This window comes from Suncus etruscus, chromosome 15, assembly GCF_024139225.1.
Source record: "Suncus etruscus isolate mSunEtr1 chromosome 15, mSunEtr1.pri.cur, whole genome shotgun sequence".
NCBI classification, from domain to species: Eukaryota; Metazoa; Chordata; class Mammalia; order Eulipotyphla; family Soricidae; genus Suncus; species Suncus etruscus.
The window spans coordinates 22,672,973-22,817,151 of record NC_064862.1 but is presented as its reverse complement, the minus strand read 5'-3'; the positions used below and the strand labels follow the sequence as shown (position 1 = coordinate 22,817,151).

Sequence of the window (144,179 nt, the reverse complement as noted above, 5' to 3'; positions counted from 1 at the left end):
AGATGTTCTTAAACTTAACGAAGTCAAATTTATCCATGTGTTTTTATTATAGCTGTCACTAGTTTCTGTTTATTGGAGACACAAGACATGGTTATTTAAATGACTTCAAACAGACATTTCTATCACTATGAACATGTGTAATTCTCTCTTCTTTCTTGTGGGACTCTATTTACATCAACTTCATGCAGCCTGGAGACTTGTTTTATTGCTATTTCTTTTTGTATAATAATGCAGATGACCAAGTGCTTCCATTTCTGCCCTTTTTAAATGTTGGGCTTAAATCTAGGGCTTCACATATATAGATAAGGCAGGCGTTCTCTCACTAAGCAATATCTCCAGCCCTTTTAGCAGAAAGCAAGACAACACATTCAAAGAATATTTCTTTCCTGGGGGCTGGGCATATTGGGAACACCCAGTAGTGTTCTGAGGCCACTCTGGCCTCAGTGCTCAGGAGTTACTCCTGTCTGTGTTTAGGGAAGCATACATGGTACCAGGGATCATCTTATGTTGTTTTCTAGAGGTTTCCTGTAATTTATTTACCTTAGAGTTCACCAATTTTCCCCCTCATTCACTATTACTCTTACAAAAAAGAGTTATACTATTGGTTATATATATTTATATTTAATATATAAGTATATATGTTATATATAATATATATATTTAATCACTTACTATAGACTTTTGTTTTGACTATCTCGGTTGTAGTTTTCTCATTTCTGCTCATACTTTCTTGTGCTTTATTGACTCCCTGTACTATTGTTTGAGCTCTTTAAACATCCTCGTCAAGAGGTTTGAGGTTACAGTAATGACTGGTACTTGTAGAATTTTTTGTGCTATAGTCTTCATTCATTGTTCTTGACAGTCTTCTAATCAGCTTCCCAACAGTGTCTGCTATGTTAACAGGTTAATTTTTGTAGTTTTTCTCTCTTAGGAGCTCTCTGAGGGATTAAACTGAGTGATGCTGTTTTATTTTTTACAGCATATTTTTGCTGTTTGAGGTTTGGGGGCCCAGTATAAATTAAGGGGGAACATTGAATGCCATCTTGGCCTTTCCTGTTCTTTTACTGAACTTAAGTTTCTATGACTTCTTACCACTATAACTGAGGGATTTTCTGTAATACACATGGACAGAGCTAGAAATAAAGTGTAATTAGTATAAAATCCTTGGCCACACCAGAGTTAGACCCTGAGCCAGGAGTCAACCAACAGTTAATCCAGTCTGAGCCTGGGCCATGATCCCCTTACAATGGCTGGTCTGTCTTAGAAAGGACCAACTGGTGTTCCAAAACTTGAGAAATGATTCCTTTCTGCCTGGAAGAATATCTCATCAGTATGGATAGGGCCCTCATCAGGCCAGCATGATCTGGATCAGAGGAGAAAGATGGTAGAGACAGACTAGAAAGGTCTAGGAGTGGAGACATCTCTGAGAGAGATGTCAGAGAAGAGGAAGAGTCAGCCTTCATGTTAGGGAGTAACTGAGACCCTGGGAGTGAATGCAGGGTGGCATTGGTGCAATTATTCAGAGACAAGATGCTGTATCTCAGAAATGGAAACCTCCCAGTCCTCTCCCACCCATTCCCACTCCCTCCCAACATCCACACACATTTCAGAACTGGTTCTTCTAGATGCAAACAAAACAAACAAAAGCCCCCAGTCATAGGATGTGAACATGTGAAGTGTGATGAATAGAGCTGTTATGTAGTTGCATTAATGGTTGTGTGGTGCCAAGGATCAAATTAAGGTCAGATATATGTAAAGCAAATGCCCAACCACTACCCTCTATCTCCTACTGCTTATAGCATAATTTTTATTTGACAAAGAACTCTAGATGGGCAGCTTTCACTGTTTTGTTTTTAGTACTTTGTAGAAGTCATTCCAGTTTTTTTATGGCCTTCCTAATTTGTTGGAAAGGACCATTATTGTGTTGGAATTTTAATTTTTCTGTCCAGGGCTTGTTTTCAGTCCCTGTAAAAATATGGCTTTCATAACTTTTTACTTTCTTGTTGCAAGGAATATAAGGTATTATGACCAACTGCTACATATCACCCAAAAATTAAAGTTGAGTTCTAACTTGGGGAGAATTCAAGATATGACATTTGCTTCACTTCCCCCCCCCCATTTCCACCTTTTTTTGAGAAGTGTCAAGGGAACCATTTGAGATGCTAGGGATCAAACCCAAGTTGACCATGTGCAATGCAAACTCCCTACCTGCTGTGTACAATCCCTCCAGCCTGTCAAACATTCCTTGTGATAGTATAAATAAGTCACATATAAAAACTAAAATAGACAATCTCATCATAAAAATAAATTTCCTTTCATTAAGTAAAAGACAAGATTTAGGAGTTAGGGAAGTTTTGGAAGAATGTCATAATTAAGATAAAAAGATATAGGGGTCTCTGCAGTTTATCTCATGCCTGTCTTTACCAGACTGATGAAAACAACTTGAGACATTGGTGATTATTCCTGATCTAGGAGACAGTAGAGAGAGTTCCTCAATATTTATACTGAATAACAATCTTATAGAAACAAAAACTTATAGAAACCTAAATAGGAAAACTAAATTCTCACAGGTGTGAGATGTCATTGCCCACCTCTGAGAAGGTATAACTAGTCAAGTCCAATCATATCTTCCAGAGGGACAAGAGTGATTTCATCAATGACCTGAGATCATAAAAACTTGAGACACTGATAACAGTCACTTTACTGCAAGCCAATTTACTTAAATCAGGGCTGTCCACAAAAATATTTGATCAGTCATTCAAAATCTGAATCTTGGTGAGCAAAATAGATTTCAATATGGCACACATGAATAAGTCATGAAGCATTTGTAATATACAGACAGTGGCTATGTTACTCAGTAGTTGTTTGAGGTTATCTTTCACTCTTTTTGCTTTGTACCAATAAAGTCATTTTGACTCCAGGTATGTATTTCCTGGGAATCTTCAAATAATCCATCCATGTCTGCTCTCCCAAGGTGATGGGTTTGTCCTGGTTGGCATTGGTACAGGTGAATCCAGGGACCCATCTTCTCCCTCCCAAACAGAACACAGATATTCTATCTAGCCTGGTGATTAACCTTCATCACAGGGCATTGATAGTAACCTGGACTAAAATCTTCTTGCCCTTCTCAATATCAGCTATTTTCCCATCTCTTCTTCATAGCACGTGTCACAATATTTTACTAGCAAATTGGATTCTCTGCTCTTTCAGATGCCCCTGCCTTCTTCAGTGGTTTTGGTGGGGTTTTTTTTGTTTGTTTTATTTCTTTTATGTGGAACCACATTTCACAATAGGGTGTACAAGTACAACATTGCCACAATAACCCAGCACCAAAAAAAATCAACCTCCCTTTACTCCTTTTCTAGGTCCCCTCTCACTCTCACCATGAATCAAACTTTTTGAAGTGTCATTTCCATAAAGCAAAATGTCTGCATTGTAAGTCTATAGTTTGACAGATGTTGCCACCTTCTTGGGCCTGGCTACCATCCCTTCAAGCCAGAGAACAGAGTCCCCTCCTGTGCCTTTGAGCTGGATCCATTTCTCTCAACCTACATTCTAGTCTATATGTCAGACCACCACTCATTTCATTTCGATCACAAAATATAAATGTCACCTGCTTTCAGAACTCTTAGACATTGCATCGTGTCCCATTTGTGCCTCCGACTTCTTGCAGTCAGAAATCCTAAGACTCAGTCATGCTCCTTTTTATTGTGGGGTTGTGGCCCCTTCCCTCACCCACACACCAAGGCCAGATTGATTAAAGTCAGAAAGGGCAGAAAAGACTAGAGAAAGCTTGGCATGATTGTGACCTGACACCACACACACACACACACACACACACACACACACACACACACACACACACACAGAGTGAATAAATGTTTAAGAAAAAGAATTTCACTTATAGTTTGGATTTTCTCCATTTTTTATAAACATTGTGGCATTTATTACATCCTATTGTTTTCTCTCAGGTCACATCAATACAAATGTAGACTTGACTCTGTGTGTGTCTGTGTGCATGTGTGTGCACATGCCTTTTGTGGTCATAGGCAAAAGTGAGATCATAGCTATACTGAGATGTTTACAGACTCCTGGGCAGAGGGCTCTAGTGCTAAGATCAATAGAGCTGCCAATTAGTTTTACATTTTCAGGAGCAGGCGGCCAGTGAATGCGGCCCGAACAATAAAAGCATGGCTGGGAGCCTTCCTATTTGGTGATGCCTGTGTGTAATTTGTTCTCTTGTACCTAGAAATGCGTGGTATTAACAGAGATGTGACTGGAATACTGGCAGAGGATTCCTTTGATAGGAAACACACAAGGAGGCACCTTCTAGCCTAGAGAGATTAGAGAAGGATCTCTTTCTAGTAAACTCACAAATTGTAGGCACTGATGATTGTTTCATCAGGGAAAGCATTTGGGGGCCAGGGCTGCAGGGTGCCAAAGATACAGGCCTTTCCCCAACACACACCCTCGGTGCTGGTTTCCACCACTCTACTGAGCGCTAAGATCTGGTTCTGATAACCCTCAGTTCATCCTCAAACGGTGAGAAGGAAATAAGGTAGAAGGTTGCAATGAGTTGGTGAAAGGCATGGAGACAGAGCCTCTTTTCAGCTTTTTCTGGGAGCCCTTCACCTTCACTTTCCATCTTGGCCACCTCTCCCACCCGTTGGGATGAGAAAGAAGGGTAGGAGCAGATAGGGGTATGCCCACAGAGTGGGCAGATACCTGGCTTCCCTGCAGAAAGAGAGATCATTCTGGTTTCATGCAAGAGGTGGGGATCCAAGAAAAATTCAAGCAGATAGAGACACAACCTTCTTAGAATAATGCATATGTCCATTCTTTTCACTGGAAGACATAAAACTGAGGCCCAGGGCCAAGATATAGGGACAGAATGGTCCTAGAGATGTTCTTCCAAGCCACACAACCATGTCTCTGTGGGTTATCCAGGAGAGACTGCCCAGGGGATCAGAGAGGGTTCTGGAGATACTTTTCTGTTCCTTGATAAGTCTCCATCACAAGGATGGACATGATAATGTCATGATGTCCTATCCTACATGAAGAAACTGAAACACAGAACAATTTGAAGGGTAGACAGTATTCACTGTCACATTTTCATGAGTCTTGCAGCATTATAGGAAGTTCCATCCTGTCTCCATCTTGTCCTTGTTCTTCCATGGTGGATCCTAACATCCCCTACCTCCGTGACAACCCCCACAGCTCAAGTCCCGGAAACTCTGCACTTTACCAAGGGGCACTTCAATTGGTTCTTCCATAATGTGGAGTGAGATCATCATTTTTGTATGGGAGCTCAGGCGTAGGAGGGGGCCAGAGTCCCAGACATGCCTGTTCATGGGCCTAACAGTGCTCTAGTTGACATGTGTGTGAATCTATCTGCTCAAAATCTTGTGATGAGACAGGACCTATCAGTCCTGTAGATGCTTCTTGAGCATAGCAATAAAATGAGGCATCAACCCAAGCAATTGTGAACTTAACCCTGGAAAATGGGAATGAAGTGGAACACATGAGACACCTAAGACATGGCCTTTTCCCATGAAAGTCCAAAATATAGAAATCTAGACAGACAGAAAGTTTATTCATGATTTTCAGGGACCAGCTACTTTGATTATGAAGTGAGAGCTAAGAAGTTTCTCCCTGGAGTTGATGAAATGTTCTGTGCTTGATTGCGCTGGTCCCACATCTCTATATACATGCTGAGGTCACTGTGTTGTCTCTCAATAAAGCTGTTGTTGAAGGGAACATGGGGAGGGAGTGCCAGAGTGAGGCTGCTGGGTTCCACCCTTAGATTCATTTGCCTGCTGTTCCTGGACAGGCTGAAGCTCAGCCATTAGCTTCTCGCTTCCTATTGGAATAGCCCAGAATGTTGATGAAGGACTTCCAAGTGTTCAGCACTCAGGATAGCAAGGACTCCACATCACATGTTAACTCTCTTGTTGCTGGATCATATAAAAGGACTACGGGAGACCAGTGGAGCACACAGTGCATGACCATTGACTAGCCAATTCAGGAGTAACCCTTCGGCCTCCTAGCACAGTTTGCAGTGATGAGAACACCCCACAGCAGCCTCCCTCTCTCCCATCCCCCTCTCGTCATCTCAGCCACCAAGGCCCTGATTTGCGTGACTACATCAGAGTGTCTAGAAGGCATTTTCCCCCACTGCCCTTTCAAGCTCCGCATTCCAGGGCAGAGATTTCCATATAATTAACAGGAGTTCATAAATGCACCCAGCCTAGGTTTCCATGGAGACTTCCCGCATTAATTAGTGTGGCTGGGGTTGCACGCTCACCTCCACTTATTTGCTGTTTTATTTTTGCAATATCCCAAATTCAATGGGCCCTCGTTATTTCTTCTCTTCTATCGGTGTTGACCTGGATACTCTGTAGTCCCTCCCCACACATTTCTTCTTTCTTGCTTTTCTTGGTGAATATCCCTTAAACAGGAAGATAAAGAAAAGGGGGAGAGAGAGCAAATCTGGTTCTGTGAGAGACCAGGGGAGAAAGGTGGCAAGGGAGGGTCTCCCATCCCAATAAAGCACATAATGAGTGTCAGCTGATGGCACCTGAGCAGCGACCCAGGAAAGGGAAGCTAAAGACCTAGAGAAAGGTTTGCAGCAGGAGATGGAAATTCTACACGCCTGACCTTCTTTGGGGCCTCCTTCGCCTCACTGGAGGAGTGGACACTGAGCCCAGGCCTGACAAGTCACCATATTTGGAGACACGGTGAACCGCCCTGTGGGAAGATTTACAATGCATAACGCTTTGTGGCTTATCCCTGAAACTATCTCCCTTTAAGTCCAGAAAGGGTTGGAAATGGCAAGCAGAAGAGAGCTTGACAAATGGCATTCCTGAGGGGGAGGGAAGAGAGAGTGGGGGGAGAGAGAGAGAGAGAGAGAGAGAGAGAGAGAGAGAGAGAGAGAGAGAGAGAGAGAGAGAGAGAGAGAGAGAGAGAGAGAGAGAGAGTTCTGGTTTTATTGGGTTAAAAAAATTTCCTTCCATGGCATTTCATTTCTTAGCTCTGCAGAGTGGGGGAAGCTCAGAGGGCAGCAGGAGCTGAAAGTCAGATAAAAAAATTTTTTTAAGGAGCCGGAGCAGTGGTGCAAGCAATAGGGACAATTTGCCTTGCATGTGCTAACCTAGGATGGACCATGGTTCGATCCACCTGTGTCCCATATGGTCCTCCAAGCCAGAAGTGATTTCTGAGCCAATAGCCATGAGTAACCCCTGAGCGTCACCGGGTGTGGCCCAAAAAGGGCAAAATATAAAAAATAAAATATTTTTGGTACTCAGCAGTACTCAGGGGTTACTCCTAGCTCTTTGATCAGGAACACTCTCCAGTGGTCCTCAAACTATGGCCCGTGGGCCACATATTGTATTTGTATCTGTTTTGTTTCTTCATTGCAAAATAAGATATATGCAGTGTGCATAAGAATTCCTTCATAAGTTTTGTTTTACTATAGTCAGACCCTCCAATGGTCTGAGGGACAGTGAACTGGCCCCCTGTTTAAAAAGTTTGAGAACCCCTGCGTCTAGGCAGTGCTCTGGGGACTATATAAGATGCCAGGAATCAAACCCAGTTTAGCTGCATGCAAGGAAAATGCCTTACCTGCTATGCTCGATTCCCCGCCCCCCCCACCCCTCAGATGAATCCTTTTGAATGCTAGAGTGAGCTCCCTAGGAATCCATCTGGCCAGAGAAGCGGGGATGGAAGAACCTGGATTTTCCAGTTGTGTAACCACAGACAAGTGGTTTGATCTTTCTGATTCTCCGCACAGCCCCACCCATAAAATGGAGGGGATAATACTCTAAGAGTTAAACTTTTTGTTTGTTTTTGGGAAGGCCATGCCCAACAGTGCCCAGGCACTTTACTCCTGGCTCTGTAACTCTGGGATCATTATGGGGTTGCTAGGGATCAAACCCAGGTCAGCAGCGTGCAAGGCAAGCACCCTCCCTGCTGTATTCTCTCCCTCCCTCCTTAGGAGTTGTCTCGAGGATCCAAAAGACACCAACTTTGAAGCATCAACTGGATCTACTATTCATTACCAAGTGCTCAAATCAATTGCCCGCTAACTCCTGGCACCCAGCACAGGACTTGGCATGGAACAGATATCAATAAATGGATATTGAATGAATGAACGGGATGAACTGAGGCCTGCCAAGGTCATCAGAAACCTCCTGTATGCTATGGACTTTATCTCAACCACTTCCTTAAGGGAAGGATTTCTACTTGTCAGGCTGTCAAGGGCCAGGCTGGAAATGCAAAAGAGTCCAGCAAGATTGCAGTGGATGACACTCCACTGTTCTTGAGGTCTGCTGCCCACTGGTAGTCACTGGCCCTGTCCTAAGCCCACCCCCTCATGGCATTCCTTTGCCCATACTTCTGCCCTCCACAGTGAGTTCATTCCAAACAACTTCCTTTGTGAAGTTCAATAGCCTCACGGCTCTGTAACAAACTAAGGAGGGCTATCCATTGCAGTCACGCACTATGGCTGCCTTCTGGGCTCACTTGCCAAACATCAGACCCTTGGCACACACTGGGGCCACTTTGCGCCTGGGACCGACCGTGGCTTAAACTGTCATTATAATGAATTGCACTGCTCACTTAGGTGTGGGAACAGAGCCAGGATGTCATGTTGGGCTGTGAAAAGCACTTCGCAGGGGTGACACTCATACCTCATCTACAAGGCAGCCGTCCCAAACCCCCATCACAGCTTGGGGGGAAGTTGGGCAGGTTCTCTTTAACCCTCACTGGGCTGAGCACATGTTTTGCAAGCAGGAGGCCTGGATTCCACCTCTGGCATTGCATGTGGTCTCCTGAGCACTGCCAGGAGCTGATTTCCAAGCACAGAGCCAGGAGAAGGATCTTAGCATTGCTGGGGATGGCAAAAAGAAACAACTAGATTATAGGTTGGAGGGCCTACCCTCCAGATGGGGTGGGGACAGCAATATCATAATTACCCTTGCCCTTCTCAAGGACACCCCTGATATGCAGCTAAAATGCAGCTATGGGGTATCCATACTGGCATGGAAACAGTGGGGTATCATGGGAAACTCCTGTCTTCCAGTTCTTTGATCTCAAACCTCCAGGCAATTACTTCATTTGTTGGAGCCCAGCATCTCCTCTGTGAGGCCCTGGAACTCTTCCCACCTGACTCTGTTTTGGGAAACAGCCTCTTATTTCTTCATTACACAACCCTCATGTGGGAGTTGATTTTTGTAATGGAATGGCCAGATCCTGAGGTTTTGTCTCCATCAGCAAAAGAGATCATCTTGCAGAATGAACAAAAGTTGTAGCCTCTCCAAGTAGCCCATTGTAAGGTATCTCTTCCCCCCACACCTTAAGATTTCTGTTGAAATATTGATTTCTCCTGGTAGGTCGAAGCTGCCCACACCTGGGATGGAGGGGAAGGATTTTGAATAAATAGTAATAGAGTCTGGTTGAGGGGGTGGGGGAAGGGAGAGGTAGAATAAAAGGCAGAGAGGCAGAGGAAAAGCTGCAAGAAGCAATTTGGCAAAAAACCTTAGCATAGAAGCCATGTGAAGAAAAGCATATGGCGGACAGGGCCTTGGAATAAAAACAAGCTGACTCCAGTGAAACTTTAACTGACTGTGGATTATTTCCCCGCTGTTATCCCGCGTCTTCAGACCCCCAGGCCTATGGGCCTAGTGGTACTGTGCAGTGCTGAGGAAGGTCTTATCCAATACATGGGCTTTAGAATTTCTATGTTATAATTAAATAATAGCAAGGGCAAGGCAGTAGAAGGTTTCATTCCAAGACATTATCTCCAGAATCCAAATCTCAGACATTGATTTCTAGAGATCTCCCCAGGCCTGGACAGAGCTGTGACTCAACATATAGTGATGGAATTGAAGGAATAAATGAGTGATTGATCCATCAGTTGGTGACTGTGTGGAGGAAAAGCAGCAGTCCACTGGTAGAGCTGCATTAGACTAAGCCCCCTGTTGACCACTTGAGCTCTTAAATCCTGGTCAAGACAATTAACTTTTCAAGCCCTGGTTTCCTTGCTGTTGAATCCCAAAGGCTCTCTCTCCTTAAGCTGCCTTAGAAAAGGTAGGGAGAACTTCATTTTTCTTGTCAGCAACACCATCACAGAAGCCTGTGACCAATGGTAACCTGATTTCAGGAACCAAGTCAGCATTTGTTCCCAGAATAAATTATTCACGAAATGCATTCATGCTGGTGAAACCACAAACACGATCATTTATCTTGATGGAACAAAGGCACAGAGGGCCTGCTTCCAGGACTGTTCATGCCAACTTCCTCCCCAAAGCTTCTGTTAGTTCCATCTGAACTGGGGACAAGTCAATGAGGCATGGAAACTCACTGCAAAGAGCCACAGAGACTGGTCCCCATCTTTGGTGCCACGAAACCATGACAAAAACCACATTGGGGGCCTGAGAGTATCGTGGAGGTAGGGCATTTGCCTGGCATGCTAAAGGACAGTGGTTTGAATCCCAGCATCCCATATGGTCCCCTCAGCCTGCCAGGAGTGATTTCTGAGCATAGAGCCAGAAGTAACGCCTGAGCGCTGCAAGGTGTGACCCAACCCACCCCCAATACCAAAAAAAAAACAAAAAACAAAAAAAAAAAAACACTGAATTTATTTCTGCTCTCCTCTTGTGAGATTTCTATCTCAGTCTTCAGATTCAAATTCCTATCTCAGTTTAGAGGAACTTTCTTTTTTTAAAAAAAATGGGAAGGGGTCAAAGTGATAGCATAGCAGTAGGGCATTTGCCTTGCACTGTGCTGACCTGAGACGGACCCGGGTTCAGTCCCCAGCAATCCAATGGCCCCCAGAGCCTGCCAGGAACAATTTATGAGTGCAGAACTAGTAGTAACCCCTGAGCACTGCCAAGTGTGAACCAAAAATTTTTTTGCCAGAGATTAAAACTGGATCTGCTGCATGCAAGGCAAATGCCATCCCCTATGTGCTATCACTCTGACCCCCAGAGATGCACTTTCTTTCTAATATCAAGTTATTTCCTTTGTGCAGGTGGATTTTTTTCTCTCCTTCTTGAAAACCCCATCTTTATGCCCCTTTCCTTGTCAGGGGAGAACCCAGCAGCTGCTGCCATTTGAGAAGGCACTACTTTGGGGTCCTGTTGATGATTCCTTCCAGAGCTGCTCCTCTGTGACTAATTGGGCTAGTTGGCTCCTCTGAATTCTTCCTTCAGAAAGTTGGACAATAACTCCTATATTGCAAGAGGTTTTATGGATTAGAACAGAAGCCTGGAGGTGGCAATGGGGAGTCTTGGTCCCACAACCATTATAATCCTGCCCCCAACTTCCTGTTTCTCTAAGCTCTTCTTTTAATATGTAAAAGTCCACCTGGATAATGAGAGCCGCCCACACCTGGGATGTGGCAGGCAATTTTAAATAAAGGATAAAAGGGTCTGGCTGGAAGGGAGGCAAGAGAGGAGCAGCAAAAGGCAGAGAGAGCCAGAAGAGAAACAGTGAGAAGCTGCTCTGCAAAGAAAGAGATAGCACAAAGCTTAGCAGAGAAGCATTTGTGAGGAAATGCACATGGTGGACAGAGCCATGGAATAAAGCAAGCTGACTCCAATGAAACTTTAACTGACTTCTTGTGATTTAGTTCTCCACCACTACCCTTCTTCATTAGACCCATCCACCCAAGGGGTTAGAAACATGGTGCCTGGGGAGGCCTTACCCAACATGTGGGCTTTATACTATATATTTAATATTTTTAATCTACAACCATGACCTTTAGAGTCACAGAAATGAAAATCAAGACAGAAATCACTATGTGACCTGACAGACGCTTGAAAAAAATTTTCCATTGTGGAAATCAGGCTGAAGTTTCTTCTCTAAAGTCAAAGTCAAGAAAACTTCAAAGGACTCCATGCATACTTAACAGGAAGGAGGTCCACATTTGATTCCCAGAACCCCATAGTCCCAAGTCACTCTCAGGAGAAAGCCTTGAGCTTTAAACCCAGAGTCACTGCAGGGTATAGACAGGTGTGCCCCCATCCAAAGGAAGTGCTCCATCATCAGCATCTGCCCAGAACTCTCTACTCTAAGGCTAGACCATGGCTGGGTTAGGGCCCTCTCCCTTATCAGCAGGTTCCACAGAGATCCCAACCAACAGCCAGGTCACATGGACTAAAGGTTGCTCCAAGCTACTAGTTCTCATTTCTTCTGTGCAGCTGCTTTGTAACGCTTCATGTTCATTTGGATGGTGCATTAGGAAAACATGAGGGAGCATTTCACAGGCATCAGCAATGGGCATTATTACTTCCAGTAAGACTGAAGAAGACACATCAGGCTTCCCTTTTTGAATGTGGATGGAAAAAGAAATAGGTGGGAAGAGAACTGGCTGCCACAAAGGCTGGTGATGGTTGGAGAGAATGAGCTGTAAAATAAATTTCACGTGATGAAATCACCCCACACGTCATATAGTTCCCCAGGTGGATGGGTTTGAAGCAGGTAGGGTAGCCACAAGGATTAATAAGCCAAGTCAGTCAGGAAAGAATCATGGAGTCAGTTTGCTTCTAACTCTGAATGTGCCAAGCCAAATGGCTCTTTCTGTATTCTCCCAGAACAAAATCCACCAGGGTGGGACAGGGTAGAGTGTTCCAGGTGGGCTTTTACATATCAAAGGGCTAGGTGAAAATGAAAGAGGAAATTGGGGAAATGCCTTTGTTTTGGGTTAATAACTAGGTGTCATCTTACAATGAACAACTTTTGCAAAACAAAGAATCGGGCAGGAGGGGAGGTTGTTGGACTTAAGCCGTCTGAGCAAGTAGGGGTGTCCCCACCCAAACACAGGCCCATAGAATTACCTTGATACACCCTGCAACAACTTTTATTGCCTCACTTCTAAGTACTTCACCTCCCAGCCAGTGGAGGAAATACCGAACACAGAGAAGGCGCACATTCAGAAATCTTAATGATAGTTGAGGTTCGCTTCTGGTGCATCAGCGGAGATGGCTCCAGCCAGCAGAGTTGGTCAACTGGAGTGGGTGACCTTGAGCAAGTTACTCAACAGCCTCAGTTTCTTCATCCACAGAGCAATTTAAATTGTGGACACGAAACATCCATTCCTAGACCACACACTATTTGCCCAAGCCAAGCAGCACAGTGGGCTTGAAGCCACACAGAGGAAGGTCTATGGCCTGGCACTGTCACCTAGAGCTAGGTAGTGGCAGGTGAGGAATTTCCCCACCAGGGGGTTTGAGCACCCTTCTGCTGTCAAAGGGAGGGGCCCCTGGGTTTTCCTTCACGTCTCCAGACTTCTCACTAAGTGAAGCCTGGCTTCACCCCTTCTCTGCTTCTCCAGATGTTTCTAGAACACACTCCTTCTGACATAGCAAAGATCGAACATGTGGGTGATTGACTGCTTCTTCCGCATTTCATTAGTCATCTAGACAGGCTTTAAGTAGGTGGATAATGAACTCAGAATTCCAAGTGAACTTTAACTGATTTCTCTCTCTTCTCTCTCTCTCTCTCTCTCTCTCTCTCTCTCTCTCTCTCTCTCTCTCTCTCTCTCTCTCTCTCTCTCTCTCTCTCTCTCTCTCTCTCTCACTTTGAAAGAAATGTCTCCTTTCTCCTCCTGCCAGGTTGAAGGTATAAATTCCTGTGGTAGTTGAACCCATGAAAAGCCCAGAGTTCCAATCCAGCTTGCTGACTCTGATCTAAAAACTTAGGAGCCTTCCACCTGCTGGATTCTTGTGAGGACTAAATAGATAGATTCATGTTTTTTCTTATGTAGTTTTTGGGCCACACCTGGCTGCAATCAGGGGTTATTCCTGACTCTGTGCTCAGAAATCACTCCTAGCCAACTCAGGAAACCATATGGGATGTCAGGGATTGAACCCAGGTCAGCTACATACAAGGCCTTATCCATTGTGCTATCACTCCATTCCCTAGATTCTATTTTCAAATCGAGTGTTTCATGCAGCTATGCAAAAACTACCTTAGAAGACTCCATTATTCCATGCAATTATTATCCCCCTGCTATATGATCAAAATCAAAGACCAACATTTTCATAAGTTTGGCCCACTTCAGAGTGAAAAATTTGAAAAAGAAAACATTATAGAATTAAAAATATACAGATAAGAGGGCCAGAGAGATAGTATAAGGGTTAAGTCGCTTGCCTTACCTGTGGCAAGATACAATCCTCTACACCATACATGATTCTCCAAGACAGCCCACAATGCAGCCCATGAAACTCCCAGCACTGCCATGTCACCCTTGGGTCGAAACCACACCCCATTCTCAGACCCTCACATTCAACATCCAGTATTTGGCTATAAAGGACACCCTGATACTTATACCCTGAGAAGAAAAAATATCGAATATACTGTGAGTATATAGCAGGATTTAGAGACATCTGACAGGGTCATATTTAGGCAGAAATCTTTGTCCTCATCCAACTTTAACAACCAGCGCTCTGAGATAAACATAGTATAAAACCAACAAACCAAATACCTCCTCGTTTATAGTCTTTGGCCATTTCCGTGGTGTAAATAATCCCACTGCAGCCAATTTCAAGCCACCAAGGTGGCATTACAGAGGCTCCAATGCCACTTTTGGGGTCCCCATCTGACAGCAGAACATTACCTTGACTGTTTTTGATGAACCCCATTTCTCTGCCTCAGTTATAACTCCATCTGGGTCCAAATGTATGATGAGAGTGAAATGTGTCTAGAGGTTCCATCCTCAGTCAGCTAATGGGAGGAAGAGAATTGTTCCTTCACCCTATGGGCTCCCATGCATGACAAGACAGTTCTCAACAAAATGGACAATGCTATAGGAAAGTGGCCTGTGGATGTCATTAAAATTACACGAACTTCTGGTGCAGACTATGACTGTAGTGGGGAAAGGGTCCCTAGAAGGCTCTGGAGTCAGCTTTCAAAATGAATCAAACCCACAGTTCTTTCCTCTCATTCTTGGAGCGCTAAATATAAAGTCTAACCAATGTAGAGCCACCTAATTAACTTGCCCATTGTTTCCTAAAAAATGCCTCCCCTCCTGGCTTTCCTTTGGTGAAAAGAGCAGAGTAGTAATCAGACAAAAAGGTCACAGTACACCCAGAAATGAGAGAGTATTGGGAGAGAAACCACAGAGCCCTGACTCTATGTCCAACACTTCAGTGCATTGTGCTTTTTTAATAACTACCAAATTGTGGCTGCATTCCCAGAAACCCATTAGCTTAGCTGCTACATGAGCAAAGTTCTGTTCTTTCTACCCAGTTGAAACAGAGGGAAAAGGTACACACACACACACACACACACACACACACACACACACACACACACAAAATTGGGTTTTCGAAACTTTGGGAGGGCCTTTCATATATATACACACACATACATATATATGTAATATCTTTATTTAAGCACCAAGTTTACAAACATGTTTGTAATTGGGCTTCAGTTATATAAAAAAAGAATATCCCCTTCACCAGAGCAACCTTTCCACCACCAATGCCTCCATCTCCATCTTCCCCCACTCCCTGCCTGTCTTTGAGACAGGCATTTTACTTCCCTCACTCACTACCATTGTCATGATAGTTGTTGGTGTGGTTATTTCTCTAGCTGCATTCACCACTTGTAAGCTTCATATCATGGGCCTTTCCTTCCAGCCCTCATCCCTATTGTCTCTGGGTATTATTATAATACTGTATTTTATTTTTCTTAAATCCCACAGATGATTGAGACTATTCTATGTCTATCTCTCTCCCTCTGATTTATTTCACTCAGCATAATTGTTTCTATGTTCATTCATGTATAGGAAAATGTCATGACTTCATTTTTCCTGATAGCTGTATAGTATTCCATTGTACATATGTACCACAGTTTTTTTAGCCACTCATATGCTGTCAGGCACCATGCTAACCCCTGCTTCTCCTCTCTCAGAACATCTGCAGACAGAGAAGCCAGATGGGAAAGCTTCTCCCTGGAGCCAGAGAGATATTTTTTCTTTTTTTAATATTTTATTTAAACACCTTGCTTACAAACATGATTGTGGTTGAGTTTCAGTCATGTTAAGACCACCACCCATCACCAGTGCAACATTCCCATCACCAGTGTCCCAAGTCTCCCTCCTCCCCACCCCACCCCTGCCTGTACTCTAGACAGGCTATTTCCCTAATACATTCTCATTGTTAGGAAAGTTTGCAATGTAGTTATTTTTCTAACTAAACTCATCACTCTTTGTGGTGAAGTTCATGAAGTGGGCTGTAACTTTCAGCCCTCCTCCCTTTGGTCTCTGAAAATTATTGCAAGAGTGTCTTTCATTTTTCTTAAAACCCATAGATGAGTGAGACCGGTCTGTGTCTTTCTCTCTTTCTCTGATTTACTTTACTCAGCATAATAGATTCTATGTACATCCATGTATAGGAAAATTTTATGACTTCATCTTTCCTGATGGCTGCATAATATTTCATTGTGTATATGTACCACAGTTTCTTTAGCCATTCATCTGTTGAAGGGTATCTTGGCTGTTTCCAGAGTCTTGCTATGGTAAATAGTATTGCAATGAATATAGGTGTAATGAAGGAATTTTTGTATTGTATTTTTGTGTCCCTAGGGTATATTCCTAGAAGTGGTATAACTGGATCGTATGGGAGCTCAATTTCCAGTTTTTGGAGGAATCTCCATATTGCTTTCCATAAAGGTTGGATTAGATGGCATTCCCACCAGCAGTGGATAAGAGTTCCTTTCTCTCCACATCCCCACCAGCACTGCTTGTTCTCATTCTTTGTGATGTGTGCCAGTCTCTGGGGTGTGAGATGGTACCTCATAGCTGTTTTAATTTGCATCTCCCTGATGATTAGTGATGTGGAGCATTTTTTCATGTGTCTTTTGGCCATTTGTATTCTTCTTTGTCAAAGTGTCTGTCCATTTCTTCCCATTTTTTGATGGAATTAGATTTTTTTTCTTGTAAAGTTCTGTCAGTGACTTGTATATTTTGGATATTAGCCCCTTATATGATGAGTATTGGGTGAATAGTTTCTCCCACTCAGTGGGTGGCTCTTGTGATCCTGGGCACTATTTCCTTCAAGGTGCAGAAGCTTCTCAGCTTAATATATTCCCATCTGTTAACCTCTGCTTTTACTTGTTTGGAGAGTGCAGTTTCCTCCTTGAAGATGCCTTTAGTCGCAATGTCCTGGAGTGTTTTACCTTCATGTTGTTCTATATATCTATGGTATCAGGTCTGATATCGAAGTCTTTCATCCACTTGGATTTTACCTTCATACATGATGTTAGCTGGGGGTCTAAGTTCAATTTTTTGCAAGTGGCTAGCCAGTTGTGCCTACACCACTTGTTGAAGAGGCTTTCTTTGCTCCATTTAGGATTTCTTGCTCCTTTATCAAAAATTAGATGATTGTATGTCTGGGGAACATTCTCTGATTATTCAAGCCTATTCCACTGATCTGAGGGCCTGTCTTTATTTCAATACCATGCTGTTTTGATAACTATCACTTTGTAGTAAATTTTAAAGTTGGGGAAAGTAATTCTTCTAATATTCTTTTTCCCAATGATTGCTTTAGCTATTCTAGGGTGTTTATTGTTCCAAATTAATTTCAAAAGTGATTGATCTACTTCTTTGAAGAATGTCATGGGTATCTTTAGAGGGATCACATAAAATCTGTACAATGCTTTGGGGAGTATTGTCATTTTGATTATGTTAATCCTGCCAATCCATGAGCAGGGTATGTATTTCCATTTCCGCATGTCCTCTCGTATTTCTTGGAGCAGAGTTTTATAGTTTTGTTTGTATGGGTCCTTCATATCTTTAGTCAAGTTGATTCCAAGATATTTGAGTTTGTGTGGCATTATTGTGAATGAGGTTGTTTTCTTAATGTCCATTTCTTCCCTATTATTATTGGTGTATAGAAAAGCCATTGATTTTTGTGTGTTAATTTTGTAGCCTGCCACATTGCTATATGAGTTCAGAGAGCCATTTTTAGGTTCATGTTTCACATCCCTTTTGGTCCTTCAAGAAGCTGATGCTGAGACGGAGTTCAAAGGCCAAAGATTTGACTGGGAATGATACATGCGATAACTTCTAAGAAGAAGGGACAGTACTGGTGAGGTGAAGTAATGAGGAGAAAATGAAAGAGGAGGAAGGAAATTTAAGTTTGGTAGGGCATCCACTGTAGTGCATATCTGAGGATATCTGTGCCAACCCCATAGGGAGTTCCAGAGTAAATGTAAGTCCTACCTGTAGGCCCTCTCAGCACCCTTTCATGAGCTGTGCAGGAAGTGAGGACATAGCTCTGATGCTTTAAATAATACTGAGGTTTTGCCTACCTGGACTTGGAAGCCATCTTGGATACTGTTATGTCTTATCTGTTCTCCACCCTCCCCATGAGGCCTCAGTTTTTAAGCAATGTACTCTGTATTCCCAGCAGTAGGAGCACACAATAGACAAAGAGGGGTGAGGAATGAACTAAGTCGTATGTCCCCAGGTGTAATGAGGTCAGAACATTTTATTTGTGCTGCCCATAAAAATCTGAGAAATTCCAATAACCAGCTCCTTTGTCTTTTTCTTGCACAAATAAGAAGAAAAATTATGTTAAACTTGTAAATTTAAGGTAACAAATTTGAAGTCATCTTTGACCATCTTCCCAAGCCAGTTCTTAGCCTAGAAGTGGGTAGTTAACTAGTTAGTGTGGTTTCTTTCCTAAGTTCCCTTTACACACTCTTAGTCTGATGGGAAAACCTGGAATTAAATGCAGAAAAATTTGATTCCTCAGTATTTTCATGTTATGACTGGCCTTTTTCTACTACACCTATATAACAATTCTGTGAATACAGGCTTTTCCATGCAAGCAAGAATCTCCCATGGGTCCTGGCTTGCATTGGAAGCATTGTGCTGAGAGCCATGACTAATTGGTGAGGGGTGTTAGTGCTCCCATTTTACAATTGCACAAACTGAGGCCCAGAAAGTTGAAGTCCATTGGTCCCAGAGTTAGATAAGTATCCAGAATAGGATGTGAAGCCATATACAACTGGTCCCTTTCTCATGAAACCAAGCTGTGCTATGCTCTCCCTCTCTCCAACCAAGGGCAAGTATGTTCATTTTTGAAGTTGTTTTCCCTAGCCCAGGACTTCAAGGCTCAAATAGAGGTAAGAGCACAAGCAAAGTGATATGCTTCACAGACACTTATGAAAGAAGCAAGCAGAGGGCCTAAGGGGTCCTGAAAAAAAGCCAGGTCCTGAGCTGAAATCTTCCCTCTGTACCTGATAGCTGTCAGGCCAGACATCATCAGAGCCTAGTCCCAGACCAACTCATTTTGTTGGGTTCAGGACCAGACAACCAGCTTCATCCAGCAATTCGCCTCTCATAATGGACTGGCAAGGTCATACCAGTCCCTGGCCAATTCTGGTTTAAAATGGGGAATTGAAAACACACACACACACACACAAGCAACAGGAACTTATGCCAAACTTGGGCTGGGAAACTTGAAATAGCTGTTGGTGTGGGTGGCCACAGATCATGAAACGCATATGCCAACAGAACAGTCCTGTCTGAAAGCTCCCCAGGAGTGGTGTCCTTCATGCCACTCACAATTAAGCTTAACTGATGAGCTTGGGAACATTGTTTTCCAGGTGGTGGATACTCTGGTGTTTTGTGGCCTGGATACCCAGGAGGAGGTAGAAGGGCCAGGCTGGGTTTCACTGAAGAAGAGCAGCCAGACTGCAATTGGAATCAATGGCAGCCTCGATGCTGTCAATAAATATTGAGTGTTTGACTTGGAGCCCAGAGGATTAATGGCACTGGGGTGGGCTTTGTTGGAAACAGGAAGCAAGAGAAGGTCCAGCATCCAATATAGAGATGGGTTAGCATCACACTGGATTCCAAGGGCAGCTTTGTAGAATGGACTCCCTAAGCATGATCTCATGTCTAGTACGAGGTGGCCCCACCATGAAATGTTTAAGATCTGGTTCTTCCTTCCATGAAACATCCACACATCTTTATTCCATCCAAACATGAAATGAAATTCCATTCAAACATAAAATGGTTGGATCTAGTATTTGTAGTAAAAGGAAAAGACAGATCCAATGAAGTTGTAGCTGTCCAAGGAAGATACCATTATTCTGCATGGAAGTGCAAATGATTACTGACCTGTGAGACTTTGAGGTTGGACTTTGAAAAGTCACAACTAGGGACTGAAGAGATAGCACCTTGCCTTGCATGCAGCTGACCTGGGAGAGACCCGGTTCGATTCCCGGCATCCCATATGGTCCCCCAGCCTGCCAGGGGTGATTTTTGAGTGAAGAGCTAGGAGTAATCCCTGAGCACCACCAAGTGTAGTCCTAAAACCAATCCATCAATAAAGTTTTAAGAAAAAGAAAAGTCACAAGTAGCTCATGAACTGGATCCAGAAAAGCCATTTAGAGGAAGTTTATCACCCTGAGTCATTACTCAAAAGTTAAGCAGGAACTAAAGTCAAAATAGTTTGCTAGGTTTTGAAGCAAAACTACCATTGAGAATAGACGGCCAACAGAACATGGCTGTGAATGGAAATCACACCAAAACTGGAATTCAAGTCCCTAACACTGGGGGGATAACTAAAATGCCTGTTTGGCGTGGTACAGGCAAGAGGGAAGCTCATTCATTGTGTCTGAAATGGACATGATTGGAACCAGATTGTGAGCTGGGTCTGCAGGGAGGCTCCTTGGCCAACCCTTATACACACATTCTAAACCAGTATTTTCCAGGGAGGCCAAACATGCAACTGTGTCAATGGTGGGAGGGGGACAGAGCATGATATTAGAGGTACAACTGGCAGGATGGGAGAGGTGAGACCACAGAAATAAAAACAAGTAAGGAAAGGGGTTATGGTTGGAAAGAGTTTGAGAAACACTAGTGTAGACAACAATGAATCTCGAAGCATTTTGGAGACATTCCTGTACTGGAGCTCAATTTCTTGGCTATTGTATCAATCTTATAACATTGGGAGGACAAGATAATGGGCTGGAAGAGTCACTTACCAACACCACCAGCACATGTCATGTTCCAAGAACCCACTGCACTAACTTCTCAAGTTTGTAATCCAGAAACACAGGCTACAGGCAGAAAAATCAGTCTTTTTTTTTTTTTTTTTTTGGTTTTTGGGCCACACCCGGTGACGCTCAGGGGTTACTCCTGGCTATGCGCTCAGAAGTTGCTCCTGGCTTGGGGGACCATATGGGACGCCGGGGGATCGAACCGCGGTCCGTCCTAGGTTAGCGCAGGTAAGGCAGGCACCTTACCTTTAGCACCACCGCCCGGCCCCAAAAATCAGTCTTGGTGAGAATGTTTCAACCATTGAAATGGGTTCACCACTACAAATCATCCACCCTTTTTCTCCTCTGGACTGCAGAGGATTAAGCATTTCCTTACCCGCATTGGGTGGGAAATTTTCACAGGAGATTCTGAGATCATAGGAGCTCCGAGTTGGGAATTTAGATCTCTTTCTCTTTTCCCAGATTCAGTGACAGAATTCTTTTTCCAGAGATTTCCCTGAGGATAAGACATGGGCCACTAGCAGAGCTTTTCTTGAACAGCGTGATTCTGCAGAGTATAACATGAAGGCACGTCCCATCGTGACTTCTTTTCCAACCTTTTCTCCATCCTTTTATGACTATGCGAGGGAGAAAATCTAAACGGAGTGCCAGCTCACTGTTTAACGCTCCTCTCATGTATGTGAGCCTCCCTTTTAACACAGAGACAGCAGGAGCCAGTCTCAGAGCCTTATGCAGAGAGCAGCTCCAGGTCTTGATGAAAATATGTTGTTTTACCTTTCCTTGTATTTGCTTTTATCTTCTATTTGTGGCAAGCAAACTCAGCTTTCTACCTACACTGGTGTTATCAAGATTTCTTTGTACTCTGACTTCAAATAAGCCCATGTTAGGGGCATATTAAGTAATTAGTAATGCAAGCGGCACCTGGGAAAAGTGCCAGGGGGAAGGTGGTCTGTGATTGCCTCAAGCGGGGAATACAGGTAATCTGAAACAGGCTGCATTTGGTTATGGGTCTTGGCTCCATTCCTGGAACCAGTGAAAAGTATGCAAAAAAAAATGTGTTTTGTTCTTCTCTTCTCTCCCTATCCCTACAATCGCTAAATATGTACATCGAGGGTGTGTAAATGTCTACACACTTATGAATTTATCTTCTTGGGGAGAAGGATGGACCACACTTGGAAATACTTAGAAACTATTTACAACTCTGTCCTCAGAAATGAATCCTAGCAGTACTTGGGGGACTATTTGGTGCTGGGACTTCAAACTATATCAGTGTGTTTCAAGCAAGTTTCATATCTCCTGTACTCTCTCTCTCTCTCAGCCCCAAATTAAGTATGTTTCTATCCTATACCAATAGTGTTCCACCTTTTGTATCTATAAACTGGCATTGACCCCCCAAAGAGTGGTTGAAAATGACTATTCTTCATAATTTTCCTGTTTGACAAAAACTCCTCAATTCTCCTGGCTTCCAGTTTTTCTTCTTGTTTTGTCTATGGCTAAAGATTCCAGGGAACAGGAATGGGGAAAATGAAGAGTGAGAGAAAAAGGAAGAAAAGTCCAAGAAAGGGGCACAGCAGTGAGCCTTTGCCCAAAGTGAGCTAAATGGGCACACAAGTTGCGGGGGGGGGGGGGGTCACATAATGGGAGGCTGGAGAGCTTATCTCTTTGCTTCTATCTGCCATGAGTTGGGGTTGCTCCTAGATTTTAATCCTTGCCCAAGTCTGTGGTCTGTCCATGCAAGCTAGCTTAGCGGAGAAAGATCAGGGATGCAATGGCTGGAGAAGTCTCCTCCTGCCTATATCCATAGGTTCTGTCCTCACCCAGCAACTGCAGTTGGAATTGGTCACAAAGAATGTCATGTGTGCCACTAAACTACATCCTTCAGGCATTCATCTAGCAATAGTCAACAACATTGAGGAGACATACTGTGGGTACATTAAACCCCTTCCAACACACTGTAAATAAATCTCATCACCCCATGTGCCATCTAAGGACACCCAGGGGCCAGATGACTTATCAAGGAACACAAATCCAGCAGCACAGAAGTGAACAGGAACTTCAGTCTAGATCTGCCTTTGCCATCAGACTCCATCTCTCTCCGGATTCATTCCAGTACCTTCTGGCTCCTGCCAAGTTCCCCCCTATTTCTAAATAGGAAGCACTGCATAGTCCCACCCTCCAAAGTCAGAAATGATTGGACCAGAGCAAAACACCTTATACAAATTGCACCAATCAGATTCTCTAATCTGGTAATTTGTAGTTTATACTAAGATCCAGGCTCAAGTATGGAATTGAGCTTTCTACCACTGGAATTCATTATCCTCCCCAGCACCCTCTCTCTCTCTATCTCTCTCTCTTTCTCTCTCTCTCTTTCTCTCTCTCTCTTTCACTCACACACACACACACACACACACACACACACACACACACACCTCCTAACTTGTATAAAGACGTTTGTGGTTCTATCAATGTCAGATCCCTGAGTAAAACATCCAAAACACCATGAATATAAGACAAGAGCCATTCTGGAGACACATGGATGAGATGAGGACAGCATGTTACAGGAAAGTGTAACTATCTAGCCGAGTTTGTGGGTGTGTATAAAAAAGAAGTAGTCATGCCTGGTCACTTGAAGGAGACAGAGCCAAAAATCTGCAGAGGAAGGCAAGTAATAGAAGAAAGATATGCCAGACCTAGGCACCTGAAAGAAAACTGCTTCATTAGAGGTCTGTCTTCTTCTTAAAACAGCACAGGGGCACTGCTCAAACCCCACTTCCACTCATCTTTCTTGCTAACAAAGGCAGCTCCAGGAAATCCTGCTTCTTTCTTTGCCCCTCTGTTGGCTGCGGCATCAGACAGCTCGCAAAGAAATTTATGCTCAGACTTGGTGTCAGCCCTGCTGACAGCAGATCAAGGCTGAAAGACAAATTTTGCTCATTACAGTTCATGGAGCTGAAGCCAGGCATTGACAGTCATCCGTCCCCTGCCTATTCCTGGCACATAACACTGGGGACCAACCATTCTGGGTCCCACACTGGTTTCTGTGGGGTTTGTAGGGTGGTGCCAAAAAATAAATTGAGATCCAACGGCTCTTCTGAATCTTCTCAGAAGCCCCTCCTCAATGAGGATGAGAAGATCCCTGAGAGACAGATGGGTGTGTCACCTATTGGCTGCTCCTATGTTAGTGAAGTGTATCTTGGGGCAGCAGAGTTTGTTGGAAAGCAAGGGAGCCCATGGTTACATCTCTCCCTCACCTCTGACGTTTGGCATTTTTATTTTGCATGGCCACTTGATTATCTGGCATTTGGAGATAGTGTCTTGTGGGCTACATAAGCCTCGGTCCCATATGTTACCTGTGCTGAATTTTTCTTGGACCCAGCACGACATGCACGCTACCTGCATTTAGAAAGAGATTTTTATTAGCTACGAGGAAGGTGGTAGACCTGGGATCGGTGATGTTGCTACCTGCCACATTCAGGAGCTGATAGTTGTCTCCACTAAGTTTCCTTGAAGGTCAAACTGACCCCTGACTCCCCATCCTTCCCTTGGCACTCTGTTGTAAGACACCAGAGGGAGGCACCTGTGATAATGACTTGTTTCAGTTATAGGGCACTAGAGGGCATCAGTGGCAGACTCTCCAATCAGGAGACACCACCAAGGAACTGTCTCCTTGCTAGTCTCTGGATCAGGAGGGTTGTGACTCTAATCAATAGTCACAGGTTCTGGAACATCAGCCTTCAGGGTTCGCCTCTCCTGGTCTGAGCTCTCTAGACCTGTGTGGGAGGGTCCTTTCCTATTGCTGCTACTGCTCTATTCCTGGAAGGTACTTTGGTTCTGACCCACACCATGTACATAGACACACCATCTGGCTATCTCTCTTCCAGTTCCAACACAACAGCCATCTGCCTGTGGGGGCACCTGCCATGGCTCCATTCTTTGCTTCTAAGCCCCTGGAAGAGAATTGGGAACAACTCACTAACCATCCCCATTCACTTTGGATAGTCAAGTTCATGTGCCATCAACTATTGGGGCAGAAAAGCTCTTGCTGGGAAATACAGATTGAATATTCCTATGGAGAATTCTCCACTAAGATTCCCTTCTCTCTCTTCCTATCAACCTTCCTATGTCTGTCTCTCTCTGTCTCTCTGTGTATCTCTCTCTTTCACACACATAGAGACTCAAACACACCTACATATAACATATACACACATACACATGAGGCTTATTTCTGTAGGCTAAGAAAACTTGACAGTATCTGCTGGACAAGTTGCTTCTGATTAAAAAGAGTGAGGCAAGATTTTGTGCTAGATTCAAAAAAACAAAAAGCCTTGGAGGACTTGCAAAGTTCCTCTTTGTTGTCAGGAAACCTGAAATCACAGTTTTGAAGAAGAAAACCAAACACCTTTGGCTTGCAGGGTTTGAACAAAATTTACATTCATTTTTTCCAGCATTTGCTGGATTTTTCTGTAATGAGTCTAGGGGAGGTTTCTCCTGCATGATTTTTAATGATGAGGCTCTTTAAAGTCAGAAATGAAATCCATTTTTTGTGTTGCCAAAAATGATAAAAATAAAAGTAAAAGTAATATTGGGAGAAATTCTTTATATTGTTGCTGTTCCATGTTTTTTCCATAGATGTGTGTCTGTGTGTATGTCTCTATCTATACTTTGAGTATGTATGCATTGTCCACAAATAGAATTCTACACTGATGTTATTACATTTTATAACTTAAGATTACAGGGGCCAAGAATATGGCCCAAGTGGCAGAGCACATGTCTTTTTTTTTAATTTTTTTATTTAAACAACTTTATTACATACATGATTGTGTTTGGGTTTCAGTCATGTAAAGAACACCACCCATCACCACTGCAACATTCCCATCGCCAATGTCCCAAATCTCCCTCCTCCCCACCCGACCCCCGCCTGTACTCTAAACAGGCTCTCCATTTCCCTCATACATTCTCATTATTAGGATAGTTCAAAACTTAGTTATTTCTCTAACTAAACTCATCCCTGTTTGTGGTGAGCTTTATGAGGTGAGCTGTAACTTCCAGATCTTTTCTCTTTTGTGTCTGAAAGTTCTTATTGCAAGAATGTCTTTCATTTTTCTTAAAACCCATAGATGAGTGAGACCAGTCTGCATCTTTCTCTCTCTCTCTGACTTATTTCACTCAGCATAATAGATTCCATGTACATCCATGTATAGGGAAATTTCATGACTTCATCTATCCTGACAGCTGCGTAATATTCCATTGTGTCTATGTACCACAGTTTCTTTAGCCATTCGTCTGTTGAAGGGTATCTTGGCTGTTTCCAGAGTCTTGCTATGGTAAATAGTGCTGCAATGAATATAGGTGTAAGGAAGGGGTTTTTGTATTGTATTTTTGTGTTACTAGGGTATATTCCTAGAAGTGGTATAGCTGGATCATATGGGAGCTCGATTTCCAGTTTCTGGAGGAATCTCCATATCGCTTTCCATAAAGGTTGAACTAGACGGCATTCCCACCAGCAGTAGATAAGGGTTCCTTTCTCTCCACATCCCCGCCAGCACTGCTTGTTATCATTGTTTGTGAAGTGTGCCGATCTCTGGGGTGTGAGGTGGTACCTCATAGTTCTTTTGATTTGCATCTCCCTGATGATTAGTGATGTGGAGCATTTTTTCATGTGTCTTTTGGCCATTTGTATTTCTTCTTTGTCTAAGTGTCTGTCCATTTCTTCTCCCCATTTTTTGATGAGATTAGAAGGGTTTTTTTTTTTTTGTAAATTTCTGTCAGTGCCTTGTATAATTTGGAGATTAGCCCCTTGTCTGATGGGTATTGGGTGAATAGTTTCTCCCACTCAGTGGGGAGCTTTTGTATCCTGGGCGCTATTTCTTTTGAGGTGCAGAAGCTTCTCAGCTTAATATATTCCCACTGTTAATCTCTGCTTTCACTTGCTTGGAGAGTGCAGTTTCCTCTTTGAAGATGCCTTTAGTCTCAATGTCCTGGAGTGTTTTACCTACGTGTTGTTCTATATATCTTATAGTTTCGGGTCTGATATCGAGGTCTTTCATCCATTTGGATTTAACCTTTGTACATGATGTTAGCTGGGGGTCTAAGTTCAATTTTTTGCAAGTGGCTAGCCAGTTGTGCCAACACCACTTGTTAAAGAGGCTTTCTTTGCTCCATTTAGGATTTCTTGCTCCTTTATCAAAAATTAGGTGATTGTATGTCTGGGGAACATTCTCTGAGTATTCAAGCCTATTCCACTGATCAGAGGGCCTGTCTTTATTCCAATACCATGCTGTTTTGATAACTATTGCTTTGTAGCACAGTTTAAAGTTGGGAAAAGTAATTCTTCCCATATTCTTTTTCCCAATGATTGCTTTAGCTATTCTAGGGTGTTTATTGTTTCAAATGAATTTCAAAAGTGCCTGATCCACTTCTTTGAAGAATGTCATGGGTATCTTTAGAGGGATCGCATTAAATCTGTACAATGCTTTGGGGAGTATTGACATTTTAATGATGTTAATCCTGTCAATCCATGAGCAGGGTATGTGCTTCCATTTCCACATGTCCTCTCTTATTTCTTGGAGCAGAGTTTTATAGTTTTCTTTGTATAGGTCCTTCACATTTTTAGTCAAGTTGATTCCAAGATATTAGAGTTTGTGTGGCATTATTGTGAATGGGGTTGTTCTCTTAATGTCCATTTCTTCCTTATTACTATTGGTGTATAGAAAGGCCATTGATTTTTGTGTGTTAATTTTGTAGCCTGCCACCTTGCTATATGAGTCTATTGTTTCTAGTAGCTTTTTCGTAGAGATTTTAGGGTTTTCTAGGTAGAGTATCATGTCATCTGCAAACAGCGAGAGCTTGACTTCTTCTTTTCCTATCTGGATTCCCTTGATATCTTTTTCTTGCCTAATTGCTATAGCAAGTACTTCCAGTGCTATGTTGAATAGGAGTGGTGAGAGAGGACAGCCTTGTCTTGTGCCAGAATTTAGAGGGAAGGCTTTCAGTTTTTCTCCATTGAGGACAATATTTGCCTCTGGCTTGTGGTAGATGGCCTCAACTATATTCAGAAAGGTTCCTTCCATTCCCATCTTGCTGAGAGTTTTGATTAAGAGTGGGTGTTGGACCTTATCAAATGCTTTCTCTGCATCTATTGATATGATCATGTGATTTCTATTTTTCTTGTTGTTGATGTTTTGTATTATGTTGATAGATTTATGGATGTTAAACCTGCCTTGCATTCCTGGGATGAAACCTACTTGATCGTAGTGGATGATCTTCTTAATGAGGCATTGAATCCTATTTGCCAGGATTTTGTTGAGAATCTTTGCATCTGTATTCATCAGCGATATTGGTCTGTAATTTTCTTTTTTCGTAGCATCTCTGTCTGGTTTAGGTATCAAGGTGATGTTGGCTTCATAAAAGCTATTTGGAAGTGTCCCTGTTTTTTCAATTTCATGAAAGAGTCTTGCCAGGATTGGTAGAAGTTCCTCTTGAAAGGTTTGAAAGAATTCATTAGTAAATCCATCTGGGCCTGGACTTTTGTTTTTGGGCAGACATTTGGTTATTGTCTTAATTTCCTCAATAGTGATGGGTGTGTTTAGATATGCTACATCCTCTTCATTCAACCGTGGAAGATTATGAGAGTCCAAAAATTTATCCATTTCTTTCAGGTTTTCATTTTTAGTGGCATAGAGTTTCTTAAAGTAGTTTCTGATTACCCTTTAGATCTCTACCATATCGGTAGTGATCTCTCCTTTTTCATTTCTAATATGAGTTATCAAGTTTCTCTCTCTCTTTCTTTGTTAATTTTGCCAGTGGTCTATCAATTTTGTTTATTTTTTCAAAGAACCAACTTCTGCTTTCATTGATCTTTCGGATTATTTTTTGGGTTTCCACTTCATTGATTTCTGCTCTCAGCTTTGTTATTTCCTTCTGTCTCCCTATTTTTGGGTCCTTTTGTTGAGTACTTTCTAATTCTATGAGCTGTGTCATTAATCTATTCAGGTATGCCCCTTCTTCTTTCCTGATGTGTGCTTGCAAAGCTATAAATTTTCCTATCAGTACTGCTTTTGCTGTGTCCCATAGGTTCTGATAGTTTGTGTCTCCATTGTCATTTGTTTTTAGGAAGGTTTTGATTTCCTCTTTGATTTCATCTCAGACCCACTGGTTATTCAGTATTAGGCTGTTTAACTTCCAAGTATTAAAGTTTTTCTTCTGTGTCCCTTTGTGCTTCACATATAATTTCAGGGCCTTGCAGAGCACATGTCTTGCCATATGTGTGACCCTAGGATCCATCACTGGTACCAACAACTACCCCTCCCAAGCACGTTCAGACAACTCACACAACCACACAACCACACAGAAACATAGGAATGTGTCTTATAGATCTTGGAAGAATGAAATTAGTGCATAGGAATATACTCTAATGTTTTTAGTGGCTACCTTGAATCCAATAGGGTTACCCAACTATTTTTATTTTCCCTAGATTCTTACAAATGTGGGTTCAGTTCACCCCCAGTGCTGTATTTCATTTCAATCAAATACTTTGCATTGCCTACATAGATGTTTGCCTTGTGCTTTGCAAAAATATATCAATTGAGAGACTTAGGGTAGTGAGGAAGAAGAGATGCCAGTAGCTAACAAACAATGATTTGGGTATTCACATTTGTGAAAAGACTCATCCTGTAGACCCAGGGAATTTTTTTCAGGCTCTACCTTCCCCAGTGAGCTGGAACTGTCTCCTTCAGAGGCCCAGAGAAACAGGAAAGAATATTCTCAGTTTTTCTTGGTTCCCCTCATCTAGGACTAAGGGGCCAGGGCTCAGTCTGTCCAACATGGACCCTCAAGATTTGTGCTCGGGGATTCAGAATAAGAAGGAAAATGGAAATGAATCATATTCACCAGAAAATATTCTATAAGTCTGATATTACTAAATCCCTCCTCTTCATATAGTTCAAATGGCTGCCATTATGGTGTACTGGGAGGGTGTTCCTTTGTATTTCGCCTTCACCTGATTGCTGAGACAGTCATCCCTTTGTCCACTTGTGTTAGCTCTTCTGAGAAGACCAAGTTGCTATCTTCGTCTTATGTCCTATCTGACAGCGGCTGTATTTTTTTTTTTTGAAGTGCAGGAGTTAAAGGTATGCCTATGTGCTCGATGCACATAATGAGGAAATTTTACAAAGTTATTGAGAATGAAGAGCCCTTTAATCATCTCTCTGCACTTCCTGGGATTCTCGAGAGCTTCTCAAGCTGTTCCAGGAACAGAAAAACAGTTCTTTCGCTGGAAAAGGTTACAAGGAACTACAAACTACACACTTTGGAACCCAAGTTCCTGGGTTGACATGACAGGACAGTTTGGAAGCACCACTAGACCCAAGGAATTGAACCTCTTGCCAGCTCAAAAACATAGAAAAGACAGTTAAAGGCTCTGTTTTTGCATTTGGCCACTTCCTCTTGGAATAGATTCTGGCATCTCAAAATCATGTTTGGCCTGTAGACCTCTTATGACCATCAGGGGGTGATGGGAGATGCCGGTACCTCCCAGTGTACCTTTACTCCCAAGTCTCTTATTAAATCTGGGTACACACACTCCCCGTTCTCATCAGCACTCTGTCTCTCTGGCACATTTCAGAGGGTATGTATTAGAGGAGACATATATGACCAGTGGGGAGAGAGCACAGCAGGTAGGGAGGGTGCTTGGCTTGCAAGGAGCCAAATCGATTCAATCCCTGGCACCTTATATGGTTTACCTGAACACAGATCCAGGAGTAACCTGGGCAAAAATAGTGTGGCTCAAAAAAAAAAAAAAAAAAAAAAAAAAGACCCAGCAAAAAAAAAAAAAAAAATGTGATCATTTGGAAGTCTATTCTGCAAGGAGAGGATAAACAAGAGTTCACCATCGGATGCCAACCCACCACCTCTAATATACAGCTAATGAAGAAAGCACCCCCTCATTCACTGATTATTCTACATAATTGCATAATGTACAAATAAGATTGCAGCTTTCTCCCACCAAGGATGAACTAAGCAACAGATACCCTAAGCATTACAATACAGAAAAAATAATTCATTATTCTCTTGTAATTCTGCCCATAGCTTACTGTTTCCCTAACCTCTTTATCTAGTTTGTAAAAGTTCACCTGGATGATGAGACCCACCCACACTTGGGATGGGTGGGCTATTTTGAATAAAGAATAAAAGAGTGCCTGGGGCAGGCAAGGGAGGAGCAGTAAAAGGCAGAAAGAGAGCCAGAAGAGAAGCAGCAAAAAGCTTAGCAGAGAAGCACATGTGAGGAAATGCACATGGCAGAGAAAAGCTATGAAATAAAGCGAGCTGACTCTGATGAAACTTTAACTGACTGCTTGTCAATTATTTCTCTGCCATTATCCTGCATCTTCAGACCCTTCAGCTGAAGGGGCTAGAGGTTCCATGCCATGCAGGGGCAGCTTCATCCAACATGTGAACTTAATGCTTTATTTTTTATGTTTAAATCAACATTCTCTGTCTTGTTCCCCATTCCTCTTTCTACTGCCCTCCAAAGACCTAACAACACAACAACAACAACAACACAAAGAGTCCAGGTTTAGCAGGGGTAATCAGTTTTTTATCAGCACTTTCTTCTCCATATCATTTTCTTTGGGGGACTTTGTAGAATCACATCTTAAATATGGCTGAAGTGGAAGCCTCATGCCCCAGTCCCTACAATTTGGGGAGGTGCTGGTCTGGAAGCAACACCAGCATGGCAAATAATTCACACAAATTTGTAGACAGAGAATAGGTTCAGGAAAACTTCCTCTATGAGCTATTTACCAGCAGGCATAGATAGACTAGTTGGGGAAACCTAAACCATTAGCATCTTCTTCCTGAGACCTGAGGTCTTTATTGGGAAGAGAAAGATCACCCCCTAGAGTGTAGAGTAAGATGTACTTCCAGACGGTGAGTGACAAGCACCAGCAAAGAATTATCCTGAATAGAATGAAAACCAGTTACTCCAACATCTGCTAATTAAATACATACAACCCAGGTATCCTAGGCCGACTTACTTGCAAAAGATATAGAATGGGAAGAGGCAGAGAAAGGGTCTGAGTCCCAGGGCCAAGAAATCACAAGGGCTAGGGTTCCCACCTTCACTCCCACCAATCACCTCCATCCCCACCATGCACACGCACACACACACGCGTGCACACACACACACACACACTCACACACACACACACACATACACACCTTTGCGTGCATATATATGCACAGATACAGCAAACTGGCCTTTCGTTTGAGACAGTGGTTTTGCTCCTGTTATCATTAGGTTTGGAAGCTGAAATGGCAAATGCAAATGGGAAAAGCTGAGGCTGCCTTTCCTCCTCTGCACAGAGCAAGTGTCAATGTGTGTGAGCAGCCGGGACTGTTGTTTTACTGTCACTGTTGCTGATCATCTGGAGAAAGTGAAGAGAACATTGACTTGAGATTGAAAGTACTTTGATGCCGTAGCATGAACTCAAGTTTGCAGCCCTTTGGCCTTCTTCTCTTTTTCGTGAGCTCTAATCTAATTCTCAGCCTGGGTTTCTGTCTTGAGCCCTCTTCCACAGTGGGGTCTTGCAGCATATTAGTGGGGCTGCATGACATGGCTGAGTGCCCAGCACGCCTCTCTCTTCTCTGCAAGAATGCTGTAGAACAGCTTTGCTCTCCATGCTAGGGCACAATATTGCAAAGGACAGTGCCCATATGTCAGGGCAGGGCCTTCCAAAAGGCTCAGAGATCTGTGATTTCCAAATCAGCGTTCCCAGGTAGTCTGAGTTATGCATAATACAAACCTTTTCAAGGGAGCATTTTCCAAAAAAAAAAAAAAAAGTTGCCTGAGTTAGAAAGATTTTTCAGGGATTTATATACATGCTTTGTGTATGACCAATCTTAGTGCTGCATTTGCTCCCCCAAGCACCACCAGAAGTGATCCCTGAGCACAGAGCTAGGAGTAAGACCTGAGTATCACTAGGTATAACTTAAGAACAAAACAACACAGAGAACAAAAAAATAAACAACAAAGAGGACAATGTATCATAAGAACAAAGCTCATCTTGTGGACTAGAGAGATAGGACAGGGTATTTGCCTTGCATGTGGCCAACCCAGGTTTGATCACCAGCACCATATACAGCCCCTGAGCCCACCAAGAGTGACTCCTGAGTGCAGAGCCAGGAGTCACCCCCATGCACCATTAGAAGTGGCCTAAAAACCAAAAGCTCACCCTGCAGATTTTGGTGTCCAAAAGTGCAATGGAGACTCCTAAATGTGGTTCACTTAGATCTCCTTGGTTTCCATTTCTCCCCACAGATACTCTGCAGACTATCACTTATGGGAGAAGGTGACTCCTCCCTGAGATCTTGCATCTCTGAACACTGCCTTCTGGTGAGGGGAGGCTGCAGCCATATTTGAATCATGTGCCCCAGTTCTACCCTCCATTCATGGGCTTTGAGTAGAGAAGGACTCATACTCCAAGTTAGGCCAATCAAATCCTTCCCTGGGTACTTGTAATTTAGAGACTCATTAACCTTGGCTGGGTTTTGTCTTCTGAAAAAATATGCTGCTGACCTGAATAATACTTAACTCGTAGGATTATGGCCAATGGATAAGAAAAAACTCATGGACGAGACAGGGCTCATAACAAGCATGTCATTTTCCTGACTGTCAACATCTTTGTTATTCCCGAGACTTGGCTCCCTCGCACAGAGTGGTGCTCAATAAATATTTATTGGATGAAGAAATCAATCAACCAACCTATCAATCAATAAAATATCATGGGCTGCATCCACCCATGCTATTTGATGATATGAGGTTACAGCAATACGTGGACTGAATGTTTGTGCAAATGTTCTCTCTTCTACACACAGCACACTATCTCCTAAATAAGTGAGATTGAATCTCCCACAGCCCAAGGCTTCATGTTGGGAGACACAGGTGCCATCTAAAGGCGTTGACTCTATTTTACAAGTCATTAAACCTGGAGTCAAACAAACTCAGTCATGGATGTTCATTCAAATAAAACTTGAGTCATTTCAAAGATTGGGCTCAGAGTATAGAAAGATGGTTTAAGATTTAGTTAGAAAGGGTGAATGAGGGATCTATCTACACAGTAGCAGCAGAGAGTTCCCCAGCCTATTTCTCATCTCCTAGTTCCCGAGTCATTCTCACTCTTCTGAGAGAGTCTTTATTCTGCTTTAACTACTTCTAAATAGTATTTATTTTATCTTTCTACACTCAAAGTTGAACAGGCTGTTGATATGGACTTGCATTAAAGAGGGAGGATGTTTGGCTTGTTGTTGTTTTTTGTTTGTTTTGTTTTGGTTTTAAATCCTAACTTTAATAAATGACTTCTAAAATGCACCTTGAGGCAATCAGATAGGAATCATCAGCCCAGCAAGGATAGGGAAATTTTGCCAATGCAAGTTTCTCCTCAGGGTTTCAAATAGACCCATCCACTATAGAGATTATTAGGCTTAATGAAAGGAGTCAGAGGGAGATGCAGAGATATAGAATAATCTCACTTATATATGAGTTATAAGAAAAAGAAAAGATAGTGTAGTAATAATATGCAGAGACTATAGAGATGAGGGCCAGGAGGACACGTCCCTGGTGGGATATGCCACAAATAGTGGAGCAGTGCAATTAGGGCAGAGAAGGGACTGCTATGACAATGATAGTTGGAACTGATCACTCTGGACAAAAACTGGGTGTTAATTGGAGATAAAGTGATATGCATGGTACCCCTTCATTAGTAATAATCTAAAGGAGGAAAAAGGATGAGAGAGAGAAAGAGAGAGAGAGAGAGAGAGGAGTTGACTGACAGGCAGGGGGAAGGGAGAAGGAAAACTGGGGATATTAGTGGCAGGAAATATTCACAGGTGAAGGTTGGTGTACATTGTAAGACTGAAACTTAATCAATTTTGAGTTTTGATCAATTTGTAATGGTGTTTAAATAAAAGAAAAAAAATTTAATAAAGACTCATCCAAGGAAAGAAATGTCAGTACTTTGTCTTTCCATGATACTTTCATGCCAGGGATCCAACAAAGAAACTGGACTTATTAGAAAATTTATCTTATTGGTGTGGGCAAAATAGCCAAATGTTTAGATGCCTTTTCTGCTCTGTGCAGGACCAGAGTGAAACACCCACCCCCAGCAGGCATTAATGAGCCCCCTTCAGCAGGTGAGAGCTAGCACAGGGATGGGGAGGGAGAAAAATGTATTCAACACTCCTAGTATTTTGTTGGTTGGTTTGTTTTTAGGTCATTCCCAGTTGTGATCTGGGCTTACTACTAGGTCTACACTCAGGAATTACTGCTAGAGGTACTCATGGGACTATCTGGGGTATTATCCCTGCCTGTTCAGTTTCTCCCACCCCATACTAAACATTTTGAGTTTAAAGATTTTGAGGCTCAGGACCTGAGACAAGGACCAGTCTTTAAGTGACTTCATAAAATATTTTTAAATTAATCACATACCTACTACATGCACCCATATATAATGGATACAACTTCTTTTTTTTTATGACTGACAACTTTTCTTGTGTCACTCTGCCTGTATTAGGGCTCATTGTCATAACTATCCTACAGAGTAGATGTGATGATGAGAACCTTTCTCTTCCTAGAAAAACTAGAGGTTCAGGAAGGAGACAGGACTTGTCCAAGGAAGTTGTTTCTACTACCTCCACCAGTAAGCAGAAGATGAAAAATGTGGAACCTCTGTGTTTCTGATATTTAAAATGTGTCATGGCCTTGAGAGATAGCACAGTGGTAGGACATTTGCCTTGCAAGCAGCCGATCTAGGATGGATGGTGGTTAGAATCCCAACATCCCATATGGTCCCCTGCGCCTGCAAGGAGCGATTTCTGAGCACATAGCCATGAATAACCCCTGAACATGGCCGAATGTGACCCAAAAAGCCAAAAAAAGAAAAATGTGTCCATGATCTGGGGCTGGAGAAATAGCACAGCTGTAGGGCATTTGCCTTGCACACAACTGACCCAGGATGGACCTCGGTTCGATCTCTGGTGTCCCATATGGTTCCCCAAGCCAAGAGAGATTTCTGAGCATAGAGCCAACAGTGACCCCTGAGCGTCACTGGTGTGACCCAAAAAGCAAAAAAATAAAAAACTGTGTCCATGTTCTGACTCAACTCATTCATACTTTCTTCTCCCCATTCTACCTCCTACAATGTTTTGGCCCTTCCTCCCTGCTTGAAGAACATGAAGTATAGTTTCATGGAAAAGAGGAGACCTTGACCTTAGCTATCTACTCCAGCTACTTTCAGGAATCTCCCAGAGCAAACCAGTACTTCTGCTTTCAGACTGAGTGGGTTCCTGACAGAAACAGTCATTATCAACTGTGGCCAAGGCTTGGTCATGACCACATGGCTGACTGGTTTCCCCAAGAAAGACCCATTGGGGCATATTTGACTCTTTGGGTCTTTTCCATCTTTGCATATATTTTCCACTCTCCACATTGTTACATCTCCTATTAAATAATATCGCTTCTCCATCTTTCATTATCTACTCTATAAAAGTCAACCCACTGACTGCTTCCTTACAAGATAAGGCTGCCTGATCTCAGGAGCACACACATGCAGCTAGTGATGGGGATAAACAGGGGGCAGATACAACAAACAAATCATAGAATTGCATGAACACAGTCTTCCAAAAAGAGAAGCATGTTCAGTGTGGTCTGGGAACAGAGAGGTATGATTCACTTGGCCAGTGAGGGAGAACTAAAGAAATATGTCAGAAGCCTTTATAGTGGTGGTGATATTTAGCTGGGTCTCAACAAGATGAGCAGAAGTTTTCCAAGGGGGGGGAAGAAAGAAAAGTTGCTTCCTACAGAAGACAATAATGCAATTCCAGAAACACACATTTCAGTAGTGGAGTAGGCGTGTAATGCAAGAGATAGGGTAAAGTATTTGGGTACAGAAAGAAAATACTGCCACAAAGAGTGCTATAGAGTACTCTTTAGAATCAATACTTGACATTGGAGCCAATACAGAATGGATGAAGGGTTTTTGAATAACAGATTGGTGGTATGTATTGTCTTATAGAAAAGTGACACATTCTGATTAGGAGATAGTACAGTAGTTAGGACACAGGCCTAGCATGTGCGAATCTGGGTTCAATTATTAGCAATTCATGGTCCCTTGAGCATCACAGGGTGTGTCCCTTGAGGACCCCAGAACCACCAGAGTGGTCCATGTCATCCACAGCAGGGCCCTAGAGATTAAGACCAAATTCTCAGGCCCTTGCATTGAAGCCTGGTAAAGCTTGGAAGCTTTAGAATAATTAGTAGGGCCCCCTAAGCACCAAGAGGTGTGGCCCTAATCCTACCCTCCAAATTAAAATTAATTTCTCTTCAAAAATAATCTGGAACTTCAAGATGCAAAGGTCAGAGCCTTGGGAGAAGCCGTTCTCCATCTGAAAAGCTCCTAACTAGGTCTCTAAGACAGAGATCAGGACAGAGGTGGGAATCAGTCTACCCAGCTTCCCTTTATCCCACACTTCCTGGCCTCTTTGCCTTGGTTCTCAGTGGCTGCCTCTGGACATTCTTATCAGCTACATGATATCTGTTCACTGTGGTCAGAGCAGAAAGCTAGCAGAGGTAACAGGGAATAGAACAGCCTACTTCCCTGCTCGTAAGCATTCTCCAACACAGTGCACCAGGGCACAATTAAAATAACACCTACTGAAATACATATGGAAAGGAAGAGACAGACTGACTATCTCATCCTCTCTATGTCTAAGACTTTGGCCATGAGATTGGCCCATGGGCACTCAGGTGCCCAGTCCTATTACATTTCTAAACTATGGGTGGTAAATCACAACCCAATTTCCTTCTTCTCTTTTTTCAACATATATAGATTTAGTCACCTTTTGGGAAGTTTAATCATTTTTTGGAACATCAGTAAAGCAAGTCAAGCTTCTCAGTAATGGGGATTATATCAATATTCAACCACCACTTTTCTCTGTTTATAGAGCACCAAAGTGCACAGCACACTATAAAACTTCTAATTAATCCTGGTTATGCTCAGATGTCATGAGCAAAGGGCAGATAATAACCCTGTTTCATCCAGGACCAACGATCACTCTCATTCAGTGACCTGCCTATGGTTGTGGCAGGCCACCTTTGTTTTACACCTTCATTAATAGCACTTCTTACTAATTACACCAATTATATTAACCAGCAGCATTTATTGAGAGACCCCATAAACCTAGCTCTGTCCCAAACACCTGACACACATTGACTCTCTGTCTACTAAAGGAGACTGGGGACATGAAAAAACCAGAGCTCAAAGAGATACTGTACTTGCCAGAGACTCTGACCTGTAATTCCAGATCTACATGACTCCAAAACCCTTGGGTTTCCTGCACTTGTTGGTGGAGAGGTGAAGACCTTATAGTATTTCTTTTACACTTTTTTCTTTCTTTTTTGGTGTTTTGGGTCACACCTGGCAGTGCTCAGGGGTTACTCCTGGCTCTAGACTCAGAAATCACTGCTGGCAGGCTTGGGGGACTATATGGGATGCCAGGATTTGAACCACCCACCTTCTGCATGCAAGGCAAACACCTTACCTCCATGCTATCTCTCCGGCCCCGAAGACCTTATATTCTTGCCCCGAGTCTTCTGCTTTTGTGCATGTGTCTTGGGTAGTTTGAGCAGATAGTGGATCTGGGAAAGGAAATATTTAAGAAGCAAATTGCAATTTGGATTTGAATCATACCTCTAGTCCTCATTTATCTTGGCCTTCTAGAATTTTTGAGGCCTCTATGCAACCCCATAAGTACAGTGGAGTCTGTACCTGTCTTCTTCCATAGCTGGATACTGGAATAAAGTGAACTATACAACACTGAGTTCTAGACCTATGGCAGTTGCCTTTATTCCCTCCCTCAAGTGCCAGACTGGTCATTCTGAGTTCTTTCTCAGCTTCAATAGATCTCCTGTAATTGCAAAATAAATGCTTTCCCATGGGTTTTGTATTTGCTGTAGAGGAAAAGTATCACTCTTCTGGCCTCAAGCATGGGACTATCTAGGTGAACTATTTTGAAAAAAGGTGCCCACATGCTCAGAGTCAAGATATTTCAAGGAAAACCAAGACAACAAAATACAATTCCAAGTGACCTCAGCAGAAGAGAAAGACTGTCTTTGATCAGTGACAAAGTCTATATGTCAATCCAGCATCAGCAACAGCTAGATAAAGTGGCCATAGTTTTTCATCCTTGGAAGCTGTAGCCAAAATGAGTAGCCTCCACCATGATAACCCACAAGGGCCACCTAAAATATGATCCACCATCTTGCAAACATCTAGTCCATGAAAACTTCCTTTGGACTTAGAATTTATTTTCTTCACCCTCATATCACATGGTATCAAGTCCTCTAATAGCCATCCACCAAACTGTGAAATTTTGGGAAGGATTGAGAAACCTCACTCCAGGTTGACACCCCAGTAGAAACATCTTGAATGAGAAAAAGTACAGTGTGTTCAGGGCAATGAGGATGACTCATGACAAACTCAATGGGGACAGGAAAGCAAGGAGCCAGGCACACAGTATGAGAGGGAGGTGACAAGATCCTAGAGATGTCCAGAGACCCCTAACATGGATGGACTGACAAGGACTGCAGGATGTATTAATGGATCCAAAAAAATAGGGTGTCTGAGAGAGGATCTCCCCTCCCCACCTTCAATTCCCAAAGGCATATCCAGCTGGTATCAAAAAAATTCTTGTCATTTTGGTACTGAATTCTAGAATCTAAAAACAAACTCCCTAAAAATGCTCCTTTTGCTTCACCTCCCTGCACCTTACACATTGCTAGTTTCTCAGCTGTTTAGCCTCAGAAGGAGGATCTGCCCTGTCCAGAGTCTCAGCCTTTGCTGGGTCTAAGTTTTCCCACTTGAAAAGACTAACCCACCCCAGGCTTGTCAGAATCTGCCTTCCAGGCAGTTAGCCTGAACCTCCTTCCCTGTACCTTCTCCCTATACCCTGAGGCACCACATTTGCTAAGGAGGCAGGTTGGGAAATTGGGAATGGGAGGTTCCCTATTTGAAACAAGCTGTAACCCCAATTTCTTCAGCAACATGATACTCAATGAGGGCAACGGCGCTTTCTCATCTTCTCTTGTTATTGATTTGGTCAGAAGTAATTAAGGAGATAATTCTTACTCAATTACATTTCCCCAAATTTCCTGAGGTTGCTAACTCCTCTCCCTCTCTCTATTTCCTTCTCCAAATTAATTTTGTCTCGACTCCAAAATGAGAATGAATATTGTGTGTGTGTGTGTGTGTGTGTGTGTGTGTGTGTGTGTGTGTGTGTGTGTGTGTGTGTTGATTTCCAAGGAAACCAAGAGAGGTTTCTAACTGGACTGCACAAATTTTTAATTTTTTTGAATGTAGTACACACACAGGTAGTTTTAAAGACAGCAGGTGAATCCTTCTGTCTAAAAGAAGCCCCTTCCCTGCCCCTCTCAACACCTCCCCAGCCCATGCCTTCCATCTCAGACAGCCACTTCCAGCATTTATTTCATCATCGCTTCCAATGGGCCGTGTCTCTCAACTGTCTGTTCTACCTCCATTTCTCGGTTTATGCCTTGATGGCTTTCTGCAATGAAAAATGAACCTCTGGCTTCTCTGCATCATACACGCTCCCTACTCCCTACTCCTTTCTTCCCCACCAGCTCCCCTTTACCCTTAGTTCCTCCACTGATCACATGCCAGGGGATTGTCCCCTCCATGGAACTTTGCCAGGGAGTGAGGGAGCAGCCACTCATGTTTGGCTACACCTAGAGTGTAGGTACCCCTTGAGAGGACCAGCTGGATAACTGCAGATTCTGGATGATCAGGACATACCAAGTGGCATTAACCTTTAGTTAACCCTTAATTAGAAAAGGCATCCACTCAATGGGGGAAAGGTGGGCCTGGGGCAGAAGTGGGTATCCGAAAAATATCTAAACCCTCAGATTAATTTTAGGGGTGAACCTAAACAGTTCTAAAACAAAATGTGCAAAGTCTTTTCAACCATGACTATTTTATACTGGCATTTCCTTCCCCATCCATTGAAGAGAGTGTTGGTCCCTGACTCTGAAGTGGGACCTGGGCCCAGGGTTCAGAATGCAGTGAGAACTCATGACATACCTGCATGTGTTGCCCTGATCTGGAGAAACCACACAATTGACAACACATACTTCCTAGCTGCTGTGTGTGTTTGAAGCTTTTGTGCACCTTCCTGAAGTTCCACATTCTGATTCTCAGCTTCACCATCTCTCCTAAACATATCTGGAGAGAAAATGTAAGGACAGAGAACCCTACACACTAATACATAGTCACACTAAAGGGATAAGGTTAGGCCCCAGACTTATGTGAACTCAAGTCAAGACAGAAAAGCTGTCATCGTTGCTGCGTCTAATCTATAATCACAGATAAGTCCAGAATCCATCAAGCTGCTTCCTAAACTATAATTCAGCCAGCATCTTTATCAGTACCATCTAGTAAGTAGGCCTTCTAGTTCCTCTGCATTAGGCCACTCTGCCCCCAGAGACCCTAAAGCAGACAGCCCAAATGTGTGTAAGCAACAGGACTGTGGTACAGGATGATAAAAACTTTTTTTTGTTTGGTTTTTGGGTCACATCCGGTGGCACTCAGAGGTTACTCTTGGCTCTGCACTCAGAAAATCGCTCCCTGCAGGCATGGGGACCACATGAGATGCCAGGATTCTAACTACCATTCGTCCTGGATTGGCTACGTGCAAGGCAAATGCTCTACTGCTATGCTAGTATGATAAAACTATTGAATAGAAGAGGGCATAATTTTCCCTAGCCTCAAGCTCCCACTTCCTGTGAGCTTCCCTTGATGTGAGTTCTTGACCTCCTGGCTCCCCTTCATCACCCCCTGCTGCCCCTTCACTCCTTCCTCGTTCCCTCTCTCCCTATCATGCTCCCACTCCACCTCCCTGATGTCATCAGTCCTTACCTCAGTAAGACCTCAGGCCTTACTCTGCAACTCCACCTTCACCTCATGAGTCAGTCTCTGGCACAAGGCCCCTTGCTCCCATTTCCAGTTCCAAAGATTCTGGAGCTTGGGGATCCTCTCTTCCTCCATACCCCCACATTCCAACCACTCCCAGATAACTTGTTGATGTGTATGTGGTGGGGGGTTTAGGGTACAACCAACCTGCCATCTGTGGGAAAGAGAATCCTTGTTATGAAAAAGAACTGTGTGTGTGTGGTGTGTGTGTGTGTGTGTGTGTGTGTGTGTGTGTGTGTGTGTGTGTGTGTGTGTGTGTGTGTGTGTTAGCATTTGCTTTTCAAGTTTATCTGAAAGGGTAAATCTCTTTAGGAAGGAGAATGAATAATGACTTAAGGAAATTATACCTTTCAACTATAGACTTTTCCATCCAATTTCAAATCCTTTGAAAATACTGCCCATTAAAAATAAATTTAAAGAAATTCAGTAAAACTCAGCGTTTTGTCTCACGTCCTCAGAGAGTGCCCTTTCTCTAGGCTTGCTCTATGGAAATAGCTTTTAAGCTGTTGAACCAGTTTCAGGCACCTTTTCTCTGACTGGTTTTGGGGTGTCGGGAGACCTTCACAGCTGTTCCTTCCTGCTTTTGTATCCAATTCCACATGGTTCCTTCTCTTGAGACACTTTTCCCTTCACTTTTCATTCTTGCTCAGCTGAAACTTGGGTCAGTGACCCTCTTCTGCAAGTCACCATTTGAAAACATTGAGCTTTAACTGCCTTTTAGGTCACTGTCTCCCACACTAGACAAGGAGGTTGGTGGAGGCAGGAGACATCTTGTTGTTCAGCATCCCATCCTTAGCCATGGAGTGGTCTGTGTCTTTGATTCTCAGCTTCACAATCTCCCCTGATCATGTCTGGAGAGAAAATGTGAAGGATTGAGATTCCAGGGCACTAATATGCAGACTAATGGGCTGAGATTGGGCCTTACTGCCCTGTGGACTGAAGACAAGAAAGTATTTTTTGCTCTTCCCCTACCTCCTCCCATATCCCTTCCTAGCCTGGAGTGACAGCCAAAAGGTAGGACATAGAATCCAAGTCAGCTGCAGCCCTCGGGAGCATCCAAGCTCTTTCCAATGAGGCTGCATGTCCCCACTAATCCCTCTCATTTTTCTGGATCCCTGGATATCACTGTGGCTTTCTGCTCTAAGAACTCTTTTTTTTACTTCTCTGGTGAGAAATAGGGTTAGATAGATGCTCTGCAACAGATTAGTGGCTAAAGAAACTGAGGTACATCTACACAATGGAATACTACACAGCTGTTAAAAAGACATCATAAATTTTGCCTATATATGGATGGATATGGAGACTATTGTGTTGAATGAAATAAGTCAGAGGTAGAGAGATAGACACAGAATAGTCTCACTCATATGTGGGATTTGAGAAAAATAAAAGACAGTATAGTAATACCCAGAGACAATAGAGATGAAGGCCAGAAGGACCAGCCCATGATATGAAGCTTATCACAAAGAGTAATAAATGCAGTTAGAGAAATAACTACAATAACAACTACCACAACAAGGGTAGAGAGAGAACTACGATGCCTGTCTCAAAGACAGGCAAGTGATGGGGGAGGAGGGAAATAGGTGACATTGGTGGCAGGAAAGTTGCACTGGTGAAGGGAGGTGTGAATTTTATGGCTGAAACCCAATTGTGAGCATGTTTGTGCTTAAATAAAAAAATTATTATTTAAAAAGAGAGAGAGAGATGGGATCAGAGTGAGAAAGGTGAAATCTCTGGGAAACTTTCAATATGGCCCTTGAGAATTCTTGACCCTGGAAAATACAACAAGGGATTTTTCTGTGATCACTCCTGACTTCTTTTCTCCTGAATCTGTATCATGGCCAGAAGAGGGAAGTGAATAAGAGGATGAGAAACAGTAGTTGGGGGGATCTCACAGTGCTCCTCACTGGCTGATCTTTTCATTTTCCCTTGTATTTGCCAGATGACCTCAGGCATCGTTGTTTCATCTGAATCTCAGTTCCTCAGTTACAAAGTGGGGATTCTCTTAATTATAACCTTTAACTTTGGAATAAAGAGGCAGAGCAGGAAAAGGTATCTCTCAAATGGAGCTCAAGGAGTCCCAGGGCCCCTGCTGGTAATTCTCATGCAACTGGACCCAATGTGCTGTGGGAGGGCCCAAAAATATTGGTGCTGCAGTGCCAGGGAGAATCAATGTGACTGAAGTGGTGCTGAGGGCTTCCAGGCCCACACCCAGTGGAACTGAGGTACCCATGGTACTTGGATCAAACCGGGTCAGATCTCTCTAGCTCAGAACCTTTAATTTTCAGTCATAATCTAAACACATGAGCAGAAGTCCACTCACTTCTCTATCACTGACACAAGACAATCCCTAAGATCTCTTTTGCTGAGATGCAAAGAGCTCCAGACAGTCAGTCACTTGCTTCTAATGGATCAGTAGAAATCAGTAATCAAGTTCAGGCCTGTCTGTTCTTTCTAGTCAAGCCCATATCCGAATATAGGGAGGTGATAAAAATGGAGGTGATATTGTCAAAAGGAAAAAGAAAGTCCTATGGGGGAATTGGTGATTACTCCTCCTGCAACTTGTTTCCCAACTTTGCCAGCTCATGGAAATGATTCCTGTCGCTTACTGGTGCCCAATGACTGCCTAGCTGTCCCCTCATCTCTAGTCTTTCAAAAGAGCATGAGATTAATGTTTTTGATTAAAAATATTTTTTCATATCAGCATCAACAGTACATTGGCTGTTGGCACACGAGCTCAGTCCCTGGACTGATGGGGGCTAATTGATGCTGGCAGCCAATTTCCATTTCAATCAACTGTAAGGGGAGGGAAATAGACCAAGAGATGAAGGGGGAACTGGCTTGGTTGGAAGCGGTGGCATCTAAGCGCCACCTACTGTAACCTCACCATCCTGCCATTGTGGCTGACTCTCCTGCTGGCCTTTCATTTGCCCTTCATGCCTTTTCAAACTTCTCTTTCTACTTATAATCTGTGAGCCCCTGTGGGGGCAACTCCAGGTAAATGTGTCCCTGTGACTAGGCATAGAATCATCTCCTTGTCCTGTTTGGTTCACCGAGTCCTAAGTACCAAGTACACCTTTTGGGCTTCTCACCATCTCCTGGGAGATCAGGCAAAAGGCGTGGTGGTTGGGAGCCCCGATGTCCAGAAAGGATATGTAGGGGGAGAATTATGGACTCATCCTCTGCCCACCCCCTCTGCATTTGGTCACTCGTCCACTTCTGTAGCTCCGTTGCCCACTGTAAGGTCCAATTCGCACCTTCACACCAATCCCCTCAAGCCATAAGTTCTACTTCAAGAAAGGGAGTGAATGCCTCAGGTCTGTTTGCCTAGAAGAGTCAGAGGGGATGGTCACATTATACCCCCATGGAGAAAAACAGGATAAAACCGGCCCCCTTTAAGTGGCTGGAGTGATAGCACAGTGGGGAGAGCATTTGCTTTGCGTGCAGCTGACCCAAATTTGATCCTCAACATCTTATATGGTCTCTCAAGCCTGTTTGGAAAATTTCTGAGTACAGAGCCATGAGTAACCCCTAAGCACCACCAGGTGAGTGCTCCCCTCCCCCAATAAAAACCAGAAAAACATGAAACCAAGCTAGAAATTGAACTTCCATACAACAAGCAAGTGTATATACACTCTAGAGTATATATGCTCCCAGGTATGCACCCTCAGGGCCCAAAAACCCAATGTAAGAAAAGGCATCTGCACTCTATGTTCATTGCACTACTAATCACAATAGCCAGGATCTGAAAATAACTGAAATGCCTAAGAACAGATAAGTGGATAAATAAACTATGGTATATACACACAATGAAATATTATATAGTTGTAAAGATATAGGAAAAATTAGTTATTAAATTTGCTTATATATGGTTTGATATGAAGAGTATCACAATGAGTAAAGTGAGCCAGAGGGAGAAATACAGACTTAGAATGATGACGTTCCTTTATGAGACATAAAAATAAAACCTACATAGTATAAGAATAATATTCAAAAACAATAGATATGAGAGGGTTAGAACATAAAAAGAACCCCCATGACAATAATAGTTGTAAATGATACACTGGGCAAGAACCTCCTGAAAGGAGATAGAGCAATATGCATGATACATTACAAACCATGTTACCTAAAAGGAAAATAGGGGAATGGGATGGAGGGAGCGAGAGACAGAAACAGAAAGACAGAGGGACAGAAACAGAGACAGAGACAGAAAAAGACACACACAGAGAAATAAAGTGACTGCCATAGAGGCAAGCTAAGGTGGATGGGCAGGAAGGAAATTGAGGGCATTGGTGGCAGAAAATATATTGGTGAAGGGATGGGTGTTGGAACATTTCATGACTGAAACTCAACCATCAACAAAGCAGACCCAGGTTTACTTATCAGCACTCCATATGGTCCTTTTAACACACCAGGATTAAACCCTGAGAACCACCCTCCCCTCTCAAAAAAAAAAAAATGATGGAAATGAAGTAGAGCCAAGAAATCAGGCCAAATGTAGAGATAGGGTGAAATCTAGGTCTCTTGCACTGACCCTTAACCAAGTTGTGAAGACCTAAAAAGAGTCAGTTACACAACCATAAAAACCACCCAGAGCTGAGACAGCAGTGTCCAAGCTCCCTGGTCTTGGCTGCGCCCACATGCTGGGGAACCTCTGTACTATTTTATTCATTACAGTACAGTTTCTCCAAAATGAGTCTGAAATGGGCTAATCATCTCCCCTGCTCCTCGGTGCTCTTTTCCAATGCTCTCCCCCCCACCCCTCACCACTTGATGGAGCATCCCAGCTGTTCCCCTGACGTCTGTATCAGCCCAAGTACATTTAGCAGGAATTCATTTCCATCTTAATCTGATTCTAGGAAGTAGATCATATCTTAAGAAATAACAAAGATGGGTTTGGAGCATTCTTTCATAAAAGAGAACAACAGATACTGAAAGAGATTTGTTTTTCCAGTCATGACCTTCAGCAAATCATTTTGACTTTCCGCCATATAAAAACTTTTATGACAAAAAAAAAATCTCAACCCATTTCAGTGGGTATGCTTTTGAGGGCGGGAGCTGTCAATTAATAGCTAGTGACTGCTTTCTCTTATTTCAACCCAAGCTTGAAAAATGAGGGGTTAGGGAGAAGGGAAAGAAACAGAATCATAGGTAAGAGCACATGCTTTGAACTCCCTTAAACTGAAATACAGATCCCAAAATTAGTCACTTAATAAACCCTTCTAATGGGGCCAGAGTGGTGGCACTAGCAGTAGGGCATTTGCCTTCCATGAAGCTGACCTAGGACAGACCGAAGTTCGATTCCCTGGCGTTCCCTATGGTCCCCTAAGCCAGAAGTGCTTTCAGAGTGTATAGCTAGAAGTAACCTCTGAGCGCCACCCGGTGTGACCCCAAAGCCAAATAAACAAACAAACAAACAAACCCATCACATGCACCTTTTGAAAACTCAGGACCGGAGAGATAGTATGGAGCTAAGGTGTTTGTCTTTCATACAGAAGGTCGGTGGTTCGAATCCCAGCATTCCATATGGTCCACTGAGCCTGCCTGGAGTAATTTCTGAGCATAGAGTCAGGAGTAACCCCTGAGTGCTGCCAGGTGTCACCCCAAAACCAAAAAAAAAAAAAAAAGAAAAAAAAAACTCACCTTATTCTTCCATATAATGAAAATCGTCATAATATGGTAAGGGTTAAGTGGAATTGTGTCTTTGAAATAAGGACACACATATTTTTCTTATAAGAAGTACAAGCCAGGGTTGGAGCAATAGCACAGTGGTAAGGTGTTTGCCTTGCATGTGGCCAATCTGGAACAGACTGGGGTTTGATTCCCAGCCTCTCATATGGTCTCCCAAGCCTACCAGGAGTGATTTCTGAGCACAGAGCCTGGAGTAAACACTGATGTGCTGGGTGTGGCCCCAAAACAAAAACAAACAAACAACAAAAAAGTACAAGCCAATCTCTGGAAGAAAGGGCAAGCCCCAACCCTACTGAAGCCACACCTGCTGTATTACCACCCATAATCACCATTTTGCATATGACCCTGCCTCACCACCCCTCTATGATTTTTTTCAGAGACACCAATCTGACCAAACTTCATGTATGCATGTATTTGGGCTGATATCACTAGGGTGTTTTTGTTGTTTTTTGTTGTTGTTTTTTTTTTTTTTTTGAAGTGATCCTTTCTCTGCATCCTCTTCCTTCCAGGAGACCTGGCAGCTGAGAACATACCAATTTAGATGTCAATGTGTAATTGAGGTCACTTAATATTTGGAAACAAATAAAATAACAGAATGGACAGCTGATAACAAGAGCTTACTAAATCTTCTGCTATTGGCTTAGTGATTTTATTGGAGATTCAATAATTTTCAGAAAGTTGCTTGCCACTGTACCATTTTCCTTCTTTTTAAAAATGTTCTCCTTGGGGCCAAAAAGATAGCATGGAGGTAGGGTGTTTGCCATCTTCAAAGGAAAATGTTGAAGCCATCAGATGTTGGTTTATGAGGCTGTAAAAAATAAAAGAAGAAGTTCCATATCAAAAATGCAAGTGGTGCTAATGGAGAAGCTGCAGTTAGTTCTCCCCAAAATTTCATTCAGATCATTGATAAAGGTGGTGATACTAATCAGAAGACTTTCAATGCAGGCAAAGCATCCTTCTTTGGGGATATCTATGCAGAACTTTTATAGAAAGAGGGGGAAGTCAATGCCTGTTTGCAAAAACTTAGTGGAAAGAGTGCTTCTCTTGCTAGATCTATTGCAGCTGGTGCCTTACATTGAAGCAAGTGGTCACTTATAGTTCAGAAAATCTTCAGGTGTTGGAGAATTACACTAACTCTACTTACCTGTGCTCTGTAAAGGAGACACAAATAGTGGCTGGTACGCATTAGTTTAATGAGGTATGGCCTAGGTGTTTTTGGTTTTTTCTTTTAAGCCTACTTGACATATACTACTGAGGTGGGTTCAATTCTTTATCCAATATGATTGCTGATTGACAGGGCACATGATGACCAATAACTCTGTGGGAGACTTACAGAGGAATAAATGTTGTTTTATGTATAATACCATTCTGCAGCCCATGAATCAAACAGTCATTCGACTTAAAATTCTTATTATTCTTCTTATTTTACGAGCCTATATGGTGGCCACCCACAGTGACTCTTTGATGTATCTGAATAAAGTCAGTTATGCTATGGAAAAGATTTGCTGTTCTAGATACCACTGAGACCATTTCTGACTCAGGGCCAGATAGATAGGACAGTGGGTACGGTGCTTGCCTGGTACTAGCATGTCATATGATCACCCGAGCCCTGCCAGGAATGAGCCCTGAGCACCACCAGGTGTGGCACCAAAAAAGACAACCTACATTTTTTTTTTATTAATCTAAGGTCCAGTGACCAACATGAATAAGAATTTTGGAGATACTGGTTCCAAGTCTGATGGATAATTTTAAGAGGTTCAAGCATTGTGTAAAGTGTCTCCATGGACATGGTGGACATAGCAAGAAAAAGAGAAGTAGATATAGATATTCGAAGGGTGTTTGGATTGCCAAAATCTCGTGAGAGTTGAATGCTAACTTGAAGGATGGGGGGGGGAGTATTGACTCCCAATTCTGAAAAAAATTCCTTCTACGGGGCTGGAGAGATAGCATGGAGGTAGTGTATTTGACTTGCATGCAGAAAGACGGTGGTTTGAATCCCGGCATCGCATATGGTCCTCCAAGCCTGCCAGGAGCAATTTCTGAGTGTAGAGCCAGGAGTAACCCCTGAACACTATTGGGTGTGACCCAAAAACCAAAAAAATTTTTTTTCTTCTACAGAAGGAAAAAAATGTTATCAAATGACATTGCCTGCTACAGAAAACAAAATTTCCTGAAAGCAAAAGCCTATCAAAGTGGCAAACTTCACTATTGTCTTGTTTTAGAAGCAGCTTCCACCACCACCAACAGCATCAACATTAAGACAAAAACCTCCAGCACCAAGGTTAAGAATAGTGAGAGGCTCTACTAGTGGTTAGAAGTTTTTATCAGGGCTGGAGAGATAACACAGCGGTAAGGCATTTGCCTTGCACGTGGCCGACCCAGGAAGGATCCGATTCAATTCCCGGCATCCTATATGGTCCACCGGCCTGCCAGGGGCAATTTCTGAGTGCAGAGTTAGGAGGAACCCACACTGGGAGTGGCCCAAAAGCTAATCAATAAATCAATGAAGTTAAAAAAATAAAATAATATTTTTAAAAAGGTTTTTTTATCAGTAAAGTATCTTTTAATTCAGGTGGTACAATGATTGTCTTCTTTTTAAGCATAGTTCTACTATTACAGACTGAAATATAGTATGAATATGATTTCTGTGGAGGGGATTGGGCACATTCAGGAACTCAGGAGCTATTCCTAGCTTCTGTGCTCAGGAGTGACCCCTGATGGTGCTTAGGAGACCATATGTGGTACGGTGGATTGAATTGGAATCAGCTACAAGCAAGACAAATGTTTATATCTCATGCTATCTCCCTGTTAATATCTCTTTTATACTCACTGGGAAAGCAAAATAATGTTTTATAGAACTCTTCCAATTGCAGTATTGGCTTCATAGCATCCTGCATGGACCCCGTGACCTCTCTGAGGTGTGCCTGCTGGCACCAGCATCAACAGGGCATCAGTTTGCATCTTAGCAAAAAAGAACCTAACAGCAGTTGGACTAAGGTCTAGGTTTTCGACCACCTAGGATTACAATAGTTCCTAGGGAGAGAATCTGGAGACATTAGAAGATTCCAGAGACCCTAAAAACAGGGAGTAAGAATTACCTTGAGGGACTGAAGAAGAACCATGCCTATTTTGGAGATACATGTAAGCCATGGAAAATTTCGGGGGGAATTCCAGCATTTGATCAAGAGATAAGGAAGAGCCAAAGCTACCTACCATCTGGGAAGAGGTCCTTGATGAATGGAAAAACAAGTCTAATACTCCAAAAGGGTCCAGTCAGAAGCTGTAGTCCAGGCTTTTGCCATCACCACAATAATGTGCTTTCTGCCTATTTTTATGTCCTCCCCTGCAGCAGGAGCTATTCTCTGGTAAACTACAGTCCCAGAGACCCTACCAATTGGCTTTCAGCTAAGCTCGGCTGGTCAGAAGTGCCAAAAGGGAATAAGAGGGAGAGGAAGGGAGCCAGGTATTTCCCCCAACCCATTTCTCACTTAGCTCCTGGTGGCATTGTCATTGGAAATGCTGGTTTCTCCATGAGCCCATTCTCTGCCAGACAGCCTGATCCCAGGGCTGTTGAGGACCAACTCTTGGATTAGACCCTCCATTCTAGCAGTGGTAGAAACATTTCTGCTTGCTAATGTCTTATTTGCCTTGTTATTTGTCATGAGGTTGGCATTTTTTTCTTTCATATCTCCCCACCTATGCCTGCTCCCCTTTTTAAATTTTTCTTTGTTGAACTATATTGTGAGTTTTCTCTATTAACTAACTTTGCCTGAAAGCAATGTGTTTTAAAAATTAAAAACTGAATTAAAGATAATAAATTAAAAATAATAATAAAATTAAAAAATTAAATAAAACACTAGGGTTGGAGTAATAACATAGTGGGGAGTAAGGCATTTGCCTTGCACTACCGATCAGGTTTGATCCCCAGCATCTCATATGATGCTGAGTCTGCCAGGAGTAATTTCTGAGCACAAACACAGTAATCCCTGAGCACTTCTGGGTATGGCCCTAAAAACAACAACAACAACAACAACAAAAAAAAAAGAAATAAAAAATAAATAAAAACTCTGAAACTATATCATTCATGACTACTTAGATAACCCAGCTCCAAAGTAACATTTTTGCCTATGATAGAATTTTTCAGAATGGCTCTATAAATCTGGAAGATACTTATTCTTCTTATTAGACAATATCTGCCCAATATTTAAAATTAGGGGAAAGTGTAACCACAGTAAAAAATGATTTACCTGTAATTCCATCACTCTGAGAGAAAAGGTCCATAACCCATTTATTTTATTTACCTACAACTTTTTATGGCATTGCACATACATCCTGACATAAATACAATATTTTAGAACATAATCTATTATCATATTGTACACATTTCTATAAAATTGCCTATGAACATAAATCTTAAAATTCTTCGTGATCAGCCTCTTTCTAGTTGGTAATGTGAATTTTCACTTAAATTATTTACTTCTCTGGAGGGGGCAGGACATACCCTCCCATACTCAGGGGCTATTCCTGGCTCTGTGCTCGGAGAGATGCTTGATAGTTCTGGGAGGACCATAGATATGGTGGCAGGAGTTTGAAATGGGAGTTGCAGGATGCAAGGCAAGAAACTTAATTAACCTCTATACTATCTCTTATCCCCACTAACTTTTTGTTTTGTTTTGGGTCCCACCAGTGTTGCTCAGGGTGACTCCTCGCATTGTGTTCGGGGAATTATGTGTGGTGCTAGGAGAGCACCTTAACCCCTGCATTCTTTCTCTGGCCCCTGAAATGATTTTAAACACTTTCCATACTAGTGCGTCTGTATCTGTAGGAACAGTAATAACAGCAAATTCAAAGGCATCACACACCACTGTTGGGCTAGCCTGTGAGTTCAACCCACTGTGGACAATTCAATGTTTTTCACTTTATATTTACAGTATTGTGATAGGCATCCTTGGGGACAAATCTTGTCATCATTGCTGTGTAATATAGTTGAATAGAGGGGGAACAGCAAGAGCTAGTGAATAGGGGAATTTTCTGGGCTACCAAGGTGTTTTGTTTTGTGAGATGAAATGTAATGTCAAAGTTGGCATCCAGCTTGTCTTTGCTGTGATCAATTGCTCAGCACCAATTCCTGGCAATACAAATCCCCTCCCTCACCATAGTCTAACACCCTTCTGCAGAGGGAAAATAAGGAGCAGGCAATGCTTTCAATGTGGATGGAACCATCATTGCTTCATCAGGAAGATGAGACTAGAAACATTTATGAGAATGGCTGTGTGTACATGACTATGGTTTTAATCAGGAGACTTCAGCCATGAAGTTTTGAACTATTTTTCTTCCTTTCTTCACACACGTTTAGCTCCCACTGAAAGTTACTTTCTAAGTAAATTTCATTGTCCTCCAAGAAAGCATTTTAGAAGTGCTTTATGCAAAGAGGGTATCAGAAACAAAAATTTCAAGTTTCTGTATCTAACTTTCCCCTCAACATGACATTCACTGTTTCCAACTCCTTGGTGCTGCTGTCACTGCATAAGCCACCCAGAAGAAGGTCCTCTGGCCTTGATCTCCCAGATGAGGAAAAGGAAGAGAAAAAAATGACAAACTAAGATAATTCTTGATCTCTTGGCTGTCTTCGAACAACCAAGGAAAGAACACAATTCAGTTGTTGTTGTTGTTGTTTTATAATAAATCTTGCAGCTGAGGTTAACAACAGCAACACAAATTCAAGTTTGTTTAAATAAAAAAGAAAAAGCTTCTGGAGAGACCAGGTTCTGGTGAGACTGGTTCTGGTCAGTGCATAAGGCGCCAGGAAATCAGTTCACCTTTGATATTCCCTCTGCCTTCTTGCCACAGCTTCATTTGGAGACTGGCTCCCAATGGCCTCCAGCCATTCACATAGGTATCTGTATCCCTATTCAGAGTCAGGAAGGAAAGACAATTTCCCTACACAAAAATCCTTAGACAATGCAGGAACCATGCATTGTCTATTCCCCTGACAAAGGTCTGCTTGCATGCCATAGGCCCAAATGTGGTCACATGACCAGACCATGCTCAATCTCTATGGTAATGCTGTTTGGCCTCATTCAGTCCATGTTCCACTGATTTTGGCACCATGAATATCCCCTTCAAGGTGAAGGCACTCCATGGGAAAGAAGCAGATAGCCTACGTTGGAATCTCCTATCAAGGAGGGTGAAACAATACAGGGGAGGAGGGGCCATAATGAAAAGCAAAACTATGCAAAAAATATTTTTAAAAGTAATTCTAGGGGTGTGTATGTCCATCTACTTTGCTCCTCTCTCAAAATGGAAGTTGATGGGTTTGACATCAATTTTCAGCTCAAGGTTGAAGCATTCTGGTATACTGAGATGTTCTCTTGACCTATATATAAAACTCATTAGTAAGAACAGCTAAGAAATAAAGTTTTGTACAGATATTCCTCATAATGAGGTTCCAGTCTGATATATCCCACCTAAGTTGAAAATATCATTAGGTCCAAAATGTGTTTAATATCCCACTTAACCTAACTCAGCCCTGTCTATTTAAGATATACTCAAAACAGTCCCATCCAAGCCCTGCTAAAAGATACTACATATGTGCTACATATGTCCGACCCAGACAAAGGTCAAAATTCCAAATTCATAGGTCTTTTATTTTAGTACTTTCATAAAGTTAAAACATTTTTAAGATAAAAATTAAAAAAAAACCTTAAGTGGGTGGCCAAAATGATAGTACAGTGGGTAATGTGCTTGCCTTGCATGCAGCTGACCTGAGTTCAGTTTCCAGCATCCCATGGGATTCCCTCAAGTCTGCCAGGAGTCATTCTTGAGTGCAGAGCCAGGGATAAGCCCTGAGCATAGGAAAGTGTGTCCCTCTAAACAAAAAAAAGCAAGCACACAAAATTCTTAAAGTTGGAAACTGTCCGTGTACTATTTCATGGCTTCAGAACTAGCTGAGCTTAATGAAGCAAATTCCAAATACTTCACTGAGTATTTTAATACGTCACTGAGAAAGTGTCATAATTTCAAGTGCTCAGGGGAATTAAAATAGATATGTGCATCATTCCCTGGCATGTGCATGGACTGGGTGTTCTTGGAGAAAACTAAGTGAGAATCAGTCTCTTCTCTCTTATTCAAACCCTAGCTATAAGATGACACCCAGCTATTAACCCAAAACAAAGGCATTCCTTATCTTCTTTCCTTTAAACCTATCCCTTTGATATGTAAAAGTCCACTTGGATAACTTGACCTTCCCCCTCCTGGTGAATTGATATTGGTTTAATAAAGAAAGGTCGGTTTGGCTTAGCACGCTGAGAGAGATCACTAGGCAAGAAGCCACTGACTCCATAACTTTCTCCTCATTGGTTTGGCTTATTAATTCTTCACAACTACCTTCTTCAGACCTGTCCAATGGACTTGGGAATACAGTGTATGGGGTGATTTCACAACATGGGTATTGATTTTACACCTACCCTCCATGCCCACCTTGTAACGAATCAATGCTAGTGCTTTAATGTGTAGTAGTAAACATTCAAGCAAGAGTCACCAGAGGGTATATGCCAGCGTTCACTTGTTAAACAGATTCCATTTCAAAGAGCCAAGAGGGCAGCCAGTATTGCCCATGTTTGTCCTCAGAGCAAATGGATGATGCTACAGAGCTGTCAGAAAAACACCAGCCCCCTCAGACACACACATCCACAAGTCCTAACCCTGAATCACTCTGCCTTCTACAGACACTCAATCTCTGTACTCAATCTCTTGTCTCTTCAAGACACTCTACTACTACCAAATGGTCCTCCTCAACCTTTATTTGACCATATGTTTTTCTTGATGGCACCTCTCTGTCTATTACATAGCCGTGTATATTTGGGACAGACTAAGAGGCTCACATAAGCTAAGAAAAATAATAAAGATAGGCCATCCTCTCACTGTTGGGGAGAATCACTACCTTTGGATGCTCAGTGTCCCTCCTATCTTTTTTGGGAGGTTGGGCACTTGTGGTGTTCAGGTGGTTATTCCCAGCTCTATGTTCAGAAATTACTCCTGGAAGGCTCAGGGGACCATATGAAATGCTGGGGATTGAATCTAGGTAAGCCACGTGCAAGGCAAACGTCCTACCCACTGTGCATCCCTCCAGCCCCATCTTCTATCTTTTGATATACATATCTCCATTTAGATCACTTTAGACAAAAAACAAAATTATGCCATATGATTTGCTATGCTATGCAGTGAACCCAAGGCATCAGATGGGCAAGGCAAGTGCTAGATCTACCATTGAGCTGTATGACTGCCCTAACCATATGGTTTATTCGGTCTTCTTCAAGAAGCTGGTATCTCTCTAGACCAACTACATCCTTGCCATCATTGCACTGTCATTACATTTTAATATTGCCTGGTACAATATTTAGATGTACCATCATTTAATGAATTCTAGGGTGGAGGAGGTTGGGTCACTTCTAGTAATGTTCAGGGATCACTCCTGGCTCTGTAATCAGGGGTCACTCCTGGCAGTACTTAAGAAAAATATATGAAGTGCCAGAGATTGAACTGGGGTCAGAAGCATACAAGGCAAGCACCTTGTCACCTAATTCAATATCTGGGGAACACTTTTGAGGGTGTGCCTCTGTGCCCCAGCTGGAATCTTCTCCCCTTTTTTATGGTGTGGGGGGCAGTGAGCAACAATGAAACCTTAGGTCTCAGCATACACACTTCCCCACGCTTCAGAAATATCATCACAATACATGCACCCCATGAACTTCATCTGCAAATGCTCTTTCTTCCAGAAATTTGTTGCCTTTACTTTTCATTTTGTTCAGGGAGTGGGGCACTCCTGGAGCTGTTCAGGGAACCATATGCTCCACTCGGAATCAAACTAGCATCAGCAGCTTGCAAAAGCTTGTATTACTTCCCAGTCCTTTAATTTTTTTTATCAGACAAGTAACTGAGAAAAATGACTCTCATATTCAAGCTTTGTTGATTTCACTCTTACTTTATGTTGACTTGACCTCAACCTCCAAGTGAGTCACCGAAATTTGTACAAGACTCCCCAATGTAAGTCTTGCAATGCCTGGCCCCAGTAGCTAGACAAGACAAATAACTGTAAGAAAGAGAAAGGAAAATTCATGAGCAATTACTGATAAAGTCTACTCTGGGGGGCAGGGGATGAGGGGGAGAGAAAATGCAGGAAAGTTTGCATATAGACACAATTCTGCTCTTCAGATTAGCTGCCCAGACCAGGGAACAATAACATTCTGAACAGTTAGGTCTTTGCTAAATAGAAGCTTCAGGCTAAGAATCACAATTGCTATGTTGGGGTCGGGAAATTAGTACAGCAGATAGGGCTCTTGCCTTGCATGCAGCCAACCCGGTTCAATCCCCAACACCTTATATGTTCCCCCAAGCACCGCCATAAGAAATTATTGAATGCAGAGCCAGGAGTAACTCCTGGTGTGACCCAAAAAACAAACAATAACAAAAAGAATTACTTACCCAAATCTGACAGTTCATTTCAACATCACAATGACATTAGAAAGATCTCCACCACCACTCCACTTATGCTGAGAAACCCTGAGAAGCTGCATTATGTTCTTGAGACCACACAGCCTGTAGCCAGACCCCAGAAAGCAGGCTCAGATCTCTGCCTGCTGCTCTTTGTGTGCTACATGGCCTCTCTTTGGGGTCCAACACCCCTCCCCATGCCACTTAAAAGAGTTGTGCTCACAATTTTGCTCTTTCTCCTCTTACTTTCCCATCAGGCCATAGACAAGCCAATGAGGAACATTCGATATTTGGACCAGGAGATAATAAACCTCAAAAAAGACCTGAAACGCAGCCGGTGAGTTAGGCGTTGGGGAGGGAACAGACTTTGGGCAGTGCTCACCCATCCCAGAAGAGGAAGCAGTGGATGTACAGGAGGGGAATGTTTTAAGGGTTCTTGGTTCTTGGTTGTTCTTGGTTCTTGGTTGGATATTTCCTGAGTCTTTGACCAACAAACTCCCCAGTCTAGTGCTGGCCTGTTGCAGCCTGGAATCCCTTCTACCTTCTCTTCAAAAGGCCAGTGTCACTCCAGGGCATTGCCCTCTGCTCCAGAAGTCTTTCCCCTCTTCTGAAAGATGCTTTCTAAGCAGTGTTCAAGGTCCCAGGAATGCTCAGTCAACTGGGCCAGAGGTTCAGTGCTAGGGCCTGAGGAAGTGGATGTTATTTGGGACCTGTGCTGCAGGGAATTGACCAGCAAAGTCTTTCTCCAGGCTGGAGCAATAGATAGCACAATGGGAAGGGGCATCTGCCTTGCATATGACTGACCTGGATTTAATCCCCAGAACGTCATATGGTTCTTTAAATTCTGCAAGGAGTAATTCATGAATGTCGATCCAGGAGGAACCCCTGAGCATTGCCAGGTGTGGCCCTAAAACAAAATAAGTAAAATTTAAAAGAAAATTTAAAGTCTTGTTTGGGCCAGGAAGCACAGCGATAGGGTGTTTGCCTTGCATGTGGTGACCTGGGATGAACCTGGGTTTAATCCCCAGCATTCCACATGCCCCCCACCCCCCGCCTTCCAGGAGCAATTTCTGAGTGCAAAGCCAGGAGTAACTCATGAGCATCACTGTTTGTGGCCCAATCTTTCTCATCTTTTCACCTCTCTCTCTCTCTCTCTCTCTCTCTCTCTCTCTCTCTCTCTCTCTCTCTCTCTCTCTCTCACACACACACACACACACACACACACACACACACAAAGGCAGTCATGTTTGAAACCTATAAATTTATACTGAAAGCCATTGTATTCCAACAAAAAGAATAGCTATTTATAACTCACCTCTCCCTCACAATTTTGCATACTTTACTGTTCTTAGGATTATTTAATATTCTTGTATCTATTAAGTTTGTGTAACATTTTTGTATATGATATTGTATCTGCTGTTGTATCAGCTACCTCAAATCTCATGCTATATCCCTGGACATCGTGTTGGCAGTTCAAGGTCAAACAAGATGGGAAAAGAGCTCTAAATTTGGGCCTACTTTTCCCCACCCCCGAGAAGGTCATTTCAGTTCATACCTGGGAACATACAGTTCCAAATGACAAAGACCAAGGGTGTCAAACAGTCAAATGGTCTAAGGTGCCAGACTTAAGCTCTGCTTCTAAAAAATCATCAAGACAGGACCAGAGCAATAGCACAGAGGTAGGACATTTGCCTTGCTCACAGCCAACCAGGGATGGACCCAGGTTCGATTCCCAACACCTCATATGGCCCCCAAACCTGCCTGGAGCAATTTTTGAGTACAGAGCCAGGAGGAATCCCTGAGTGCTGCCAGGTGTGGTTCACCTCCCCCCAATCATCAAGATGAACCTCACATCAGTTTGGTAGACCAGAGATACCTGGCATCAGCTGATACATACTGTGACTTCTGCTTTGAGTTGACCAGGTAAACCTGTAACACCTGCAAGGTGCATTTATCAGGGATCTATGGCATCCCATCTGATCCCCTCGAGCACTATCAGGTGTAATCCCTGAGCACAGAACTCTGAGTTAATTCCTAAGAATGGTCAGGTGTGCTCCCTGCCCCTCCCCCCAAAAAAGAATTTTATAACCTCATCAGATGGTATCAGCCCATCATTGAAATGTTGCATCTGGCCAGAACCATCTGATCTTGAAGGAACCAGCCGCTGCTCCTTAAAGGACACACCCCACTTTCCAGAGGATCACATCAGGCAATGAAACCCTCACTAGAGGAACCAGTAGTATTGAAGACCACTCCTTAGCTAAGATGACTAAGATGCCACTTGTTGTCTGAAATCCATGTTATCTCTGATGCGACTTTTGCCCACCTGGAGCAAACACATTGATTCTTCTCCTAGATTTTTATTTAATATTTCAGCCCCTCTTATAATGTGATTGTACTATCCCTGGTTTCACGGCCAATTTTCCACGACGCTAAAATGAAGAAAAATCTAACAGCTTCTCCCCCTCGCCTGTTCCAACAGATGTTCAGTGTCGCTAAACACCAGGGTCCACACACACTCGCTGTGTTTCCTTTATGCAGAAGCTGACAATCGTGATAACTACCTGTACCTAGCACAGAGCTGCCTTGTGCAGCAGAGGTCATATTCCTTCCCAGGATTAAAAATATAAAATATATAGCTACGTGTTGGGTGAGGCTGCCCCAGGCACCACGTTTCTGATCCCTCATGTAGACAGGTCTAATGGAGAAGGGTAGTTTTGGAGAAACAATTCACACGCAGTCAGTTAAAATTTCATCAAAGTCTGCTTGCTTTTATTCCATGGTCTTTCTCTGCCATATGCTTTGCCTCATATATGCTTCTCTGCTAAGCTTTCTGCCCCCATTTTCTCTCTGCTTTTTGCTTCATGTGTCTCCTTCCCTCCCCACAAGCCAGCACCTTTTATTCTAAAACAGCCTGTCCCATCCCAGATGTAGGCGGTTCTGATCATCCAGGTGGGCTTAACATCTCCAAAGAAGAGGTTAGGGAAACAGGAAGTTGAGGCAGGGTTGCAATGATGGTGCTTTGATTTACATATAATATATGTATATATCAAACCTATGTTTTTAAGGATCATAAACATCTCTGCAAGTGACACAGCTGGAATGTGGAACCTGAAGCCACAATCCACTTACAACAGCCTTGAGTAAGGGGCTGGCCATGGCACATCAATAGTGATGAACGAACTTGCTTCCCTGGCATACCCCAATGGAGGGGAGACCATTGTGTCTGAGGTCACAAGTAGAAATCACAAAGGTGACTTGGGGACACGATATGTGGTGCCACTTTGTTCCTCCTTAGTCTCCCATGCTCATTCACTGTTGTTTTTTATTAAACTGTATTTACTGATTTTACAGGTGGTCGCCCAGATACATCAGGCATTAGAGTTCACGCTGAATAAACTATGCTGTGAACAAACACAAGATTCCCATCCTCAGTGAATAAGAGCTAAAGAGAGGGGCAGGATTGGGGTGTGTTGGATGTGTCCTTAGAAGAACAGAAAACAAGGTGCTGGGACAGGTTAATGAAGGGGAGCAAGGTGCTTCTTTGGCTCATATGGCTGAAGGTAAAATCTTTATGAAATCTCTGTCCTGTCAATAGAGGGGACCCTCTGACTAAAAGACCTTATGGGGGAAAGGCCCACCCATACAGAGCTGGGGAAGTGGCATAGGCAGGCATTTCTATGGGCAATTTGATGTTAAGTGCCAGAGTTGGTGCCAGTCGGAAATGATGAGAAAGAAGAGAGGCGGCCAGTGTGGTGAAAAGAAATGGAGGAAATGAGAGAGAGAGAGAGAGAGAGAGAAGGAGGGAGAGAGAGGGAGAGAGAGAGAGAGAGGAGGAGGAGGAGGAGGAGGAGGACAGGATTATGCAAGGCCTTGCATTCATAGTAAATGTTTGAAATTTAATCTCAAGACCACAAAAAAAAAAAAAAAAAACCTGATGTCTGAATGCAAGTGAGAGACCACTAATAAAGAGAACAATTTAGGTAATTTAGACAATCTCTAGGATTGCACCTGGTGATGTTCATGGGACCATATGTAGTGCCCAGGATCAAACCTGGGTTAGCCACACACAGGCAAGTACATCAACTACTGCACTATTTCTCTGGCATCCCTTTACAATACTCTTGGGGGGTTAGCTTGCCAACCCCAGAGCCTAACTAAAATGCTTTCCTAGTCCATCAAGACAGAGAACTTAACCGAAAATAGGATACTTTCATCATCTTATCCTATTCAACTTTATAAATGAAGTGTAAGAAGGAATGTTCACCTTGAAGTTGGCTATGTCTGAGCTGGGTGGAGTTAATTTCTTCCATCTTCTAAGACAAAAAGAGATGAAGCTAATAATTCAGTGAAAAGTTAGGTCCAGGATGGCAGCTATAGAGCATCAGGGGCAGCTCTGCCATTGCCTCCATCTGTGTTCAAGGCAGACATCACTAATGGATCACCACACTTCCTATTTGAACCTACGCTTGATCTCAAAACTCCTCTCACCAAGCACTTCTAGTGATTACCACTGTTTATAAGGATTATAATTTGTCTGTCACCTCCAAATTAGAAGACTCAGAAGACTTTGATATAATTAATACCTGTTAAGTCGATTTAAGGGTCTGCATAAAAGAGAACAGCAGTAGGAAGAGATTTGTTCAGATCACTTTTTGAGGAAGGCTGATTTTAATGGTGGTATTTAAGAGAGTTGGCAAACCTTCATGCTGACCTCAGGCATTCACTAACTGCCCTCAGTAGCTTTTACCCTTTCATCATTCAACACCAGGATTGTCACATCCATAGCCTCTAACCCAGAATGTCTTCCTCTGAAAGTTCAAGCCTGATTCATTCCACTGTCCCTTGCCCCAGACTGACCTTTGTCTTGATTTAAATCCCCAGAATTGTGGGAGATCAGGAATTTATAAGATGGACACCTGCTTGATTGAAGACAAAATAGACTTTTGAATTTCACCATATGAAACCATTCAAAGATCTTCATTTCCCTCCACCTCCCTTCTTATATTCCCCACCCCATCCACCCTGAAGCCAGTGGGTGGAGGTTAATGAATTCCTTATATGTTCCATAAAAGCAGACCCTAGGCTCCATCCAATACTGATAAACACAGCCTCACATGCAAAGGGCAGGTCACTGGTGCAGGCAAGAAAAAAACAAAACAAACAAAAACTGACTAATGTTAATTATATTTAACTTACTTTATTGATTGATTGGTTTGAGGGCCACACCTAGCATAACTCAGGGGTCACTCCTGGCTCCAAACTCAGAAATCACCCCTGGCTGGCTAGGGGGGGGGGGGTCATATGGAATGCCAGGAATCGAACCAGGTTCCTTCGAAGTCCACTGCATGTAAGGCAAATGCCCTCCTGCTGTGCTATTTCTCTGGTCTCAGTTAATTGTATTTTTATCATTCCAGTTTTATTTTTATTTTTTCTCTCTATTTCTGGTGTCTCTGCATGTCTTTGACACCTCTTACTAACTCGAGGTTCAGGGTAAGTTTTCTCTGTTTGCCTTGCTCTGCTCTCATGGAAGGCTAATTCTTTTTCTTTTTCTTTTTTTTTTTTTTTTTTTTTTTTTGGTTTTTGGGCCACACCCGGTGACACTCAGGGGTTACTCCTGGCTATGCGCTCAGAAGTCGCTCCTGGCTTGGGGGACCCATATGGGATGCCGGGGGATCGAACAGCGGTCCGTCCTAGGCTAGCGCAGGCAAGGCAGGCACCTTATCTCTAGCGCCACCGCCCGGCCCCTAATTCTTTTTCTTATGTTTAGGGATGCCTCTGCAGATGGCACAGGAGGAGACATGAGTTTTACTCAGAAGGTCCCATTTTCCAATGGAACCCAAAGACTTCTCCACTCCCTGGACCTTTTGTTACCTCAGGTTACACAACTTTTCCAAAAGTTCTTTCTCTGTGATAGACCATGTGTTCCCAAAAAGTTGGACTGGGAGAGCTCCTAAATTTCTGGGACTAAAAATTATTCTAACCCCAACTCTGCCCAATAGTATTTTGAGTGACTATGAGCGAATTCACTCTGTCAATCTCTGTTTCTTTATCTATGATCTAAGATTTACAAAACCAGTTTACACTGGTGTTGGGGCTTGTGAGACTGTAAATAAACAAAGGAAGGTATGAGGAGACCCATCAAAGAGAGATGCTGAGTTACTTTGGTTTGGAGGCTGCACATAGGGGTCCTTAGGGGTGACACCCAGCTCTGTGTTCTGGTGATGCTCCAGGGCTTGAGCTCAGAAGCACACAAAGAACTTTCCATACACTCAGACCGTTAAGTTCTCTCTCCAACCAGACAGTTTTTGTTTTCATTTGGTGGCGACAAGAGTATCTGAAACTATTCATGGGCCTCAACAAAGTTGATGAACTTCTGAGACAAGGAGACAAAGTCCTGCCCCATCTCAGTGAACAATCTGAGATGGATCATTTCACCTCTCTCAAAATTTAGACTAGGAACACTAGAGGCCTACAGAGCAGAAGAGGTCAGTCTTAGAGAGTCTCAAACTGATAGTGGATGGAAATTTGGGGCTCTGCATTTTTTCTCCTCTGTTCTTAGAGCACCCACAAAGCTAGTAGCTTTGAGCACCATGATTCTTTTTTTTTCTTTTTTTTTCTCTTTTTTTTTATTAATTTTAATTATGACAACAAAGATGCAAAGAAAGAGGACATGGTAAAGTTACAGTGGAAGCCCAATCACCCATAAGCAGAATTCTCGGTAGTCCCAACGATGATATCCCAGCCTTGATCTTTCAACCAAAGAAAATTAAGAAAAACAAAACTGAACCCATGCACAATACAATTAATTTGTCCCTCAAATTCCCAGTTGTATTACATACTATTTCTTAGCAGCACACAATATAATCCAAAGAGATTAGACTTATGTAACTCCTTAAACATTGAGGGCAAAGTACATTTATCTAGTTCCATGCACATGCTTACTAGTTTAAGTTAACCTCAAAAGTTTTAGTGGGTTGTTTTTCTTAAGGATTGGAGTCAAGGGAAAATAGTAAAAAATGGTGTTAGAGTGGCATTTGTTTGCATAGGCCCACCAAAATATAAGGGACATGGAAAGAAAAATTATGGTCTTAATACAAGGAGACCCTACCCCTGAAGTTTCCCGGCACAGGACTGACTCTAGGCTCCAGGCAAACTAGTTTGTCCAATTCAAGTCATCGTCTGTAGTGGCAATACACCTTCATTCCTCACATAGTCTTTGTTGTTGGTATCATGTTTCTGTATTAAAGGTCCTGGAGTCTGCATATCCCATATTGCAGTCAGGATGGTGCAGAGCATCCTCTCGTTTCACCTCACACTTAAGGGGCACTAGAGAGAACCATGTCCTGTACAGCAGGTCATTGTTGTTGTCAAGTCTTCTCAGTGTAAACGGAAGTCTCTTTTTAGGAGGTCGATGTCAGACCCTTGGTAGTGTCTTTCCTGGTAGAGGACTGCTTCCTCTTCTTCTCAGTGTAAACGGAAGTCTCTTTTTAGGAAGTCGATGTCAGACCCTTGGTAGTGTCTTTCCTGGTAGAGGACTGCTTCCTCTTCTTCTCAGTGTAAACGGAAGTTTCTTTTTAGGAGTTCGATGTCAGACCCTTGGTAGTGTCTTTCCTGGTAGAGGACTGCTTCCTCTTCTTCTCAGTGTAAACGAAAGTCTCTTTTTAGGAGGTCTATGTCAGACCCTTGGTAGTGTCTTTCCTGGTAGAGGACTGCTTCCAGCTGTTGCTATAAAAGACCTTGGATGTTTCGTAGATAGCTTGCCTGGTTCTGGCGTGAATGGAGGATGCCCATTCTTCTGAGGCCTGTGCCAGGGCATTATATCAATGTTCAGGGTGTAAGGTACATTGTACTGAGATTTATTAGATAAGAACTTATCTGTAGGTATAGTGTTTCCTATTTTAATGTGTCTATGCAAAGAAGGATCAATGCCATGAAGCGTTATTGGTGCATCTGGAGGCAATAGGAACAAGACCAGCAATTTCCATGACATAGTTCAATCATAGGCATTAAACTGAGGGACAGTTCCACCAACAATCCTTATTGAACAGCTTACAAAGAAAAGAAAAGATGAAAAGTGGATAGAAACACCATGGTAGAAGAATATAGAGAGAGTTACAGCCGTTAAAGAAAATATACATAAAATATTCAAAAGATATATGTGTGCAATTTATGTCCTTCTAAATAGTTCTGGGATTGTTAGATCCACTGTATGTCTTTGGTCTGAGATTAGAACTGTGTATTATTGAAGTTAAGAAGGGTAAATCGGGGGTACTGATGGTTGGGAGGAGAATACGTTCACGCGGGGGCGCTAGCCCCCGCGCGGTTTGCATCATGTAGACTAGTATGAAATTGCCAGTGATAGCCTGAGTATAACTGAACAACTATCTGCCACCCCACAGATCAAACACCACCCCCCAAGCCAATCTCAGGAGCTCAAGCCCCACCCTAGGCCAATCTCCGCAGCTGGCCTGGGAGTGGGGAAAACCCAGGGTGCCCCATCAGGTCCTCCCAGAAACCCACCTGGAGATCCGGAGGAAAGGGGGAGAGGGGGGTCGGGTGACCCAGGTCCGGGCCCCCCTACCCTAGGCCGGGCCAAGTGGCCCCTGGCACATACGGAGGTCTGCCAGGAGCCAGCCCGTGCCGGCTGAAAATTCTGCCCCAGGAAGGGAGGAAAGCCCTCCCAGGCCCCAAGGACCAGAGCTCAAGACCCACCCTAGGCCAATATCCGCAGCTGGCCTGGGAGTGGGGAAAACCCAGGGTGCCCCATCAGGCCCTCCCAGAAACCCACCTGGAGATCCGGAGGAAAGGGGGAGAGGGGGGTCGGGTGACCCAGGTCCGGGCCCCCCTACCCTAGGCCGGGCCAAGTGGCCCCTGGCACATACGGAGGTCTGCCAGGAGCCAGCCCGTGCCGGCTGAAAATTCTGCCCCAGGAAGGGAGGAAAGCCCTCCCAGGCCCCAAGGACCAGAGCTCAAGACCCACCCTAGGCCAATCTCCGCAGCTGGCCTGGGAGTGGGGAAAACCCAGGGTGCCCCATCAGGTCCTCCCAGAAACCCACCTGGAGATCCGGAGGAAAGGGGGAGAGGGGGGTCGGGTGACCCAGGTCCGGGCCCCCCTACCCTAGGCTGGGCCAAGTGGCCCCTGGCACATACGGAGGTCTGCCAGGAGCCAGCCCGTGAGCACCATGATTCTAAGTCACATGGCAATAGACAGCTGCCTCATTTCCCTGATTCCCAAATAAGGAGTTGCATAAAAGAGCTTTCACAGGTCAGTTGTGAGGATTCAATAAACCAGAATATGAGAAAGCACTTAGAATATCACATGACCAGGATGCAGTGTACTAGAGTGATGGGGATGGGGAACAGGCAGTAACAGCATAGAAACCCCCACAAATTCCCGGATTTTGATTCCTAAGAGTGGATGTTTTAGGGACAGTTGAAGAAAATATAATACAGGTAGGGTGGGGGAAGGGAGAAATGAAAAGTCCATAATAAGAAGCAATGCCAGTCTTACATTACAGTGGCAGCCATTAAAGGGGTCCAGGGGGCATGTCCCAGCCCAGTTGTCATTACAAGGGGGCATCATTACCCCTTAAAAGTACATTGATTAATTCCCTTAAAGACATCAACATGCCAGAGTTACCGTGAATACTGGGTTTCCACCCAATTTGAAAGCTTTTCTATTGGGTTTGTGGAATATGACATTACTCTAATGGATGTGACCACAGACTGAAGGATAAAGTGCTAATACACCACTTAGCACTGATGTTGCACACATTAGGCCCAGCCATATTTTTCTCAAGACTTTTTTTTTTTTTGCTGAAGTATGACCTCATACAGGAAAGCACTCAAATCATTAAGCATAGAGTTCCATAAATCGCCACATAAGGAACACACACCAGGAAGGAACATGGGCAAATTTCCTGTCATCCTAACCCCCTACCCCCTCCAGGAAGCCTCCCTGGTCCATTCTAATCCCAACCCCCCCCCCAAGCACATCTAAGCTGACTTCTAAAATTCTAATTCTTTTCTCCTGTTCGAATACCTTTGCGAGGCGGCTGAACTTGACCTTAATGAAAGTTGGACCTGCTGGTTTTTACTGTGATTCTGTACTTCCTCCATCCTGCCACCCAGCTTCTGTTCACTCTATCCCATTTCTGTGTAGTACAAAAGAAGTCCCATATAGCAATCCTAGTACGGATGGACAGGGTGATATTCTCTTTGGAGCTGCATTGAATATTCTAAATATTGCTGAAGCTGTGTATGTGTTTCTCTTAGGGATATGCCTAAAAGTGGCCTTTCTGGCTGGCATTTATATATGCTCAGCTTCTATGTCCACTTTCAGTTTCCCAAGCCACACAGTTTAAACATACACCAGTAGGATGATCAAGATAATTTATAATGTGTACAAAAGTTGATATAATAGCATAAACCCACATGCTATGACATCTCATGGGATAACCTCTTCATATTTTGGCATATCGACTTGCAGTATTCGTCTGTATGTACCTATGCATTTATTTTGCTAAATAAGTGGTCCACATATATAATTTGTTAAGCTACATTTTTGTTGAGCAATAGGCTATGAGCATCTTCCATGTCGACAATGTACCATCCAGAATTCCTGAATTTCTGTTTTTGAACTTCTTAGGACAGAGAGATACAAATCTCTATCAAGACATACAGAATGATATAATGAACCTTAGTGCTTTCAATGAAGAGTGCAGAGCTCATGATTATCCACTTATAGTCAATCTTGTTTCATTTATATAACATCATCCCCCAGAGTTAGGAAACTCTTACCATTTTCTGGGTCAATATTCAACTCTCTAGGTATCACATGATTAAGTTAAATTAGATTAAATTAATTAAAATAGCAACAATTCTTTAATATCAAATATCTATTCAAACTTACCCTCTCTTTTGGCAGTTATATAATATTCCACAGATAAACTTAATCTAATTTAATTTGAGCCACTTTCCTTCATTGAAACTCTTTGCTGCTTTTGTTTTCTTTTGCTCTTGTCATCACACTTAGCTCACCATTGTTGAAGTTATACCATTTGGTAGTTTAGTTCCTTAGACTATATTCCTAAGGGGGTGCAGCTTCATAATTTTTATCTTCTGACTGCAGTCCCTTTAGAATCTTAGTCTCTGAGATCCTTAGTTTCTTTTTGTTGTTGTTGTTTGTTTGGGTCACACCCAGCAGAGCTCAGAAACTACTCTTGGCTCCATGGTCAGAAATCACTCCTGGCAGGCTTGGGGGACCATATGGGATGCCGGGATTCCAACCACTGTCCTTCTGCATGCAAGGCAAACAAATGCCTTACCTCCATGCTATCTCTCCGGCCCCAAGACCCTTAGTTTCTGGTAATGAAAGTGAACTTCTCACCTAAGCCATGAGGGGGAAAAAAGATGTGCAACATTGAAATAATTCCAAAATAACATTCTGCCCTTTTCATATTGGCATAGTCCTCATTAGCACATAGCATCTCCAGGAAAGCAACACAAACATCCAACGTTCTTGAAAGACCACATTCCCTGTACATATACCATTCCCAATCTGAGCTCCAGGCAGAACCAGCTTGCATCAGCAACCTTAACTTCTCCCTTCCCTAGTCACTACCCAGAAAAATCTTGGTTCCACTCAATTTTTCCTTCCTGGCTCCTCCATAAGTGTTTGTGTGGACGATTTTTCTCTTAGATGATCTTACAATGGCACAAATCTATTCACCTTTTCAAGGAAGTTGAAAACTGCCAATTTTTTCCTGAAAAGATTGTACTACCATCTTCCATGCCTTTGTCTGGGTCTTTTCTGCAATATTAACTGACATTTCACAGTCCCAATTTCACTTCAAAGTGAAATAAAATAAGATTGTCTTAAAAAGCCAGAACCTCCACAAGCTTGCCAAGCTCATCTCTGAACACCTGTCGACTGGGCAATGCTGAGGCATGCCAACCCAAAACTCACTGGCAGCCCACTGTGAAAAAGAGAATGTCATTTGCCCAACCCATGACCCACATGCAGGCAACGCAGTAATAATCATTTAAAAAAATAACACAGAAACACAAAGACAAGCAGGCCATTTAAACCCTGATATTTCAAATATTAATGCTTGTAAATAGAGTTCAGTAGGTGCTTGCTTCCCCATCCATTTCCTCCCAGCTATATCCCCAAGGAGTCTAAGAACCATTTTTTTTAAGTATCATTAAGGCAACTTCCCCATCACTTACCTAATGAAGCCACACACATAGTAGACACATCCCTGGCTCCAACATGGGCATGCTGCAGAATATGGATACATGAGTCATGTATGTCTCATGACCCCTACCTGTGGGGTAGAGGCTGATGCTAGAATCTGCCTGGCAAGGTAGAAGTAGTGAGCTAGGAAGCAAAGGTGCTGATTACAGAACCAACAACCACAACAGATAATCCTCCCAATCGCTGGTGTTCTTACCTCACTCCCAACAGCCTGGTGGGGACTCTGCCATTTTGTAAAGGAGATACTAATCCCTTATGCAAGTAATCGCTAAAGTTGTCTCAGTTTAGGGCTGACAAGAAAATCAGATGCCTGTAAGCATCTGAAATGCTTAAGTTCCAAGACTTTCCCTTTCAGAAGGAATGAGATACCTTTAAGAAGATGACATGATGTAGCAAGTGCTAGCTTTTATCATCACTAGTGTCCTTTACCTTTCTATTACTTTTATGTTTGGTTAGTTGTGGGTATTTTGGGGGGAAGCACACTGGAGATACTCAGAGGTTACTTCTGTAATTTCACTGAGCAATGACTCCTGGCAGTGCTCAAGAACCATATAGGATGTTGGGGATTGAAACTGTGTTGGCTGCATGCAAAGCAAATACTCTTCCTTTTCTATTATCACTCTGTCCCCACTTTTCTATTGCTTTTACTGTAACTAGAGCCAGAGAAAGACTAGATAAGAGCAGCACCAACCTAGGACCTTTCTCCATATGCATAGCCCCAGACCAGAGGGAGAATAAGCTAGTTCTCCTATGAGAATCATTATTTCTTCTGCACCATGTGTGAGAGAATAATACTGAAGTCAGACCTCTATTATCTTTCTAGTTAGCGCTAAGGGTTATCCCACAAAATATTCACAGGAAGTCTAGTCTGTCTCTGGAGGAAGGAACTTCAACTTCCCTTTCCCAGTCTACTCCATCCCCTTGAATTTTCTGATAAACTGAATTTGGATCTTGGGGTGTTCATTGGGTAACTTAGACATGCAGAGATGGGGAAATTTTGTGCTTCCTTTGTTCTTGGAGGCCATTGTTTCTCACTTCCACCAGGTGTTGCTGGAGAAAACAAGTCTGCCATGTTCTTCCAGACCTCTCTGGTCCTCCTTTACATACTTCTCCCTGATTCACACCTCCATAGCTCTTCCCAACCTAGAGGTACCTTCCCCAGAGACACTCAGGTCATCTTACTTCAGGGGGTGGTTGCATAATTCCCCCCCCATGGAAGAACCCAGGCATATCATCAGTCACCTCAATAGTTGAACAGTGATGAGGAGTGAAATGTCTCCCTATAGTCACACCTGGCCTGTCCAGATCAGGAGGTGTCCTGAGACATTTGGCCTTGAGTTTTAACGTGGCAAAACAGGAGCAAAAGACTACTCCAGTTTCCAAAAGAAATTTCACAGACTCACTTTTCTGCTTTGGCTTACAAAATGCAGACAACCAAATCGAAGAGTTTGAAAGGGGTTTAAAATAATGCATCTCCATGGTTGGGCTATAGGCAGGCAGTTGCAGGACAGGTGGTAGGTAGTAGTGACTTGCTGCATGTCTTAACCCCTGGTCTAAGAGTTTAGTTTTATGAATTGTTCTGAGTCAGCTCAGCTCCAAACACATGCCTGCTGGAAGCATGTGGGTATAGAGTTCAAAAAACCAATAAAATGGGTTTTTTTTCAAGGCATGCATTAAGGCAGAAAAACTTCTGCAGGCATCATTAAATAAAACCAAAGCTAGATAACTTGCTTAAAGGGGAATCCATTTATCCTGCCTTGAGGTGAACCAAAATGTGCATGAACTTAAAAACTTAAAAACAGGAAGAGTCATCTTTGCATTCCCATGACCTTTCCTGGAGTTTTCTGTTCCCTGGGCATCAGGTAGGGGAGGCATGTGGATAGAAACATGCTAGGCTGTCCCTTGACTTGATTCCAGGAACCCACCATCCACAATAGTTGCTCAAAAATGGCCTCCTCAAAACACCATTTGTAGAAAATCTAGCATGAGAAATGTCCCAGGGCAGTACAGTGGAGCAAACTCTAACTACATATTCTAGAAAGACTAAAAAATAAGAAATGGGAGAGAGATTCACTGGCCACAATTTTTGGTGAGTGGGTGGATCTCTGATGCCTTTCAGACCAGAGATGACAACCAGGAAAGGCACATACAATGACTCTCATTTTTTGTGTTTGTGCCTAGGGGAAAGTGTTTGCTCTAGAAATATGACTAGGAAATGATGGAGTAAAAGGAAAGAGCAAGCTAGGATGAGTATTCCAGGCATGAAAAACCAATCTGACAGGAGCACAGTCAGGACAGGACTACAGGCTGATGTGAGTGAGAGATGATTATGTGATCCTGGGACCACACAGGACCAGATAGCTGTCAGCCTGATGACACTCAGCCTGCCTGAGGAAATGGTGGTTCTTGGTAGAGATTTTGCATCTTCCCAGCTTCCTCTGTATGTGAAAGTGACATGCAGTGACAGACAGGCTGAGAGGAGATTTGTGCTTTGCACGCAGGAGACCTGAACTTGAGGAAGAAAGAGGAAGGAGGAAGGGAGGAGGGAGGAAGGGAAGGAGGGAGGGAAGGAAGGAAGAAAGGAAGAAAGGAAAGAAGGAAGGGAGGAAGGGAGAGAGGGAGATGGGAAAGGAGGGAGGGAGACGGAAAAGGAGGGAAGGAGGGTAGGAAGGAGAGAAGGAAGGTAGAAGGGAAGGTAGGAGGAAAGGAAGGAGAGAAGGAAAAAGGAAGGAAGCAGGGAAGGAGAGAAAGAAGGAGGGAAGGAAGGAGGGAAAGAGGGAGGGAGGGAAAACAGGAGGATGCGGCCCCCCAGGAACCCTATTCCCGACCCAGTCTCCAACAGGAAGGAGGGAAGGAGAGAAAGAAGGAGGGAAGGAAGGAGGGAAAGAGGGAGGGAGGGAAAACAGGAGAAGAGAAAGAGAGAGAGGGAGGTAAAGGAGGGAGGGAAGGAGGGAGACGAAAAGGAAAGGGAGAGAGGAAGGAAGGAGGGAAGGAAGAGGAGGAAAGGAGGGAAGGATAGAGAACAGGAAGGAAGGCGGAAAGAAGGGAGAGAGTGAGGAAAGGACAGAAGGAAGGAAGCAAAGAAGGAAGGAAGGAATGGAGAGCGAGAAGTAAGAACAAAGGAAAGAAAAGAGGGAGGAGGAAGGAAGGAAAAGAAAGAGAAACCCCCACCACACTGCTCCCTGGACCCGTCTCTGGTGTCCCCCACTCCTGGCCTCCAGTGAGTCAAGCAGTGGGAGTCTCAGGTTGGCCCAGAGTATCTTAGGTTCTGTGTCTTATGCCATCACCTGTTGTTCTTGAGATGCTCTTCCAGGAGTGGCTGGGAGACTTGAAGCTCTCTAAAAGAAACCTCTTCCAGCTGATGCATATTTCATGTCCAGACTGTCAGTGCCCCAAAGAACAATTCTCCTTTTCCATTTAGCCATTAAGCTTAATAGGTAATAATGGACATTTCAAGGGTGGAGGGTTGCATTTCTCCAAAAAGAGCACCGAAGGCCACTCAACCTGTTCATCCCAGAAGCAGGCTTCCAGCTGACGTCCAGATGTGATGCTCCTGTCTCTCCAAGCCTCCCGTGACTACCAGCCTTTGTCTGACACAGATAGGAGAACTCCTCACATGTTAATCAACAGTGTTTCTGGAGGTCCAGGGGACATCTGCCTTGCAAGCTTGAAAGCCAAACTATGGTCATTAGAACTACACCATGTGTGCCAAGTGCCATTCCAGCTGCTTTACCAAATCAATCCCCAGCATCACTGTTGCATCATTTCCTACACACTGCCAAATGTGTGTGTGCCCCACATCTGAAGTGTGAAATTCTGGTGAGCACCACAACTTAAATGTGCCTTGAGGACCCCAACCAACCATGCAAACCCCCACCAAATCCTGCGACTACCACCTCCAATGGTGGCAGAGAAAAAGTAATAGGTTTTCAAAAAGAGGTGACAGCAGCCCATGGATTCCCAGAATCCTCACTGCCCTGCCATGCAAGAAGTCAGCCCACCACAAGCACGTGACTACAATGTACCCCAGTGCTCCCTGCTTTGAAGCTGTAATGAAAGGATTGCCCGGGCTGTGTGACGGATTCAACTGACCATACAGAGGACTGGTGAAAATCAAGCACTGCAACCACAAAGGGTTCTGGAAGCTTCTAAATCATTCCATTAACTTTGTGGGCCTGTGTAGTGAGTCACTGCTGGTCACTAGACACCAAGAGGCACCAGAGCCAGAACTCAAGCCTTGTTCATACAAAGCTTGCTAAGCTCTCTCCAGTCTCCACAACTTGCTTCCAACTGGAGGGGGACAACAAAGATAAGAATGCGGAGGGGGAGAGGAGAGGGCCAGGAAGAGGCATATTAGACTCATGGCAAGGTGCACAGAGTTCAGCACTTCTGATGGCAGTTGCCTGGAAACCTAGCTGCCGTGGGTTTCTGCCAGCTTCCAGAAGTATCCTTAATTGGCTTGCACAGAGAGCACCATTTGTGGATGCCAGGCAGCTGCTGCTTCTTCCCGAAAAGCAACCGTTAATTGGCTCAGACCAAAGCCAGCTCACCTTGATCCAAGTATCGCCCAATCTGGTGGGGATACTTGCAAGGTTCAGAAGTCTAGGTCTCATTCTCTGACCCCCAAAGGGGCCATTGCATGAGATTTACTTGTGTAGATGCTTACAAGATCTTACTGTGGTTTTTTGGAGACAGAAGAGAGTGTTAGCAAGGAGTGTGTGTGTGTGTGTGTGTGTGTGTGTGTGTGTGTGTGTGTGTGTGTGTGTTCACAGTGAGGTGACATAAAAATTGCAGAATTCATGAGTTTTGTACCATAGCTCAAAGCCCCGACCTGTGTGTGGCACACCCTGATATTAAAAGCTGGTTCCGTGTCCCCTTTGGGTTTGAACACCACTTGTCGTTACCTGGCAGAAGGTAAGTCAGAGTCCACATTACGAGCTGAAGAAATAACTTTGCTGTGGGGCACCTGAGGGTGGAGGTGAGGGTGGGAGGGGGAAATCTGTTCTCTTTGATCTCTTCTTCCATTACACAACTCTATTCTCACTCCCAGTTGAAAGAAAAAAAAAGAGATTTCAAAGGCTTTCATTTATCTCCATTCTGTTTGGATGATTCAGCACCTTCACAGAAAGTTTTGAAACACCTACTCCCCTTAAAGAACATGGGCAGTGGAGTAACATCATTTTCACCGAGTTCCCCAGAGGAACCTCCTATTTTTATTTATTTATTTATTAGTTTTGGATCCACACCCAATGGTGCTCAGGAATTAGTCCAGGCTCCATGCTCGGGAATTAACTCTTAACAGGCTACGATATCCCTATGGAATATGGGGAAAATTGAACCCAAGTCAGCCACATACAAGGCAAACCCCCTCCTCACTCCTGCCTGTTTAATTAGGCTCCTATTTAATTAAGATTTAAAGTGCTAATACAGGAGAGTTTACTGATAGAATCCAAAGACAAGGATTCCCTCTGGGCTGCAGGCTCTGAAGGCACAGCCAAGGTTTTGAAGTGTCACCTGACCTCTGGGGCTCAGTTCAGTTGGGAGCCTGGAGGAGCCAGTTTGGGGCAGCACCAAGCAGAGGGCCTGTCCCAGCCTGGGGGAAACAGAGGTGACTTCTAGTGAAGAGCAGTCTTCATAGCTGAGCAAACTGTAAAGGAGGAGAAGAAAGACAAGCTCTCCTGCAGAGATAAAGTATTGGAAGCATGTGTGTGAAGGGGAGGGGTGTAGGTAGGTAAGTAGGTAGCTAGGTAGGTAGGTTTGTAGGTAGGTAGGTTTGTAGGTAGGTAGGTTAGAGTAGGTAGGTAAGTTAGGGAAGGTAGGTAGGTTAGGGAAGGTAGATAGGTAGGTTAGAGAAGGTAGGTAGGTTAGGGAAGGAAGGAAGGATCTTAGATTTAATCAAATACTTGCTGACAATTTATGAATCAGGAAAGTGCTACTAGTTTCATAGATAAAAATAAAACTGACCTCCCACAGAAAATTCAGTGATTAACCTCACTCTTGGATTGGTTAATATTTTTTTCTCTACTGAATCAACTAGTCACTGTTGTAAGTTAATGCTTTAAAATAATATTAAGTGCCCAGTCTATGCCAGGCAACAAGGAAGGGAAGTAGTGATCTGCGTGGTATGGTATTTCAAATAATTTGGTTCTAGAGGTTAGATGATGCTGCAACTCTAATGCTACTTCACAGAGAAATAGTGGTGTGGTGTTTTGTGTATTTTATTACATCTTATTTCACCCATTGATGAGTGTATCCCACATTGAGGAGAGGATTTTTCTTTCTAATTGTTGCCCTGGCAATTAGCAAGAATGTGACTCGGTGGTAAGGGACTAATTCTTCCTCTGATGAAGGCAGTTTTGAACATTCAATTTCAAATTATGTTGTGTGCATGTGTGATCTTTGGAAATTGCTTTCTTGTCTGTTTTTTTCTTTTCCATCTTTCACGAGTCAGATAAGAAAAATATCAGAGGTTGGCATAATCTTAGATACCAGTTCCTATGCTGCTCCACCCCATTTGAATAACTAAGTTAGCATCAGAAAGAATCTGGCTCTTAACTGATGTAAATACACACCCAACTATTGGTAGAGGCCTTTGGATTGGTTCTCATATTGCCTTCTAATCAGATGTCTCTCAATTGGTTCCTTTGGTTTTCCTGTTAAAAAGTTTCCCCATTACTTCTTCATCTGTCTTTTTCCCCTCCCCTTGGGGAATGGGCTTTGTTTATCCCAATTAAGGCTACTCAGGCATCCTGGAGGAGCGGCTGACATCTTGGCTCATGGTTCAACATGGTGGAGCGAAGAGCTTGTGAGTGAACAGCTTGCAGTGTGAGTTTCTGGCCTGCTATAACTTCCCAACTGTGTGTGGATTATTTTCTACATCAGAATTGCTGCCGAATATGCCTCTCTTGTCCTACCCAGACAGGGGACATGGGAATCCATCTCCCTCTTTGGGTTGTGGAATGCACAACTCACCATTCAACACCCCACACTCACCTAACTACAAAGGTCTGATTATGATGCCTTTCTTTGTTCTCCATTCTCTATCATCCACCATCGCTGCTGCTGTTGCTCATATTGATTGGGCATATTTGATTGTAGCGTGATGGACATTGCATGCTCTTGAGGTACCAGGGATCTCCATGGCAGTATTCCCCTGAGATCATGCTCAGTAAAAGGATGCCAGAGATTGGACTTGAACCTACCCCTGCCAAGCAGAGGCTCTATCTCTAAGCTTTCCCTACTCCCTATAGTTCATGGCAAAATGGCTGTCTCAGACTGAAACATCACACAACAGGCTGTGCTGGAGACTTTTTTTTTTTTTTAGTTTTTGGGTCACACCCAGCAGCACTCAGGGGTTCCTCCCAGCTCTACACTCAGAAATTGCTCCTGGCAGACTCTGGGGACCATATGGGATGCCAGGAAACGGACCACTGTCCTTCTGCATGCAAGGCAAAGGCCCTACTTCCATGCTATCTCTCCGGCCCCTGTGCTGGAGACTTTTTACATCCCTCCTTTCTTTCATTTTTCCTCTTCCTCCTTATTTCTTTTTTTTTTGTCTTTTTTATCTTTATTTAAACACCGTGATTACAAACATGATTATAGTTGTATGATTACAGTCATGTAAAGAACACCCCCCTTCACCAGTGCAACATTCCCACCACCAATTTCCCAGATCTCCCTCCTCCCCACCCTTTATTTCTTACTTTCCTTTACTCAGCTAAAGAGCTGAGATGGAAGTACCCAGAAAAGGAATCCACCTAAATTAATTAGAAAGCTTCTATGTGCGACTCCTTATTCAACCAAGCAGAGGTTAATTCCCTGGCCTTTTGCATACAATAAATATCAGTTCCAACATAACAACCAAATGACATTCTGCTAAATCTGTATGGTGGAACCACACACCTTTATTAATGGCTACATAATGCAATTGACCAAATCCCAACATAATTATGGTCTCATTGGACTTTCTCCCCACCCTTCTTGGAGCAGAGAACCTCCTAACTTCATTTTGTGAGTCAAAATGCCACTTCCCAGATACCTGTGGCTCTAAAACAAAACCACCAACTTGGCTATGTGCAAAGCTAGTGGATTGAAACAACATTGATTTAAGCTCTGATGGTGATGACCAAGGCGGTGATGACAGCAATGATCAGAGCAATGACGGTTGTCATTATTTATTAAAAAAAACCTCCTGTGTGTGAAGATCCATGCCAAACTTCTCTCAGATATGATTCAACAGTATCCAAGGACAGCTATTAATTTAACACTTGAACACTGTTTCACTGGCAAGGAAAGTACATTTTGAAAAAGGAGAAATGATTTACCCAAAGTCAGGCACCAAGCAAGAGGGGAACAGTGCCCAGAGTCCATTAGTAAAGACTTTTCCAGAAACAGAGCATGCAATTTTTTTTCTCATGCAATCTGAATTGAAGCCCTTGGTTTTTAGATTTCAGCTCAACCATTTATTGGACTCTGATACAGATCCAGTGCTATGCGACTTCACTCAGTCTTATTTTCCTCATCAGCCAATAGGACCTACTTGAGAGATGCTGTGAGGATACAGGTAGATAGATACATAGGGATAGCTTCTCTCGAGTCATTCCTATGGGCCCTATTTTCTACCCACAGCTCCTACCCTACTCCCAGGCCATCATTCCCTCTAGTCTCAATTTACCCACTGTTTTGTTCATAGCTTCCCGACTGAAGACCTTTCCAAGACTACTCAAGGCAACATTCACACTGCAAAGATCCCTTGCCTCCCTTCCCCCCATTTCTTGACCTAATCTTTCCCATATTCTTTCATGAGTCCACAGCCAATAAGTTCAATGTGATTCTCTTGTCTCTTTAGTAAGAAAAGAAAAGGCAGAGGAAAAAATGATTGGGACTGTGACTCTCTGCCTGGTCAACAGAATCCTTGCATAAGGTGAAGATTGAGTCCCTCACGCAGGAGATTTTTGTCTTCTACAAATAGCACTGATATGGAGGTTCCTGGCCACCCAGGGTCCAGCTTCTTTTTGTCCTTTAAGCCTCTCTCTTTAGTCTTCTGTCTAAGTGATTTCCTCAAAGGGATGGAGACTTCTGATGAGAATAATGATGAGATCTGCAGTTTATTTTATTATTATTTTTTTGGTTTTGGGGCCACACCAGCAGTGCTCAGGGGTTACTCCTGGATATCTGCTCAGAAATAGGTCCTGCAGGCACGGGGGACCATATGGGACGCCGGGATTTGAACCAACCACCTTAGGTGCTGGATCGGCTGCTTGCAAGGCAAACACTGCTGTGCTATCTCTCCAGCCCCAAGATCTGCAGTTTATAAAGTGCCTTTTGGGGGGCCAGAGATGTAGCCAGATGGTAGAGCCCTTGTTTGCATAGATGAGGCCCTTGGTTTGATCCCTAGCACTGCAAAACAATCAAACAAAACGGAATGACTTCTAGACAGCTTCTTGTGCCTGCCCAGTAGACAGTGAATTCAGAAGGAGAAAAATCACATAGGAAGTTATGTGGAATGACAGAGACAATAAAAATCAGGCTTCTGCTGCTGGGGGAGTGGTCACAAGAAAGGAGGTGATATTTTGGAAGTCAAGTTGACAGGATCAGTTCATTGACTTCATGTCCAATAAATGGATGTAAAAGGCAAGATGCCATCACTTTGTCTTACAGCTGAAATACATTGATTTTTTTTTTTCCCTACGTGCCTTTTAGATCTGCGGTTGCAGAAACACTTTAAATTGTGCCTCTTTCCAACTATGTATGCCCAATAGATGTACTTACACTCTCAATTCTCTGTGAATTATGCAAAGGAGCGAGAAGGAAGGAAACCAAAGCAGCTAAAGCAGCTTCACCACTGAGAGTTTTCTGCACCTTTGTCACATATCCATCACCATCTCTCTTCCCATCAGATGGAGGATCAGAAGAAATTTAGGCACAACCCCTCTACCACCACCACCACCTACTTTGGTCTCAGTTATTCAGAAAGGGGAGCCAACCATCGGAAACTTGTAATCTGATAGGTGAAAATATCCTGAATCAGGCAACCTCCCATTGCAGAGCATGGTACAATTAGCAAATGACCCAGGGATGGTAAAGAAATGTTCACATGTGATTTCATAAGAAAAATAAGCATTCAGAATATGTTTGCAATCAATTTGCTGTATACACAATATGCTACCAGAGTATCTTTTGTGTATGCTGTTGACCTTTATCTCTGGCAATCTTGTCCTATAAAGAAGAGTGAAACCTTCCATTGCAAATCATTAGAGCTCCGGAAATGGCTTTCATTTGCATGCTGACAAAGATATTAACTCGGGGGTGGGGGAACAATGTAATACGCCCTTTTGTCTGAAAGGCAGTTCAAAATCTGTGTTGTGACTACAGTTGAGTGAAGTTCAATTACTGTAATAAATGTATTCCAAATTTCATCTCAATTGTATTTGCATTTTAATGAATGATGCTCACCTTCTTGTCAATTCGGCAGCTGGGCTAGATTTATTAAGTTATTGTATAAACAGGGCATTCTAATTTGGGACTTTCAATGCAAAATATTTGCTCAGCGCATCTAAATGGGGCTGTGTTATTCATTGGGTTTCGGGGGTTGCCTGAAGATTTCAGAATTGAAGGATGGCTCTTAGGGTTTCTTCCTTCCATCCTGTTTGCTTGCTCTCACCTCCTCGGAAATCAATATGTCTGGGTGGGCTGACCAAGCAAGGCGTGTCAGCCAGATAAAGTGTGGGCTCCCAGAGCCTCCCGCTGCCTCCAAGAAAAGCAGGACAGAGCCGATTTATCTGCTCTTCTTTGAAAACAGTAAAATTTGTTAAGGGAAAATTCCCCGCGTCGGCAATTCCCTTCCTCAAGAGCAGGACATCCCTGAAATCGGATTGCTGGAGTGTTTGCTCATTTTAATGTCATTCTGCCTTCCCATCGAAGCACCCCTGGCTTTATAGCCCCATATTTCTTGTAGGCAGAGAAGGAAAATGTGAGAACCAGCAGGGTGCAGAGCCTTTGGGCCATGAAAAGTAGGTGAAGTTGGGTTTTTTGTTTGTTTGTTTTTTATTTTTTGTTTGGTTTATTTTTATTTTTTGTATATAAATATTTAAGTACTTGTGAGCTGTTGGGTTTTTGATTGTTTGGGGCCACACCCAACTGTGCTCAGGGGTTATGCTTGGCTCTGTACTCAGAAATTACTCCTGGTGTTGGTTTACAACTTATAATTTAGTTCCACCCAAAACAAAAATCTACTCTTTCTTTCTCTCTCTCTCTCTCTCTCTCTCTCTCTCTCTCTCTCTCTCTCTCTCTCTCTCTCTGTGTGTGTCTCTCTCTGTGTGTGTGTCTCTCTCTGTGTGTCTCTTTCTCTCTCTTTCTTTCTCTCTCTCTCCTTCCCCCCCCCTCTCTCTCTCCACTTGATAAAAGAGATTGCTACTCTACTCTGCCACATGTATTTTACTATCAGCTTTGTTTGGATTATTTCCTGTTGTGACCCTTGCTCCAGACCTACTTTCCTTGGGTGGAAATATGATGTTTGGGGTCATTATACCTGGAAGGCTCAGGGGATGCTGGAGATCAAACTGGGTTGGCAAGGCAAACAACCTATCCACTATGCTATCACTCCAGTCCCTGAGCTTAGTTCATCTCACACCTGAAACCTGAACTTGGGGCTGGAGAGATAGCATGGAGGTAAGGCATTTGCCTTTCATGCAGAAGGTCATTGGTTTGAATCCCAGCGTCCCATATGGTCCTCCGAGCCTGCCAGGAGCGATTTCTGAGCTTTAAGCCAGGAGTAACCCCTGAGCACTGGCGGGTGTGACCCAAAAACCAAAAACAACAACAACAACAACAACAACAACAAAAATCAAAAAAAAAAACAAAAACAAAAACCTCCTGAATTTGAAGACCATCAGTCACCTCTGAGTGTCTCCAGAATGTAGCAGCTGCTGGCACAAGCCCTATAATTGTGATTGAACCTGGGACTGTGCTCAGTACCTGGGTTTATAGCAGCTAAGGGTAGAAGCTCCAGAAATGGGAAGCCCTCTACAAGCCATGTTGCCTTGAATGGCAGGAGTACATTCTCTTACACAGAGAAGCATAAAGAATATTCCTACCACGAACCATTGGCTAACATGTGCCCAAGCTTCATTTGAAACTTGTAAGAGGGTCAAGTTTAAAAAGTGGGTCAGACACGGCCTGGCATGTGGCCACTCGAGTTCACTGCCCATCATCACAAAGGTTCCAAGTACACCAGGAAGAAAACCTGAGCACCTTGGCGTGTGCCTCAAAACCCTTCACCCACTATAAAATTTCCTTCAACTTGTTGCACTGCCCCCACTGAATCTAAAGGAGACTGGAATGAAATTTCTTTGGGGGAGAAAGTGGAGGTGACACTGGATAGTTTTGAGGTCACAGCCAAGAATGCTTAGGGGTTACTCCTGACTCTGAGCTCAGGAATTACTCGTGGCAGTGCTTGGGAAGGACCATGCCAGATGCAGATTTGGATTTGGGGGGCTACACTTAGCAGTGCTTAGGGGTTACTCCTGACTCTGCACTCAAAAATCACTCTTGGTAGGTTTGGGGACCCTGTGGGTTGTCAGTGATGAGATGCCATGGATTAAACTCAGGTTGGCCATGTGCAAGGCAGGCTGACACCCAACCCACTGTACTATAAAGACTCAGCCCCCTGATCCTGAATTTCTGTACTCATACCTTTGGGTCTGGCTTCTGTGAGATCTGCTGAGAAAAGTGTCATCTCCAAAGTGAACATTCTCCCTCATTAGCTCACACACAACCTCTCCTACAAAGAACATATGTGTCTAAGAAATAGGAGTCCAATCCTCAGGCCTTGGCCAAAAAGGGGCTGTGCTGGGTGGAAGGAAACCTTCCACTTAATAATCAGGTGCTTCTTCCATCGCCTGGCACCATTTATTATCTCACTCTCCACCATTTCCAGAGTGATGTTAGCTCAGGGAGTCACACATGGTGGAGAGCCGTGAGTGGCAGGGCCCCCATGTGAGTGGATTTAGAGGCAAAAACCACTCTTCCCTGAAAATAGCTCCCAGTGCACAAATAACTCGGTAATCAGCCATAATGATGAAGAAAGTGCAAGGAACATACAAAGGAATGAGGTGGGAATTGGTGAAAAATACTAAGCATGTTTAAATGGGCCTCTGCTGGACCAGGAGAAACACTCCCTGGCTTGTTGAATGAACAACACACACTCAGAAATTCCCAGAATAGCCCAGCGTGTCTGACAGGCTGGCCCAGACACTGCCCCCCAGAGCTGTTCATCCCCACTCAGAAGATCAGGCAGTTGGGAGTCAGTCTAGTCAGTCTGTCTCTGTTGGAAAGAGTAGCAGTTCCACGAGAGAGAGAGACTTGATTCCTCTCACCACACAGCTCCGACTCCCCACTGCCTTTCCACCTGTCTATTGACAAGCAGCATGCATCACTGTGGTGTACCCCAAGACCCACCCATATCTGGGAGGAGTTTTGGGAACCGGATAATAGGTGTAACTACCTGCAAGACCTCCCATTTCTGGGAGGGGTCTGGAAAAGGATAGATAAACCTCTGAGCCAGGGGATTCGGCCCTTTTTTTGCCCTTTTGCCGTTTCTCTCTTGGCCCGGCTTGGCTTCCTGGCTTTTGGATCTTTGGGCCGCATGGAGCCCAAAGGGAAGATGGCTAACAGGAGATAAGATGCAGGGCTAGCAAAATATAGCTGAATGCTTAAAAGGTTGACATAGGCCACACACCTGTGGTGGCTAGGGCATGAATAAAGATGATTCTTCCTGATGGCTGCGTGTGAGTGAGTAATTTCACCTGGGCCTGGAACTCGCCGGCTGCATGGAGGTTGCAGAGCCATGTGGGCTGGATGGCATCCTCCACCATCCAGCCCCATCGTTAATTATTTAATGCAACACATCACTATTGGCAATTAGGGGTGTAGTGCTGAGCTGGCTTTTCACAAGGTCCTCTCTGTACTGATCCTTGGATGAATCTCTTCCAGGCTTCAGAGCTAGAAATAATGAGCCTCTACCCTCCCCACCACCACCACCAGGCAATTTTTTTTCTCTTTGTTTGTTTGGGAGACATACCTGGTGATGCTCAGGGGTTACTCCTGGCTCTACAACTCAGGAATCAGTCCTAGCATTGCTCGGGGGACCACATGGGGCACAGGAAATCAAATCATACTGGCTTTGTGCAAGTCAAGTACCCTAACCACTGTACCATCTCTAAGCCTTACAACCCTCCCCAACAACTTTCTAAGAAGGAATCCCATGAGGGAAGATGCTATTTTCCTCTTTGCCGTGGCTGCTAGGACACTCAGGGTTAAATTTGCACCTTAGAACTATGGGATGGCCTTTGGGACTTGTCTTAGTTCTGTTACATTTTTATTCTCCATTTCTTGCCTTGCTGCCTCTCTGCTTCGTAAGCCTGTTGGGGAAAAGCAAATCAGATAAATCTCTTTCCACCCTTTTTCTAGCACCAAACAAAATAGATCACTAAAATAATGAAGCCAAGACCAAATCTTTGAGGCAGAGGGATTGCTTATAACCCAGTAGTAGCCTGGAATAGAACATGACCCATACCAGGAGCCAGAGAAGATAGTACAACAGAAAGGGCATTTGCTTTGCATGTGGTTAACCTGGGTTCAATCACAGACATCCCTGAGCCTGCCAAGAGTGAGAATAAAGCTAGTAGTAACCCCTGAGTACCACTAAGTGTGACCCAAAAACAAACAAAAAGAATCTGAAACACCAGAGGTGCTCTGTCCAGAGCTGGTCAATCCACCCCCCTTTCACTCACTGTGACATGAGCCAAAGGCCTGCCACTTACCCAAAAGGAGAATAATAAAAATGTTAACTCTTACAATCAATGGAGAGGAAGAATTAAAAAGTGTTCCTTGTTTAGAGGGTAGAAATTTGTTTAGAGTTTGTGTGCTTGCCATGAAAAAGGGTTAAACCACTGAATGGTTTAACTAAGAGAGCTACATCATCTCATATTGCCAAAGGCTGGCATTCTAAGATCAGGGGTCAGGAGGTCTGAGTCCTCCAGAGGCCTATAAAAGAGATTAGACTCTGCATCTCTTCTGTTTCTAGGGATTCCACAGCTGCCTTTGGTAGACTTGGCCAACAGACACATAAAGATTCCACCTACTTGCATTCCCCCTGGGAAAATCTCCCTGTCCCCCATATATGTGCAAACTCTCCCTCTGGACAAACATCCTTCATCTCCTACACTAATGTCTGCTATGGCTCTATTTCCAAATAAGTAGTGGTTATTTCTGAGCTACTGGAAAGGGAAACTTAAAGCTATGAATTGGGGGTGGAAGGGGAACACCATTTAATTCCTAACACATAAATTTCAGGATCTAATTGGTTATAGGTTGGTAATGAGGACAGTTTTTAGGGATCAGTCTTCTCACCACCTCCCTCATCCCCACCCGCCTCTGTTTTCATGGGTAAATCTGATGTCTCACAGCTAAAGGGAGTTCCTAACCTCTACCAGTCCATGGCAATACCCATGTCCACACCAACTCTGTGAGAGCCAAGATTCAAGATGAAAGGATTTGCAGGGTAAGCTGGGATGTAACTTGCCAGAGCAAAAGGCTAACTGGGCACATTTAGAAGTGTCAGGAGGAGGAATTAAAGGAGGGGAGGGGGTCATAGAATCAAGACCTCTGATTGGTCTTCCCACAAGCCTCATTTGCATAAGGCATTTCCAATACAAGTGGTCATCCAAAAAAAATGTCCTTTGCAATTAGTTAACCTGTCAGGTAACAGAAACAAAATATACACATAAATACAGTCATGTGTATAGGATTTCAGACTGGCAAATTTAGGATTACAGATGGACAATGAAGATAAGACAAGAAGCTCGCCAATGTGGAGAACAGGAGCAAATGATGAGTAGTCAGTGGCAGGTAGCCACAGGTCTTTGGTTTACTTTTCTTGTATTTGTCCCCAAAGGCTTGAAATATAAACTTCAAAAGAATAAGAATGTTTCGGCTCTTCTGTTTGTTGCTATATTTCAGCCTCTCAATTCATGTCTGACATGTCCAAGGCAGGAGAACAAAAATGCAGTGTTCAGAGGCTATTCCTAGTATATTGCATGGGGAGACCAGAGGATACTGGAGATTGAACCTGGGGCTTCTGCATACAAAGCCTGTCTATTAGCCCACCAAGGCTTCAACCTTCTCACCAGACCTGTCTGACTTTCTCCAGATTAGCCAGAAGACTGTTCCTCTTAACATTTGTGGAATCCCTGGAGATAACACCTTAAATTTCTTTTTAGCACTTTCTCTCCTTTCACAGTTTGGCTAATGATTAGCACAAAGGGACCCAGTGTCAGAACCTTCAGTTTTCGACTCGCCTTTGTTGCTCTGTAACTTCATCACATCTCTTTTGATTTCAAGTGAGAGACAGGGAGCGTCACCTTGGTTATTTTCTGGCCAAAGTTCAACTGTACGGTTCTTGGGGAATGGGGGTGTGGTGGGAATGCTGAGAGGAGAGAGATAGAGGTAGTGGACTGGCCAGTGAGTGGAGCAATCAGAACCCCAAAATTTACATTTCCCACCATGATCGATGTGTCTGCCCAGATGAGGGGTTGCCCAGGACAGACATGGAGTTCTGTATACAAAGTCTTGCCTCCACAACCACAGCTCCCAGGCCCCCCATCACTGACTGAAGAATCTTGAAAAGGTTTTGCTGGGTTGTATGAATGAACACAGCAGTGTGCAGAGACAAGAAGAGAGCCTTCATTGTGGGAAACATGGTCAATGCAAGTTGCATGTGTGGGAAGCTTAGGATTTAGCCCCTACGTGGCACTCCGATAATGTGTGTGGGGTGACGGAGTAAGGAACAAAAAGGATGTTGACCTGAAGAGGCTCTGACATTTGTTTGCTATCTTAATCAGGGGTGAGTTCAGAATTGGAGCTTAGGTTTGAATTGAGAAATTCAAAGAATATTCTCTGTCTCTGTCCCACTCTCTTTCTGTCTGTCTGTCTCTGTCCATCTGTTTGTCTCTGTCCTCCTCTATCTGTCTTTCTCTAGCTTCTTGATTCATTCAGTTAAGATTGGCCGAGGATATTTCTCCATGCTGAAGGAAGAGAACGCCCTGAAAAAGCAACGCCAACAACTTGAGAAGATCAAAGAAGAAGAATTACATAGATTCCAGCCAGCCAAGAAGTCCTCTGACTTGCCCTATGGGGATCTGTTCCTGGGGTAAGTGGGCACTCTAACTGCCATCTGAGGGTCTTGGGAAGGGCCAGTGGGAGTTGGCAACACCAGGTGGCATTACAGAGTGGTCTCAGAGCAGAGCCTCGTCTCTCACTGGGGCCCATGGACTCATGTGAATCTGCCTCAATGCTCCTTGAAAGCCTCATCTCCCGGCATTCAGTTGAATCGTTTCCTCTGTGAAAGTCTGGCCAGGAATCTTGCTGGTACCTAAACAGTGCCACATGTCCTCCCTTCACCAGTCTGGACCCAGCCTTAAAACCCTTCCATAAATATTCCATCCAATTTCTATTTACCAAGTTCTATTTACCATGAAAAGCCCCCTCTTACATGCCTCCCTCTGTTCACATCCTAGGTTTCCACTCACCCAACCACCTCCAGGACCATTTAGACTCTAGGCTCCCACACTGTATACTTGTACCCCTTTCCCTTTGAATCCCTATCAACACTTTATTTTGGGACATCACTCCAAATCCCAACCCCTAGCTAATATCCCCCCAAAGCTACTGTCACAGTGAATAAAATACTACCTTTTTTCAATAAAGATCCTCTGGATGGGGGTTTAAGAAGATAGAACGTCCAGAGTCTCATACAGATGAAGCCTAAGACCTACCTCTGAACTAAATCCCCAATCCCTGAACTTCACTCAGACTGGAAAATGGCCATTATCAGACAGGTCCATCATAAAACATATTGTCATGTAATTGTGCTACTCATTTATATGAACATTATATAAAAAGGACAAGACACCCCCCCCCAAAAAAAAGGCAAGTGAATTCTGAGCCTCATCCATCACTTGGTACAAAAAAGATCCATGAACAGGGCTGGCGAGGTGGTGCTAGAGGTAAGGTGTCTGTCTTGCAAGCGATAGCCAAAGAAGGACCGCGGTTCCATCCCCCTGCGTCCCATATGGTCCCCCCAAGCCAGGGGCGATTTCTGAGCACTTAGCCAGGAGTAACCCCTGAGCATCAAACGGGTGTGCCCCCCCCAAAAAAAGAGTCATGAATAGGGGCTGCTTAGCCTTTCAAAGACATTCCCAAGATCTCAGTTCTCACCTTTCATCTGGGAGTTCCAGCCTTTCTCCGTGTCTTAGACCAGTGGACGGCAACCTGCGGCTCACGAGCCACATGTGGCTCTTGACACTTCTAATTTGGCTCTTCTGTGTGCCGGGCAGCCGCTCCAGGAGTCAGGACTCTGCTCCTAGCCTCTGTCAGTGCGCTCCCTGTGTGGCTCTCAAAATAAATTTCAATTCGTGGTTTTGGCGAGATTTGGCTCAGTTGGAAAAAAAAGGTTGCCGACCACTGTCTTAGACTCCTATTAGCTCTGGCCAGCTGCCTGCCTTTCCCTGGGAGGAAAATCAGGAATAAAATCATGGATTGTTCTTTTTTGGAGGTGGGGGTGGGGAGCTGTACTCAAATTAAGGTGCCCAAGAATAGGTGCTGGTGCAGTGGGGATATGGGATTTGCTTGTCAAAGATCCCCCTGTAGATGTTAATAGTTCAGTAGTTAGCAGTTCCCTTGTTTGGATTTTTTTTTTCAAAATTCTCAGCTACAGAACATAATTCTTCCTTCTCCAATCCATGTTTCAGTGTGTGCAAGACATGGTTTATTTAAAGTTTAATAAGTTTAAATATGCATAAGCTCACTCCTCTCACAGATATTGGCCTAGTAATGTTGTACCTGGCAGATTCAAGGAGAAGTACAAGCTGGCTTTTTAAGTAACACTTAGAATGGGGGTGAGGACAGGAGAGTCAACTGGATGAGGGGTTTGCTTTGCTTGCGGTTGTGCGGCTGACCCGGGTTCAATCCCCAGAACCCACTTAGTCCTTGAGGCTGCCAAGCTTCCTTAATTCTTCCTAAGCCAGAGTGAGCCAGGAGCATAGTTGGAGGTGGTCCTCCTAAATGAAACAAAATAAAATACAACTAGGGGAGGGGGGCCAATGCTGCGTCCAGGTCCTGGTGGTGTTTCCTCCACTGGCTAGTGCTTCTTTCTTTTGTCCTTCATCCCAGGCTTCCATTTCCCAACTTTGGTATTTGAATGCACCACTAAAGCATATGTTAAGGGTCAGATGGTAGAGGCAAGGCAATTGTCTTGAGTGTAGGCAACACCAGTTTGATTCCCGTCATCACATAAGGTGCCTTGAGCACTGCTAGAGATCATTTCTAAGCACTCCAGTCAAGAATAGCTGTTGCGTTGGAAGTGGACCATACCCCCTAAAGAGCAGGATCCACAAAACTCTAAAACTTGAGCCCCAGTAGAAGCAGAACCACTTTGCTCTCTCCCCATTGTCATGCCCACAATCTCACTGTGCTGTGAGTTAACTTTAAAACAACAATGGGGGACACTCTGGAAGAGGGGGTGGTGTTAAAACATTATATTCATGAAACTCTATCATTAAATCACAATAAATCACAGTGACTACATTTTTTAAAAATCTTTACTCTATGTAGGGTGGGGTGATACTACAGCAGGTAGGGTGTTCACCTTACATACAGCCAATCCAGGTTCAATCACTCCCCAGCATCCCATATGGTCCCCTAAGCCAAGAGATATTTCTGAGTGCAGGGCCAGGAACATCGCCAGGAACATCGCCAGGTATGCACACCCCACTTTCAAACTATTTACTACTGTATAGAAGAGGGGGGAAATTGCTTTTTAAGAGTTTAAGCTAAGGGCTGCCTGGAGAAAGCAGAGAGCAGAGACAAGTTCTGATTAGCATCTTACCTGCCTCCTCAAGTCCCTCCTTGGGGAGTTCCTACTCATGGATGGAACCAGTGAGCTAGTCTCAGAGAAAAAAAAAATATTAGATTGATTAGCTATGCCAATTATCTCTGAGGACTGCCCAGTCACTCCTACCATCCTAGATAAATAAAAAAATAAAACTATGTTGAGCCCCTGAGGTTGCTATGTCAGACACAGAATTCATTCTGGGGTTGTCCAAGGCAATGCAAAGTGAGTGAGATGCTCCAAAGTAGGCACCTTAGCCCTGTCTGGAAGTGTAATGTACTGGAAACTGGAGGACTCTCCATAGTCATTGGAAAAAGGTTATTTTATTTCACTCCTGAGAGCTGTTTCAACTTTTCTGTAAATTATTCTCTGTGCCCAAATTTGCACAATGTTTCTCTTATGTTTTATTCCAGGGGTCTTGCAAATGTGAAACTTCTATTTCTTGCAAGTTTGGCTAATATTGAAGGGAATTTTGCAATGAATTCTGTTGCAGGCACTTGGGTTCTTAGGCTGTTAAGAAATGTCTAAAAGAAAAAAGAGACAGAGAAAAATAGGAAAAAATTGTCTGCCCCAGAGGCAGGCAAACTGGGGACATTGGTGGTGGGAAATGTGCCCTGGTGAAGGGTGTTGGACATTCAGTCATGAACAATTTTGCAATTGTGAAAAAATAAATATCTAACTGTATTATGAATGATCTTGTAGCCATGGTGTTTAAATAAAGTAATTAATTAAAAAAAGAAATAGAAACATCCAATAGATCAGAACTCTTTTTCCCAAAGTTGATTAAGGGAAGGCTCAGGGAAGTTCCTATGAATGTTCTTTGTGGTTCCTTCCTCATGGATGAAGGTAGGAGTGGGAGGCAGAAGGTCCTCATCAACTGGATTGTGATCCTGGGGTCTTTCCAGCTCTTGTGTGCAAGACTGAACTCCACAGAGGGTCTTACTCAAGGGTGGAAGGAGATGATCTTGTCAACATGTTGAAACAAACATGATACAACTATCAGTCTTTGGGCCCAGAGAGATAGCACAGCGGTGTTTGCCTTGCAAGCAGCCGATCCAGGACCAAAGGTGGTTGGTTCAAATCCTGGTGTCCCATATGGTCCCCCGTTCCTGCCAGGAGCTATTTCTGAGCAGACAGCCAGGAGTAACCCCTGAGCACTGCCGGATGTGGCCCAAAAAACAAAACAGAAAAAAAAAAACCCACAACTATCAATCTTTTTAGATATAAGCAGATGTTGGCTCAAAAGAATAATAGATAGAGTATTTGTCAAACCTTTAAAGGTCTGGCCAGGGTGGATTGTCTCATGAGGGAGTGCTCCCTGTTCTAGCCCATTCCTAAGAGCTGGCTCAATCTAAAGAACAACAGAAACCAACATAATTCACAAAATAGCAACACAGCCATGAATGTAGGTGGGGAGATAGGGAGAGGGCAGAGTTCAAAATAGCACTGGGAGTGCTAGTGGCTTCTATCAAAAACACAGGGCTGGTTTTGGAGTCCTGATTCCCCCATATTTAACTTTAACTGGAGCCAACAAATATCTCTGTGAGATTCCTTTTACTTCACCCATATAAATGGTATCACACTCCCTCGCTTGTTATAAAGATTAAATAAAATGTTCTGCACAGAGCCCTGGTATATGAAACATGCCCAGTAATTGTCAGCTATTATTTGGTGATCAAATGAATTTGATCTCTCTGAGCTTCAATTATCTAAAATCCTCAAATTTATGGCTCAAAATTTTAATTTCCAGTCAGGCTAGGAGACATCTCATATCATCTCATAGAAGTCTGCTTCTATGAATAGAATTCCAACCACGGAAACATCAAAACTACAAGTGCTCGTGTATAAGTTCTTCTTTTGAACAAGGCATCTGATTTTATACATCATTAAAGGGGCCTTATCTCCCCCTCTGTCCCCTACAGATTTAAGACCATAGGATAAGTTTCTTTTTCTTCTTCCTATTCTTTATTCAATATATAAAATCTTTATTTAAGCACCATGATTATAAGCATGATTGTAGTGGTTTTTTATATATTTATAATTACTTTATTTAAGCATCATAGCTACAAAATTGTTCATGGTTGAGTTTCAGTCATAGAATGTACACCACCCTTCAGCAGTGCACATTTCCCACCACCAGTGTACCCAGTTTACCTCCCACCCACCCTCCCCTGCCAGTCTCTGGGAAAGGCATTTTACTTCTCTGTGTGTATCTCTTTTTCTCTTTCTCTCCCTTTCTCTCTCTCATCTCTCTTTCCCTCTCTCCTCACTGTTGTTTGCACTATTGCTAATGAAAGGTACCATGCATGTCACTATATCCACTTTCAGCACCCAGTTCTTGTCCAGAGTTATCAGTTTCAGCTATCATTGTCACAGTTGACTACTCACTACCCTAACTGCATTCACCACTCTTTGTGACCAGCTTCCTATCACGGTCCTCCTGGTCCTCCTGGTCCTCTTCTCTACTATCTCTTTTTTTCATTTTTTCTTTTTTTATTATTCTTATATCCCATAAGTAAATGAGATTATTCTATCTCTATCCCTCTCTCTCTGATTCATTTAACTCAGCATAATAATCTCCATATCCATCCATGTTCTTAATCTGTTTTCTTTTCTTAGTCTTCTTTATTTCATTCTCTTCCTTCCTTCTTCCTTTCTTTCTTTCCTTCTTTCTCTTACTTTTTTTTAATTTTGGGGCCACATCTGAATATGTTCAGAGTTTACTACTGATTTGTGAATTCAGGAATTACTCATGGTGGTTTTTAGGGGACCATATGTGGTGCCTGGGACCAAACTCAGGCTGTCTAAACAAAGCAAGAACCTTACCCACTGTATTATTACCTCTCCAGGTTTTTTTTTTTTTCCGGTTTTTGGGCCACACACTGTGACGCTCAGAAATCACTTCTGGCTTGGAGGACCATATAAAATGCTGGGGGATAGAACCGAGGTCTGTCCTAGGCTAGTGCTGGCAAGGCAGATGCCTTACCGCTTGCGCCACCGCTCAGGCCCCATCTGCAGCTCTTTCTTTAAAAAGAAGCAAACAAGTTTTTTTTTCTTTTTTTTTTTTTTTGCAAACAAGTTTTAAGTTTGACAAACTATATAGAAGAGGGAAGAAAATCTAACAAGTCCCAAAAATTTTCTCCTGAAGCTTTTCTCACTGTGTTCAATGACCTCGTTTTGGCTGCAAATTCTACTGAAACGGTTTGAACAATGAGGGGACAGGAGGATAGAATTATTGTGGTTGAGAGAAGACTTTAAGCCAAAGACTAAGAAATATAAAGTGTCAAAATATTCCCAACCACTGGGGGATCCTGTTGGGTTGGTAAGATTCTACTCACCCATAAATTTTCCTGGTCAGAAGAAACGGTTGTATAGGGAAAGAACAGAGAAGACTGAGTGCAGCCAAAATAAAAAGTAAAATCTCTGGGTTGGTCCTTTGAGGTACTTTCCATCTTACCTGATGACCTAGACAAAATAAAGGGTTAGGCTTTTAGGGAGAGGAGAAAAAGAATATCCTTTAGATTCTTGGGCCAAGACAGAATATTGATCTTCAGAATGGTTTGAGCATCCTATGACTTCAGAATAAAAAAAACATTGAGTTCCTTGGAACCCAACCCCAGAAATTGGCTACACCATCTCTTGGTGTGTTGTATATGTTAGCTCAGACACAAATTCAATATTCCAAGGAAAGGGGGACATGGGCCCACCTCTCCATCAGACGAGGTGTCCATGAACCATAGGACCCTGGTTTGTAAATGGCCACAGGACTTTCAATCAAGAAACCTGACTCCATTCCAGCCAAATACCTGTCTGAGCTAGAAATTTGTACCATATACTCAAAGCACCATATACTGTGCTTAATAAACAGGGGGCATGTTTGTAACCTTAGAGGTTTAGTTCCACTGCCATTCATGGGGCCAATCAACCAAGATCTTGAAAGATCTAGAAAGAGCTTTATGAGCAATAAAATGGCAGATGCAGACTCATGTCCTAGAGCAGGGCTTCTTCAACTTGGTTTACTTTTTCCCAAGACATTTTTCTGGGACCCTGAGTAAATCAAGTAAGATTGATAATCAGGGGCTGGAGAGATAGCATGGAGGTAAGGCGTTTGCCTTGCATGCAGAAGGTCAGTGGTTCGAATTCCGGCATCCCTTATGGTTCCCTGAGCCTGTCAGGAGCGATTTCTAAGCGTAGAGCCAGGAGTAACTCCTGAGCGCTGCTAGGTGTGACCTCCCTCCCAAAAAAAAAAAAAAAAAAAAGATTGATAATCAGACATAAACAAAAAGATACTAAAAGAGAAGTCCCTTCACTGTGTCTATTCCCCCCATCTCTGCAGCTCTCTGCCCTCCAGCTAGACCCTGGTTAGCCCCTCCTTCCTGCCCAAGCTAGAATCATGCACCTCTCCTAATAGTCTTTTCTCCCAGTAACCTTTACTCTGAGAAAAGGTGCAAATTCTAGCATCAGTCTGCACAATTTAGCCCAGTCCCACCTGGGCTGTCAGCCCCTCAGCTTCCTGGATTGGAAGGCCCAGACAGTTGAAGACCCTCTCTTCCACTCTACTGGTTTTTCTCAAATACCAACGTTTTGGGGATGCCTTTCCTTATCACCCTATTTTAAGTGGCAGCCTCAACCAGCAAGGTCTTTCCAAACCTCTTTCTCTGCATTTTACAGCAAGACGTTGCTTAGCGACAGGAATATACCCAAAGGAAAAACACATCTTAGGGCATTTTCCTGGCTCTCAAAGCATGTGCTTATACGAACTGAAATGGTAAAGTCCAGGCAGGAGAAAGGGGACACATTCTGTTGGTGGGCTATTGTTGACCAGGATGCCATGTGTGGCACCCAACTGCCCACTCACTAGGACGAGCCACTGCTTAATAATGGGATTCTTGGGATAGATGTGTCTTCAAATGTCAGTCAATGAGGCAAATCCAGGCCTCACACTGTTTGAGTTTTGGTTTGAAGTCAGACCCCTGCAGTGCTTGAGGACTGCTCCTGGCTCTGTGCTCCAAGCCACTTCCAATAACATGCAAGGGACCATGTGCTCATCATGTTGAGCATCCCTCTGGCCCTTGCTGTAGGGCTGCATGCTTTAGTGGCACTCTACAACCATATCGTACCAGAGATGGAACCCAGGGCCTCACACAGGCAAAGCACGTGTTCTTTGAGTCTCTCTCCCAGCTCCCTTTCCAGCTGGTTTTGCAAATAAAACTTTATTGGATTTCTGCCTTTGACCTGTGTTTGGTAGCTGCCCACAACAGCTCTCATGCAGCAAGACCATTGTCCTACCCATACTGGCCCTTGAAGCTGCCGTAATAACCCTCTAGTTCTCTCCAGGATGTCTGGTCCCATCTAACTGTTCAATTTAGCATGTCTCTTTTCTGGGCTCCTCTACTAAAAACCACATTACGTGAATGGTGGGGTTTACATACTTTCTCCACCTTTACACTCCTCCCCTCTCAAGCCAGAATGAGTGGTGAGTGGCAGTGAGGGGGTGCTCGATCCTGTCCACCTAATCAGCCCTGTAAAGAAAAGCAGGAACCACTGTTCATTGTTCTGTTTCTCTCCCCCTGCTTTCTTCCTCAGTGCCTACTTTGATGAGAAAACCAAGAGGGTCAAAGGCAGCATCCCGCGCCCTTTCACCCCCATGTACAGCTGCATTGTGTCTCCCTTCCTTCCAGAGTCACACGTGTAAGTAACTTCTCCCCTCCAGCCAATCTACTCAGCTCTCTTATAAATAGAAGTCAAGGGGTGAATGACTCTATGAGACTCTGGCTGATGCATCTTTTCTGTGTCTTCTCTGAAAAGGACTTCTTCAAGCCTAGAGCCACAACATTATTACTAGGATAGGAAAAATAATAGAAAGGAACCAGGAGGGGATTCAAGCTAAGTGACCATCAGCTGGTACTGAGTTCTGTCATTCTTTCTCAAGCCAGAGGCTCTCATGGCTAGTCCTTTGAGAGCTATATCAAACTTGTCAAATGCTACAAGATGGTCTCAAATGGGGTATATATAGAGAGATTTTTTCCCAGGATTCCAAGAACTTTTCCTCAGAGGGCCTTCTTCTGCTCTAAGGCATGAGTCCATCACTGCCAGACATCTCTACTACCTTCCTTTCCCACCCCAACTCCTGCTCCTTACAAATTTTGGCATACTGTTCCCCTGGTATTGATAATGTCAACAGATATCAGGTTCAAAATCTCCTTTTCATATACATATTATGCCTTTTCAACAGGAAGTTTTCAGACACAGATTTGTTGTTTTGTTTTTTGTTTTGCTTTGTTTTTTCTCTTGGGATCTGGGTTTCTCAGCCCTCGCAACATCCATATTGTTGCTAAGGTTGGTTCTATGTCCTGTGGAATGATCCCTGTTTTCCCCCACTCTAAATGCCAGGAGCACCCTGAATTATTATGCCTCCCAATGTCAATCAATGTTGTCTTCTAAGAGGATGGTTGCACTTAGCCCCTTATTTTGAGAAACCACTGCTTGGAGGCCTTGAAAATGGGACCGTGGACTCTGGAGTTTGTCCACTTACCAGTCAAATAGGCATCAGCTCCCTGCAGGGCACACAGGAATATTGGTCCAGCTACACATTCTGGAGTCATCATCTTAGGATGCTCTGGAAGCCCTGTAGCCTACTAGTGATCATTCCCAGCTGCCCCAGTCACTGAGTTAGTTCCCTGTGCTGCTGAGGTTCTAAATCCAGTGTGTCTCACACCAGAACCTGAGTTCTTGTTTTGTAAGGGTCTGAGTTGACATCTGTTCTTAGATTCAAAGACCACCTCCGATAATGCAAGATGCAAAAGGGAATTTATTTAGCTAACCGAGGTCCAAGTCTCATCCAACACTTTGGAGTCTTAACAATGACCTCAAATCAATCTCCAACCAGTTTATATAGGACTTTACGGGATTCAACAATACAATGATTTAATTGGTTAATACAAGCAGATCGTCCTTCAGCACTTACATAATTGGCTGATATCCATTTGCACGCAAATCACATCATGTCTTAGGATTGATGTCCCAACTCATTCTTTCTCAACTTTGTGTCAAGGGGTCCTTATCTGGTGGAACATTAGAACCCACCTAGTTTCTCTATTTCATCAGAACAGGGAGGGTCTTGCCCTTTAGAGGGTACATTTTGCAGTTTTATCTTTGGGATAACACCATCTGTCTATGGGGAAGTTGTAGAGTGGAAAGATACTTTACAATGGCTTTACTGGGGACTTGGGACCACCTTGTTCCTAGGCCCAGTGGGCTTTGGTTCTCACAACTTGCTATGCATAGGACACAAACCAAATGTTGCCTGCTCAGTAAAATTCAGGAAGGATTTAGAAAAAGCTCAGCACTCTGAATGTCTTGAGGCTAACTAAGGATCAAGAGTTCCAGTCATTATTTCACAACAGATGCTGACAGAAGGACCCTAAGCATCCTTTCCCAACAGTCAGTCCCAAGCAAGAGATCAGGCCAGTCCAGATGAAAAGAGATAGGCTAACTCTACCTCTTGACCTCTTGAGGAGCACTGCAAGTTCACAGTGTAGGGAGTGGGAAGGGCCGTGGGTGTGGGATGCAGATGGGGATTTGGAATTTTTGTCATAGCTTCAAAGTCACCAAGACAGGGCCTACCTGGTCAGTTCTCAAATTCTCCTTCAGCTCATTGATTAATCTAATTCTCCACGTGACTCAGAGCCAGCTTAGCCCCTCTGATCCTGAACCAAACCAGCTGAAAATTTCCAATTGCCTGTGAAAAGATTGATTCAGTGGTGTTGAGAGAGATTTTACTTTTATTCCTTTAGAAAATGAGGAGAATAGAGCCTTTGGGAAGGCCAAACAGGCCCTTCTTTTTTGCTCTGGGTGACTGCCTGACCCACTATGCAGACAGAAATGAGCTCGCTTGCCATTGTGCCCAGCTTTCCCCTTGGCACTGGACAGAGGGTGCTTGGCATGGCTTTGCATGTGCTTTCAATTTCTCTTAGCAAAGATCAAAATCACCAGTACATTTTCTTCTCACACTGGAAGGGTTCGAGTTGACTACTATTGATACTGAGAATCAAAGACTACCGCTGGTAATGCAAAGCACAAAAGGGAGTTTATTCGGCTAGCTGAGGTCCAAGTCTCATCCAACCAGTGGAGTCTTAACAAGGACCCTGAAGCAAATTATTAACCAGTTTATACAGGGCTCAAAGGCTTCAATAATTTAATCACTTCATTGGTTAATTAAATTGGTTAATTTCTATCAAACATGTTTCTTGGAACTCTTTCCACTTCTCTCCTTTCCTTGCTTGCTTTCTTCTTTTTGTTCTCTTTGGTCTTTGGAGTTGAGCCACTTTCTTATTTCATTAGAAGTTTACAGAGGGCCAGGGTAATAGGTCAAAGGACTGGAGCTCATGGTTACAATGAGTCCCAGAGTGGTAGATCCAGGTCTCATGGCTGAGCATCACCAGGAGTGTCCCCACCATGGCTTTGAGCATCGCTGGGAAGCTCCAACCACCACAACCTAAATGGATTTTTAAAAGAGTTTTAAACTCAAATGTGACAAATAATTCAGAGCCCAATAGACTCTTGGAAAAAAAGAGAATAGTGGATATAGTACCACAGCCAGTACCAAGCTCAAGTAATGCAAGCTCCCACCTTCCAATCCAAAAAAAAAGGTTTAACAGATTTTTTTCAAGAGTGCTTTGGTTACCAATTTTTTTTTTAACAAATTGGTCTATGTTGTTTTTTTTAAATTATAATTTAGAGAATTTGGCTATAGGACCATTCAAGTACTGATAGTATCATGGCATTAATGACAAAGTTATTAACCCCACCACCACCAAAGAGCTCTAATTTATGTCATATGGCCTAATCTTCTTCCTCCTCTCTTTTCCTCTCACTTCTTGGATTTGTTTTTTATTTGTTTTGTCTTTTGTTTGTTTGTTTGTTTTTAGGTTTTTGGCCACATCCAGAGATACTCAGGGATTGCTCATGGTTCTGTTCTCAAAAATTAATCCTTGGTGTTGGAGTGGTGGCACAAGTGGTAGGGCATTTACCTTGCACATGGCTGATCTAGGATGAACCACGTTTTGATCCCCTGGCATTCCATATGGTCCCCCAAGCCAGAAGCGATTTCTGAGCACAGAGCCAAGAATAACCCATGAATGTCACTGGGTGTGGCTCAAAAACCAAACAAAAGGAAAGAAAACAAAGAAATAAATCCTACCAGGTTCAGGGAACCAATAAGGGATACTGTGGATCCAACCCAACCCAGGTTGGTTGCATGCAAGACAAACTACCTCTCTGCTGTGCTATCTCTCAGGCCCTCTCATGACTGCTTATTAATCAGCACTGCAGTCCAACATCAAGGATTTATCATCATTCAACACCATCTAGATTCTATTCCTTTGTTCTGTCTAACTCTACTGCACAGGTGAAAGATGACCTGGTATTTGTTGTTGCCCTATGACTTCTTCCACTTTATGTGACCCCATGAGTCTGGATCAAGACCTCTATCTCAGGGGGATTCTCCCATGTTCTCTCCTGATAGGTTACCAACTCTAGAAGACCAGCATAGTGCTGTTGCCTCTTTATCTCCATGACCCAGAAAGTTTTCCTTAAATTCTCTGAGCCTCTACTTCTTCATCTGTAACATGGGTCTACTGTGAACATTTCAGGACCTAAGTCTGGGAAGTGGATATGCTAATAGGTCCTGTATAGGGCCAGCAGGCTCCTGTGTCTACAGTCATCTGGTCAAGAATCTCATTCTAACAGCTCACTCCTGTCTTCCCTCTCTGTCTTCATAGAGAACCCCTTTTTCGCCAGCTCTGTGCCCTCCACTGGCTCCTGGAGGCCCTGACCATTGACCACAGCCACCACACCATGAAGCCAGTGATGACCTGCTGGAATTTAAAGTATGTCTCCATAACAATCCCCTGGGTGAGGGAAAATGGATTTCTGTGTGCTCTCCCTCTCCCTGTGTGGACCTGGATGGGTTATCATGGGAGCATTTTCCTGTGGACACTCTAGTCTGAAAGGGTGAGTGGAAGTCAGGGCATGCAATCACAAAAGTTAACAGTGTTTATCTCCTCCCCACACTTCCTCCTAACATGTCACCTGGAAAACTGATGTCAGGCAGCCATGATAGGAGTATTTACACCATAGTAAGTGGCCTCATGTGACTGGATCCATTGATGGACTTTCCCCTATCTCTTCATGGGCAAGAATCTTCAACACTATTCTTTAGTTGCTTCTCTCCTTCTTTTGCTTCTTATTCCTGCTCCATGTTACTCATTCCTTTCTCTTCATTCTTGTTTTTCTCATTTATTTCAAAGGTGTTTGGAGGTGCTAGTATAAACCCAAGGCATATCTGTTTTACATATACCTGTCTAAACCCCCCATTGCTATCTGTGTGTGCATATGTGTGTTTCTCAACTTAGATTCAAAGGAATCCTCAGAGAGCAGGTCCTAGAACAGCTGGGTTTGCTCAGCTGCTCAAGCAAATGCTCCATAATGTAGAATATCTCCTAACCAAAGGATTAGATGTGCCCACCAGAGAAAAGAGTGCATGTAAAGCCTGGGGGTCCCAATGGCAGAAACTACATTGCAGAAAAAGCAACCAGCAAGCAGATTAAAGGCAGGAGAGTTCTCATGATTACAAGGAGGAGGCAGCAAAGGTCAGCAACCCTAAATTGAGGCACTAGATTTTCTTTGTGAAAAGCCCAGGTTGAATTCAATCAAATAGCTCCCCTTGCTCCTTAAGAAGAAACTCCTCATTTACACTCCCAATAAATTAATATTTGTTGTTCTTTCCCAGTTCAACCTCCAAAGGGAATTTTATCTTTCTTTTCCATCACCCTGACTCTTTATTGACTCCTTCTTGTTGAAGACATTTACTACTAAACTCCCAAATCCCCTCCCCACATAATTCATCTATTTCACCAGAGTTTCAAAAGCAACCAGAAATAAATATCATGACTCTACTGACAATTAATTGCAAATTATTTCTAGGCTTTGATTAGGATTAATTAAAATCTGTGATTTTTCTTGATGCAGTGAGTTCATAGTCTTATTCTCTTAGGCAGCACAAATCCTCCTTTTAACATCAATAACACCACACATATTTTTCAAAAAATGAAGCTTCTCTCTGATGCAGGAAATTGGGAGAATAAGGGTTTCCAATTTCCTCCAACTCACTCCTATTCTCACCAAAGCACCCCCATTTATTTCCAAAATATCTTTGTGCTCACAGAGTTTAAAACTAACAGCTTTCAGATAGTTCCCACACGTGATTGTTCTGAGCTGATATAAAAATTCTTTGAGTAGTAAGTACAATTTATTCTTAACCAATATTTTACCAAAATTTCAATAGTATATGATATATATGATATAAATAAAGCATAAAAAAACTTTATTTTCTCCATCCCCAAATCTGTTCACTTCCCTGAAACTCTCTTTCAAAGGCCTAAACATTCTTCCTTCCAGACCTTTTTAGTACCTTCCCCTTAAATATATGCATATAGTCAGAAATGGAATCATTTGCATGTTTTGTTCTATGTAGTATATATTATTTCATCTATATATTCACTCTCTCGGTGATGTCCTCCTTCTCTTACCATGTCTCATGATCATCTTTCCATAATGGTATGTAGAAATTTTCCCACTGTGAGCAATTTCCACTTGAGAGTATACTAAGGCATATGCTCAGCAGGGACCATTCCCAAAGGAGGACATCATGTAACTAAATGGAGAAGCACCAAGGCCCACAATCAGGAAGCCAGCTGGTAGGATCAGAAAGCAGCACAAGAAGACAACAAGAGTGAGAGAGGCCAACAATTAGAAAAGATTGAATAACGCTATTCTAGGGAGTGGAGAACCATAACCAAGATTACTATTTCTCACATGATGGACTTGAAGGACTTTTCCTGCTCAAATAGATGTAGGGAACATCCTTCCACATGAGTTTTGTGCCTGGCTGAAAATACTTCTATGGATGAGAGTTCAAAAAATGGAATTTCTGGGTCAAGACAGCATCTAGCTTTTTTCACACTTGATTGCTTAAATTCTAAGAAACAGAACCCCAAGCAATGGGATTATAATAGCAATTCACCTCCTTGACCAAGTTCCCTAAGCAATGTCTTGTCTTTCAAGTCTGAGTCCTCCTTCTCCAAAACTAAAGAAAGGACATCAAGTTGAATTTGAACTGAGAGGATGCAATGGACATTTTTATTTTCTCTGGCTAGTTTTAGAAATATTCCTAGCAAGTGATTCAACATCATCCCAGGCAGGAAAGGAGATGGTGGGTTTTTACTTGGAGTTGCCAGGGCAAAACATCATCAAGAGTTCTACAGAAGTAAAGGCTTCCCTAAATCCTTAGCAAACACCTCAAAACAAAAAGAATCGAGGCTGAGTCTGGAAACATAGTACAGCAGGTAGGCCAGCATTTGCAAGATTGCAAATTGTCAACTTGCAAGCTGTCAACCCAGGTTTGATCCCCAGCATCCCATATGGTTCTCCAAGCCTGTCAGGAGTGATTCCTGAACACAAAGTCAGCACTAAGCATTAACTCTGACAGTCACGGGCGGGGCAGGGGGGGGGGGACGGACAATATAGAAAATTCTCAGAGGAAGTCAGAATATTTCAAGCTTTTTCTCTGGTGAACAATTTGCCTTTGATATTATTCTCATTTGGGAAGTCTGTGGTACTTAGGAACATGTTTAGTATAGGTTTCCCTTGTTATCTGCAAACTCATTTTTTTTTTATTTTGCAAGGATGTTGGGGTAAGCAAGGATACCACATTAGTAGTGCTCAAGGGATATTACTGATTTTGTATTGAGGGTAACTACAGGTAGTGCTCAGGGGACCACTCAGTGCCAAGGATTAAGCATGGCCTCCTGCAGACAAAGCAAGTAGTTCCACTTGAGACCCACTGAGCTATTTCTTTTACCCAAGAAAGCATCATTTTAGTCAATCAGAAAGGAGAAGAGTATCATGTCTTTAAAACCTAATTTCTATTTCTTTTGTCTCACTCCATACCATGATGCAAATCTCCCACTCAAAAAAAATTTAACTGCACTTTTTTTGTTGTTTTGGACCCCACCTGGTCCTATGATTAGGATTTGCTCCTGGCAGGCTCAGAGGACAATATGTAGTGCTGGGAATCAAACCCAGATCAGCCACATGCATGGCAAGTACCCTACTCACTGTCCTATCGTCCTATCTCTCCAACCCCTCTATTTCTTTAGTTTTGAATGTGTATATTATTTTTGTTTTGTTTTGTTTTGCTTTATGTTTGGGTCACACCAAACAGCACTTAGGGGTTACTCCTGGTTCCACACTCAGAAATCGCTCCTGGCAGGCTTGGGGGACCATATGGGATGCTGGGATTTGAACCACCATCCTTCTGCATACCAGGCAAGTACTCTACCTCCATGCTATCTCCCTGGCCCTTGAATGTGTATATTATGATGTTTGCTTGCTGCATCAGACTTGAAGAACCCAGAAATTCCAGCACCATTTTTTTGTTTTGCTCACAACCCAAGACCTACCCACATGCCAACACACACACACACACACACACACACACACACACACACACACACACACATATCCTGTCCAGGGAAGTAGCATCAAAGGCTTGGTCCTCCATTGCAATAGCATAGGCTCCATCAGGACGAGACAGATCAAAGGTGGTGTCCTTCATCTCTTCACACTATGGATAATGCCATGTGGTTTTCTACTAGAAATCTGATTCCAGCCAACCTCAGCCTCCCTCTATCAATGGCTTCACACGAATCTGGTGCTTTTGAAGCTCTCTGAAAACCTCGCTGCACGTTTAGCTCATTTAGCCACTGCCTGGAGTCACCTCCCGTGGCAAGTGGGCTTGGAAATGAAGAAGAGTCAGCGCAGATGAAATCGCTATCTTCCCAGCTGGGGCTGGAAGATTGAAGATTCTGATATCGTAGCTGGCTGGGGCCAGTTTTCATTTTAGCAAAGGAAGGTAGGGGTGTGAGACTGTAGTTGAACTTCAAGAAGCAGGCTGGGCCCCAGCAGGAAACATCTGAGCAAAGGGGCAGAGTCAAAAGCCCTCTTCATTGTGGTCTTGGACGAAATCAAAGAAGAAATGTGGAGTCCTCCAGCAAGTGAGTCCCCAGCGTGAACTTTTTGGGGACCATCGTGTAACTCCTTTCTGTGGCTGGATTTTAACTATTCTATTCTTTGATTGTTCCAGGGAGAGGTCAGCAGAGCCTCTCTGCTGGGTTGTTGAATGTGCTTTGGTGTTATTTTGTGTGTGTGCGTGTGTTGTGTAATCAAATGTCAAGTCTTAACAGAAAGCTGGGGCAAAGGGACACATTCTGGTGTTTTCTGATTTTATTTAGTGCAATGTCTGAAAACCCAGAGAGTGTTCACAGAGCCAGCAGTAACCCCTACTATTGTACAGTATTATCACTCAATTGTACTGTCACATCATCCCAGCTGAAGAGGTGAGGGGCCATGTTTATTTCGTTGTCAAAGTCTAATCATGAAACAAAATGGCATTTGTTAAGAAACCAACAAAAGATGACAATTCAGAAGGTATTTCAGGACCCAGGAGGGACCCAGGCAAGTGAGAAGATATTGGAAATGTAGACAAGTGTCCTTGATCTCCCCCCTTCACCCATTTTGTTTTCTCCTCTGTAAAATGGGCTGTAAGGATTCTCATAGGGGTGGAGAAGATTCAAATGAAGGCTCACGAGTATGTTACCAATAGCATCTCCCAAAACATCTGCTCCTAAATGCCAAATCAATAATTTGCTTTCAAGAATCCACCCCACCAGCAGCTCAAAACCCAGTCATATTCCTGAGTTCCTTAGAATTGTCCCGGATGTAGGGAGTTCTTTGGCAAATTCAAAAGGAATGTGCTTTTGAGTCAATCCTCAAGAGTAACTGTAGACCTGCCATGGGTGCTCAGACAGGACCAATCTTTCAGTAGTGGACAAACCTACTAGCAAATGGCCCTTTGTAGATTAAAAATATTAAATATGTAGTATAAAGTCAGTGTGTTGGGTGAGGCCACCTCAGGCACCATGTTTCTAATCCTTCAGGCTGACAAGTCTGATGAAGAAGGATAGTGGCTGAGAAATAATTCACAAGCAGTCAGTTAAAGTTTCAGTGGAGTCAGCTTGCTTTATTCCATGGCTATGTCTTCATGCGCATTTCCTCACATCTGCTTCTCTGCTAAGCTTTCTGCTATCTCTTTCTTTGCCAAGCAGCTTCTCACTGCTTCTCTCCTAATTCTCTGCCTTTTGCTGCTCCTCCTTGTCCTCCCCCCAGCCAGCCTCTTTTATTTTGTATTTAAGACAGTGAGGTGTGGGCAGGTCTGGCCATTCAGGTGGGATTAACATCACAAAAGAAGAGGTTAGGGAAACAGGAAGTTGGGGCAGGATTACAATCCTCCACGTCCCCTGCACATGGTCTCTCTCACCATCTCAATTGTATCACACAAGACTCTTCTGAGCAGAGCCTCCCTTCCCTCTGAACCTAGGAGCAGGGATCAATAGAGACCAATAGAGATCAATCCCAACCCATCCTCTATGTTTTGTCTTTCTTTTCCGTTTTTTTTGGGATTGGGGGGTGGGGGCTGCCACACCTAGCAGCACTCGGTATGCTCCTGGCTCTGCACTCAGAAATCGCTCCTGGCAGGCTCAGGGGACCATATGGGATGCCGGATATCGAACCCAGGTCTGTCCCAGGTCAGCTGCGTGCAAGGTGAACGTTTTACTGCTGTACTATCACTCTGGCCCAGATGTTTTGTTTTTAAAAAGAACTCCCAAACTCACAGAGCTGTTTTTCACTCAGGGATCCCGGTGGCAGCAAGAACACAGTGAAGAAAATCAACAAGGATAAGTCCATGGGTCAAAAGTGGGAGAACTTCATCACAGCCCCAAAGGTAACTGGAGGCTCCCACCTCCCTCATGTGCACAGCAGCCTGGTCAGCTTCTCTCCACAGGTTCCTGGACCATTGTTCATCCCTACAGACCCCTCTGCCACCAGGTTGTTCTCAGAGCAAAGGAAGTTGAAACTTTGTGCAGTTGGCTGGAGTTTGTCATTTTCATGGCAATATGTACTATGGGTTTCAAGAGGGTTGGCATAGGTTGAGTGGGCAGCACTTGGTGGAAGGGGAACTGTGGGAGGGTGCAGGCAAGGTGCTGATTAGAGACAGGTGAAAGATGTGGTTGTGAAGCCTGGAGCAGAAGATGCTCCATTTTGTCGAATCAATGTTAAGTTTCCATTTAAGATGATATAGCTGGAGTCCTCAATGGATATTTAACACTTCCTTTGGTACTGGTGGAGTGTTTCACCTTCTCTTTCTTTTCACCTCCCAAATCGATGATGAGAACCACTAGAAGGATTCCGCCCATTTTCGGGGTATTAGACTCTTACCCCAATTTATTACTTTTTTCTTTTTCAGGCAAAACCACATAACTTGAAATAGCTGGTCTTGCCTCCAGTTAGAGGGGGAAATAAGGGAGGCCTCAAGACCAAACAGATGCAAGACTACTAAGTAATAGGTTAGATACAGAGGGGACCACATATTCTAGCCGCCCTGGGGGTGAGGGAAGAAGAAATGGGAGGGAAGACAAAAACGGACGGGTAGGGAGAACAATGTGGTGATGGATGGGAATCCCTCCTGATTTTATGTAAATATGTACCTAAAATATTATTGTCAACAATATGTAAGCCACTATGATCAAAATAAAATTATATTATAAAAAAAAAAGATGAACAAGGCTAAGTGTCCCTTTAAATGCTAAGTTTTCATCCCAAAATAATGACTGCAGATCTCAAGGCCCTATAAACCACAATATACCACCCTAAATATCTAGCTATAAAAGGACAGGATGAAACACCCTAGAGGGGGCCGGGAAGGTGGCGCTAGAGGTAAGGTGTCTGCCTTGCAAGCGCTAGCGTAGGACGGACCGCGGTTCGATCCCCCGGTGTCCCATATGGTCCCCCAAGCCAGGGGCGATTTCTGAGCGCATAGCCAGGAGTAACCCCTGAGCGTCAAACGGGTGTGGCCCAAAAACCAAAAAAAAAAAAAAAAAAAGAAAGAAACACCCTAGAAACACCCTAGACAACAGCCAATCAACTAAAAGGTCAAGACTTTTTGCTTCTAGCCCTATATAAACTGGCTTGTGACCCTTGGGGGATGGGAGCATTGTCCCCTGCAAGAGGTGGCCCTAGCTGGCCAGATTGTAGCTTATTGGTAGATAGAATAAAGCTCTGGTTTGCTTTATTTCAACTGTATGGTCTTGTCCTTTGACTCTGGACCCTAACAGTGGTCAGAAGGAAATAAACACACCTTGCTCTGTCTTTTCAGTCAATAAGTCAATGTGCTTGCTCTCTTTCCCACTCTCTCACTTTCATGTTCACGCTCATGCACACTTACAGTCTTCTATCTCTCTTATTCAGGAATGAGTGGTTCAACCAGAGTAAGGCTTTGAAAACATTTGCAAGGGGTCACCCCCAAAGGTGCACAAACCCCCTGTAGGATTTCTCCTGCTGCTGGCCAGCCTTATTACAGGTATTAAAGTTTGGGGCTCTTGCCTGATGGTGTTTGGAAGCCCTGGGAGCCACAGGGGCTACTTCCAAGCCACACAATGCAAGGGATGGGATGAAGGGCCTCACCCCTGCCAGGCATGTGCTCTGCAGGTGCATCTCTCTGGCTCCAAGTGTTTATTATTAAGACTACACAGAAGGGTTGGAGCAGAGAGCACAGGGTTAAGGCACTTGCCTCGAATTTGCACCCTGAGCACCACCAGGTATGTTCTCCAAACTAATTAAAAACAAGTAAACATCAAAGGACAATTCTCATCACCTCAAACTATTTCTTTTTTTTTTTTTGGTTTTTGGTTTTTTTGGGCCACGCCTGGTGACACTCAGGGGTTACTCCTGGCTATACACTCAGAAATCGCTCCTGGCTTGGGGAACCATATGAAATGCCAGGGGATCAAACTGTAACCCTTCCTAGGCTAGCACGTGCAAGGCAGATGCCTTACTGCTTGCACCACTGCTCCAGCCCACCCCAAATTATTTCTAACTCTCAAATTGCCAATGTACCAACTCAATAATCAAGAGCCATAAGGATGCTGATAATAATGGCAAGAGGTGACGTGGAGATGCACACAGGAGATGAAGATGCTGCCCTGTGTCCTGGAGCAGAGAACTAGGTGTAATGCTCACCTGTAACCATTTCCAAGCACAATAAAGTGAAGGATAACCTGCAGAATCACTATGAAAATGTCAAAATGCTGAGGCTGGTGGTTGCAACCTTTTTGTTGTTGTTTTTTTGGGCCACACTTGGCCAAACTCAAGGGTATTTCTGGCTTTGCTCTCAACAATTACTCCTGACAGTCTCGGGGTACCATATAAGATGCTGGAGATTGAACCCAGGTCTACTGCTTACAAGGCAAAAACCCTACCAACTATGCTATTGCTCTGGCCCCAGTTGCAACATCTTAAAAACCATGTTAGACATGATTGCAAGGGGCCAGGTCCCATGCTTCAGAAGGAAGCTCTTTAGAGGGATTCTCCAGCCTGCCATCTTAATAACCCTATGGGGTCATTCACCTTATCCCCAGGGATGTGGGTAGGGCTGGAAGATGCAACTCAGAGAAGTGACTTGCATGAAATCACACAACTGGGTAATGAACGAAAGCCCAATGGTCCAATGTGGGGGCATTAACTCAGCAGTAATCTCCCTGCCCATGCATGTTCTTCATGGCACCATGAGTGAAATTTCACCTGATGAAGAGAGCTCCATATTCTTGCTCTCTTCTCTTACCTGGTTGTTTCGACAACTGAGGAGAAAAGGCCTTTGTTTTTATGATGAAAAGTTGCTATGGAGATACTGTGTGCATCTGACTTTGACGCACAAAAGAGCAGTGGTTATTTCAAATCCTTTTTGGAAGGAAGGAAGGAAGGAAGGAAGGAAGGAAGGAAGGAAGGAAGGAAGGAAGGAAGGAAGGAAGGAAGGAAGGAAGAAGGAAGGAGGAAGGAAGGAGGAAGGAGGGAAGGAGGGAAGGAGGAAGGAGGGAGGGAGGGAGGGAGGGAGGGAGGGAGGGAGGGAGGGAGGAAGGGAGGGAGGGAGAGGGAGGGAGGGAGGGAGGGAGGGAGGGGAGGGAGGGAGGGAGGGAGGAAGGAAGGAAGGATAGGAAGGAAGGAAGGAAGGAAGGAAGGAAGGAAGGAAGGAAGGAAGGAAGGAAGGAAGGAAGGAAGGAGGAAAGGGAGAGGGAGAGGACGGGAGGGGAGGAGAGAAAGGAGAAGAAAATTATTTGTCAGGAATATTGTTGACTAAAATTGAAGAAGGGAATACAGTCTGCACTTGAACTTGATCTCTCAGGGGATTCCCTGGGAAGTCCAGGGCTGCTGGGAGGCCAGTGCAGGGGAGACAGGACACTCAGGCTCCAGGGAACCAGCATAGCTGCTGTGACTTGGAGATTCACCTCCATCCCTCCTGACCTCAGTTTCTTCACCTGGTCCAAGAGCACTTGGAAAACGAGATTGCAATCAATCCCCATAGCAACTGCTAGTCAGAACCAAGCATGTGGCGTCAATGAAAATAAGAATCAAGCTGTGGGACAGTCGGGAGTGGCGAAGCTGTAGCATACAGGAAGCTTCGTACACTGTTATGGGGATGGGGGTGGAAGGGTGGGTTGTGAACCTCCACTCAGATCAAGCTCCTTTCATGAAGCCATGAGATTGAGAACCCAGAGTTTATCATTTTCTTTTTGCTTGTTTGTTTGTTTTTGGGGGTCACACCCGGCAACGCTCAGGGGTTACTCCTGGCTCTATGCTCAGAAATCGCTCCTAGCAGGTTCAGGGGACCATACAAGAACCTCAATTTTTACATCAGAGGTCCCCAGTGCAAATTTGGACAATGAAATGTGATCCCCGCTGGGCGACCAGTTTAATATCAGTTCCCGCGCTTCTATGATATTAGAAGGAATCTAATTGAAGGAAATCTGTTCCTCTGTGAGTTCCCCAAACATGTAGTATGTGGTTGCTTCTGAGGTGGAACATAGCAGTGAGTTAATACCACTCACTACACACACACACACACACACACACAACATTTAAGGATTTCGGTTGACTCAGTCTGATATCAGGGGCACAACAAACTCCTGTCACATTTTCCCCTTTCCCTCTTCTACCCCTCTCAGTGAACCAGTTGGCTCTCCACTTAGGATTTTCTAACTGGGCTGGTTAACTGGATTTGAACTAATGGCACCCTGAAGATCACAAGATGGAATCACAGGGCAAGGTAGTGGCTCTGGGCCATCCATTCACCATGCTTTGGAGAAAAGAAAAAACAACAATACAAGTAATAAGACCGGGCCAGGATCCTGCTGACTCATAGTTCAACCTTCCAGCTTGCCCTGCAACACACCCTTCTCTGCCTTGAGAAACACAGAGGGTGACAAGAGTCTTTTTACCAGAGTCGGGAACCCATGTTATCCCAGATGCTTCTGAAGGAGGCCTAGCTGGTATTATATGCATTACCCTTGAGCTCTGCCAGTGTCTCTCCTAGAGACAGGGCATCAAGACTGACAGTTGGCCAGGGAGGGGGGCGGTTGAAAAGCCTGAAGAGGTCTGGACCAATGTCCCAACCAAGGCTGCCCTGCAGCAAACTCCTAACATGTCAGAGAAGAAAACCTGCCCATTGGCATTGGCTTTCCCTTTATCACAGTCTTGTGGCATTCACCTGTTCTCATGGATAAGTTTGTCCCTTGCTTTTCTTCATTTGCATGGAATTTCACTGAGGATTGGGGGTGGGAGGATGGCCAGGAGGAGAGGTCATGGCCTATGTCCCATGTCCCTATGTCCATCATCTTTATCTCCCCCTTCCCTTCACCAGATCCTGCTCCTTTGCAGCCAAGAAACTCCTCCTCTGCTCCCTTTTCTAGTGCAGGGAAGTTCTCCACAAACCCAAGGCCTCTTGCAGTGCCCAATCTCAAAATTACTGCTGATCCCTTGCAGCAATGAGCCCCTAAAATGGACCCCAGTGGACAAAGTTCACTCCTCTTGATTGGATGTTTATTAAACATGGCTGTAGCCTTTGCTCCCTGGCTTCTTCCTGGTAGTAGTGAATACTCGGAGTTTCCAATGAATTGATCCGATCTATTTAATATAAACAATAGGCCAGGTAGTTACTAAGCTCTGACTTGAGGAGAAACTCTTGTCCCTGTAAACCTAGCATTTTAAGAGTCCCAAATAACCACTAACATGGGTTCAAGGGCAATTTTAGTGACCCCCCCCCCCCCGCAAAGGATTTTAATGTATCTTTAAACAAGCATTAGCAACAACAATTGCTTTGGTGGAAGTTTGATCTGGGTTTGAATCTTGGTTCTGCCACTTTCTTTTGGTTTTCTTTTTTACCCTCCTTGATGCCAGGGATTGAACCCAGAGCTTCATCCAAGAGAGGCAATTTGGTCTCCAATGAACCACACTCCCACCTCACTATGTAAGGAGAAGAAAGTATCAAAAACTTTCGAAAGTCTCAAAAACTCAAAGTCTCAGAAGGAGCACTAGTCATAAAAACATGCAGTCATACATTTAGACTTCTATGTCCACACACAGACACAAACACACACAGACACACACACACACACACACACACACACACACACACACACACACACCCTGCAGTCCCAATTCTTTCTGGCTCCTTTTCATCCACAAGCCCATATTCCTTTCACAGAACTTTCCTAGCCCCTAGAGGCTTTAGGGGTTGTGATCTGGACCTTTCTAACCACCAAAATCTTGCCTCTCCCCCAACCGTGCCCCCAAGAGCATACCACCACACCACCATCACAACAAGGCCTCTTACTCTGCCTTCTAGAAGTTTCTTTATCTCATCTTCTGTAGAAAACTTCAGTGGATTCAAAGCCCCATTAGTGGAGACCTGGGCATCAATCAGAAGTTAATGTGTGCAAAACTTAGAGTTCAAACCAGGAGGAAGCCACAGAAACCAGACCCAGTTTCTCCCCTCAATTAGACATCAACACTGAAGGTCTCCCCAGAAGATAAGTTCAAAACTACTGTAAATTGTGGCAACATCTTGGGGCTATGGCTTAGCCTCCTGGGGTGACCTGAATGAGGAGCAAAAATGATGCTTGCATGCTGTCTAGTCCAGTCTTTATGGAAAACCATATGGAGATTCCTCAAAAAACTGGACACTGAGCTCCCATAGGATCCAGCTATACCACTGCTAAGGATATAACCCAAGGTGGGCCTTCTGCACGCCTATATTCATTGCTGTGCTATTTACAATAGTCAGACTTTGGAAACAACCAAGATACCCTTCAACAAATGAATAAAGAAACTGTGGTACATCTTTGCAATGGAATACTAAGCAGCCACCAGGAGAGATGTAGTCATGAAATTTTCCTATACATGATGGATATGAAAACTATTGTGTTGAGTGAAATAAGCCAGAGGGAGAAAGAGACACAGAATAGTCTCATTCATCTATGGGGTTTTTTTTTTAAAGACATTATTGTAATAATCCCAGAGAAAATAGGGTTGGAAAGTCCATCCCAAGACAGGAAACTTACCAAAAAGAGTGGTGAGAGCAGTTAGAGAAATAACTACACCAACAACTATCATGATAATGGTAGTGAGTGAGAGAAGTAGAATGTCTGTTTCAAAGACAGGATGAGATGGGGGGCATTGGTGATGGGAAGGTTGAACTGGTGAGGGAGGTGTTCTTTTTATAACTGAAGTCCAACTACAAACATGTTTGTAATCATGGTGCTTATCACGGTGTTTAAATAAAGATACTATTTAAAAAAGACATTATTGTAATACAAGATCAAGGTGCTTAAATAAGCACTATTTTAAAAAGACATTATTGTAATACAAGATTAAGGTACTTAAATAAAGAAATTATTTTTTAAAATAAAGAATAATACTTCCTGATAGAATAAGCCCTATCATGTCTGCCTCAAATAATATTCCATATAAATGACTTTGATGCGTACAGGACCCATTTCAGACCCAGGCTAGTCATACTGGTGTTTGGAAAGAGTCCAGAAGAGTTTGCCTTCAGGCCAGGTCTTCACCCTCTGCCCTCACCTTTCTTCCTATCTCCATTTCTCTATCTCTTCGTTCTCTCTCTTCCCTCTTCCATCAACTTTTCTGAAAGTCTATTCTCTCTCCTTCAGACCAAGAAATTCAAGCTCCCAGGGATCCGCACCACCTGCCGCAAGCCCAGCCGGCGAGGTTCCATGATCAGCCTTTCTCGGACTAGTGGGGGGTCTTCGCCCCAGAGCAGTATGGTCTCCGTGAACCCCGCTGCCTCCGACGAGCACCCAAGTATTATTGCTCAGGGCAAGGACATTGAGGATAATGAGTCTTCTTCCACCAAACTAGAGGAAGAAAACCTCCATCTCAGTAAGTATCCCCCAAGATGGGAAGAGTCAAGGTTAGGCTTCAAGAGCCCCTTCTGCTCCCCAACCCAAGGGTATCTCGACCTCTTCAATTTTCTGGAGTTTCCTTCACTTTTTCTCAATGATTATCAGAGATCAACTTTCCTGTTCAAGTTACTGAGCCTTCTTTTTCTTGGGAGGCAGCCATAGGCACCAATGACTCATCTATAGATGGGTCTGTTCCATAAATACCATTTTATTTTAATAGCATTCTATTTAGCCCAATGAACAAAAAAATTATCATTTCAACATCTCTAAACGATTGAAATTCAGGAAATACCTTCTATGTTTTATATTATGTAAAATTTGGTGCCGACCTTTCTTAACAGCTTTATGAAATGTTGTACGTGGGGTCAGAGTGACAGCACAGTGATAGGGCATTTGACTTGTATGTGGCTGACCCAGGATGGACCCAGGTTTGATCCCTGGCATCCCATGGTCTCCTGAGCCTGCAAGGAGCAATTTCTGAGTGCAGAGCCAGGAATAACCCCTGAGCACCGTTGGGTGTGGCCCCAAAACAATAATAACAAATATGTTGCTTGCCTTCCAGAAAAGTCACTTGCTTTAAGTCCAACTCAATGAGTTTTAGTAAACTCAGAGTTGAGAGCATTCCCTTAATCAAATTTTAGACAACTGCCATGAACCTTAAGATTTTTAAGGCAACTTTTCTCCATTCCAACCCCTTACCTACACCCCTAACCCTGCTTCAAGTAACTACAAACCTTCCTGTCTTTGCTGAAGATTTTCTATGGAAGTTTCTTCCTGCTGTGTTTTCAAAACCCAAATATTTCCCGATGGTGGGGAGCTAGCTCCTGTACATTATCTGTGGAGAGCTGAGTTGTCTCTCATGATTAACAAAACAATATACTCTTTGAGGCTGAGCTGGAAAACTGGAACCAGAAGGAAATGTGGCTGGATTCTATATGCCATGTTAAAAATTCATTCCCAGTGCATCTAGCTTCAGATCAAGTAGTACAAAGAGTTAGGCAAAAAAAGACATGGAGGAGCAGGAGAATATAGAGGGAAGGTTAATTTTTCTGCATGTGGATGGTCTGGGTTTGATTCCTGGCACCCCATATAGTCCCAACACTGTCAGCAATAGGCAGCCTCATAGAAGGCATATACCATAATCTCTCTCTCCCTCTCTCTCCCTCTTTCATTCCCTCTCTCACACTCTCTCCCCTCCTCTCTCTCAGACTTAGTTATGGTCTTATAGTAAGTGCAAAGGATGTTGGGAAATTAGGCTAGTAAATACACACACACAGACACACAGACACACAGACAGACAGACACACACACACACACACACACACACACCACCTCTATTCAATTCTCTGTTGCTGACAAAAGGGAGGAGTGTGAGCTCCCTGCAGCAACATACCAATGATGTCTTAGTCACCTTTCGTCATCACACAGTAGGTACACAACAGACCTGAAACCTCATTTCCAGAGACTGACAGCCCAGTGAGAAAGTCCTTCCACTTCTGCCTCCTCCCTCACCCTTTCCCTCTAACTTAACCTCCTTCTCATTTGTCACTGCCTTAACCAACAAAAAAAAAGTAGATTAATTTTTCCTTTCATTGCCTTCTAAACCCTCCTCAAATTGATTCCAAGTTCGTGAATCCTATTCTGAGAGACACACATAGGCCCAAGGTCTCATTTGCAGACCCTAGCTGCATAATGATGTCTTTGTGGACGCAAATGATGAGGCACAGCGGGTCCTGGCCCCTCTATGGACTGATACCCTCCCCAATCGATGGCAGGGGCTCTGCAGAGAAATTGAAGCCTCAAAGCCCTTCCTGTTCCTTCCCAGGCAGCACCCAGAGACAGGCCCCATGTGATGCCATCATGTCCTTCCAGCTAGTCCACAAATGACAGTGCCAAGGGATCATCACCCTCAGCTAGTGTGGTAGGGTAGCACATGGAATGGAACTCACCATCTCCCAGGGTGGGTTGAGTCAGGGTGGAAGGGACACCCTACCTACCTACCTCCTTTCTTTTGTCTCCTTCCTTTCTTCCCTCCACATTCAGCACCAGCCTTTTTCCATAAATCTCAAGGTTGAGAGGTCCTGTCATTAAATTCAATCAAAAGTGACCTAGATCCATGCTAAAGCCCAGGCCTCTGGCCTCCAAGAGTGTTTCCTGAGCACGAGGGCCTGGCCCAAAAGTCAGGAGCATCCTCTCTGCAGGGGAGGGAAATGGAGAGTGGGGGGGGGGGTGCACTGGGTCCTGGATAGAGTGGGAGAATGTCCCCACCACAGGCCAGAGTGGTGCCACCCTACCAAGGAGCTATGCTGCCTCCTCTACTCAGTGGCTCCTTTTCTAGCTCCTTCCTGTCCCGAAGCACTGGCAAGGTCTGGCGGTGGCTCTGTAGACAGGTCACCTGCCTCTCAGGGTTCTAGTCCTAGAGTCGCAGAAGCCATGTCCAGCTATGAGCAGGGCCCTGCCCTGCATATGCCTGTCTCCTGTGCACCCCTGAACCTCCTCTGCTTCCCTCAGATCTGCAGAAACTCCTGGAGTTGGTTCGGGAAGACGCCCACAGGAGTGTCACTATAGAGGCTGAGTTGCCCAAGAAAATACCCAGGTAATTCTGTTTCTCCCACCCGGGGACCAGGTCTCTGATGGGAATGTCACTGGTCCCAGCAATGAGGCATTTTCACTGGGACAAACACTGAACTCCACGCTCTGTTCAGGAATTGCCTCTCTGAGTTATAATAACACCCAAAGTACTCTATGACCTAGATACCATTTCCTTTATTTAAAAAATAAGGAAATAAAACTCAGAGAAGCTTATTCACTTCTTCCAGTTAATGAATGGGAAGGTCATTACTCAATTCTAGATTGAGTGGGATTTTTTGGGGGGGGGCGGGAGAGTGGACTGTGGTTATACCCAATGTTGCTCAGAGGCTATCATAAGTAGTGCTAGAGATTTGAACCTGTATGCAAGGCAAATGCCTTAACCCCTCAACTCTCCAGCCCTCAACTCCAAATCTCTCCAGGGCCAAGAATTCTTCTCTTCATTGCTCTGCTACACTGTTTTCTGAGAGTCCAAAGATGAGTCCTTCATTGTCTCCCCCAATTGGTATCACTCCTACTGACATTTGAGGGCCGGACACCACTCAAGGCAGTGCTGGGGTTGAACTCAGGTTCTTTCACATACTAGACTTACTCTCTACCACCTGAGCTGTCTCCCTGACCAAAGATATTAGTTCTTTCCATGAACACGTCTAGACACGTTTGCCTTGCATGCAACAGACCTGGGAGGGACCTGGTTCAATCCCTGGCATCCCATATGGTCTCCCAGCCTGCTGTGGGGCAATTTCTGAGTGCAGAATCAGGAGTAACCCCTGAGCGTCACTGGGTGTGACCCAAAGACCAATCAATCAATAAATCAATCAATTACAATAAAGGTTAAAAAAGAAAAGAAAGAAAAACTCAGGTCCCTGAGAGTAACAGGAGTATCTGATCAGGTTTGGGTGAGGTGGGACTGGGATTCGGAAATTTCTCCTATGGAATATTTTTAGGCTGATGCTCAGGAGGAAGCCTGAGAAAGAACAAAAATTGGGGAACAATGGGGATGAGGGGCAGGCGAGAACATTCTATGCTCAAGCATAGTTAAGGGGACTACAGCTTCTTCACAAAACATGAGGCAAACTGGGGTGGTGGAAGTGTCTGCATCTATGTGTCTAGAGTCCTTGCACCTAGGTCCCTGGAGGATTCCATGTTCTAGTCTAGGACTTCTCTGGCATTTTGTCAATTCATGTAACAAGCTCACAGGGTCAGATTTGAAACTAGGGTGCCCTCCTCCTGGTGAAAACCATATCTGCTGATCTGTGGCCTCTCAAAGCCTCCAAGACCAGATAGGCATAAAGCAGACAGAGATTCTGCCCCAAGTGTGGCTCCCTTCTGAGTAAGCAAATTTCTTCAGAAAAATAAATGAGGGGCCAGAGCTGTTGCACAAGTTATAAGACGACTGCCTTGCAAGTGCTAGCCTAGGACAAACTGTGGTTCGATCCCCTAGTGTCCTATATGGTCCCCCCAAGCCAGGAGTGATTTCTGAGCACATAGCAAGGAGTAACCTCTGAGTGTCAATGGGTGTGGCCCCAAAACAACAACAACAACAAAAAAAAAAAAAAACCAGAAATGAGGCACTAGAAGTATTTCATCATTGCCTTCAGCCTACTAGGGTTCCGGGGATAACTTCCTTGTAATTTTTATTCCCATAATTACAGTTCACCCAGAATTCTCCACTGTACCAGCCCGCACCCTTTGCCTCTTCATGATGAATTGACTACAGCTTCCTCCACTCATATTGGGGACCCCAAAAATGGTGGCACTTGGGCATAATGAAGATGCCAGCTGCTCTACTCCATTTTTCAGCCTCTGAGACAAGTGATGAGGAACTGTCAATGCCAGGAGGAACCCTGGTTTTGGAGCCAAACTGACCTAGGTTCCCAACCTGGTGCTTTTAAGCACTCACTCCCTCAATCTTCCCCTCAACTCCCACACACTCATTTCTACCTCAAGACCTTAGAGCATCAAAGCATTGGAAATGGCAACAAGCAGACTCACAGCAATCTCCTTTTCCCCTCATTTTCTTGCTGTGACAGTAGGCAAGTGCCAGTGAGCCTAATTCCAATTCTCTAAGCTGAGGCTCCTTTGATGTTTATATTAATTTTTTGTGTGGGTTTTGGGTCACACCCGGCAGTGCTCAGGGGTTATTCCTGGCTCCATGCTCAGAAATTGCTCCTGGCAGGCACGGGAGACCATATGGGTCGCTGGGATTCGAACCGATGACCTTCTGTATGAAAGGCAAATGCCTTACCTCCATGCTATTTCTCCAGCCCTGAGGCTCCTTTGATGATTCAACCCAACGGGTTAAAGTGTGCTTCATATGACATCATCCTTGCAAAGCATCATTATTGGAATGAGTAGAGTGCTTTACTCCCATGACTCATTTTAAGCATTTCTGCATTAAACATATGAGCATGTGCCTGGCAAGGTGGAAGCCTTCAATAAGTGGGAGTGAAGAAGGGAGGTGGATGATGTTGCCTGTCACTTCCAATTCACCTCATGGAGATTGCCTTGCCTTCCTTGCCCAACTGATTTTTGTTTTTATTTGTTTGTTGGGGCACACCGAGCAGTGAGCAGCGGTGAGTTGTTACTTCTTTTTTTTTTTCTTTTTGTTTTTTGGGCCACACCCGGTGATGCTCAGGGATTGCTCCTGGCTATGCGCTCAGAAATCACTCCTGGCTTGGAGATCCATATGGGACGCCGGAGGATCAAATCACAGTCCGTCCTAGGTTAGCACGGGCAAGGCAAGCAGACACCTTACCGCTGCACCACTGCTACGACCCTTTAGGTGCTACTTCTGACTCTACACTCAGAAATCGTTCCTGGCAGGCTCAGGGGACCATATGAGATACCAGGAATCAAACCAGGTCCACCCTAGGTCAACCCCCTGCAAGGCAAACGCCCTACCACTGTGCTATCATTCCAGCCCCATTGCCCAACTTATTGGAGAGGAACAGCCAGGAGGTGTATGAATGAATAAGGTCACCTAATGTTAGAAACCAAAGAAGAGCTGGCTTCCCACAAAACTCACTCCTTGTCCACTGTTACGACAAAGCTAGTTAGCCAGAGAGCAAAAGCTGACTGCACTGTCCTACCCTGTTCATTTCTTCTGCCATCAATCCCTACATGACCTCTGGCTGCCACAGTAGAACAGAGGTGGAGGGAAAAAATGGTGTGAAACAAACTGGGGATGGGAGTGGATCCAAATCTCTGAGCACTCATGCCAGGAAGCTGCATGGCAGACAAGCTCTTTGAGGACACAGAAGCTCCTCAATCTAAACAGGCAATTGCCCTCTCTACTGCCTTTGGTAAAATGCTTGACTGTGTTTCTTCTTGCTTTGTAGTATCACAGCATTGCTCAAGCAAACCAAGAGTGATTCTAACAACAAAGACATGCAGAGCATACTCAAGTCAAGGTAGGAGGGGCATGGGCCTGCAGCAGGTAAGTAAGGTCAGGGGTGGGGGGTGCTAAGTAGCCCAGGTCATTTCAGAGATGTTTTTTGCCCAGCAAAATTGGGACAGAGCAGGGTATGTTTCCCCTTCTCACTGGAAATACTTTATCTCCCAAAACTGAGGAAGCATATCCACCTATAGATCATAAAATTTAAATTTCCCTGGAGTGAAGGGATACAATGTGAGTGTTAGAAGACTCCTTCCCAGGAGGGCAGAGAGATAGTACAGTGGGTTGAGCATTTGCCTTGCATGCAGCCAACCCAGGTTCCGTTCCCAGCACTACATATGTTCCCTGAGCAGCACCAGTGTTCCCTGAGTGCACAGGATCTCTAGGTTACTCCTGTAACCCCGGAGCAGTGCTGGGTGTGGCCAAAAAAAGAGAGAGAGAACCCATTCCCTTCTTACTGGGTGACTCATGTATGGAGCAGAGGTCTACTCCCAAATTCATTTATTTACCCTATTATGTCAGGGACTATGTTAGATTGAGGGGGTTATGTCCAAACAGAAAAATGCAGACTAAATCTCCGTGGGAAGGTAATAATGGTTTTGTTTCTTTATATTTTCCTCTGGGAAGACTATACTTTTATTTTTTTGTTGTTGTTGTTTCTTTGTTTGTTGCATCTCATGGACACTTTGACCATCTTAGAAAGCCTTTGGAATCTCTTTTTCTTTTACAAGCCAACTATAAATTAGAAAGGCTTACAAAAAGATCTATAGGAATGTAGATTATAATACTACAAGCAAATGTGGGCTATTGTAAAATACGAGCTTCCTTAAATTGATGTGCTCTATAATAAGACTTAGTATCCAGGTCCAAGAACGGCCATGATTTTGGATTGGTATCAAGTGTAAATGATTTTTTAAAATATCTGCCTCTGCGGCTGGAGAGATAGCATGAAGGTAAGGCGTTTGTCTTTCATGCAGGAGGTCATCGGTTCGAAACCCGGCACCCCATATGGTCCCCCGTGCCTGCCAGGAGCAATTTCTGAGCCTGGAGCCAGGAATAACCCCTGAGCACTGCCGGGTGTGACCCAAAAACCACAAAAATAAATAAATAAATAAATAAATAAATAAATAAAAATAATAAAATAAAATAAAATATCTCCCTCCATTGGAATGTGCTGGGCCAATACTTACGACTTCCATCCCTGCTACAAGCTAGCGAAAATAAAGGTGTAAGCTCTTCTGCCCCTAGCATACATCAACTCCAGGAATCCTGCCCTTTGGTTAAGAATGACTTAGCAAGAGAGACATGTATTTCTTAAATAATCAATCCCACAGAGTTTACCAAATAATCTTGCTTGTGGAAAGTGTTCTGAAGGATCAGGGTGGGACTCTGGATGGAGAGGGGGCATTAAGGACCTAAAACAAGATTGAATTGCAAAGAGAGCTACAGAAATAAAAATAATTACCAAACCTGTGCTTAGAAAAGGCAAGAACAGCATTCCAAGCTGAAGGAACGAAAAGCTTGTACAAAAACCCTGAGACAGGAAGAATTTTAGAGTCTCTGAGCAAAGACTAAGATAATTAAATTTTTTCATGATTTTTATAATATCTTTATTTAAGCACCATGATTACAAACATGACTGTAGTTGGGTTTCAGTCATAAAAAGAACACCCCCTCAGGGCCGGAGAGATAGCATGAAGGTAGGGCATTTGCCTTGCATGCAGAAGAACCGTGGTTCGAATCACTACACCCCATATGGTCCCCCAAGCCTGCCAGAAACGATTTCTGAGTGTAGAGCCAGGAGTAATCCCTGAGCGCTGCTGGGTGTGACCCAACACCCCCCCCCCAAAAAAAAACCCTTCACCAGTGCAACATTCTCACCACCAGTGCCCTCCTGTCTCTCTGCTCCCCCACCCCCTGCCTGCATTCTACTTCCCTCACTCATTATATTTTAATTAATAATTAAATTAAAGTAATAATAAAAAAAACTCCAGGGAAGGTGATATTAGTCAGTCAAATGATCTTGGTGGTTGGTTTACTTCTGTTTGTTGGTTTGTTAATCATAGCTCATAATACCAATCCTGTCATCTTCCACCATTTCCAGGAGTCATATGGAGGGTGAAGGTAAAAGATTCTCCCAAAGAAGTCATCTTCAGGGATCTGGGAAACTGGTTGGAATCCAAACACAAGGCCCTGTGTGTCCTTGTATCACAACTAGGTGAGAAAAGGATTTTCTCTCATCTTAGAGAGTCTAAGACCTCTCAGTCCAATACCAAGTGCCTCTGGGAAAAGTCGCCAAAAGCAGGATCCTTCCCTGTACAAAGCATCAGGGAAGCATTTTCTAATGCAGCTGCATAAACCTCAAATCCAACAGGAGTGAATTAGCCATATAGCATAGGGATACACAAAATAGTCTTGCCCACTTGCACCATACAATCAAAGCAGCTAAGCCATTTAGAATTGGCTTTACATTTAGAAATGAATAGAGTGTGGGAGAAAGTGGAAGGCCCCCAGATCCAATGGTCCCAGGTCCTCTGTCCTCTTCACTAAAGATGGACCTGGGAGAAGGTATAAGGAGGAAGGGAAGGGCTTCTCTCTCTCTCTCTCTCTCTCTCTCTCTCTCTCTCTCTCTCTCTCTCTCTCTCTCTCTCTCTCTCTCTCTCTCTCTCTCTCTCTCTTCTCTCTCTTCTCTCTCTGTCTCTGTCTCTCTTCTTTCTCTGTCTCTGTCTGTCTCTCTGTCTCTCTGTCTCTCTCTCTCTCACACACACACACACACACACACACACGCACACACACACACCAAGGAACCCAAGCTGATCTGTCAATCAACTCACTGTTAGGTTGCAGCAGATTTGACCTAAAACAAAGATCATCCCTGGTTCCTTTGTATGTTTGTTTACAACTTGGATTGATCCCAAAACAGAGATGGTCTTACTTATAAATCCGAGTGGGACTGGCTCAGGATAGCCTAAGCTATCTGTCCTTACTCTCCCCTTACTTCCCCACCCAGGGGTCATTTCTGGACTCAATAAAAATGGCAGTCCTGGCAAGCCACTGGGTGGAGATATAAGGTTAGAAAATGGCCGACTATATGTGTTTCACCCTCAGCCTGGTTTGGATTATTTCATGTGCAACCCTGATTCAGACTCGTTCACCTAGCCTTGGAGATACAGTGCATGAGGTGATTTCACAGCTCACACCACCTAGAAAGGGTCATAGCACCATAGAAACTGATCAAGAACACATAAGGAGAATGGCAATCCAAAGAAAAATGGTGGTTCACAACTTTGGGATGGGAATGCAAGGATGGGCCAGGATTAAGCTCTGAGCCCAGCTCTGCCAACTTCCAAAAACAAGTGGAAATGGATTGTGTAACCCAAGAGTCACATTAAAAAGTGCCTCTTCGGAAGTGTTCACTTTTTTAATACACTGATTTAGAAAATTGATGTCTTATCAGTAGTTCTGAAGTATTACTAGCATTCTTTACTTCTGCCTTCATGTTGACAGTGTTGAAGCAGGGTGAATAACTAGAGCATATTTTTTTTTCTGGAGTAAAAAAAACTGTTTCATGATGTTTTCTTTAGCATTTCTGGATAAGTTCAAGAAAACATTCTGCATGTTGTATTTAGTTTGTATTTTTCCATCTCATTGAAGACAAAACACACAGGCTGCATTATATAGCTCTGTTCCCTAAATTCAGAAATAATTTTTCTTCTTTCCTGTCTTTGACATTGTAGCTATAATGTTCTAATTTTGATTATTACAAATCCTTTGGGTCTAATTCTGTGAGCCTACCTATAGCACTGGATTAAATGTCTGCATCATTTCTTTAGTTATCCAGTTAACTTTAAAACTGTTGTAAAAGTGTAAACCAGCCCATGACAGTTTTTTGTACATGTTGAAGAACTTTATTATTGTTCAGTTTTCATGATTATTGTGTAAGGAAGACTGATATAGATGTTCTATGCTGTCCTGGACCATGTTAATTACACTTACAATGTATTTTGGTTCCACATCACAATGATTTGTCCCCAATGACCCTTTTATCCTTTCTAGGCACATTTTTGTTGTTGTTGTTGTTGTTGTCGCAGTTTCCCTTTGCATTGTATTGCTTTGACAACTGTAATTTGAATCAGATCTGAAAGAGGTCCAGAATAAAATATATTTTGATATTAAAAAAAAAGTGCCTCTTCAAATGAAGAGAGGATCTAGGGCCAGGAATATCAAAGACAATAACCAGCTCATCTCTAAAACTGGAACATAACCTGGATATTAATTGCTAATAGAGGTGGGAAAAGGAAGAAACAGTATGGAATGAGCTTAGCCTTCAGACAGAGAGACTAATTTCATACTAACAAAACTGGAGTCCTGAAAGGAGGATGTTCTGACCTCATGCAAATGTCTAAGACAGATGCAAAGATCTTTCTGTACCAAGGATGAACTTGAGTTGGTGCAGAGTAAACAGGGGAGGCCATCTGAACTGGGTGTATATAGTACAGTATATACCAGGGGTAGTGAACAAGTTTGACACAAAGAGTCAAAATTTTAAACTGTAAAAGTAAGAGAGCCACACCACGCAATGACCTACCAAAACAGACAAACACTCACACAAAAGCATATAATTTTAACTATAATATATTAAACACATATTGCATTTTGCCAATTTGAGTGAGGGTAAAAATCCTGCAGTGATGGTGAGGGTGTGCTGCATCCTCCATACTAAGAACTAACGGCAAAATGTGACCCAACATGTGCCACATGGGTCCCCCCGCTCGCTGGCTCATGCAGTTGTTTCCGAGGGGTGGGAGACGGGATGGTGCAGCCTGGGGGCAGGGCTATGCGTTGGGAGATCTCTCCTCAGAGGTCCCTCCTCAGAAGCAGCATAACAAAATCCAAACTTGGCAAAGAGCCACAGTATACAAAATAATGATAAGAGGCAAAGAGCCGCATTCATTTTGGCCAGGAGCCGCATGCGCTCTAGAGCAGCGTGTTTGCCACCCCTGGTATATACTATTATATAGTATAGCCAAGACGTAGGGGAAATTTACCTGGAGAACCTCCCTTACTGGAATCCTGGACATTATCAAGTACCGTGGGGGCCTAAAGATGACTGTTGTGTGTGGGAAACCCTGTCTCTACATAACCTAAAACCATCCCTTTGTTTCAGTGAAAGATCTAGCAGTACAAGTGCCGACAGTCACTCCCAGCAGAGGAGGGGTAAAAGGTAAGTATGTTGGGTGATAAATGGAGACCACACAGAATGGTGGTCACTAGCTATTATTCCAGGGATGTGTATATAACCTGTGGCAGACAAAGGTTCCTGAGGTCATAGGTCACTTTGGGACCAAGAGACTCATGACCAAGATGCCTAGTGACCACACAGCGGATGGCACCAAACCTTTCCTCACTGTCTGGGCCAGGGTAACACATACTGTATTAAATCATTTATAAATCAAACTCAGCCTCTGAGGATGAGGTAGCAGAGCATCCTATTAAGAAGCTCTTGTAAAAAGACCTCTTGGGAGCTGGAACTATAGTACAGTGGTTAGGGCATTTGCCTCACAGGAAGCTTACCCGTGTTCAATTCCTGACATTTCATAAGGTTCCCTGAGCTCACCATAAATAATTCCCAAGTGCATATCCAGGAATAACCACTGAGCACCGCCGGGTGTGGCCAAAAAAAAAAAAAAAAAAAAAAAAAGGAAGGTATCCTGAGGGTCAGAGAGATAGTATGTAGTATGGCAAGAAGGCTCTTTCCTTGCATGGGGCTGACCCTGGTTCTAGTCACCAAATTTTATATGATCCTCTGAGCCTTACAGGCACGATTTCTAAGCACAGTCAGGAGTAAACTCTGAGCACCATGGGGCATGGTCCAAACCTTACTTCATCCCCCCAAAAAGAGAAGGCCCCTACCTGTTGGAAAGGTCCTTCCTCCGTTTCAGGACTGAGAACCACTGAGAGAGAATTCCCTTGAGTGTGGAAAAACAGCTTCAGAGAACTATGGGGCCCCCACAAGGCTGTTCTCCAGGTGTCCCTCTGGCTTCGTTCCTCCTAAGCCCTTCTCCTCTGTGTCTACAGCCACAACCGTGACATCGCCCACATCAAGAGTGGCGTGTGCAACATCCTGAGGGCCAAGTTCTTCAGTGTGGCGCAGGAAGCAGGCTTCTGTCTACAGGACAAGATGGAAGTCCTCATGAAGTAAGGGTGCCCATATTGCCATCACCCCAATAGCACTCATCTTGCACCTGCGATGTGCCCAGCTGGGATTTGAGCAAGAAATAAGAAGGGCATTGTCCCTCCATGCAGGAAATGGGGGTGGGGAGAGGGAATGAAATAACTCAATCAAGAACTGAAATAGCTGAACCATAGGTACAAATGATAATCATTGCCATCCAGAATGAGAACATGGTACTATGAGACATGGAGGCATGGGGCTGGAGAGATAGCACAGCGGCAGGGCATTTGCCTTGCTTGCAGCTGACCCGGGAGGGACCCAGTTTGATTCGTGGCATTCCATATGGTCTCCTAGCCTGGCAGGGATGATTTCTGAGTGCAGAGTCAAGAGTAACCCCTGAGCACTGCTGGGTGTGGCCCAAAAACCAATAAATAAATAAATAAAGTTTTTTAAAAATTAAAAGGAGAGGGGCCGGGTAGGTGGCGCTGGAGGTAAGGTGTCTGCCTTGCAAGCGCTAGCCAAGGAAGGACCGCGGTTCGATCCCCCGGCGTCCCATATGGTCCACCCAAGCCAGGGGCGATTTCTGAGCACATAGCCAGGAGTAACCCCTGAGCGTCAAACGGGTGTGGCCCAAAAACCAAAAACCAAAAAAAAAAAAAATTAAAAGGAGAAATAAATAGAGGGAAATAATTATAAAGCCCTCTTTTAGGTCCAGAAATCCAGGAAGCTTTTTCTTTGGTAGTGATTTTAGGACTGGGGTCAGATAGATGAAGGACTTGGGAGTGGTATAGTAAGGCAGTGGGAGGACATTCCAGGCACCCGGGAGAAAAACATACAGAAACCCAAGACAGGGAGAGAAAATTCATGGAAATGTGGAATAGGAAGGAGTGTGATAGGCAGAAGTGCTCTGGTCCTGAATGCCAACCATTCAGGTATAAAACCATATTCCCAAGCTCCAGCTTTTCTCTTATATTTAGCCCAATAACCCGCTAGCTGCCTCCTCTCCCTCCCACACCTTGACTGCAGGAATGATTTTTCCCCCAGTACCCCCATCCATACCCTCTGCCCTGTCTTCTTCCTTTGGAGGTGACTGCACCCCCTTCTGGGAATGACCAATCTATGAGGGCCAACGTGAACACAAGCATGAAACAGAGAGCATGAGAGAAAGGTTCTAGGATAGCTGGAGAGTGCGAGCATAAAGGTCTTCCTGTTTTATTTAAAAAAATAAAATAAAATAAAACCAATGCTAGTTCTTGAACACTTGCTATGTACTAATTATGAGTAGGAGAGCTCTGCATTTATTTATACTTGATCTATACAGCAATCCTCTAGGGTCGGTGTGACTCTTTGAGCAACTTTTTAAATAAATAAATAATTTAATTTATTCACCAGAATTTATACATGAATTACAAAATTATTCATAAAGCCCAGTTCCCTTCATCAATGCCTTCTACCACCAATGCCTTCAGGTTCTTTTTCGCCATCCCCCCTGACTCCGCCCTGCCTGCCTCTGGGACAGATTTTGTCTTCTCTCTTTTTTCTCTCTATCTCTCTTTCCCTCTTTTCCTTTTTTTCTTTTAGACATTGGTTTTAAATATTGTTACTGAAGGGTTATCTTTGGCCAATTTTAGAGGTGAGAAAAGAAAATGCATGTTTTCCCCTCAGTGGTTCAGCAAAAGACAGAGATTTCCAACCCAGAGGGTCCCACAGGAAAAGTCAGAAGGGAGACAGATCATGGGGGGACCTGGGGGCCAGGGATCAGATGCTAAAAGGAGTGTTGAAGACCAGATGTGACTGATAGGCAGGAGGGGCTTCAGCTGGGTACGCTGGCAAGATTCTCAAAGACCTAGACCTATCCTGATGAAGGAGGTACAACTTTAGTTAATATTTTGTTCATGAGATAAACCTTAAACCATTGAGAAAATGGGAATGGAAAGAATGGAGAAGACACTGGAAAACACACATTATTGTATAAGTGCCAAATAGACTCGAATCCTGGAGGGTACATTGCTCAGAAATTTTTATCCTGAGCCAAATAAGAAAGTAGGAATGTGTGTCATTACCATGGTGCCTTAGTACTATTGGTGTATAGAAAGGCCATTGATTTTTGTGTGTTAATTTTGTAGCTGCCACCTTGCTATATGAATCTATTATCATTTCTTTTTTCTCTTTCATTTTTTTTTGTTTGTTTTTCTGGGAGGCCACACCCGGCGGTGCTCAGAAATAGCTCCTGGCAGGCACAGGGGACCATATGGGACAACCGGGATTCAAACCAACCACCTTAGGTCCTGGATCGGCTGCTTGCAAGGCAAACGCCACTGTGCTATCTCTCCGGGCCCTCTCTTTCATTTTTTAATTCCATTTGGTATGCATTGAAAGAGAGGTAGTCTTATATGGCGAATATACCTCAAACCCTATATTTAACAGGAAAAATAGGGGGTTGTCTTATATGCCCAGTAGTCTTATACACCGGAAAATATGGTAACTTCTGAGCATAGAGCCAGAGTACCGTATTTTTTACAATAAGACACACCTGACCATAAGACACACATAGATTTTAGATGCTCTTCTCCCCTGCACTCAGGCTTCAGGCAGCACTCACTCCAAAAGATGCACTTTTTTGGGGGGGAAAGAGCGTCTTGTAGTATGAAAAATACCGTAACTCCTGAGTGTCCTGTGTGTAGCCCCAAAACCAACCAACAAACAAAAAAGATGCTCAGGAAGGAAAAAGACCTTTAAAGACCACTGCAGAGGGCACCTTGGATGCTAGAGGAGAGGTGTCATTCTTTCCTCCCCTTTTTCACACCACCTGTGATGCAGGCGCCAAGAGGAACGAGGGATCCAGAAGTTCCAATCCTTTGTTGTCGTCTCCAATTTTCAAAAGGACGTGGCCAAAATGAGACGTCAGGTCCCGATGCTAAAAGGAGATGCACAGGAGATTGCAGATCACTGGTAAAGAGCCTGAGAGCCAAATTGGGGGAGGGGGGTCCCTAAAGAGGTGAGGAGGGGGAGGGTCTGTGGTGATTGAATCACATTTGATTCCATTTCCCTGCAAGATGCAGACATTTGCTAATTTTAACTTTTTACATCCTCCCATTAGCATACAAGCACATCTGTAAAACCTGACTTGCATTTGTCCTTATTGTAAAATCCCACTCATATTCCTGCTTTTACTAACCCTAAAAATAAAGCTGTGATAGATAAAGAATGGTTGCTTTCGTGTGTGAGACTTAAAGACACACAGCAAGGCCGCAACAGCAGGCCAAAGGCAACACATGGCAAAACTAAGTCCCACAATTGAGTTGGTCAAGGGGTGAAGTGGAGACCCATTGGGGAAAGGAGGTGTGTACATTAGTGATGGGGAGGCTAATGTTGGAATTATGTGTATGAGATACCATAATTAACAGTATTGTAAATCCCAGAATCTCAATCAATAAAAAATTTTTAATATAGGGAGTTGAAGAGCTAATACAGCAGATACTTATTTGCTTTGCATCTGGCCAACTCAGGTTCGGTCCCCAGCATCCCAGATTGTCCCCCTGAGCACTAACAGGAATAATTCCTGAGTGCAGATTCAGGGTTAAGCCCTGAGCACCACTGGGGGTGGCCCCAAAATGAAACTATCTTACATTTTTTAAATTTTTTAAATGTTGGAGCCGGAGAGATAGCACAATGGTGGGGCTTCGCCTTGCATGGAGCCAACCCAGGAGGGATCCGGTTCGATTCCCAGCATCCCATATGATCCCCTCAGCCTGCCAGGGGCTATTTCTGAGTGCAGAGCCAGGATTAACCCCTGAGCACTGCTAGGTGTGGCCCCAAAACTAATCAACCAATAAATAAAGTTTTAAAAGATTTTTTTAATGTTTAAAAAGCCTTGCCTGAGTCCTTTTAATGGAAGAGGGAAAAAAAAGTGCCCCCAACCAAGATTAATGATATATTGGAGCTCAGAAATAAGTGTAGGAGAGAGTAGAAATAGAGACCTGGAGGGTCTTAGTTATATTTCCAACAACGTCTTAAATGGCTCTCCCGCCCACTTGGAATTGTAGGTATTTTGATTTACTAACCAAACTCCCAGAGGATCTGAAGAGTTTCATCCCTGCCAAAAAAGTCCTGGTGAAACTACAGAAGTTTGGGGAAAACCTGGATCTGCGAATCCGCCCCCACGTCCTCCTCAAGGTGCTACAGGAGCTGAGATCCTGGGAACTCTGCTCCCCAGACATTGCGGTGGCCATTGAGGTAACAACCTTGCCCCTTCCCCTCACAATGCCGCCTGCAGCTCCACTTCTGTCATCTAGCACAGGAGTTTTCAAAGACATAAAGCTCTCTGCCTTCACCTAGCACGTCCTCTAAGGGGAAAAGACTGTGCAAAGGTTGGTTGTTCAACTCCATGGGACATTATATTCTATATAGAGGGCGGTCCCTGGAAACTCAGAAATCCTTGGGGCAGTGAGTGAGGCCCAAGTGGGAAGGAAGGAAGGGTGTCTAGTTTTCAGGGAAGCCCTGCACTGTATTTTGCCCTGCAGTTTGTACGAGAGCACATTATCCACATGCCTCAAGAGGAGTATATCAAATGGCTGCAGAACAAAATCAACATGCCTGTCCGGATCTATAATCCCCAGGCAGAGAAAGGCTGATCTCTACTGGTTTACTGCCTGGGTTCCTACCTCCTGCAGACTTTCGTGGACCAGGCTCAGATGAAGATAACCCAACTCTCAATATATTCAGCATGGCAAGTCCCCCACCCCAACCTCACACCACACCTATCTAGCTTCAAGATTCTCCTCCTCACTCAGCCTTCTACTCCCTCTTCAGATGCTCAATTCAGCCTCGTTATTAAATTTGGGTTAATAAAATCAAGTCTCATGTTTGATGTCTGGGAAAGAGTTAGAGATTTGGAATGTGTAATGATAGTGGCTACCATTTGCAGAGCTCTAGTTATACAATAGGCTGGCTGCCTGGAAATATATTTATATTGGATATATATCTGATATATAAATATATCTTATAATATTGATTTTCACAGCAACTTGACAAAAGAGGCACATATGTCTCCATTTTACACAATTGGATCTAGAGGTTAGATCTCAGCTTAGTACATACTGGATGGATAGATGGATAGATGGATGGATGGATGGATGGATGGATGGATGGATGGATGGATGGATGGATGGATGGATAAATGGATGGGTGGGTGGGTGGATGGATGGATGGATGGATGAGTGAGTGGGAGAATTGGAGGGTGGGTAGTTAGACAAATGGATTGATAAATGGATGTATGGATAAATGGGGTGTTATTATATTGGGGTATTAACCCAATGGATTAATGATGTGCAAGAAAATCTCAGATATCAACGATTGGGACCAGATTGATACTACAATGGGTAAGGCATTTGCCTTGCATGCAGCTGATTAAGGTTCAATCTCATATTATCTTATTTTCTGATCATCTTGTTATGAAAGAAAGCTTTACTTCCTGCCATGTCAAAATTATGACAGGAACAGAAACATGAACTAAGTCTATGGGCTGATTGCCACTTAGCCTCTCTTTCCATCTTGGTCTTAAGCTAACTTGAATGCTCACTAACTTACAGCAAATGTTGTTGCTTTAACTATCAAGGAGGCCAGGTCAAATTCACAGCTAAATAGCTGGGCTTGATGTGCTATTAGGACCAGATATTCTAACACTGCAACACTTCAACATCTCTCCATGATAACCCAAAAGAGGGGACAGATAAGTGTTCCCTCCTTGGAAGAACTAACTCATTTCAGTCTAAACAACCTTTTGCTGATATTCCCTATTTAGTCTTTTGCTCATTCATTCAATAAATATTCATTGAGCTCATTCTGCATTGACCTGGTCATAGGTCCTGAGGCTACAGTAATGACCCTGGCAGGGTAGATCTTTTTTCAGGTTAACCTGGAGATAACCTGATGAGATGGTCCCAAGGAATAGCACAGAGAGGTTGTCCTGCATTCGATTGACCCAGGTTTCATCACCAACATCCCATATGGTCACCTGAGCATGCCAGGACTGATTTCTGAGAAAAGTGATTTCTGAAAAAACCCTGAGCAGTACTGAGTGTGGCCCCCAAACAAGCAAACAAACAAAACCAAAAACATACTTAGCATAGCACCACCCATTTCTTCACCTCAAACCTTATTTAGCACATTAGCTTAGCTTGAGAAGTAAAGGTGATATCTGTCTTTATCAAAGGTAGGAGACATTCAGACACGCTAAACTCTATTAAATAGTAATTATAATGGGAAAAGAAGAAAGAAGATCACAAAAATTCAGGAAGGAAAGGGGACTTTTCATGTTTAACATTTGAATAAGATGGAAGCTTGGGAGAAAACCAATCAGAGAATAGAACCTGCAAATGCAGCTGGGAGGGGGGGGCATCTAAGAACTCAGTAGCAAACCCAGTTCCTTCACTGCCTTGGCCTTGGGTCACTTCTGCCACACAGTGAAGGGTCTTCCATGAGTGAGAGTTTGAGGAAACAGAGAAAGAGATTGTGTTGGACATCTGGGTCTGCTCAGGCAAAGAACAGGCTGGAGACACTCAGCAATGAAGGCACAGGGGAAGATCAGGAAGTCAGAATCATTACGTGCAGGCTCTGGATTTATGGAAATCCAGAAGATACTCTTGGCTTCCCGCTAGGTGCAGAACAGGACTGGCAGACTGATCTCTCCTGGCAGGTGACTGTCACTGCTGATATGGAATTACTCCAGAGAATCCATGTCAAGGCACCAATTTAGAGCCAGCAGGGAGCCTTCCTGGTGCCCATAGCATAGGGCGGGGGAGGAGAGGCCCAGCTCATTTGAGATTTGAAATCTTGGAAAAGGCTTTCGAGAGAGGGTGGTGCTACTTGTAAACCAAACCCAGAGCCCAAGAAATAAAGACAAATACATGAGAAGGGAAGGAAGGACAATTTTCCAGGGAGAATTGAGTGGTGGCGCAAGCAGTAGGATGTCTGCCTTGCCCGCGCTAGCCTAGGATGAACCTCAGTTCAATCCCCCAGCATCCCATATGGTCCCCCAAACCAGGAACAATTTCTAAGAGCATCACCGGGTATAGCCCCAAAACAAAACAAAACAAAACAAGAAAGTCTAGACACTTAGCTGTTCTGGAAGTTTGCTTATTTGTATTTCTGCACTGTGCTCAGCTGTATGCAAGGCAGGTATCTTACTTGCTGTATGTCTCTTTGGCCCTATATATATTTTTAACTTAACAGAAAATTGGGCCAGAGCGATGGCACAGCAGTTGGGCATTTGCCTAGCACACAGCTGACCTAGGAGGGACCTTGATTTGATTCCCCCACCCACCCCCCAGCATCATGTATGGTTTCCCAAGGCAGGAACGATTTCTTAGTGCATAGCCAGAAGTAACCCCTGAGTGTCACCCGGTTGCCCCCACCTCAAATTATCCAGAAAATTTGCAAAATATCTCATATTTGTATTGTACACAGCCCAGAAATACAGATGAGTTTGAGTTTTAAAAATTCATTTTATACAGGTAGGGGCCAGGGAAATTGGGGCATTGGTGATGGGAATGTTGCATTGGTGAAGGGGGGGGGGTGTTCTTTATATGACTGAAACTCAACTATACTAATGTCTGTAATAAAGGTGCTTAAAGATATTATTTTTTTAAAAAAAAAAATCTAGAGGCCCGGAGAGATAGCACAGCAGTGTTTGCCTTGCAAGCAGCCGATCCAGGACCTAAGGTGGTTGGTTCGAATCCTGGTGTCCCATACGGTCCCCGGTGCCTGTCAGGAGCTATTTCTGAGCAGACAGCCAGGAGTAACCCCTGAGCAATGCCGGGTGTGGCCCAAAAACCAAAACAAAAAAAAAAAAAAAGTCTAGAGGCAAAGAAAAACTAAAAGGCATTCTTCGAGGAACTGAAATAAGAGAAATCTGAATTCTGAGAGTAGGCTGGCGAAACACACACCAGATTTCGAAGCATTTTCCAGGCTAGGTTATGAGCTCCAGCCTCACTTATTGGCAAGAGAGAGAGTCATGGAAGAATTTATTAAAAAAAAAAAAAGTATATAATCTTACAATATAATAATAATAATCTCAACTCAGCAACAAATAACAATGATCTTAATTCTGGTCCATTGTGTGAGAGCAAGACAGAGAGGAAGGGAGGTAAGACAAGACTGGAAGAGAGAAATAAGGGTGGACCAGAATGGGTGAGTCATGGAGAAGATATTTAAAAGGCAGAACCAGAGGTTCAGTGACCAACCTGGTAAACCCAATTCAAACCCCAGCACCACATGGCCCTAAAGTACTACTACCCAAAGGACTACTACCAAAGTAGTCCTGGCAGCTTTGCATCATGGAACTCAAGCATTGAACTCCCCAGCCTGGAAGCTGAATAGCACCAAGAGTGGCCGCTGGAGTCTCTGAACATTTCTTGGAAGCCCTTCTCTACCAATCATTCCCCAAAAGGTAAAACCAACAGAATGTGGAGTGGTGGCCTACAGGGGCACTGAAGGGGAGGAGAGAGAAGGAATTTTGTGAGGCTTAAACCTAGACTTGGGGCATTTATGTTCCAGGAAACAGAAGACAGGAAAGCTTGAAATGGAGAGAGAGGACAAAAGTGAGACCTGAGTGTTTGCCAGCATGGGGGATGGCGGGCCTCCGCCATGCCAAAGGCCTTTTAACCAGGCCTAGGAGGGGTGCAGGGCCTGCGTCACCGCAGCACCCTTCCACCTCCCTCTTCTGGAACTCCAGAGCTACCCACATGCCCAGGGAGGGGGCGAGTGAGGTGGGTGGGTTCTGAAGAGGAGCTTAAAGGGTACCCCAGGTTCTCCCCATTCCCCACCTGGCTCCGGAGGGAGGGTTTGGGTGGGGGTGGTGAACTTCCGGACTTCCAGCCAGGAGTGTTTGACAGCATGGGGAATGGCAGCACAAGGGCACAAGAGGTGCTAGCTTCAGGAAGTCATAGGCACCTTTCCTTCCTACCCTTGTTCATTGTGAAACTGGGTGGGTGTGAAAAATACAGACAATTATTTGGATACCAGTGCGTTTCACCTGTTTGTCATATACAGAATATCTATGTTGTATACTTTCCTTCCTTCCTTGGCTCACCACCCAAAAGCTCATTTTTATTATTTGACTACCTCACTCCCAATGCCTATTTCCCCACATTTAACTGTTTTTACCCCCAGTTCTTGGCTCCCCATGAAGCACATTATTCTCCCCACCCAAGCTAGCTGCCAACCAGCTACCAAAGTGGAAAAATAGACTCTCAGGCTTAAAGGAAACCAGTACTCTGCTCCTACAGCCTGTCCTCCGCCTTCCTTCATTGTATAACTGTGGTTGCTGCTATACTAGGTTTCTGATTCGTTTACACTCAAAGACATTTTCCAATATGGAACTGCTAGGAGTCATTCTGCAGATTCCAGAAGGCCAAATCACAGACCAAAGTGGCGTCCATGATTCAGCACTCTCTTCCAGACTATTTTTAGTGACAATAGGGACATGCATTTATGAATATCCTAAATGTATTCCCTTAACCACTATAACTCTTATTGAAGATCCCCTTATACAGTGATATTGTACCCACTTTTTTGGTGGTTTTTCTTTCTTTCTTTTTGAACTGTTTAACAGTTCAGGAATTATGACAGAAGAGTCTTTCGCTTTGAATTTATGTTAGAACCAAGTTAAGGGGATTGCAGGACTTGTTCCCTCGGCTCCCCAGAGGCACCAATAATACATGTGGCATTGTTCCTCTTTTGCATAGGCACATTAAAATGGGAAAATACTACATAAGCAAATAAGTTTGTTTTTAGGATTTTTTTGGTTTTTTTTTTTTGGTTTTGGGGTCACACCCAGTGGCGTTCAGGGTTCCTCCTGCTTCTACACTCAGAAATCGCTCCCTGCAGGCTCGGGGACCATATGGGATGCCGGGATTCGAACCACCGTCCTTCTGCATGCAAGGCAAACATCTTACCTCCATGCTATCTCTTCAGCCCTGCAAACAAGTTATTATCTAACAGAAATAGGAACACAAATTTGATAATGCAGTTAGGCCTTATATCCTGAACACTGGCATAATGACTTGACTCAGGCCTCTGAAGAATGGGCATTGCCCATATACCCCTGAACCATTGACCATCTACGGAAATGACCACAATTGTCTACAACATCACCAGGAGGCAAACCTCTACCAGGGGAGACCCTACCACTACCTTGGCATTGACTTTATTCCAAGGAGTGTTTCCTTGACATCCAGATGACTCAGTGACAACAGCAACATGCTTGAAGGACATTTCATATTCGATGGTGAGGTAAAACTGGAGGATGCTCCACATTCTGATTTTTTGTTTTGTTTTGTTTCGTTTTTTTGTTTTGGGGTCATACCCCGGCAGCACTTAGGGGTTACTCCTGGCTCTGTACAGCTCAGAAAGCACTCCTAGCAGGCTCAGGGGACCATATGGGATGCCAGGATTCGAACTACCATCCTTCCTGGATCAGCTGCTTGCAAGGCAAACACCCTTCCGCTGAGCTATCTCTCTAGCCCCCACATCCTGATTTCGATGAAACACAGAAACCAGAATTCTTCTCTCACAGAAACCAGAATCTTTAACTACACAAACAGGACAACAACAGCAGCTAATGTGTGAAAAAATTTTACTGGAACCACAGAGAATGAATCAGGGGTTGGACAACCTAGGATGCCTGGAGCCCAGAGTTGGTCTTATGCCAGAGAACTGGTCTCTTTGTATTTAGGACAAGATTGTTTGTTTGTTTGTTTGTTTTGTTTTTCCATTTTACCTATATTTTGCTGGGTGTATGCAAACAACACTTGCCACTCTCACACTGTTAGTGCTGGTTTGTTTTTGTTTTTTAACTCTTATCCTTTTTTTTAAAAAAGAAGAGCTTACTAAAGTTTCTGCTGGTGCTTCAATGAATCTATTGTGAGTCAATAGTTTTCAAAAATATTCTTTCCTTTCTCTTCTATTTCTTTAGTTTTTCTTTCAATTTTCTATTCAAAAAAATAAAAACATGTTGCTTTCAGTCTTCCTAAAAATGTATTATTATCAGTTATGTCAACTATGTAATTCATCTTCTTTAATTAAATTTAAAAAAATAAAAGAATTTTGAGACCCTTGCCTTGCATGTTGCTGATCCAGGTTCCATCCCTGGCACCTGATGTTTTGCCCCAATATTGCCAGGAGTGATCTCTGAGTGCAGAGCCTTGAAAATGTCAGGCCTGGTCAAAATTACAAAAGAAAAAGGGGGCCGGGCGGTGGCGCTAAAGGTAAGGTGCCTGCCTTGCCTGCGCTAGCCTTGGACGGACCGCGGTTCGATCCCCCGGTGTCCTATATGGTCCCCCAAGCCAGGAGCAACTTCTGAGCACATAGCCAGGAGTAACCCCTGAGCGTTACCAGGTGTGGCCCAAAAACCAAAAAAAAAAAAAAAAATAGATATCATGTTTCCCCGAAAATAAAACATCATCCAAAAATAAGACCTATTTACAGGTTTCCTTGTGGGTAAAATATAAGATATCTCCCCGAAAATAAGGCCCTCCTAGGCTTTATCTCAAAATAAAAATTAATTTTCAAGATGTGAGTAAATTCTTGATACTGGTTTATGTTGACAACTACTGTACTACCATTCCATATACATGTAAAAAAATTTTTTTTCTTTATTTTCATTTAAAAATAAATATGTACCATATTCTTCTTCATGGAAAACTCAGACATCCCCTGAAAATAAGACCTAGCACATCTTTGGGAGCAAAAATTAATATAAGGCACTGTCTTATTTGAGAGGAAACAGGGTAGTTTGTACTTAAAAGGAAAAATAAAAAATAAAAGAAAGAAACAGAGGTAAGTCAGGGACATTGGTGGGGGGAAGCAGATACTGGTGAAGGAGTTAGTGCTTGAACATGGCAAGACTGAAACAATCATAACTAACCTTAGAACTTTGTTCTTTGCCATGTTGGTTTGATTTTTTTTTAATGGCAGGGAAAAGACAAAAAAAAAATGAAAGAAATGTCAGAGGAAAGGCTGAAGCGAGGACTCAACTTTTCAGCTCTCTGGCTGGGAGATGTCTCTTGAGTATTGTTCACTCAAGGCCCTTTGGACAGAGACCCACCACCAACAGATGAAGAGGAAGGAAGTGGGAGGAATAGTCGATGGAGGGATACGATGGAGAGAGCACAGCTCAAGTTGGAGCTGCAAAGAGTTCTTTGCAACTGGTCCAGGTCAGTCCAGCAGATTAAAAAGCCTGCATGGGTTTGCCTTCCACGCAGCCAATCCAGGACAGACTGTGGTTCGAATCCAGACATCCCATCTGGTCCCCAGTGCCTGCCAGAAGTGATCTTGAGCGCAGATCCAGGAGAAACTCCTGAGAGCTGCTTGGTGTGGCCCAATAAACAAAAACACAATAATAACAACAAAAATGTGTCCAACCCTGATCTGTCTCTCCTCTCTCCCAGGGAAAGCAGAACTCTAGGATTCCCTCAGCATTGTTGCTTGCCTTGTCCTGAGACTCTATTTCTCAGAGCTGTGGCGCCATCTAGTGGTTTCAGGTGGTATAGATCATTTTGCCCGTTAAAATTTGTTCAAGGGGCCGGAGGAATTGCACAGTGGACAGCGCATTTGCTTTGCATGCAGTCGACCCGGGATTGATCTAAGCTAAGACATCTCATATTGTGCCCCGAGCTTTACAGGAGTAATTTCTGAGCACAGAACCAGAAGTAACGCCTGAGCACTGCTGGGTGTGGCCATAAAAAGCAGTAGCAAAAATATTTAGTTCCTGGTAGGGTGTTTGCCTTGCATGCAGCTGACCCAGGATCGACCCTGGTTTGATCCCCAGCATCCCGTATCGTCCCCCGAGGCTGCCAGGGGTGAATTCTGAGTGTAAGGGTCTTTATAATTCAGAAAGGGGGGAAATGTAACTCCACCCTGGATTTAGGTGTACCTGAGACCCGCCCATTTCTGGGAGGGGTCTTGGGAACTGAATATTAGGTGTGACCTTACCTGCAAGACCCCTCCCATTCCTGGGAGGGGTCTTGGAATAGGTAGATAAACCTTTGAGCCAGGGGATTAGGGCTCGGCCCTGCTGCGCTCTCTGGCTTTTGGGTCGTTGCCTCTTTTGGTCTTTGACCAGGATGGAGGTCAAAGGGAAGATGGCTGAAAGGAGTTAAGACGCAGGGCTAGCAAAGTATGGCTGTGCTTGAAAAGTTATGATAGAGACCACACATGTGGTGGATAGGGATGAATAAAGCTGATGCTTCCTGATGCCTGTCTGTGAGTGAGTGAGTCTTGATTCCGCCTTTCACCTGGGCCTGGGACCACTGGCTGGATGGGGGTTGCGAAGCCACGTGGCCTGGGATGGCATCCACTTCCATCCAGCCCCATCGTTAATTATTTGAAGGAGGGAGAGAGAGAGAGAGAGAGAGAGAGAGAGAGAGAGAGAGAGAGAGAGAGAGAGAAGCTAGGAGTAACCCCTGAGCACTGCTGGGTGCGGCACAACAACAACAACAACAATAATAATAATAAGTTCCTGTTGTTAAAAAAAAATAGGAAACAGTATAAACCACAGTACCAATAAGAGCTTCTGGCTTAAGGAAGGAGTACTTCTTCAACCAAAGGAGCATCTTTTCTATTAAAATGGATTGATTACTAGAGGAAGTCTATTCATCTCCTCTAAAATCAAAGTTTAAGCTCCAAGACTAGCCATGGGGAGAAATAGTTGCTGCTATGTCTCGTCTTAGAAGCATTAACTGAAAAAGAAAAAAAATACAAAAAAAAAAAAAAAGGAAGCATTAACTGAGTAACTACTATGTACCAACACAGAGTTGAGTGGCCAAACTTCACCAAGCCACCTGATTGTCCTGAGAGAGTTGAGACCTGCAGGGTAAAGTAGTATTTTCTGTGACGAAGCTGATGGTCAAGCTGTTATATAAAGTCTCTTCTTTTTATATATGGAGCCCTTTAAAACTGTAAAAATAAATTTTAAAAGCAAAACCATCTTGGACCAGAGATTTTATTTGAATTAACTGCAGGCCAAATTTTGGCCAGAAGTTAGTTTGCTAAGCTCTAATAGAGCATAAATTCAAGAAGAGAGGGGCCTCAGACAGGAGTGATAGCACAATGGGTAGTGCCTTGCTCGCAGATGATTCAGGTTTGATCTCTGGCATTCCATATGGTACCTCCCCCCAAGCCTGCCAGGACTGAATCCTGAGTGCAGAGCCAGGAGTAATCCCTGAGCATCACTGGGTGTGGAGGAGAAAGGAGGAGGAAGAGGAGGAGGAGAAGATGAAGGAAGAGGAGGTGGTGTTGGTGGTGATGATGATGATAATGATGATGAGGAGGAGGAGGAAATGATGGAAGAAATAAGAGAGGGGCCAGAAAGAAAGCACAGTGGTTAGGGTACTTGCCTTATAGGCAGCATACCTATATCCTTTCCCAATCATTTTTCAATGTTTCTTTGAAAAGTGTCTCTCTCGGGGCCGGGCGGTGGCGCTAAAGGTAAGGTGCCTGCCTTGCCTGCGCTAGCCTTGGACGGACCGTGGTTCGATCCCCCAGTGTCCCATATGGTCCCCCAAGCCAGGAGCAACTTCTGAGCACATAGCCAGGAGTAACCCCTGAGCATTACCGGGTGTGGCCCAAAAACCAAAAAAAAAAAAGAAAAAAAAAAGAAAAGTGTCTCTCTCTTTCTCTTGCCTTATAGACTAGAGCTGTTATTAATATTTCCTCCCAACTGCCACTTCAGTTCATCCTTCCCTGGAAGGGTCCAGGTTCTATATGGAAGCCTACAGCTCCACCCCCATGACTCAGGGTGAGTTCTGTTTGGTCTACCGGTAAATCCATAGTCCTGGAGAGTCCTGTGAGTGGTTTGCCAGATGCAAGAGGAAGTCTCTGAGAAAGAGTTTCTTGTTCCTTAAAGAAAATCACAGAAATGTCTGTTCATATCAATAACTTTGTAATTCTTTTTTTTGGGGGGGGGTCACACCCAGCAGTGCTCAGGGGTTACTTCCGGCTCTACGCTCAGAAATCGCTCCTGGCAGGCTCAGGGACCATATGGGACACCAAGATTCGAACCACTGACCTTCTGCATGAGAGACAAACACCTTACCTCCATACTATATCTCCGACCCCAACACTGTAATTCTTTAACTAAAAAGAAAGGAAGAAAGAAAGGAAGGAAGGAAGGAAGAAAGGAAGGAAGGAAGGAAGGAAGGAAGGAAGGAAGGAAGGAAGGAAGGAAGGAAGGAAGGAAGGAAGGAAGGAAGGAAGGAAGGGAGGGAGGGAGGGAGGGAGGGAGGAAGGAAGAAGGAAGGAAGGAAGGAAGGAAGGAAGGAAGGAAGGAAGGAAGGAAGGAAGGAAGGAAGGAAGGAAGGAAGGAAGGGAGAGAGGGAGGGAGGGAGGGAGGAAGGAAGGAGGGAAGGAAGGAAGGAAGGAAGGAAGGAAGGAAGGAAGGAAGGAAGGAAGGAAGGAAGGAAGGAAGGAGGGAAGGAGGGAAGGAAGGAAGGAAGGAAGGAAGGAAGGAAGGAAGGAAGGAAGGAAGGAAGGAAGGAAGGAAGGAAGGAAGGGACGGAGGGAGGGAGGGAGGGAGGGAGGAAGGAAGGAAGGAAGGAAGGAAGGAAGGAAGGAAGGAAGGAAGGAAGGAAGGAAGGAAGGAAGGAAGGAAGGAAGGGAGAGAGGGAGGGAGGGAGGAAGGAAGGAGGGAAGGAAGGAAGGAAGGAAGGAAGGAAGGAAGGAAGGAAGGAAGGAAGGAAGGAAGGAAGGAAGGGAGAGAGGGAGGCAGGGAGGGAGGAAGGAAGGAGGGAAGGAAGGAAGGAAGGAAGGAAGGAAGGAAGGAAGGAAGGAAGGAAGGAAGGGAGAGAGGGAGGGAGGGAGGGAGGAAGGATGGAAGGAAGGGAGGGAGGAAGGAAGGAGGGAAGGAAGGAAGGAAGGAAGGAAGGAAGGAAGGAAGGAAGGAAGGAAGGAAGGAAGGAAGGAAGGGAGAGAGGGAGGGAGGGAGGGAGGAAGGAGGGAAGGAAGGAAGGAAGGAAGGAAGGAAGGAAGGAAGGAAGGAAGGAAGGAAGGAAGGAAGGAAGGAAGGAAGGAAGGAAGGGAGAGAGGGAGGGAGGGAGGGAGGGAAGGAAGGAAGGAAGGAAGGAAGGAAGGAAGGAAGGAAGGAAGGAAGGAAGGAAGGAAGGAAGGAAGGAAGGGAGGGAGGGAGGGAGGAAGGAAGAAGGAAGGAAGGAAGGAAGGAAGGAAGGGAGGGAGGGAGGGAGGGAGGAAGGAAGGAAGGAAGGAAGGAAGGGAGGGAGGGAGGGAGGGAGGGAGGAAGGGAGGGAGGGAGGGAGGGAGAGAAGGAAGGGAGGGAGGGAGGGAGGGAGGGAGGGAGGGAGGAAAGAGGGAGAGAAAAAGAAAGCAGGAAGGAGGGAAGGAAGGAAAGGAAGGAAGAAAGGGAAGACTCTGATAGTATTGGTCCTACTAGAAACACCAGGTGATTAGAATATTTTGGGGCATTGAGTCACATAATCTGGGGCTGTCCTGAAGAGCCAGGAAGACAGACAATTCAGAAGGCTGAATTCAGATCTGGACCATGGATTCAATTAATATCTCATGCACTATATTCCAGAAATAAAAGTCTGCAGGCCCAAGTTTAAATCCCTGAGCATCCCTAACTAGAAATCCAACACTGTCCTGCAAGCAGGGGTCACATCTTCAGAATATGAAAGCTTCATACTTTATGAGATTAGGATCTCCCCTAACCTCATCCTATGTCACTCTTGTTTTGGAAGAACTTTATTTGTGGCCTGTGTAATACAAGTGTAGCATATTTTTTCTGAGCTCTGAAAGTTGTTTGATAAAATTTATTGAACCTGACAGGGAATCTCTACATTGTGGCCAGTACATCTTTGACATGGAGGTCACCTGGGGACTCCTGAACTGTAGTCGAAATCTTAATTGAAGGCATTTTTATTGAGGGTTGTATCTTTAGCCTGTGAAATTTGATCTAACTCTGGGCAAACCTCACCTTTCATATAGCTAAAAGAAAGTTATTTTCCAATGAAGGACTGTTCCAACCCTGGATGGAGCCTCTGGCAAGCAAACCCTGCTTGAAAGGTGTGGAAGACAGACTGTCTGTCTGTACCTGCCCACCCCATCTTTTATGGCTAGCAAGGCCTTCCCCTTGACTCACTCATTGTAGATTGGCAAGTACTTTCATTTTAGCACCAGATAGTGTTTCTGCCCCAGCCCTGGCCAATCCAAGCCTGATATTTCTCCTTTTCACAGCAAAGAATTCAGGAATGAATATTCAAGGGACAACAAGGAAAGTCTCCAAATACTGCGTGAGAATGATGGACACAAGTTTTCTTCAGAAACTTTTCCCTTACAAAGACAATCATGTCTGGAGCTCTAAAGAGCTACCCTAAAACAGAAGGTCAAGAAAATCAAGAAGTCAAGGACAAGAAATGTACTACATGGTCTCAACCCTAGGTTCCATCATTGGAACCTGTGGATTTAGTCAGATCTTTGGAGACTTGTTTTCTTTGGGGATGAATAAAACCTCTGCTCTACTTTCATCCAGAATTTGTTGGAGTTCCTTGACTTGTCAGAAAAAAATATCTGATAGGGACAGGAGCGATAGCACAGTGGTACAGCATTTGTCTTGCACACAGACAACCCTGGATGGACCTGGGTTCGATTCTCAGCATCCCACATGGTGCCCCGAGCCTGCCAGGAACGATTTCTTTTTTTTTGGGGGGGGGGGTTGGGTTTTTTTTTTGGGGGGGGGGGTTTGGGCCACACCCGGTAACGCTCAGGGGTTACTCCTGGCTATGTGCTCAGAAGTTGCTCCTGGCTTGGGGGACCATATGGGACACCAGGGGATCGAACCGAGGTCCGTCCAAGGCTAGCGCAGGCAAGGCAGGCACCTTACCTTTAGCGCCACCGCCTGGCCCCCAGGAACGATTTCTGAGCACAGAGCCAGGAGCACCTGAGCACCTCAGGGTGTGTCCCTCCCCCCCAAAAAAATCTAAGTGCAAGCTCAATTCTAGAGCCCCTTGAGGAAGAAAGTTTCCTCTAAAAAGGCTGTGGGAAAGGAGAGATAGAGATGGTCTTCGAGTAGATAAGCCAGGAGAACCCATAAGAAAATACTTTCGGGGCCGGGCGGTGGCGCTAAAGGTAAGGTGCCTGCCTTGCCTGCGCTAGCCTTTGATGGACCTCGGTTCGATTCCCCGGTGTCCCATATGGTCCCCCAAGCCAGGAGCGACTTCTGAGCACATAGCCAGGAGTAACCCCTGAGTGTCACCGGGTGTGGCCCAAAAACAAAAAAAAAAAAAAGAAAATACTTGCATTAGGGGCTGGAGCAATGGTGCAGTGGTAGGGTGTTTGCCTTGCAGACAGCTGACCCAGGATGGACCCCGGTTTAATTCCCTGGTGTCCTATATTGTCCCCCAAGCCAGGAGTGATTTCTGAGCACAGAGCCAGGAGTAACCCCTGAGCATCATCGGATGTAGTCCAAAAACAAACAAACAAACAAACAAAAAAAGAAAGAAAAGAAAGAAAATGCCTGCGTTAAGGGCCAGAGAGATAGCATGGAGGTAAGGCATTTGCCTTGCATGCAGAAGAATGGTGGCTCAAATCCCGGCATCCCACATGGTCCTCCGGGCCTGCCAGGAGTGATTTCTGAACATAGAGCCAGGAGTAACCCTTGAGTGCTGTTGGGTGTGACCCAAAAACCAAAAACCAAAAAAAAAAAAAAAAGAAGAAGAAAGAAAATGCCTGAGTTAAAACCACAGATTTAATCAACAGGAAAAGGGAAGACTGAGAACTCAGATGTTTTTTCAGCTTCACAGCAGGGGTGATGTACTGATTTGGACTTAAAAAGACAGGGAACAAAGGGAAAGTAGGCTTGTTACCAATCAATCCTATTGTGCCCTCACTGTGCAGAGACATGTTGGGCACTGCGTGTTCTCACTCCATGGTCTGCAACGTGTGTGTGTGTGTGTGTGTGTGTGTGTGTGTGTGTGTGTGTGTGTGTGTGTGTGTGTTGCTGAAGGGAATGGGAGAGAGGAGGACAGGGTATGCACACAAATGACCCATTGGGGAGCAGAAGAAAGCATTTGAACTTAAGATCACCTTCATGGGCCCGGAGAGATAGCACAGCGGCGTTTGCCTTGCAAGCAG

The 144,179-nt window shown here is 43.9% G+C and overlaps 1 protein-coding gene across 1 annotated transcript; it reads left to right on the top strand.

Moving 5' to 3' along the window:
• The first annotated feature begins 53,850 nt into the window (after positions 1–53,850).
• On the top strand, positions 53,851–129,670 carry CCDC60 (coiled-coil domain containing 60). The gene is made up of 14 exons (XM_049787778.1): positions 53,851–53,868; positions 57,491–57,570; positions 86,534–86,704; positions 95,030–95,134; positions 99,226–99,333; positions 105,257–105,347; positions 112,624–112,852; positions 115,387–115,471; positions 118,806–118,877; positions 124,029–124,085; positions 124,940–125,059; positions 127,857–127,988; positions 129,083–129,272; positions 129,560–129,670. Exons 1-14 carry the CDS (start codon positions 53,851–53,853, stop codon positions 129,668–129,670), a joined length of 1,569 nt encoding a protein of 522 aa, XP_049643735.1.
• The last annotated feature ends 14,509 nt before the right edge of the window (positions 129,671–144,179 follow it).

Coding starts and splice junctions, on each gene's coding strand:
- CCDC60 (XM_049787778.1), top strand. Junction 124,086..124,939: donor CAGCAGAGGAGGGGTAAAAG/GTAAGTATGTTG, acceptor CTGTGTCTACAG/CCACAACCGTGACATCGCCC. Junction 125,060..127,856: donor AAGATGGAAGTCCTCATGAA/GTAAGGGTGCCC, acceptor CCTGTGATGCAG/GCGCCAAGAGGAACGAGGGA.